Source organism: Chrysemys picta, chromosome 1 (assembly GCF_011386835.1).
Source record: "Chrysemys picta bellii isolate R12L10 chromosome 1, ASM1138683v2, whole genome shotgun sequence".
NCBI lineage: Eukaryota > Metazoa > Chordata > Testudines > Emydidae > Chrysemys > Chrysemys picta.
The window spans coordinates 81,247,027-81,391,205 of NC_088791.1; the positions used below are offsets into that span (position 1 = coordinate 81,247,027).

General features: G+C 41.9%; 1 protein-coding gene and 2 long non-coding RNA genes across 3 annotated transcripts; 1 reads left to right on the forward strand and 2 right to left on the reverse strand.

Moving 5' to 3' along the window:
• Positions 1 to 4,187: 4,187 nt before the first annotated feature.
• Positions 4,188 to 51,775, reverse strand: DCN (decorin). The gene is made up of 8 exons (XM_005279148.5): positions 51,382 to 51,775; positions 47,628 to 47,865; positions 25,722 to 25,834; positions 15,452 to 15,665; positions 15,103 to 15,216; positions 13,714 to 13,807; positions 7,932 to 8,070; positions 4,188 to 5,749 (listed from the first exon to the last, which is right to left on the reverse strand). The coding sequence occupies exons 2-8, from the start codon at positions 47,827 to 47,829 to the stop codon at positions 5,555 to 5,557; spliced, it is 1,071 nt and encodes a 356-aa protein (XP_005279205.1). The 5' UTR covers positions 47,830 to 47,865; positions 51,382 to 51,775; the 3' UTR covers positions 4,188 to 5,554.
• LOC112059955 (uncharacterized) lies at positions 36,151 to 43,021 on the forward strand. The gene is made up of 3 exons (XR_002889242.3): positions 36,151 to 36,289; positions 37,355 to 37,402; positions 42,883 to 43,021. It is a non-coding gene; the product is annotated as an uncharacterized LOC112059955 (long non-coding RNA).
• Positions 51,776 to 127,692: 75,917 nt separating the features above from the next.
• Positions 127,693 to 131,739, reverse strand: LOC135974107 (uncharacterized). Its single transcript, XR_010591251.1, has 2 exons — positions 130,191 to 131,739; positions 127,693 to 130,112 (listed from the first exon to the last, which is right to left on the reverse strand). It is a non-coding gene; the product is annotated as an uncharacterized LOC135974107 (long non-coding RNA).
• Between the last annotated feature and the right edge of the window lie 12,440 nt (positions 131,740 to 144,179).

Genomic DNA, 144,179 nt, shown 5'->3' on the forward strand with positions numbered 1-144,179 from the left:
TATTTGTAAAGAGTGACAGTACAGGGGCAGGAATTGCCTTTGCTATACCCTCCAAATCCCTCTTCCAGCTCACTTGCATCACTTCTATTTTCTGTTGAATAAACTTCAGACAGCTCAGGTTCATTCATCCAAGTCCTAGACTCAGCTAGGCACTGAGAAATCACTAATAGTGCAGCATCTGGGTTTGCTGAATTCTGAGACATAAAGCTAAGGGGCATCCACATATTACTAGCACCACATTCCTATCATCTGAGTATGTCCCCAAGTGGCGTTATAAATATGTTGAATAAGAGAAATGACAAGGCAGCTTTGAATAACCTCACACAAAAGTCCTCCAGAATCACCCTTTGAAACCTCTCGGACACAGAAGAGCGGGGCTTGTGCGGGAAACTAGTGTAAAGCTACAATAAGCAGTTCTACATTGCATCTACCCCAAGATTGCTCCTCAACCCCTTGCAGTGCATTAACAGGCCTTATAAAGTGCTCAACAGTATGGGGGGAGGGGAGGAAGGAGTATAAAATCTGTCCCATGGCATGAAACCAACTACTTGTGTTCCTTTTTAAAACCGTTTCTAAAACTGTGGTTGGCATTCTCCAGAGCCAGTGAGGTAGCACACAGACCTCTTACTCTGTTCCAGTTGATCCTGTGGGATGATGGGGATATCTTCCATTCACAATTAGACAACTTTATGGCTCATGCTTCTCAACTAGTTTTACTTCTCCTTCTGTGTAAAAATGTTTGTTTATAAAGAGGGTGCACTTAATGTACACTTTCCTAATGCCACACTTCCCCTGGTCAAATGCTGTGCTGGCTTTTCAGTGATGTGACTGTTTAATTTCTCTTTGCTTATTATTGGATAACTAGGGGAGAGCAAGTTAAAGCCAGCTAATGCACTTGTTCATCCTTTAAAATGGGAAGGAAAGACTGAAACCATTTCTCATTGACCGTTGTATAAATATGACTGCTAATGTTCAATGAAATGACGGAGAGCGTAATTCAGCCCTGGTGTCAGAGCATAGATTGCAGTGCAAATTTCTGTGTGCAAATCACATTGTAAATGAGAAAAATCCTGGGTGACAAAAAAGAACATAGAGATCAAGGGTCACATTTTGAATCTCTGAACGAAGGTGTTGGGTTTTTCCTAGCTGTGCTTTCTGATTGCAATGTCAACACACAGTGAACAGAATAAGTATGTTAATTTGTGCCACTGATGCCATTTTTTTCTTTTGCTTAGCCCTTTTTTATTATTATTTTTAATATTTTTCTGGCTTAACAGTAGGTGAAGTAGAGGAAGAAAAAAAACTGTGCAACACTCACTGTCAGTAGATGGCACCTCAGAATAGTTGTGCGTCGTGAACCCTTTGGGAATCTTTCATGGCTGTTTTAATGATATTACAGTGGTAAAGAGTTAACATTAATCTAAAATAGAGGGTTAGCCCTTTATCCCTCTGTTAATTTGTGTCTAATAAGCATGTCTGAACTAGGTAAAGTTATCTGTGCAAAGAAACAAAAGCATAAACGGAGAAAGGCTATGAGAAAGAAGGTTCACTGGCAGGTCAGAACATGCAGGGCTTGGGACTAGGATCAGCTGCCAGACTCTGAGATTGGAAGATTCTGGACACAGACTAACAATCAAAGGGGGACTAAAGAGAGTCTTCAGAAGCTGGAAATTGGAACAGCATGGTCTGTGTAGTATCTTGATTTGACTTCAGGGAATTTGGAGTTGATCCTTTCCTGAGACTCCGAGACTAGAACTGTCAATATTGTTTATATATCAGTCTGGAAGTTTATATCATCTGCAGATGACCTGGTGCACTTCAAGAGAAAATAGTCAGCTCTGCAACTGATCATAATGGCCATTTTTGCCTTTATAATCCACAAACTGTGTATCTTTAACTGGTTATTTTTCTTTTCAGTTACTCTCCACTTACTATGGTTGACATTCAAAGTGCAACACTCTCTGTGGATATTTGGTGTTGCTAAGAAAGAATGTGTGTGTATTTTCGGAAAATCTTAAACCTATGAGGCATAATTAAAAATTACTGGAAGTCGATTACAGAAGCAATTGAACAGATTTACAGTATTGCCACTAGAGACTGAAATAAGCATTTGGGAAGATGCAAGAACATTAGAAACCGATAGCAATTTTCTTATTTCCAGTCTTTCTCTGCCAATTCAGTACGAAGAAAAGGGAGAAGGTTTCCCTTTGCAATCGCTTACACAGATTTTTCATTAACCGTTATACAGAAATTTATGAATGGAGATGAATTAATATATATTTGCACCATGATTGGAAACATTGGCCTTGATTCTGCAGAGCACTTCAGCGTGTGCTCACATTTAAGTGTGTGCCTATGGGCTTTGCTGAATCATGACCATTGTTAAATTCTCATAATACAAAAGGCTTGCTGTATCTCTAACTACTGTTACAACTTCTTTATTGCAAGATTCTAGGGAGTTTTTCAATATAGCTATTCCTTTAATGAGAGAGAAAGAGAGAGCCTGGGAAACAAAGACTAGCAAGGACAATGAAGTTAGTATAGATTTTTGTGGCCAGATTTTATTTAATAAAACTTTTGAACGAAATAAGCAGCTGGTGTAGATTGGTGTAGTTCTTTTGACTTCAATGGAGCTACACTGATTTCCACCAGCTGAAGATCTGGCTCTAAACTTTTTCCCCTCAGTATTGCTGTTTCACCCAGCTTGAAGTGGCAAATGAAAGCAATTGTAAGCATATAGTTTCATTGATGATTCTCTAAAAATGCCCTCCACTATGCAGGTCTGCCCGAGGAGAGGATCATAGTGTTTCCTTATAACCCACCTCTTCATGGAGACATGGATTTTCTTCCCTTACCGGTGGGCTTGAATCCCAGAGGTTGTCTATGGGTTACCTTACCTTTTCACAACTCATGGGGGGGAGGGAGCGAGAGGAGATTATATTGTCCTGCCTGGTCAGAAGGCATTCTGCTCTTGTCCATTTCTGTCACTCATTTCTGCCTGTTTGATATATGTTTTTTTTTCTTTTCATTTCCTCTAATGTGAGGCAATCTGGTTTTCATTTGTATGGGAAAACAGTGCTTTTAATAGTGCTGGGCTTCCCATTGGTTTGGGGTCAGGAAAGAATTTTTCCTCATTGCAGGCTGACGACCATAGTGTGTTGGGGGTTATTTTCAGCTTGTTCTAGGCTCTGTAGGGCCATTGGCCAGTGAAGTAGAATGATTTGGGGATGTTCATATATTTGATGATACGCCAGTCAAGTGTTGTCTCATTTTGGACCAGCTTTAATTTGGCATGAGCCCACCAGAGTGCGGGTGTATTATCATGGCCTTTATTTATTCCAACCTAAAGAACAGGTCTGAGAGGCAGTGAGGCTACATTATATTAGCAGTGGTTGGATCATACGAGGGATGTAGTCTTTGGGGACAGCATTTGCTTTAACATAGATCATACATTCATCTTTTAAGGACCCAGTTCCTTGAATGCAGAGGTGAAGTATGGACTGAATCCCACAGATGTGGTACATAACAGGATCTCAGCCATATGAGACATATGACCACAGCATGAAAGAAAGGTACTGGATTGGACTAGTTCTCCTGCCAGGTAGGGAGAAATGGGAAGTTTTGGTTATATACAGATTTAGATGTTTACGTAATACATTAACAAAAGTTGTGGCCATTTATTTAAACAATGTACATATTAGTTGTGTGGTCTTTATGGCTGTTGACGATCCTTGTATCTTTTGCTGAAATGCTATTTTTGTAGTTTTCTGCACTTGCCAAGTAAAGATTCTGATCTTAAACTCCCAGATACCCAGAACTAAATAAGGAGGTTATTTGACTGAATGCACGGAAAAGACATGAAATAAGTATGCAATTAAATTCTGTCCCCATCTCTTATGAATATTACGGGTCTTTATCATTTCTGCTAGTTACAGTAGTGACAGCTACAAAAAAGAACATTTTGTTTCTCATGAAAAGAAATTTGTAGAAGACTGCTGTGTAGGAAAGTGGTTTTTGTTTTGTTTTGCTTTCTAATTTCTTTGGGGAATAAGAGACAATTTGTGCTCATTTTAGCTGTCACTGAGTATAGAAGGTTTTTATTTTTGTGGATCCATCCAGGATTAGAATTCTGACAATTTGTCTGTTTTGATTACATAACCTACATAATAAAGACGAGGAATTGGGAGTTTGCCTGTATTACAGCATTCTTTAATATAAAAGCCATACAAGTTTTACAAATTGAAAAGATTGACTTGGAGAATTAAGTGGCCTCGGAAGGTTCTTTTAACATGACAATTGGAATGAGTATAAAAAGAACTTTTTAGACAATGGAAGTAGAAATGTGCAGCCTTCCTTTGCCACGCCTATTACCCTCTCATACCAACTGGAGAACCCAAATACATGGATTGCTTTCAAATCACTCTTAGAAGAAGAAGGGATTTCCAAGAATGATGTCCCAGTTCTGGCCAGTGATTTATTCTCATTCCCAGAAGTATGAGTTAGCTGATATTCCAAGTCCCATGAATACCTTCATTTCTTCAGACAGGCAGGCTGCATATCTCTACTTGACTTTTAAAAAAAATAGTTAAAAACTGAAAACAGTGAAAAGAGTCGACTAGTGTACAATACAGAATCAGTGAAGAATGTTGAAATTTTTAGTTTTTATATCTATACGTGGATTAATATATAAGGCTAAATCATAATTACCTCACTCTCACAAGTAGGCCCAGTGAAGACAATGAGACTGCTCATGTGATTAAGGTGTGCTGGATTCGCCCCAAATAATGGTAGTCATCATGATCCAAAAGTAGTGAAGAACAGGAATATATGACAAATGTCTTGTACTGCAAATTATTTATTTTTTTAGGCCAACAAAACTCTTATTTGCTAACCTTGACTAGAATTGCTCAGGTAGATTTGTAAACACTTAGAAAAGGAAATATGTATACAATATGAGTTTGTTTTATTTTTTTTTACCAAAATAATGACATTAGCAACAATTTATATTGCCTTTGCTAAATAGATACATTCAGAATTAGGCTTTACACATGTTATAGCAGATATTTTTAAACCTCCAGGGCTTGATTTAAGTTTAAAGGGGCTAACTGTGCCCAAGAATAAAAAATAGAGTCTCATCTCCTTTTTACTCTACCAATTTCCATGAGTGGCTATAAAAACAAAAAACCAAAAAAACCCAACAACCCTCAATCATTATCATTTGTTTTTAATATCAAAAGATTTGACAAATATGTACCCCGAATCTCATATACAATGGAATGTGAAAACCTGTAGTGTTCAACTAACTGAAAGATACCACAGAAAGCATTCTGGCAAAATGAAGGCTGAAATAAGTCTAAATAGAGTACAGCTGGCAATTCTTTTGGTGGTGTGTTTTGTCTTATACACTTATACAGAATCACTTATTTTACATCAATGGGTGATATCCACTCAGTGAAGTTTCCAGTATTTGGCTTCAATTGTTAACAATTTTTAAACAGGCTTATGACAACAGGTATTTGTAGCTGAAATACAACTGAGCCCCATTTCTATGGCTCTATTTGTAATTTCCAAGCTGTATTGCCGAACGTTCATAGACACATCGGAAAGTAGATGGCTGGATTTCCCAGTATTGTACAGGGTTGCTGAAAAGACTCACACCTGAATAGGAAGCCTTTTTGGTGTTGTATCCAGGAGGGCAAAAGTCGCTGGGGCCAACAGAAGCAATTTTATTGTTATGAAGGTAGACTACCTGAAATATATACAATTGTATAAGTGAGAAATCAGACTAATCTGGCGAAATGCGTAACTAATCTGGATATCTCAGAACATCAGTAAACATTGTACAGTACATCACAGCATAGTAATCTACCTGCTCCTCTAAATACATTCTCATTTGATACTTTATGCTCATTTTCCTGAGCTACTAAAAATGAAATTGAACTTTGCCATGGCTAATAACTAAGGATCCTAGTTTTCTGTAATTAAAAAAAATAATCTCTGATTAAAAAAACATAAAAAGACACCTTTTTCCACACTTAAAATGAAATGCTGAACTTTAGTTTCCCTAGATACAATCTTTATTGAACACAATGTTTTATTGATACAGTGGAACCCCCTTTATCTGAACTAATTGGGACTGGGGCCAGATCAAGTAATCAAAAATCTGGATAATCTGGAGAGCTTCAGCCCTGCCACACGGGGCTGACAGCCTGATCCCTGCCGCCCAGGGTTGACAGCCCCTCTTCAGTTAATACAGAGTGCTGCATAATGGAGGCTCGGATAAATGGGATTCTACTATATATGTTTTTATTTTTTCACAAAATGTAAAAACTAAAGATTCTCTGTAAAAATGCAAATTCCGCACTTTTCCCACATTTTTCCGTGGCAAATGGATTTGTAGGATCCTTGCTAATAACTTGGTCAAATAAAGCTGTGTCACTTCTAATCTAAGGGCCCAATTAGAAAGATACTTAAGCACATGCCATACTTCAAGCAAGTATTTGGGACAGCTCATGTGCTTAAAGTTAGGCTTGTGCTTAAGTATCTAGCTGAATAAGAGACTACAACCTAAAAACTAAAGCAAAACTATAGCACTGGGATATAATCATTATTGATGGTAGACATTTTTCAATCATAATAATTCCTTTGGCCAACATTTTGTTACAAAAGTGGATAGGCACAGACAGGGAAAGAGAGAGTGTGTTTTTTTTTAAAGTGAATATGGACTGTTTTCTATTTGGTCTGTTGCTTCAATATAGGGAATATCATCAATATTGTGATCATTTTAACTCCTTGCCAAGAGCAACTATAAAGATTTTAAGGTTGACTACAGCATGGGCACTATTTTTCCACCAATGATTGCAACGTATAATTCCATTATTTATGACAGATGAGGGTTACCAGATAGCAATTGTGAAAAAATGGGACAGGGTGGGCAGTAATAGGTGCCAATATAAGAAAAAATCCCCAAAATCGTGACTGTCCTTTTAAAAACGGGACATCTGGTCACCCTATGACAGATGCTATATGCTTTAGTCAAGCTTGATGATATTTTTCTCTTGTACAAGATACACATAGCTGGGGTTCAGAATGATAACTCACTTGGATATGGAGGAACAAAATACCTGAGGTTGTTAGTTTGGTATCTGTATTTTTATTAGCATTATTTTAAGAATTGAGTTATTTTCTGAGTGGTAAAGCAACTATGATATAGGTCATCCCAAATAAGTGAGCAAAGAGCAGCAAAATGTGCATGATAAATTTATCATCAAATTTATTATCTCCATTGCACACATTTATGGGTCTGTGACCTCCACACTAAGGGGACTATGTACCTCCATGTCCATATACTCAAAATTAGAATTGAAATGTCAATCCTCTAATATGCTACACTTTCTTTTACATACCAACATACATTCAATGGTGTAGTCCAGTGGTTCTAAAACTGGGGGGGTCGCCAGGGCTGTCTTATACTTGCTGGGATCCAGGGCTGAAGCTCGAGTCCCACTGCTAAAGCCCAAGGGCTTCGGTCCAGGGCAGTGGGTCTCAGGTTACAGGCCCCCTGCCTGGGGCTGAAGCTCTTGGAATTTGGTTTTGGCCTGTGGACCTGGGACAGTGAGGCTTAGGCTTTGGCCCCTGCACCCAGGGTGGCCGGGCTCAGTCGGGTTCAGGCTTCAGTCCCCATTCCTGGGATTGTGTGGTAATTTTTGTTGTCAGAAGGGGGTCACAGTGCAATGACATTTGAGAACCCCTGGTGTAGTCAATTACTAACAAACAGTGGATATGAGGCTTGCCTCAAGTCACAGTTTGGGGGCACAAATGAAAAAGATAGGACGTCCAGTACTGTGTATTGTTCAAAGATCAATAGTAGTGGACCTGTTTTTCAGTCCCTTTCAATTATTGCACATTTGAGTCCATAAGATATACTTTACCTGGATGTATTTGTGGTCAGCCAGCCCACCAGGTACTTTGACAAGTTCATTGTTATCCAAGTGGAGTTCTTTCAGATGAGGTATACTGGCAAGAGAGCCATTATCAACAGCACTGATACTGTTGAAACTGAGACCCAGTCTGCAAGAGGAAATGACACTGAGTAAACATTAGCAAAACAACACATTCTCACAGGTGGTTGCCATTGAAGTTCTTGACAAAGTATGTGGTTTTTCACATTTATCACATAATGGGGCAGGATGGCCTTATGGATTGCTAATGGGATACAGAATCACAAAGCCACAATACATTTGGATGAGCAGGAAATTCCATGACTTGAGCTACCAGAATTATCATTGCATAATTCAATTTGTTTCCACTTCACCTTATATTGCTGAGTTACTTGCTTACTATTGCTACAGCATGTATTTGTGTATACACTCACATCTATATTAGGCACCAGGCTATCAAAACTGATTTCCTAAAATTCACCTTATGATCTTCTTGCATGACAGGTGGAATATTGAGGCTCCAGACTATAAATTTCTCTTTCTATTTACGTGACCCTATTACAGTGTATCTGAGCATCTCACAAACATGCATCAGTTTATCCTGACAGCATCCCTGGGAGATACGGATGTATTTATGTCCATTTTACAGATGGGGAACTAAGGCATAGAAAGATTTAATGACCTGCCCAGCAAAACACAGTAATTGTGTCAGAGCTAGGAAATGAACCCAGAGCTCCTGAGTTGCAGCCAAGGCTGTAACCACATAACCATCCTTCCTTTTAATAGTATGCACATTCTGGATTTATTAGCACAATTTGTGTCCAGACTGGAAAATCTGGTCCTATGTGTATTTGCATATTGTTGCCCTTCAGGTCTGAAATCACTAAAATTCATGAGTTTCCTTCTCTAAAGGATCTGGTAATTCAAGTTAAAATAGTCTGTTCTTCAGCAAGAATGCTATCCTGTAAAATAATCTTTTATAATATACCTAGTAGGGAGGAGCCTGCTTTATCCTTTAACCTAAAGTATTGCTTTTCAGTTTTCAGGAAAATATATTTGTTGTGGGACTTCTTAACTATACAACTCCAAGAAACAGCCCAAGAATTTTATAGATGTAAATGAGAACCTCTAACAACAGTAGAGCTTACTATAGATGAAAACTACTAGAGAATGATGGTTTCACAACAATCTGCTATGGTAATGCTGTATAGTTTATACCAGGTACAGAAGCCAGATTCTGGACCTAATATGTAACCACACAACACAACTGAACACATCTGATTAGGCTTTACAACCATAAAGAACTTCCCAGAACTGATGCCAGTCAAGAGTAGAACCCCTTGTGCAGAGTGTCTTTAATAAAAGAAACATGCAAAGAAAGAGTAATGCTAACATCTAGTACAACTCACTATATTTAAACTACAAACAAAACTAGTATAATTCTACAAAACTATTAAAGGTCTGACAAAGGCCTATTGAAGCCTCCTACTGACATCAGTGGGCTTTGGATTAAGCCCTAAATAACTGATATAACAGTAACATTACTTCTATAAGAATCAACCTTAATGTAGGTCAAAAGATCCCTTACCTTTACTAGAAACTTGGTATGTGTCAAATCCTAAGAACTTCACTTAAGTTCTTACTTAAACAAAGTTCCCAATAATTACAGTGCATAAAAACTAAGTAAAGACTTCAGGATTTCATTTCATGTAATTAGCTTGGCCTGAAGAGCAAATAACGTATTGGAATTGTTTAGAAAACTTTGGCAATGTGTATCACACAGGATGTTTGGGGATGTGTCAAAAATATGGTCATTTTGGCAAAATGTTGTATAAAATCTTAATGAACACATATCTAAAACATAATTTGGATACAAATACAAGTTTCTAAGCAGACGTGTCTAAGATAAAGAGCATTCCATGGGAACAGCAGAATTGGCTTTTATTTTTGTATACTGACAAAGATGAAAAAGTGTCATACAATAGTTTTAGTGTTAGAACAGAGTATGGTTTTCATCTTCTTTCTTTTTTTCTGTAGGGATAGAAGGGGAGGAAGTTGGGTAATGGTTCTTAATATAATAGCTTTTTATATTTGTAAATGTTTTACAGATGTTTTAGTTGTATTAGTCTCATCACTGAATAACTTGTGAAGACTAAGAAAGAAACAATATATAAAAATAGAAATGAACATTTATATTGTAATCCAAAAGGATGTGTTCAGCTTCTTTAGTCTCTAACCCAGGGGTGGCCAACCTGAGCCTGAGAAGGAGCCAGAATTTACCAATGTACATTGGCAAAGAGCCACAGTAATACATCAGCAGCCACCCATCAGCTACACCCCTCCCTGCTCCCAGCGCCTCCCGCCCACCGGCAGCCCCGCCCATCAGCGCCTCCCCACACCTCCTGATCAGCTGTTTCATGGCATGCAGGAAGTTTGGGGGGGAGAGGGAGGTGCGAGGGCACTGCAGGCTCAGGGGAATGGGTAGGAAGGGGTAGAGTGGGGGCAGGGCCTGTGGCAGAGCCAGGGGTTGAGCAGTGAGCACTCCCCGGCACATTGCAAAGTTGGCGCCTGTAGCTTCAGCCCTGGAGTCGGTCCCTATACAAGGCGCTGCATATTAACTTCTGAAGGGCCGCAAGTGGCTCTGGAGCCACAGGTTGGCCATCCCTGCTCTAACCCCTCTGCTGGCTCTTTCCCATGTTGCTGTCATATGGATTACACAAACACCGCAAATCTGAAAATTAGCATTTAGGCCCAGATACAACTTCCACTGTATGCAATGGGAGACTTCTCATTGACTTTTAATGGGAGATAGACCTTAGTACAGTCATGTACCTAATGCATGCACTCTCCTGTGGAACTCCATACTATATACAATCTACAGAATCATTTGTCAAGTTAGAGGGGGTTTTTTGCTGTAGCTTTGTGTGAACTGTGTTTTAGGAGACTTAAAAGTAAACTTTAAAAAAAAATTGTGGTTCTGCTAGTGGTCAAGGATTCACCACAGTGTAAACAGTAGAACTAGGAAGAGTCATCATGCTGAACAGTTGCCATACCAAAATGTCCTAACACAAACATACACTGAACTGGCCTGTGTCTGAAATGTTAACTGCAGCTTAAGGAAGCTATTAAATTGTTTAACCATGACATGTTCCAGCAGAAGCGAAGTCAAATTCTAGCCTAACTGGGTGGCTACAATAAAGTACTTACATTTTTATTTAGGCACTTAAATGAAAGTAGCTCAATTTTTCTGGTTGTTTTTTTGGCTCTTGTATTTTATTCAACACACCCGTGGGGATGCTGTTCCAATGGCCCTAGCTTTCCCTCCTCTTTCTTCAGCCTTCTTCTCTCTGCCCCATCCCCACTAATCCATGATTAATCTAAATTTAAAACCAGGCTGATTGAGCCTCACGGTTTGATAATCCTGCAGCATGCTATAGTGTAGTATGAACTTGGCACAACCCTCTTCCCAAGCGAATAGATTTAATCTAGAGCCTCAGAAAAAAACTGAGTGTCTTTCTAAAGACCTCTGCCCTCTACAAGAGCTCCTGCAGTCTGATTAAAGAAGTAGAGGTGGCCTCTTCACCACTTCTTTCATTGGCCAAAGCCATAATCTTACTCATCGGAAGTGAACGGGTGAAAAGGAAGTAAAACGGTAGTTCTTCAGAATGAGGAATTTGGAATGTGTAGTTCCTCTTCTGGACCAGATTTGGTTGGAAATATTTGGATAGCTCAACAGTGGTGGGGAAGAAAGGGGAATGCCAGGACCCATACTACAAAGTAAAATATTAGGATTTTTGTTTTGGTGGTTTTGGAAGGTTTTTTTTTTTTCATCATTTCTATGAAGGTTGTTACACAAACCACTAACTTTAGACTAAATGGTTGCAGTTAAAAGTATTGCTTCCTGGTCCTTAATTCATAGGTAGTTTTATTTTTCTCACATGCTTACAAAAAATTCAGGAGCCTTGCAATAAGGCATCAGAATTTTGTGTATGGCTCTCTGGGTGAAGGTGTATCTGTGATAACACACGGTGACAAAATGAGACGTACAGCAGAGGACTGAACATTTTCATTACTGAAATGTTCTGTTTGGATTTTACAAGCCCCCAAAAGCTTTTCCAAGAGACTGATTCCAAGAAAGAATAAAGGGACTATCCACATTTAAAATATCAAAGAAACTTCATTTGAACCAGTTATATTTACTTCAGTACATTTAATTCCAAGCCAAATTAATGTATATAGAGAGGCAAATTCAGCTCCTGTTAGCTTCTAGTACATTTTCCAACTGTCTCTCTTCTCTGCATGCATTCAGTCAATCAGATGAATGATAGACATATAAGTTATCTCAATGACAAAAAAGGCCTGATAAATTAAATATGTGCCTTCATAAAGCAATATAAAGTATCATAATCTTATAACTTCCAAAGCCCCAGTTTGATAAGTAACACATTACTGGGCCCATATTACTCTCTGATGGGATGGTTAATGAGAGGTAACCCATGGATAATTCTACTGGTTTATTAGCATCCTCGACTGAAGTAATAGACATCACCCTACATTTTCCTGCCTCTAAAGGAACCCCAAAATACCATTATTCAAAAGAAAAAAAGCCCACCTTCCTGCACAGAGTATGATTCTCTTGCATTGTGCTGTTGACCCAGAGCAGTGCAAGATTTACCTCACAAACCCCCTAGTCTGCTTGACTCTCATGGCTTTGTATAGTCATTTACAGTGTAAAGTGAGTGAAGAGTTGGCGTAAAGTGTTACCAAACCATAAGTGCAGCATTTTACACCTACTTTGCACACAGTCTGTACTGATGTATATGAGTACACAATGCGGTGAGAATCATATGCACAACGCTTATTCAAAATATTGCACATGATATTTTCAATCAGTTCACTGAGTCATTGTCCTGACATGTATTTTGCCACATCTACCTACTGTCAGGTTCTTCTTACACCTTCCTCTGAAGCATCTGCTGCTGACCACTGTCAAAGACAGGATACTGGCCTAGATAGACAATGGGTTTGATCCAGTACGGTAATTCCTATGTTCCTATCTATTTCTCTCATCCTACATTGATGTACAGGTGTAAGTGCTTTGCTGAATTGTAGCAGTAGTCCTTAGTGGACAGTTTTGCACAGCATATCACAAACATTGGCATTCCTAAATTTCCAAATTTTCCTTTTTTTTAATCCTCAAAATTTGAGAGCATTTTCCAAAACAGGTTTTTGCTAGGTCTGTTCAACATTCATTCCAGGGTAACAATATTTTTGCCTGGTAAATTCCTTAGATTTCAAAAAAGTTGTTTGAATTGCTCAGTGGCAAAGTACCTGTGTTCTCATTAAGCCTCGTCTACACGGTGGGTAATATACACTATGACGGTGTAATTTCTAAAGTTCACTAACATGTTCCACATTAATTGGCCCATGTAGACCTTGCTGGTGCGTACTAATGGTTCCCTATTGCGCTCTGACTTAGTACTCTTTCAAACAGCACTAAGTTAAAGTGTACTAGGGAACTTTGAGTGCGCACCAGCAGGGTCCATATGGGCCAATTAACACACAACACATTAGTGTGCTTTAGAAATCTCACTCCCTTAATGGGCATTGCCACACCATGTAGACAAGCTCTAACTTTTCTGCTAAATGGTTTGGCACATCTCAAGCTCAAAGATTATCACCCTTCTTAACTACAGAGTGATTTCTTCCTATTGTGTGTATTGCAGCTATTGTTTTTACATAATACTTGTAAGTTATGTGAAAACGTTATTACTTAGCCAAGTTGGCGAGTCCAGATAGACTTTCAGAATCAATTTTGGTGATCTTGTTGCCGTCAAGATGAAGCTCCGTAAGGGATGGAGGAAGGCCTGAAACAGAAGGTGTCCCAAAAAAGTTTTCAGTATAACTCGAACATAAAAATGGGCCTGATTCTCAATTCTATTATGTGTCTTTTATATTGCTAGAGTGGTGTGAAAGGGCCTTAGCATAACTGAGGCCCAGTAATTTTGGAGCATGGACACATCAGAGAAGAATCAGGAATCTTGCAACTTGCACTTTGAAAAGTATTTGTTTTAAACATTAAAGAAGAACTTTCACAATGACAAGAACTTGAAAACAGGATTTTCAAATACATTTCACTCAAAGTGAACTGCTAACCCTGTGCTGGGGACCAGCATTCACCAACTAAATCCCACATAAATCATCAAAACAGCTAAAGGGGACTCTGCACAGAGGTGAATTTCAGCCTGCACACATTTACACATGCAGGTGTTAAATTTGGACCCAGATGTCTTTGATAGTTAACAACAGTGGCAGAAGAATTAATTTAAAAATGAAAAATATTGTTTTTCTTTTTACTTTTGTATAGAGCATATTTAAATATGAACTTTAGTCTGCAAATCCCATTTATTACAGAAAAACACCCATGACACAATATTTTGACTATCTTAGGCAGTATGTACACAAGAACAGCCATAACAGAAAGCGAGGGGGAGAATAATACTAAATAAAAAACTTCTGGTATTAACTTTCTGAAATTGTGTGCATTTTTGCAACAGTTTACTGGGCAAAACGTTAATATAGCTACCATCATTTCCTGCAGTTTGGAGCCATTTTGTATATTTTTTAATCCTTTTTGCATAGGTTACATTTCTGACCTTAAAGTCTATGAGTCTATGAGATCTTTTACTATAATATACAATGAATTATTCAAAAAATTGTAAACTTTTCCATTTTGCAGATGAATGTTTCTTTGACCCTGAAGATCACACTCACTCACAATCACGGGGCCTGATTCTCATCTCATTTACAGTGGTTTTACACCAATCTAATGCCACTGAGTTCAATGGGGTTACTCCTGATTTACACCAGTGTAATTTCAATCAGAATCAGGCCCACAAACATTTCTCCCACATTCTCTCTCAGCTGGAAGAAAGCCAAAATAAACTGGTTTACCTTTGTAACTGAATCTCATGCAGAGCTCTATTAATGGAATATCGAATTGCACAACCCTTGTACTAGCCCAGTCGAGATTTGGAAGTGCCCAGATTTAACTTAAAAGGCTCTGATTGTCTTCTGGTGGAATTTGACCATGACCTTGAAGTCTTACTGATCGGTGTATTTCACATGCCTGAATCTCCTAAAATCTCATAGCTGTTCTTACCTCTAGGGATAGTAGTAATGTTGGTATCTGAAATACGGATATAGGAGAGCTTCTTCATTCCTTGAAAGGCTCCATTTTCAACCCCTGAGCTCTTGAGTGGGTTGGTGCCCAGTTCTGCAAACAAAACATGTTTGTGAACTGTCCGGTAGTTTACATTTATAAGTATTAAACAAAAGAGCATTTTTTCTTTCAGTGAATCATGGATAATTTGACCAATTGCTGTAGACTATCAAGACACTTCTTGGCTTACCCAGGTGAAAGATATTTCAAGTACAGTGGGTTAAGAGTAATATCTAGAAAATATATACTCTATCAAGTTACTTTAGCAAAAATCTCTTATGATGCATACCTATGACAATCATACTATTCAGTCCATTAAAGACAGCTTTCCTCAGCTTGGTGATCTCATTCTCATGGGCACGGAGCTCCTGAAGGCTTTTAGGCATATTTTCTGGAAGTTCCTTCAGGTTATTCTTGGAAAGGTAAAGTCTCTCCAGTTTCTTCAGTGGAGCAAAAGCTGTAGGGCTGATCTTGCTTATCTTGTTGTTCACAAGGATCAATGCCTGTAAAATAATAAAGCAGGAGATTTTGTTACCTCCATTGTGGGCATAAATTTAGGGTGAAGTTGCATTAAGATTGAAGAATTAAAAAAAACCCCACTGATTCGCTGTGTTGAAATGCAGTGCAAAATTTCAAAAAATCAGAATAACACATATTAGCACAAGACAAATAACTACAAAAATACCTACACAACTACTTATGGCCAAATCCTGCTCTAAGGTGCATGTGCAGCTCCCATTGGTGTCCATAAGAATCATGTCTACCTCCAAGGACAAAACATAATCCTTTCATTTGACACCAGTGAGAAGAGCCAACTCACATAAACATAACTGCATCACCACCTCAGTCTCTGTAGTAATAACAACAATAGGCCAAATTGTGTCACTTAGGGCTCCCTGGATGTGATGGGGATGGGAATAGGAGAGGGGAGTAATTTGCAATACCTATTTTGAGTTGCAGTATTTTGCCCCTACCACCATGCAGCCAGCCAATTCTCCCCACATTCTACCCAGTCTCTCCAAGGAAGAAAATCTGTGATGACTGCATAAGGAAAGGGCACAATCTAGCCTACTAATAACGTATGACTTTATAACTATCCTTTGGGTCTTCCAGTCTGTACTTGTTAGTTTTTTGTCTGACTCAAATCACAAATCACATAGCGTGGCCCTTGAAGTCAATGGGATTACTCACATCTGTAAGAACAGCTCACTTTAGTAACAATTGCATGATCCGCATTTTGGTTTGTAAATCCAATAGTTCAGGGATCATGTCTTAATTTGTAACCCTCACAACACTGATCACACTGTTGTTGTTTAACAAACAATAATGTAATAAATAGACAAGAAGTTCCTATGCCAATCATTAATGTGAGGACTGTAATAAATCTAAGATAAGGAGTGTTATATGTTACAGTGAATCCACATGAGGTTCCTTCCATCTTTTCACCCATTTATTTATGCACCTCACATAGTGTTATGAAGCTAAGTGAATTAATGGTTGTACAATGCCTTGAGAGTACTGGATAGAAAGTGTTATGTACATGTAAAGTATCATTATTTTTATATTTATTAGCAGAGCACAGTTCTAGGGCATTCTTGTTCACTTACTGCACTATGTTATTTGTAGGAATGGAAAAAAAACCAGATGCCTTCACTCCACATGTTTTGATAGCCCACGTATTTTGGTCCCATTCCAATATATTTCTCACCAATTCTTAATCCTCCCACAATTAAACTTCTGTCAGTTACCAGTATATCTAATGGGGAAAAGCTGAACGTTTGAGTCTTTCATCAATCAGTTAGGCAATAAATAAGTGCCCGAAAGGACATAAGTGTCTGTGGCAGCAACCTCTTCTGAGTGAAAATTGAAAGGTGAGAGGAGAAAAGTGGAATGATAGTTTTGAACAGTGTGTATATGTGTGTGGGCACTGTATATTTTTCCCTAATGTAGTCCCCTTTCAAATTCACCCTAAGTAAATCAAGTAGTATATTTTACAAATGGCTCCACAGAGTACACACATAGCTGTATATATGTGCTTTTAATTTTGTGTACTAGCCAGCAGCAACCAGATTGTTGGGAGGAGGTCAGTCATAGTTCAACAGACTAGTTCACTGACAATAATTGTTGCCCAAAATAATTTTAATGGTCATATCGAAGATAGGGTCATAATTCTTACTTACTCTCTTGACACTGATAAGTCATAAGAACTGCAAGTAGAACAGGCCAATGTTCTGTCTAATGCAAAGACCTTTCTCTGAAAATAACCTATGTCACAATTTTTGAAGGACGCTGTAAACCCCATCCCCAGCATAATGCAGCTAGCCACACAATATTAGCACCAGGGGAACAACACTTCTTGACATCAGCTAGTGGTGAATATTATGCCTTGAATCATGAGGATTTAATGCCCTTTATCATTTTTAATGTAACCAGAGTAACTACAAGGGTTATTGCGAGGAATGTACATTTTTTGTTGATTTTTACCAATGGTGATATTTGTATAAGCACCTAAGTGTCGTAGGCACCTAACTCCCATTGACATTCAGTGGAAATTAGGCTCCTAAGGCACACCAAGACTACATTTACACTACACACCCACTGGTACGTGTGGCTACATACTGCAGTGACGAGCAGGCTGAGTACATGCTGTGGTGTGTAGTACATGCCAGTGAAAGACTCCAGCAGCGGGGAGGCAGGGCGGAATGGCTTCAGCAGCTCCCCACTGATGAATCTTTTCCCAGCTGACATCCTACTGCCAGAGCATTTCCCTGTGGTGGGGAAAGGCGCCAGCTGTGGGGAGCTGTTGGAATTCTTCCCAGCTGCCTCCCCTCTGGCAGAGCCTTTCCCTATTGGGGGAATCTTTTCCTGAGGAGGGGAAAGGCTCCAGCAATGAGGAGGCAGCAGGAGACTACACTGCTAAAAATAGTGTGGACAAGGAGGCAGAGCTTGGGCAAGTAGAGAGCCACGTAGGGCATGTACTCGAGTATACACCCAACCCCGTCAGGCATGTCTTTACGGTACTTATTGAAGCTGTGCCTCACAGTCAACATTGCTATTTAAACCCATGCAAGGGGGGCTATGCGGGGATGTACACCAGTGGTCTCCAAAGTGGGGTGCGCGCGCCCCAGGGGGTGCGCAAGAGGATCTTTTGGGGTGCGCGGCAGGAGGAGTGCCATCGGAGCAGCTCCGCTTCGGAAGTTCAGGGGGCTTTTTTTTTTTGCTTTGGGAGTTAGGGCGGGAGTCCAAGCAGCTTTTTTTATTATTATTTTTGCTTGGGGCTGCAAAAATAGTAGAGCCGGCCCTGCATGAGTGCTCAAAAATTTTTTACTGATAGGGGTGCGCGATCAAAAAAGTGTGGAGACCACTGATGTATGCTACCTGTCGCTGCAAGAAGGATACGGTGGAGATGTACCCCTAGGTGCTTTTTTAAAAGTTTATCCGAAGTCCTACCTTACATTAGTGAGTAACATGTATTAACTAAAAAATTCATTCAAATATTTCTTTTAATCTGTTTTAAGTTTGCTGCCCTTTACTTAAATTATATCCTTATCAGCTTCTTTAAAATTCCCTGTTAGTGTCTTGGAAGTAGTTTTGGCCAGAATTAGACAGGCACAGTAACTCTCTTTATCCCAGATCTTAACTATCTAATTGATATTAGCAGAATCTGTAGAGCCCCTAGGAGCAGAACTCTTAGTAATGGCTCTAGTCAAAATTGCTTCGGCCGAACTGTGTTCTACTTACGAAAATTATGTGCTGAGTATGACAATGTTCTATTTGGGAAATTTCTACAAACTTTCACAAAATCTGCTCAGTTTTCAAATCAGGCTGGTTATAAAAAGGCACTTTTTACAAAGATTTACGTTGTGGGAAAGAAGATGGGTGTTGTGAAAGTTATATTCCATATGCTAGTAGTTCTTAACCTTTTCTCTACCATGACTTTGCCCCTCAACTCATAGACTCATAGACTTTAAGGCCAGAAGGGACCATCAAGATCAGGTAGACTGGTCTCCTTCACATTGCAGGCCACAGAACCTTACCCACCTACTCCTGTAATAGACCCATAACCCCTGGCTGAGTTACTGGAGTCATCAAATCATGATTTAAAGACTAGCTAGTACCCCTCATTTAACAATAAGGGAAGGGAAAGGTAGGGTGGTTACCACCCCCTGACAGCCGGGTGAGCACCCCAATTGAAGATCCCTGCCTTTGGCATTTAACATACGTTATTTTTCACTGTATTGTGCAGCACAGAATCTGCAACAGAAGCTTTGGCATGCCTCAGAGCAACAACAATTTCTAAGATTAAGATACCTGTACAGCACCTAGCAATGTCATAACCATGTGTTCTTCTCCGTGTCACAATAACTCCATTATATATGGTACTCAGAGAAAAAGAAGTAATTAGCCTTGGAGTGGTAATGTTGACTTTTCTCTGGATGTGTCTCATATGGTTTACTTGTAACAAAAGTTCAAAAAAAACCCCAACAACCTACTGAGAGTTTAGGGGCCAGTGAAAACATGAACTGAAGGAGAAAAGCTGAGGGAAAACATCTGCAGGCAGCGCGAATGGGGAGGGAGATGATGTCCAAACACACACCACGTGGGCCAACTAGCCTGAAAAAGAATCAACCTCACGATGGGGGATTATATCCATTTAGCTCAAAAACAATCACAAATGCACTCTGCTGTTTTGTGCAGAATCAAAAATGCTAGAAGGGAGATGGGTACACTTCAGATTTCATGACAAGGTGCTGAAAATGTCTGACTCTGGTTTACTCTAGCCTAGCATGGAGCCATTTGGAAGAAAAAAGAAAGGTAACAGATTAGTGCAATGCTTAAACAAGGTTGAGGTATTGATAGTTATGTGAGATCTGTGTGAGACTCACTTTCTATTGCTGGTCTGAAAGAAAGATAAATCTTAAACATACACACACAAATTAGAAAAAAAGTTGGCGCATACAATTACTTTTCCATAATGCCCAGTTTGAGCAGTGGCTTGGCATGGACATTGGGATACCTAAGCACAGATCATCAATAGTGCAGAAAGGAGTCAGGGGGAGAGGAGAAAATAAAGAGGAACAACTAAAGCTTGGTATCATAGACACTTCCAAGACAGAATTATCTTTCCTCAAAGCCCATTTAACTGTGGCTGACAATTAATAACAGTTCTCTGTATAAGTCACAGAAAGTGTGCTTCCATCACCATCTTCCTTATATAAGTCCCTTTTCCCTTTTAGTGGCCCATGGTATGTGCAGGAGATAATGTTGTCTTTCAGCGCAGGCACAGATTACTAACTAGGAAAGGAGGTAACATTACTTCAGGAGTTGATAACAAACAGGCACCTTTTTGAGTGCATTATTTCCTTAGGGCCAAATTCTTATCGTGCCTTCACTTTATGTACGGGGATTTTCAGGTGCAAATAGGATAATAAGGTCAACAGTTACTGAGTCTGTGTTATTTGCAAATTTTACATGTAAACAAAATGGAGGCTGGATGGTGACAATCCAGCTTTAATTATAATATGTAAAGCCTCTCATTGTTTCTTCTTTCTAATGCTCAGCTAGAAACAGATTGATTTCTTGTCCAATAGCAGACTTCAATAGGAAGCAATGCTATTATCAATGCTAATATGGATGTTGTGAGTTGCAATGTCCGATAGTGGATCAAAAAACCACAATATTTTCAACATCTGTATGATGTTTCTCTAAATGTAGTCACAGCTAAATGAATCATTCATAATGACTCTTTCCACTGAAACAAGAAAAAGAAAGCAAACCTAAAATGAGTAAAAACGGAGCATATGCTTTCAATTGAACTGACATGTAAACCTCTAGCAACTCCCATGACTTCATTAGAATTTTGCTGGATTCTCACCTCAACCAGTGAGAGAACAAGCAATCCCATAAAGTTTTTTATTTTAAACTTCCATTTTCTTTGTTTTATGGGTGATAGTGTAAATTAAGAACAGGAGGACTTGTGGCACCTTAGAGACTAACAAATTTATTAGAGCATAAGCTTTCGTGGACTATAGCCCACTTCTTCGGATGCATATAGAATGGAACATATATTGAGGAGATATATATACACACATACAGAGAGCATAAACAGGTGGGAGTTGTCTTACCACCTCTGAGAGGCCAATTAATTAAGAGAAAAAAACTTTTGAAGTGATAATCAAGCTAGCCCAGCACAGACAGACAGTTAGATAACAAGTGTGAGAATACTTATAAGGGGAGATAGATTTCAATGTTTGTAATGGCCCAACCATTCCCAGTCCTTATTTAAACCGGAGTTGATTGTGTCTAGTTTGCATATCAATTCTAGCTCAGCAGTTTCTCGTTGGAGTCTGTTTTTGAAGTTTTTCTGTTGTAATATAGCCACCCGCAGGTCTGTCACTGAATGACCAGACAGGTTAAAGTGTTCTCCCACTGGTTTTTGAGTATTTTGATTCCTGATGTCAGATTTGTGTCCATTAATTCTTTTGCGTAGAGACTGTCCGGTTTGGCCAATGTACATGGCAGAGGGGCATTGCTGGCACATGATGGCATATATCACATTGGTAGATGTGCAGGTGAACGAGCCCCTGATGGTATGGCTGATGTGATTAGGTCCTATGATGATGTCACTGGAATAGATATGTGGACAGAGTTGACATCGGGGTTTGTTACAAGGATAGGTTCCTGGGTTAGTGGTTTTGTTCAGTGATGTGTGGTTGCTGGTGAGTATTTGCTTTAGGTTGGGGGGTTGTCTGTAAGCGAGGACAGGTCTGTCTCCCAAGATCTGTGAGAGTAAAGGATCATCTTTCAGGATAGGTTGTAGATCTCTGATGATGCGCTGGAGAGGTTTTAGTTGGGGGCTGAAGGTGACAGCTAGTGGTGTTCTGTTATTTTCTTTGTTGGGCCTGTCTTGTAGGAGGTGACTTCTGGGTACTCGTCTGGCTCTGTCAATCTGTTTTTTCACTTCAGCAGGTGGGTATTGTAGTTTTAAGAATGCTTGATAGAGATCTTGTAGGTGCTTGTCTCTATCCGAGGGATTGGAGCAAATGCGGTTATATCTTAGAGCTTGGCTGTAGACAATGGATCGTGTGGTGTGTAAATTAAATTTCTGCTCACTTTAGGGTCCCTGGACACTGCCACAGTGATGTAACAACAACGAGGAGTCCAGTGGCACCTGAAAGATTAAGATTTATTTGGGCATAAGCTTCAGATGCATCTGAACAAGTGGGGGGTTTACCCACGGAAGCTTATGTCCAAATAAATCTGTTAGTCTTTAAGGTGCCACCGGACTCCTCGTTCTTTTTGTGGCTACAGCCTAACATGGCTACCCCTCTGATACTTGGCACCATGCAAAGTGGTGTAAAGGGGCTTAAGTGTAAATGAAAATCAGTCCCTCCAACTTTTATAGCAAAGTTAATTGGTTCTGACAAAGCACAGAAATAGAACAAAGAGAATGACTCAGCTATCCTATCTATTAGCAATGTTGTGGAAAGATTTATTATTATTATTCTATTATTTATTTATTTATTGGCATTACCATCGTGCTAGGTGTGGTACAAAAACAGAACAAAAAGAGCATTATTCTCATTTTTAAATATATCTTAGGTCAGCGCATTGAGCAAAAATCACTATCTGAATGGGATAGATGCAGGATGAAATGTTGGCCCCATAGAAGTCAATAGGAGTTTTGCCATTGATGTCAACAGGGCTAGGATTTTTATCTTAAGAGTTTGCAGCTCCAGAGCAAGAAGGCAGTGGTTAAGATTTCAAAATATGGACTAGCAAACTACACACATATGATGCGACAACAATGTAGAAACTACCACCTCAGAGACTCTCTTTGTTATTCACTAAAATTAGGAGTGAATTGTAAAAAGTTCTTCAAATTATAATTAGCCATAATAAATGATAATATAACATTATTTGTGGCTGTTTTTGCCAGCCGATGATGGTATCCTTATCTGATGTTAAATCTCTAACACGTTCTTAGGGGACTTACAAGTAAAAGCAGTTTTTTTTAATTGATGAAAGTTCTTTAATTTGCTAAGCAATTTATTAGATTACACCGCTACCTCGATATAACGCTGTCCTCGGGAGCCAAAAAATTGTACTGCATTATAGGTGAAACCGCGTTATATCAAACTTGCTTTGATCCGCTGGAGTGCACAGCCCCGCTCCCCCAGAGCACTGCTTTACCACGTTATATCCGAATTCGTGTTATATCGGGTTGCATTATATCAAGGTAGAGGTGTATTGCATTATGATGGTGCCTAGATGCAATATTGCCAACTCCAAGCACACAAAACTTATGATTCAGGCACCAAAAAAATCATGAGATATGGCTTCAACATCATGAGGTTTTTTAAAAATTAATAATATTGGAGTTGTATTTATCTAACTTCTGTCTTTTAAGTCTTTAGGTCACACTCGGGTCACATTTTCAAACTTTTCTTCACCACCTTTTTTTGAATGAATGCTGAGATCCTCACTTAATGCCATCTCTCCAGGAGCTGAGGCTTTAAGAAAAGCAACAAATATGCCTAGACTTGTGATAAAATTGCAAGAGTTGGCAACTCTGGAGCAGCCAACCAAGAACAGTGCCCCATTGTTTTAGGCCCTGTACAATCAGAATAGGAGACAGCCCTGCCCCAAACAGCTTGCAGTCTAAATAGAGGTGGTTGCCGCATGCAGTAGTCTGCATGGGACTGTGGCTTTGCTTAGGCCTTGGAACAATGTAGCTTGTGACTGTAGTGTATATGAGTCCTTACTATATAGTAAATGCAGTGTACCAACACCATTTGAACACCACACTATAAAGTGTGAGGCATGAGCCAGTCAGATATCAGTATTTCCCAGGCATCACAGTTAGAGAAATATCTGTGCTATATAACTTATTGATGATCCACAAGCTGTACAGAGGTATGTCATCACCATAATCTCTGAGATACACTTCGACAGGTAGATGGTTTTTTTAATAAGACCCTTAGAAATATTTAATTGTAGCAGGTGAAAATCTATAACTAGAAAATCTAAACGGCCCAGCAAAGGTGAGGAGCAATGCTTACTGGGCGTAACGATGCTGACTACTCAAGCTGGCACATTATATAACTAGTTTGGTTTTTTTCAGGAAGGATAACAAAGTTCTCCCTCTTTTATATTAATAGCTAATTATGAACATAAAAATAACTCAACTTAAGGTAATTTTTAGTATTAGTTTTATGGTTTTTTTTTCTTTTGGTGCCCAAATGTGTTTTGGGGGCTCTCAGAATTAAAGGGAAGACATAATCTTTCCTTGAAGAGTTTACAAATTAAATTAGACATGTGGGAACAAGGAGGAAACAAGAAAATAAAGGTGGTTTTACAAGAAAACATGGGACATCAATAAGATGACAGAAACAATGAGGAGTCCTTGTGTCACCTTAGAGACTAACAAATTGATTTGGGCATAAGCTTTCATGGGCTATACCCCACTTCATCAGATGCATGGAGTGAAAAATACAGTAGGCAGGTATAAATATATAGCACATGAAAAGATGGGAGTTGCCTTACCAAGTGAGGGGACAGTGCTAACAAGGCCAATTCAATCAGGGTGGATGTGGCCTATTCTCAACAGTTGATAAGAAGGTGTGAGTATCAACAGAGGGAAAATTACTTTTTGTAGTGACCCAGAACTGCAGAGCTAGAATTAATTTGCAAATTTGACACCATCAAATTAGGCCTGAATAAAGACTGCGAATGGTTGGGTCACTACAAAAAGTAATTTTCCCTCTGTTGATACTCCTCGTTGTTTTTGCTGATACAGACTAGCACAGCTACCCCTCTGAAATAAGATGACAGAGTTATTCACTGGGGATTAATGCACAGCATAGTGTTTAACACAGATGGTGGGTGAAATCCTGACCCTATTGATGTCAATGGGGCCAAGATTTTATCTAGTGATTTTTTTCTCTTTATTAAATGGATATCTCCATTGGTTTATTTTATGTAGGCTTCATGGCAGAAGTGTAATAAAGAAATAGTAAAAAAGAACTTGAATGACAAGACGGAGGGGGTCTTGTAGAGCACTTCAGTAAGGCCTTGATCCAGCAAAGCACATAAGCACATGTTCTGTGAGGAATATAAGCAGTCCCATAGATGGTGGTGTGGACAAATGGAGCATAGATGGGGAAGTGGACAAATAGGGCATCATGGCTGGCATTGTTAGCAAAGCAGAACAACTTGAAATGAAACTATGTTGGCTAAACAGGTGGAGAAAGAGTTACAAAGGGCCTTGAAGCTGATGACAAGAAACTCAAATTTGATGTGAAGAAGGGGGAGCCAGTTCAGTTATTCAAAGAGGGGCAGTGACATGATCAGGCAAATAATATGATCTTAGCAGCAGCATTTCCTAACTTACTGAATGGGAAGCAAAGAGGGTATTGCTGCTTGATTGCACAGTACAAGTGTGAAGTATAGAAGATACAGCATTAACATGTCTCAAGTTTCTTTCTCTAACTTACAGCTCTAAAATGCATCATCTCCTCCTCGCATTTTCACCAACCGTCAATTCATTATTCACTTACATGGAGATCCTTTAAGTTCTTGAAATCCCCTTCCTTTATTTCAGTGATTTTGTTGTTCTGTAAATCGAGCAGAGTTGTGTCTGGGGGAAGATCCCTTGGCACTTTATCCAGGCCTGTGGAGGGAGAAGAGGAGAAGCAATCAGCTCCAAAAGCATTAACCAGCTTTGAAGAAGGGCCAGGATTTTTCTTGGCAACATTTAATTTTTCAGTAAGCCAACCCTCTCTAGGATTAATTTTAATAGGAGGCTTTAAGCAAATTTTTTCCTAGAGTTTTTCTGTCCCCATCCAGTCAAAAGGGGCCATGCTTTTAATTTTGTCATGTCATGTCAAAATACATTTATTCGCATTTCCACTCCACCATTTTTAAAGAATTTTTCAAAGCTATAATTCTATACAGTGTAAGGGATTCAAATTTCACAAACGCTTTCTAATCCAATTAATTGCCCTGGCTTTAGTAAATTGCTTGAAGAGTCAGGTTAGCTGAATCAGGCCCTAGATTTCTCTCTGTTATTTTCACTGCATACATGGCTTCTGTGAACAGAAACCATTCCTATCACTTAGATTATGCTAGATTTTTAGAGGTAAAACTATGCTTAATTACAGTTACTTCAAGTAAATGAAATCTCCAATAAATGTTAGATGGGCCCAATCCTGCTCCCATTCAAGTAAAAGGCAAAAACTACCCTAGATTTTAATGGGCGAAAAAATCAGAACTTAATTTCAGAAGCTGCTAGTAGTTTTCATTTTCACCTCTATCACTCCTATATTCAAACAAAATATCAAGGCTATTGAAGCTGAGAATGACTGAACAAACTTGCAGTAAAGTTGACAATATCTCAACTCCACTTTAACAAAACAAAACAAAAAAAGAAATTTTTCTTTAAACTGAAGCTACATCCAAGTTTTATAGAGAACAGATCTCTTGGTTTCAGTATGCCAAAATGTCAGAATGCAGGAATGCCAAAAAAACATCAGACAATGTAAATTAAAGACTCTCTTTGGGACCATTTTCTGAATAGCTGATATGTAGCTCCGATGAAGTAATGGAAATAAAATTACTTAGTGTTAAATATTACAAGCTTTACCCAGTTTTCCTTTTATACTGTGACTTAGTCTGATGAAAACCTCACAACAGATATAAAAGTTAACTATTTTCTTTCCTAACTATTGAGTCTGGTTTTAACAAAATGCAAAATATTGTACAAGAGAGGGCAGAGATAATTTATAAATACTAATAATATCTATGTATGCACAACTAACTGAAGTAGAACTGTGAACTTGTTTAGAACAAACATTCCATCAGTAATACTGTAAACTAATATAAAATATATGTGAAATCTCCTCAAAAAGGATTTGAATGTCTAAAAAAGGCTATTTTAGTTTGACCCAGTCCTGAGTTGTCTCTGAAAGGTCACTCTGTTGATATGTCTCTGATATGGTGTTCTCTGAAAGGTCACTCTGTTGGTATGTCTCTGATATGGTGATACATTCTGATTATTATGTTGTTTGCAAACTGATGAAGAACAATTTTTCTTTTCACGTTTTTTCTTTTAAAATAAAAAAAAAATACTCTGCAACATCAAGCCCCGATGCTGTAAACACATAAGCACATGCTTAAAGTTAGTCATATGCATAAATGTTTGCAGGTTTGGAGCCTGTGTTTCTATCCTGAAATCCAGTTTCAGGTGAAAAGTCTTGTTTTTTTATATATGGAAGAATGCCTCTTTTGAGAGAGAGAGAGAGAGAGAGAGATTACTTTGATGAATTGTGGCAAACTATCAAAAGAGGCATTCCTTTGGTAATATATTTAATTGAGCTTTATAACAATCACTGTTATTTTAAAATGTTTCTGTTTGCTAACTGCCAGCACTACCTGCCAAACTTTGGATAATGAGTGGCCATGCCTGAAACCAAGTAGAGAGAGATAATTTATGTAACCATTGTGGAGACTTTATTCCGATATAGGGTAAATCTACACTTGCGTTGATGTGTAGAGTACACACATTGCATGCCTAGCTAGCATAGGCATAAATAGCAGTGTAGATGGTGAGGCAGGGCATATGTGGGTAGAGTAGACTAGAGTGCCCTACACACCTGAATCCTATAATGTACAGCCTCATAGAATCGTAGCACTGGAAGGGACTTGCACTTATATCTAGACCAGCGCCGACAGGGGTTTGTCTAACCTGCTCTTAAAAATCTCCAGTGATGGAGATTCCTCAATTTTCCTGGGCAATGTATTCCAGTGCTTAACCACTCTGACAGTTACAAAGTTTTTCCTAATGTCCAACCTCAACCATCCTTGCTGTAATTTAAGTACATTTCTTCTTTCTCAGAGGTTAAGGCAAATAATTTTTCTCCCTCCTCCTTTTAACAATCTTATGTACTTGAAAACTGTTATCATGTCCCCTCTCAGTTTTCTCTTCTCCAGACTAAACAAGCCCATTTTTTTCAATCTTCCCTCCAGATTATGTTTTAGACCCGGGGTGGGCAAAATTTTGGGCCCGAGAGCCACATTGGGATTGTGAAACTGTATGGAGGGCCGGGTAGGGACGGCTGTGCCTTCCCAAACAGCCTGGCTCCCTGCCCCCTATCTGCCCCCTCCCACTTCCCGCCCCCCTCAGAACTCCTGAACCATCCAACCCCCCCTGCTCCTTGTCCCCTGACCACCCTGACCCCTATCCACACCTCTGCCCCTAACCGCCCCCGGGACTTCTCCCCCTGTCCAACCTCTCCTGCTACCTTACTGCCCCCGGGACCCCCTGCCCCTTATCCAATCCCCCACCCCCTTACCACGCTGCTCAGAGCAGCAGGAGCCCACTGCCCAGCCAGAGCCAACCTGGCAGGAGCAGTGGGCCAGAGCGCTGGCGGCATGACGTGCTGAGGCTGCGGGAGAGGGGCCGGGCGTAGCCTACTTGGCCGGGAGCTCAGGGGCCCGGCAGGATGGTCCCGCGGGCCGGATGTGGCCCGCGGGCTGTAATTTGCCCACCTCTGTTTTAGACCTTTAATCATGTATGTTGCTTTTCTCTGGACTTTCTCCAATTTGTCCACATCTTTCCTGAAATGTGGCACCCAGAACTGGACACAGTACTCCACTTATCAGCTTGGAGTAGAGCAGAAGAATTTCTTCTTATGTCTTGCATACAACACTCCTGCTTGTTTGCTGTTCTTGCAACAGTGTCACAGTGTTGACTCATATTTATCTTGTGATCCACTATGACCCCCAGATCCCTTTCTGCAGTACTCCTTCCTAGGCAGTCATTTTCCATTTTTTATGTGTGCAACTGATTGTTTCTTCCTAAGTGGAGTACTTTGCATTTGTCCTTATTGAATTTCATCCTATTTTCTTCAGACCATTTCTCCAGTTTGTCCAGATCATTTTGCATTTTAATCCCATCCTCCAAAGCACTTGCAACCCCTCCAAGCTTGCTATCATTTGCAATCATTATAAGTGTACTCTCTATGCCATTATCTAAATCATTGATGAAGATAGTGAATAGAACCAGAACAAGAACTGATCCCTGCAGGACCCCACTCGATATGCCTGTCCAGCTTGATTGTGAACCACTGATAACTACTCTCTGGGAACTAGTTATGCACCCACCTTATAGTAGCTCCATCTAGGTTGTATTTCTCTAGTTTGTTTATGAGAAGGTTATTAGGGTGACCAGACAGCAAGTGTGAAAAATCGGGATGGGGATGGGGGATAATAGGATCCAATATAAGAAAAAGACCCAAAAATCAGGACTGTCCCTATAAAATCGGGACATTTGGTCACCCTAGAAGGTTATGCAAGACAGTATCAGAAGCCTTACTAAAGTCACGATATACCGTATCTACAGCTTCCCACTATCCACAGGGCTTGTTTCCCTGTCAAAAAAAGTTTTTAGGTTGGTTTGACACAATTTGTTCTTGACAAATCCATGCTGACGGCTACTTATCACCTTATTATATTCTAGATGTTTGCAAATTGATGCTTAATTATTTGCTCTATTATCCTTGTGGGTACTGAAGTTAAGCTAACTGGTCTGTAATTCCCTGGATTGTCCTTATTTCCTTTTTTATTGACGGGAGCTATATTTGACCTTTTCCAGTCCTCTGAAATCTCTCCCATCTTCCATGACTTTTTCAAAGATAATAACTAATGGCTCAGTTATCTCCTCAGTCAGCTCCTTGAGTATACTAGGATGTATTTCATCAGGCCCTGGTGACTTGAAGACATCTAACTTGTCTACGTCATTTTTTAACTTTTCTTCCCCTATTTTAACTTCTGATCCTACCTCATTTTCACTGGCATTCACTATGTTAGACGTCCAATCATTACTAACCTGTTTGGTGAAAACCAAAACACAAAAGTCATTTAACACTTCTGCCTTTTCCACATTTTCTGGTATTATTCCCTACCCCGCATCCCCCAAATTGCGTAATGGGGCCTACCCTGTCCTTGGTCTTCCTCTTGCTTCTAATGTATATGTAGAATGTGTTCTTGTTACCCTTTATGTCTCTAGCTAGTTTAATCTCGTTTTATGCCTTGGCCTTTCTAATTTTGTCCCTACATACTTGTGTTCTTTGTTTATAGACATCCTTTGTAATTTGACCTAGTTTCCACTTTTTGTAGGACTCTTTTTTGAGTTTCAGATAATTGAAGACCCCATGTGTTCTATGTTCCTCTTTTAACTCTTGAATTAAGGCTGTGCAGAATTTCCACATCAGCACTGGTGTGGGTTTGATGTGTTCACAAATCTCAGTCCCAATGTGCATGGTACATGAGCTACAGATATTCATATAGAGTGGCCACCATTGTAAAGACAATAGTTACCACAAATGGTGGTATCTGAGATAGCTCAGTTATTTCATTCAACTTAAAACAACAAGTTTTCCCTATTCTTAGCCTAGGAAAATAAACTGTGGTTATGCCATTCTTATGTAATTGTGAATAAATATGCACCGTTAATGGTGACCATCATAGCCAACAAGAAGTGGGAATCCCTGCTCCTGTGGATGTTTCAGTCAAAGGTGCCTTTTTGTCTAACTTTTACTTCTTAACAAACATACAGGGTAGGAGTGTTTCACTTTCAGCCCCTATGAACCAAAATGTCACTTACTTTCACAAATCCAGCATGCGCCAGATCATGGAGGGGGTCACATAGCTGTATATCATCCTTGTACTACCATGAATGTTCCACATAGGACTAATTACAAACTTTAGCCAAGATTTTCAGAAATAGATGCCTGAAGTTGGGCTCCCAAACCCTTATTTAGGGACATGAGTGGCCTGATTCTCAAAACTGTTAAGCACCGAGCAAGTCCCACTAACCTCCATGGTAGCTATTGGGTGCTCAGCAACTTTGGAAATCAGGCTAGTTATTTAGGTGTCCAAATATGGATTTAGGGGACTAATTTGGGGACCTATTTTTGTTAAGCCTGGGCTTCTTTTAAGCGTATTATTTATAAAGACCCTGCGTTATATATCAAGACATTGTTTGATCATTGCCAATCTGAAACGTAAAACATACGATCCAAAGTTTTCAGATTTGAGCTTTTTAACTTTAGGCCGTTAAATCCATATGAAAGTTGCCTAATATTAGGCAACCAAGTTTAAATATTTTAGCTCTGATATTTATCAAAACTAAGCATGATATACATTTAATCAATGGATTTTTAATTACATTAACATCCAAAAGCTTTTGTACAACAGAACCATCCTGCTTGAGATGAGTTATGAGTGCTATGTTCTGAGAACAAGATGATAGGCTCTGATGGGCTGTAACTGGCCCTTTGAGGGCCCCTACCACACCCCACCCCAGGAAAAGATCAGTGAAGTTGGGTACTCCAGCCCTGCCTAGAGAGACTGCATAGAAGCAGCCAATCATAGCCCAATAGACTCAGATAAAAGGAGGTGTAGAGGCTGTGCATGTCAGTCTTTGGCTGGGAGCAGAGAGGTGAGGAAGGGGGCTCGGCTTGGACCTGACTTGACCAGACCAGAAGTGTCTGATGGGCTGATTTACTGGCCCTGGGAATGAGAGAACCTAAGATCTGTAACCTTAAGTTAGTGGGTAAAAGGGATGGGGCTTTGTGGGAAAAGGCCCAGGGAATAGCAGCAGTGAACTGGAGGCAATGGTATGTGGCTGCTGTATATAGGGTCCGTGGGTTGGGACTTGGAGTAGATGGGCCTGAGTTCCCCCACTGGCAGTAGTGAAGTAGCCTAAGTGGTTCCTTTAGAAGTCTGATCAGAGAGCTGGAGTTAAAGGCGCCCAGGAGGGGTTGAAGAGAGAAGGCACCTTCAGGAAGGAGGGGCTGAGACTAGCTTAAGCTAGGGTTTGAAAGACTTTTGTTTTGGACTTCAATAGCCTGCAAGGGGTTCATCTGTTTGACTGTGTGATGTAGCCAGAGGGCCGAGCCACTGAAGATGTGCCTAGCAAGGTAAGCAACCTACAGAGGACACCAGCAGCAAGTGAAAAAAGATTGCAGCATCACATCCCAGCAACAAGAGGCACTGAGGAAGTGAGCACTCCCTGTCACAATGGCAAGAATCAAACTGGCATCATATACTCTTCCACCTGTGTTCAGGGCATGGAACTGCCCAATACGGCATAAGCTTCTCCACATTTTGCTGCGAAAAACATTACCCCTAACATAGAGCTGGGTCCTACTCCCATTAAAGTCAATGGCAAAACTCCTATTGATTTCGAGGGTGCAGGATGAGGGCCTCAGTGCATTAACCACGTTACTTGGTTCAGATACAAATTTGCCTTCAGACAGAGGCATGGTAGTGACAACTCTGATGACTATTAACACGTGCTAAAATAGCACTTTTCAGTTGAAACAATTTTGTCATAAGAGGGGTTTACTGTAAAACAAAGAGCTTATCAGGTTTTTACACAAATATGAAAATGGTTAAATTATTTGTATTCCTAGTAATATCGGTACCCTATAAAGGACTTCTATATATTTTTAAATAAAATTGTGTGTGTGATTTAAGCAGTTAAGGCACACTAGAAACCATACAATTGTAATATTATCTGATACGCAGGGAACATGCTCAGTAGGTATGCTTGTATTACCACTGAGGGGGTTACTTGCTAGAGACTAGACCTCGAGGTGTATTTTCAGACTGAATACTTCAAGTTTCAAATATCGGTGATCTACATCTTCAAGCTTCATGTATGAATGAGAAATGGGAAATCTTTTTGGATTAATTAAAATGAATCATAAGTGACACGTGTGATGCAAACCTTGGTACAATCATCAAACATCTGTTTGTAATTTTGGCACTAGCAATATAAAAATGAATTTGTAAATGTTTCCTATGCTTTTCTTTTAAACAGAGAAATGTACAGTAACATCAAAAGTCTGTTTCATATATATTATGTATAAACATATATATAATTCCCACCCTTAAAACACTAAACTTATTATACACAATGTATAGTGTATGTTACCTACATTTTTCTACTGCAGCAACTGATAAAAGCCTAAAGGGGTGGGGAGAAGCAGTGGGGAGGAAGCAGGGATTTTTGTTGAATCCTCTGTCTGTGTGCATGTGCAGAGAGCAGCACAGAGCACTTAGAAGTTCCCAGAACACCTAGAGGAGTGGTTGTTACAAGGCATGCTGAATAGTTGTCTCTGGGGCTGTGCAGAAGGTTTCCATTAAGGGCAAGCAAACTACCAAGATCCACACGTTCATGGTCACACTCAGCCAACTGGAGCGCAGTGGGGAAAAGGCTATAAATAGTGGAAGTTGGAGACAGCACTATGGGCTCAATGCAGCCCATATAATGAATAATGCAGGACTGAGCTTGTACCACTTTGGAGCCAGACTCCCTATCTCTCTGGATCCTGAGGAAGCAGCCAACTACTGACTCCAGGATTGGAATTGCTGAAGAGGTTCTAAGGAGTTTGAAGGAGAACTGTTCAAGTCAATAGGAGTCTTTCTATTGTCTTCAATCGGCCTTGATCAGATCTGTAAACAGGGAAATTTCTATCTCATGACTGAACCACAGGGAATTGTAATAAAGAGGTAAAAGGCAAATACCATGGCCAAAGGCAATCCCAGCAGCAAAGGACAGGGTCAGCTCCTTGCTTCACTTACTTAATTACTGCTGCTCCAGGACACAGGCTGGTGGTCTTGTACAAGAATGTTGAGGGAGATTGTATGATTGTGTAATTAAAGCCCAAATTGTAATGCACATGTAACAGGTTCAACCTTCACGTTATTTCATTTTTAAATTGTTCAGCACTGAGAATGTACTCAGTGCTGTAGAACAATATTGTACTTGGCAGACACCGTTAGTCTGCCCCATCAGGTGTAATTTACAAGATCCGTAGGAGGTGGGTTCTCACAACCTACCTTAAAATATTCATAGTGAATGAGACAAAGAATCCTGTAAAGCCCTTGTGCGTTCTGTGTGCACTATACACAATGTGGTTTGAGGGCTTGATGCCACAAGGTGCTGGGGGGAGTGCCCTTAACTCCCATTGACTTAAATGGGGTCAAACCGGCAGGGTTAAGCCCTTCATGAGATAAGTACTCCATAGCACCCCTTGTTTCACACACAACACATATGTACATTCTTCACAATGCAACTAACCATACGTGGTGTGCTATGAAGCCTATCTCCTTCTCGCTGAGCACTGCTAATAAATAGTACCCAATTGTACTGCATATAGTACAACTCAGTCAAATCAAAATCCTATTTCACTACAACCACTCAGCCACTTTCCCGCAATATGTGTTATTTCCATGCAAGTTCTAACTTTCTACCGCAGCTGTTCTATTTTCTATTTTCATGTCACTAATTTGTGACCATTAGGAAGATTTTGTAGGTAGGTTTATCTACCACTAATTACTTTCTTTCTTGAACTGGTCTCAAAGGTTGCATAATACATTTCACCCATGCTCTCCCACCATTACATTTATACACACATGTAAACAGAGGAAATAATATACAGTTGTTTTCTAAAGATACCACAAATTTCTGGTGATGGTAAACGTTATCAAATGTGTTTGAGGCATGTCTTCCTGGACTGTGAGATCACTAGCATTCCTTTCCTACAACGCATCAGGGACCACCCTAGGCTTTGTGAGGTGCTGGAAAACAAAAGGTGTGTGATTTCCCATGGACACCTCAGTAATCTAAATGGATCATTTTCTGGGGGGAGGAATTAATAACTTGACAGGGGATCATGGCTCTTGTCTGTGGGGGTTGGTATAGATCAAACAACTTGTCTATGTGGGCCCCTATTTACATATGCACTTCTTATCACCATAGTGTCTGAGGACTCCACAAACACTCCTGAATTTAACCTCACAACACCTATGAGCTTTGAAAATATTAACTCTATTTTTAGCTCAGGAAACCAAGACACAGACATTAAGTGACTTGCCCAAGGACACGTAGCATCTTTGTGGTAAAGCCAGGGACTAAACCCAAGTCTACCCAAGGCTCAGGCCAGCACCTTGACCACAAGACCATCCTTCCTTTCTCTGTATAAAGGGCCTTCAATCTCATCTTTCCAGGGGTGTGGCAGGGTAGCAGACACAGAAGGAAGGGAAAGTCATTGATGTGACATATAACCTGCTGGTCCATGGCATGTTTCAAAAAACATATTGTATATAAAAGATCATATACATTGTATGTGTTATAAACTGATATGCTAGAAACGGGTTGAAGCAACAAAGTTAGCATGTAGGTTTTGAATGTTCAGGGTGTTTTCAGCCGAGATGTTGATTATGCTCATTATAAAGAAGGACCGTCATTATTTGCTTCAATTAGAGCCAGATCCAGATCTGGATTTCCAACATCCCAAAATTCAGGGTTATTGATATCTGAAGTCTGAGGTCAGAGCCTTCTCTGGTATATTAATGTCTTAATGCAAACTCGGTTGTTGCAATGTTGAGACCATATATTCAAAATAATAAATCGGCAGTGTGAGGGTTGCCAACCCTCCAGGATTGTCCTGGTATCACCAGGAATTAAAGATTAATCTTCAATTAAAGATTGTCATGTGATATGATGAAATCTCCAAGAATACGTCCAACCAAAATTGGCAACCCTAAGCAGTACAAATCATAAAGTTCTATTACAACTGTAACTGAGCAATATGGTACATGATGTATTTTATACTGTATATATTTAATAATATAAATTGCACTATTGCAAACAGAGATGGGCCTGAACCAAATCCCTGAATAAACTCTCTACCGCAAACTCTAGCAGAGGCCAAAATCCAAATACAGGGATGAATGTTGTGGTTCAGGTGTCGGTGTTACCAACACTCACAATACTATCACAACAGTCATCATTTAAGGCTCTTTTAAAATGTTGCTCTAGATTGTAGACAGCTGAGGAATTTGGGCTGAGCCACTTGTGATTCCCAGCTGTGGTCATCAGAGGCTGCTCTCCTGATTGAGTAGGTCTCTGCAGCAGCTGCTTGTATTTCCTGTGCAGGCAGCTCTGTCCTTTGAGAACATGCAGAGCCAGGAAGTGCCCTGGCAACAACACGGAGAGAATATGGAAGACTGCACCACTGAGCTAACCAGCACCTCCTCTCCCCTTAATGATGCAGTAAGTGGAGTCTGGAGGACCTGAGAGTTTGAGATGGGGAATGGAGCAAGGAGAAGGGGAATGGAATGCCTAACTTGGGGGAAATAGTTGAACGTGAGGAATTGCTTTTTTGGGGGTGGAAGTCTGCTTCATGATTTTTGAATTCTCAAACTATGCATTTCAAAAGGTACTGAAAATATGTTCTGTACTGTGTGGCATTTGCAAATGGCAATAATTTATTAATTGCTTCCTGTGATACATGAAATCAGAAATTATTCTGAGGAATATCCAGAACTCCCTCCCATACTTGTCCTCTGTAAAAATAAAATGTCACTTGTCTGCTACTAAGTCACTTGTGCTATTGGGTAACATCTGCAGAGGTGCTGAAGTGACTTCACAGTCTAATTGTGTGATTATTATTATTATTTTTTTTTTTTTAAGATTATCCATTGGCTTTGTTTTGTTTTACACCCAAAAAGCTGAAGTGCCCTTGAGAATATATTAGAGTATTACAAGCAACTTCTTTGTAAAGTTGACCTGCAAACCTTTTTCAAGTGTGTTCACTTTTCAGCTTATGAGACTTTTGGTCCATGAAGATCTACTTTGGCTTTATTTTTGCCCAAACCATTGTTTTCCGATTTGTCTTTTAAAATAAGAATAGAGACTCTGAGCCTCCCTATGGAAAAACATGTGCAACAGACTAAATGCCACCTTCTGCTAATGCAGTTGTAAATAGTATTATCTTCTTTTTTGTCATACTGCATTTACTTGTATGTTGCTACTTCCCAACACAGAGAATGACAAAGGTGAAACTGCATGTGCCACAGTCAAATATAAAGTTCTCAGGTATTGCAGTGATTAAAAACTGATACAGGCGCTTGCGCAGGCTCTGAATGAAGGGGTCTCCCCTTGAGTGCTAACCAACATGTATATTTAATTGTAATTACAGTAGTCACACTTCCAGTATTGCCAGCTGCAGTATTCAAGAGACATGAGTCAGGACCATGAGATTTGCTTAAAATTAAAAATCATAAGACTGCAAAAAAAAAAGGTTTGAGTTATTTTTCTTGTCTTTTGATCCTGTAGGGTCTCACTTGGATCATGTTTTTCAAGTTTTCTCCAGAGCCAAGAGAGGTAGAAATTTACTTTACATGAGAATCTTAGATTTCATTAAATCATGTGTTTCCAGGAGCTGGGGCTTTAAGTGAAAAGTCAAATACCACAAGACTCATGTTAAATGTGCAAAAGCTGACGATACTTCATTTTGCCTGGTGGTAGCTAGTGATCTAAATCATCCACTCGGGAAACAGATATCTCAGGACTCCTGTAAGTAAGTAGGACAGTGTGCATTTTGAGTTTGACAACTGTTTATAGAGTTGATGTCATTTCTGAGAATATTCATTTGTTAAAGGTAAAAATACCCTTCTCACACGTATTTACATTAGTAGAGCATGAGCACTCCAGTGTTTGGGATGTGAGCACTGCCAAACTGAAATTAAAATTTGAATGAATAGCTGGGACAATATTTCCCAATCTTTTCTTAGCTCTTGTTTTAAGCATCTGGAAACAGATATTGTAAACTGTTTTGCAACTTTTACTACAGGCTCTGCCAGAGTCAGCATTATTATTTAGGGGCAGGCACGAAGAACAATTTTTATGTTCTTCTCTGCTTTCTACCAAACTGACTTTTGTCTGCTATGATCATGCTCCTCTGCACAGGACCAGTTTTATGGTGGGGGGGGGGTGTTGTATCATGTCATTGGTAGGGTTTTCAGGGGCTCCCAAACTTAACTTGGCCGTTGTTCATAAAATGGGAAGGATCCCTGGGGTATCACCAGCCCATTCTAATGCAGGAAAAATGGAAGCAAACTGCTGTGCTAGAATATTGGCATATTTACCAACACTTTCCTAAATGTCAAAAGACAGTTTTCCAAATAAAGTGGGGTTGTAGGTGGCCACTAGGAGCCTCCCCTTTTTTGCTGGAGGGTTTTGTGCATGTTGTTGGGCTATTTTTTTTTTAAGCTATTTAATGATAGATCTCCAGATTAGCTGTTATTTTCTCTGATATATATATATATATATATATATCAGAGAAGATGTTTAAAATAGCCATTGATGGGTCATTTCCCCAAGATGTGTTGTTCTCTGCTGCTGGAGGATCATCCTTACATTGGTATGATCCTCTTGGGACTCTGTAGCTACAGGGGTTCTGGGAAATGTAAGGAGCATAAATAAAATAAACTCAGTAACCAGAAAGTTGTTTCTTTTTCTTGGTTATTCCTATTTTCCATTTCCTTATCTCCTCTCCTTTCTTATCTCTGTCCTGTTTCATACATCTCCAGACCATTTTTTCTTTCTTTCTGTCAGGTTTCTTCTTTTAGTCTCCTTTCTCTCATCGTCTTCCTTTGAAAAGCAACATCTCCTCTCCTTTCCTTTCCTAGTCACACCATTTTATATTACCCACCCCTTTCTCTCTCTTATGTGCTGTGATCAGTTGGCTTTGTCCCTTTTGCTGGCGACATTCTCATCTTTCTTTCTTGTATTGTCCCTCTGTGGCGCTACATCTTACCACTTATGAGCTTCAGCACTTTACAAACATTAACTGATTATGAATAATCATCACAACCCCCCCTAGAAGATAGATGAGTAGATCTGACTATGCCCATTTTATGGTGTGTGGGGGGGAACTAAGGCAGAAAAAGCTAAATGACTTGACCGAACTAATAAAGTTGGCATCACAGCTAACAAAGGAGTGCTCAGTCCTCTGCTTAGTATACTATCATGCTGCCTGTCATGCCCTTCCTTTTAGCCAGAGCTAATCCTCAAAGGAGCTAGTTTATCTGCAGGCAGCTGGGAGGAACTGGATGTGGCACAAATCCATGTAACACTCCTCCATGGCAGCTCTGTGAACTCACCGAAAGTTGTTCCGGAAATTGAGGGACTGAAAGTCATTAATTTCCAAGGCCTTAAAGTTCAGCCCTAAAATAGTGGGGACCATGAATAAAATTTAACTTTTAGGGAAAAAATACTTTGCTAAGCTTTCTGCCCCAGTGTTTAATGTCTATATTTTCAGCTATCATCACAATGACAATAGTCAAGCACATTTAATGTGAAAAGTGAGGTTATTCTTGACTCCCACAACTCAGAGAGTTGCAAAGGTTGGCTCTCGGATTGGCTGGTGGTAAGTGCTATAATACACACACATATATTTAGAAATTATATGGAAGCAGCCTGTAGCTATATAGCATGTAAATGCCAATGGTTCTCTTTCTGTTAAGAGCTTTCAGTTTTCACACTCCGTGTCTTTTGGTAAATTTCCCATTTTACTTATAGGCCATGGGGCTCTGCTTCTTATTGGAATGAAACTGACAGCATCCACTCATTAGAGTTCATTAGCAAATCAAAGCAACACAAACTGATTCAATCTAACAGTAAACAGTCAGCTACACAGTTTTCTCCCAGGTACCTTCTCCATTCAGTGCATGCATATAGAATTCTGCCTCAGGCTCTAAAAGACTCAGGATTGGGCCTCTGTGATGTAGTCTCCCTGATTTGTCTTGGAATGAGACAATGATTTCCTTGTACTCTGGATTCTGTGTTTTAATTTCTCTCCTCTCTGTCTAGCCAATTAAGTCAGAACAACTCCGTCTAATCTGGTCTCATTTTCTGTTGCATATAGTGTGCTGAATGGACAAACCTTTAAATATGATGCAATTGGAGAGAGCTGCAATTTTGTCATTTCTTAACACTGTTTGCAAGGCCAAGCTCATCAAGCACAGAAAATGCTAAATTAAAAAAAATGGAGTGTAAAGTATTTATTGGTAAAACTGCCTAATCAGCCATTGTACTACTGGAGAACTTTGTTACAGAAAAAGGCAAAATCAGATGTAATGAAACAAAGACAGCTGTTCTCTACTACCTGCTTACCTTCTTTTGAGCCACTTCCCCATGAACACTTGGAGGGCATGAGCATATCGGACCTCTGAATAAAGTAACTGACATTTAGAGCAACAGTGGGTCTAGAGAACTTTATTGCAGCCCAACCCACTTCTGACAGAAACATCACTACCCGACCCCAGGAGGGGGGACTGAAGCCTGAGCCTGCCGAAGCCTGGTCACCCCAGGTGGGAGGCCCACAGCCAAAGCTTGAACCCCATCACCCTGGGGGGGCAGGGGGGTAAAACCAAGCCCAAGGGCTTCATCCCCAGGCAGGAGGCCTGTAACCTGAGCCCCGCTGCCAGCTCAGGCTTTGGCTTCGGACCCAGGCAGTGCGGCTTGGACTTCAGTCCCAGACCCCAGCAAGTGTAACACCAGCTCTGGTGACCTCATTAAAATGGCATTGCAACCCACTTTGGGGTCCCAACCCACAGTTTGAGAACCCCTAGTCTAGAGTAGTCTTTTCCTGGTTCTGCCGCAGCTGAAAGGCAGTGGAAGTAGCAGGCTCCCCTAAAGATCTTTTCTGGGAAACACCTAAATGGATACAGTGAGTTCAATCCGCTTTTGAAGATACTGGGAGTGGTGAGTTTTCCTTCAAAGGCAGTACTCATCTGGTGCTCAACCTTACGCAGTTTAAGTACCTTGCTGACCTAGGCTCTGTGTGAGTACCCAGTACTCACTAAAGACTTCATCTTGCATCACTGAAATCAATGGGTACTTTCCCATTGACTTCAGTGGGTCCAGAATAAGACTCTAAACTTTAAAAATCTCATCCTGGCTTGCATTGGATTCGGTGTAAAAACTGAGATGGATACTCTGAATATTGAGTAGCTTCTCTTTGACTATTTCAAAGTCTTTGGAGGACATTACGCAGTACAGTCTAGACACAGTCATGCTTCATATTGAGTACATATAGTTTATAAAGGGTTAATAAATGATTAATAGATGCAGTAAGATATTACACACATGAGCAGTGTGCATTATAGATGGTTATGAGACTATTAGTAGAGGATTTTATTGATGGCTAAATCATGGCTATAAGAAACTTGTCCTGTTGGATTCTATAACAATTGATTAACCTTTCATTAAAATATCTATTAAACATTTCTTAACCTGATATACATTTTTATAAACATATCCTTAATATAGCATGATCCAGAAAACTGCCAGCTAAATTTGGAAAAGTCAAATCCTGACTCCCATTGAAGTCAATGGGATTTTTTGTCATTGACTTCAATAGAGTGGGGATTTCACTCTTTTCCTCTCAGTGAACTTTTTCAGATATGCTTTTCCAACTTGAAACAGAAAACTCAGGCATCACATATATGACACAGGAAATGTTCAGAAATGAGTTGCCATTTATTTACAAGAAAACACAAAATTAATTTTTAAAGAGATTAATTCTCAAGCAGAAGCTTATCAACAGGAGAATCAGAACATTAGCAAATCAAGTATGTATGATATACGAGACCTACTTTGCAGTAAACATTATTATCAGCAATGTCAATGTAGTTACAATGTGGATGTAGTTTACTTTTGCCTGGCACTAGCAATTTTTCTTGACAATTTTCAAGGAAGTTTTAGAATTTCATGGATTCTAAACTTCAGAAACTTTTAGAATGTTCTGAGTTCTGTTTATTCAACACCAAGACGTGCATAAACACTTAGATCATAGAGATCTACAATAGGTATCACCACAAATAATATAATCCATGGTATATTTACATATATTTATATGTGCTTGTCAGCTGGTGGTGCCACAGTCATGCTGTACAAATATCATGAAATGATCACATTTTCCAGTGAATTCTCATCATCCTCTGAATCTCTCTGCAATTGTTCAACAGATCTCTTGCAAGACCATATTCATAGATCCATAGAGTTTAAATTTGGGGGTGGAGAGGAAGGAAATTGGACCATTAGCTCATCTAGTCTGAACTCCAATATATTACGGGCCATTAAATTTCATCTATTTATCCCTGTATTGAGCCCCAATAACTTTTGTTTGACAAAAACATATCTTCCAAAAGGGCATCTAGTCTTGATAGGAAGACCTCAGGAGATGATGAATCCACCACTACCATTGGTGGTCTGTTCCAAAGACCTATTTAGATAGCAATTAAATCACTACCCAGGAGTGCTGCCAACTCTCATGACCTTATTGTGAGTCTCTCCATATTTGTTATTTTTCTTAAAACCCTGGCTTCTGGAATCAGGGGATTGCATGAGAATTTCAGTTTTTATTTTAAAATGGGAGTAAGTTTCTAGTTCTTACTGTTGCCAGAAGAAATCATGAAAACAGGAAGGAAGCATATCCTAAAGATTCAAAAGCTAGAAGACAAATAAAATGGCCAATTTTTTAAAAAAATCTCATTATCTGAAGATGTATGCATATATGTTTTGTGTGCATGCCATTTAAAAGCCCAGTGAAAATTCAGGTTATGTATTTGTCTTGAAATAGTCCTTTACTGAAATGAAGCTCAAAATTCAAACACAGAGGTAGAGATTTTCAAGCTAAATATACATGGCAGAAAATGACCCTATTTAGGAGAAAATAAACTAGTTAAACTAAATCTGGACTTTGAAAACAACTTTTTCAAGTTAGACATATTCTGTAAATGTGGCAGTTGTTTGATTTGAGACACCTAAAGAGTATTTGAATATTTCTCCCATTACAGCAGATTCCGGCTCAACACCAAGGAAGGTGATATCATTCCTCCTGACAGATTGTATAGTGAAAACAGAAGTCTGAATCAAGATCCATGCCAATGCAGCTGGAAGCCTTTGTAGCAGAGTAAATATTCCCACATTGAACCATGAGTATAGAATGGACTTTTAGGTGTTGCTGGAAGACTCGAAACAAGCAGACAAATTAATTTGTGTCAGGGCTCCATGGTACAGAATGGAAGGTCGAAGAGTTAATACATTTCTATGAGAGAAACTATGTCCAGTTTTTTTTTTCTTTTTTTTAAATACAACACTAATTATACTTCTGTGAGCTTTTCGTCTAGTGATCTCAGAGAGTCTTTGACACACTGAGGAATTAAACCTTACAACACATATCTTTTTGGGGCAGGTATTATCTCTACTTTACAAATGGAGAAACTGAGGCCCAGGAAGGTTAAGTGATGCACACAAGGAAACACTACAATCTGAGCTGGAAGTAGAACCCAGATCTGATTTGCAGGTTTCCTGTGCTTTAACCACTGACTGTGCATTCATTCCTTGTACATCTTATTCATTTCAGGGCCAGATTTTCTCCATTGGTGTGCCTGAGAGAGGGCTCAAGGAGCAAATTTGTGCCCTGTGCGGCAGCTGGGCACAAATGCATTTTCTGTACTTCTCAGGATGCAAGGACTGCTCCTTCCATGTATCACCTGGGCAGAAGACACGGGCAGAGATGATGCAGGGCCATGGCCCTGTCCCCTTATGAAAGGGCTAGTGGACCATTCTGTACATGCTGAGGGGGCAATATAAGCATGTGCACCGCCTTGCCTACTAGAGAGCCCTAGGAGGAACTCTTCTTGCAGCAGCTTCTGGGAAGTGAGACTCTAAATGCCCCCCTTGCCAGATGGAGGGAGGACTAGATGAAGGCATTTCTTCCCTATACCTATATACGTATACACACACACGCACACTGATTCCTAAAAAGAGCAGGCCCGGGTCAAGAGCAGGCCCTTCTGTAATCCTCTCTCTCTGATTAAATGCTAATTGCAAAGGTGACTCCAATCTCTGGGGAGAGGTTGACTAGTTTTATAGAATGCAACACATTGAGACAAAGATTATTATAACATGCAATGCTGCGGTTGCTTTTTGACAAGAGAAGGCAGGTTCTGGAGCGTATTGAGCCTATATAATGAGATACCAAAACGGTCTTGTCTGCTCAAAGTCCTCGGGCATGTTGCATTTGGGTAATTGTTAATTGGGCTGCACTCTTGAAGTGCCATTGTCACAAATAGATGTGCATTTCTCATCTCCATTTTTGAGTTTGGAAAGTTAGCTACCTGCTTACAGTTCATCTTTTGGCTCCGAGGCAGAACAAATCAATTCCTGGGGATCTCTTTAAGAGGGCTTGACTGTTTTTTTTTTTTTTTTTTTTTAAATACAACAATACAGCTGACATGACTGTTATTGGAACACCATGCCTGTTTTTGTTGTATTTATTTATTTTAATTTGGATTTTTGTTGTTGTTGTTTTAAATGTGCCCAGCTGTAGACACAAAGTGTACTGGGAAAAAGGATGGAGTTGGTCTCTGGATCCCATATGGTATAAATCAAGTTCAGACAGTTCCCCTATAAATGCTCCTTGCTTCTTAGGTGTAAAACAATATTCTAATCCAGATGGTGGGATTGTTTAACCCCTGTTGTGGCAGAGGTTTGCAAGTTGTAAGCCTTGTCCCAGCAGGTGCAGATTCATCCTCTGGCAGGAGTATTTACTTTGCTAACCCTCAGAAATTCTGTCAGTGAGGAGGGAGGGGGGAAAAGTTAAATTCTGCCCAAGGTTCCACAGGAGCCTTCCAATGGAGGCTGTCCAGCAAATCAACTCGACCAGTTCATCCCCAACCACCTACTGCTGCTCTCCCCACAACAAACTTTGGGCCTCCTGGTGGAGGAAGGATTGTGAGTGCTTTGTGCCTCTGTGACTCCCGTACTGGGCAGACGTTCCTCAGCAGGGCTGCTTGTGCACTGGTCTGCACCAACTCTGGATGAATCAAGTCTGGAGCTCTCTAATGGCTTTCCTTTCATGACACATATTTAGTTGTATATATAAACCAGACATTCTCTTTCCCTGTGGGCAAGGGTGGAACTGGTTAATCCTTAATATATTCTTCCAAAGATCCTATTACTGTTTGTGGCCATTCTGTATAAACTCCCTTTGGAGAAGATGATTAAATGTGATAATAATGTAATTTATTTGACTAGGTAAAAAGCCTAGAGTTATATAAATACTATCGCTCGTTGACAGTGATTAGGGTGGAGGTGGATTTTTCATTGTTAGATTTTATTGTTTCAGTGTGGATTTTTCAATGTGTTATTTCTCTGACCTCAATTCCATTCAACGTTTGCATGAATCCAATTCATCCGGCAGCTACTGATTGGCTTGGTTGACTGAGAACAGATAAATGAGCAGTTGAGGGCAGATTTCCAGTATGGGCGACTCCTTACAACCTACTTCCCAGATACTGTGGCACCCTTACTCTTTCCTGCAGCGTAGGAATCTGGAAAGGATATGGCCAGTGCACATGAAGCTCAGTGATTCCCCTACCCTAAAGAGCTGTTATAAGATGAGGCTGAGAGACTGCTGTAAAATACACTTGGGACAGAGATGGAGGAAATCTAGGAATAGGATTGGAGAGCTGCATACAGCTCCTTTGCAGCTCCCCATCAGCTGTGCCAGCACTTACTGGACACTGGTAAGGTTCCAGCCCTGGATGTGGATGTACTTCCATTATTTGAGATGTGTATCCTTAAATGTCTAAACTCCAAAATGGGTCAGATTTTGTCTCCATGTTCTGCACATAGCAGGATCCCTCTGTGAGCATATCTCCTCCCTCTCAACTAAGATATTGTGTGTTGTTGGGTCAGCCTCCTCAAGAGCACAATCTCACCCTTCCCAGTATCTACACTATGTGGGCTGCAAGCTGGGATGGGATGCACATCTTCTGCTATCAGTCCTGCTGAGATTATCTGGGAAAAGTAATGTGTCCAGTAATATTGCCTTCCCCACTGAGACCCCTTAATAGCATGGAACCTGCTGGAGTTGGGTGGGAGAAAAACAGGACCCAGGAGCAGTTGTGTTTCAGGAGAGTCCCTGGTACCACAGCTCTGTTGAAGCCGCATCACCAGGGAGTAAGCTGAGGGGACAGTAGGAAATCAGAACAAGTGCAGACATGATCCTATGAGTGAATGACTCCAACCTCCTGCAGATCCCTGGGCTCCTTATAAGATGGAGCAGGAAGAGGTTGAGGGAGATCACAGTTCCCAAAATTCCCTAAATTCAAGCTTCATATTAACCAGTTTTATATCAGTAGAGAACCCTTGGTCTTCATGGCATGTGAAACATCCAAATTAGCAAGTATTTCTTATTGTCTTGGTGTTAGGACTTTTCTGCTGGGATCAGTACTCTGAGAGGTGCACATGCTGATGGTTGTTAGTCTGTGCTCACAGCTGCAACTTAGGTTGGAGAATTTTTCTCTTTGCCAAACTATCACTGTTTCATAATTATGTGACATGCTCAATAATTCACAAAGCTCTCCAGGGAAGGGACCCTTTGAGCAATGCCCAACACAATGAGGCCCCAATCCTGAGTGGTGCCTTTGTGCACTGCCATACTACAAATGATTGATAATTACAAAGAACAAAGCTACAGTATAGAAAAGCGATAAGAACATACCAATCCATTGAAATAGCTGAATTGTTGGTTGTTTTGAAAGTGTTTATTACTTTATTGAGTTTGATCAAATCATTATCAACTCAATAGACTAACCAATTGCCTTGGAGAAAACAACTTTTCATTTCCTTTGAGGGCCAAATTGTGATACCGTTACTCACATTGAATAATAAGCTATGTGTAGTCCTATTGAAGTTACTCCATAAATAGTGCCATTAAAGGTGCTACTTATTGTAAGTAAGGTATCACAATCTGGACCTGAATAAATTTGTAGCCAAATGTTTTATAAATAGCTCAAAGTTTTTTGATGTTTTGAAATGTTTGAACTTTTTTGTCCAAGTAACTACCTCCAGTCTAATTAAGGGTCCAGTTTCAGACATATTGAGTAAAACCTTTACTACACAAACATTCCCATTGAAATCATTGACTCATCATAGAATCATTGAGTATAAGGCCAGAAGGTACAACCGGATCATCTAGTCTGACCTCCTGTATGTCACAAGCCACCAACACCACCCAACCATCCACACAATAAAGCCAATAGACACAAGTATTCTAATATACCTAAACCTATTACATATAAACATAAATAGGATGGTTTCTCTGTGTGAGTAAGGATAGCAAAATCTGGCCTATAGAATTTAGGGCCTTTTTAAGGTTTTCCCATCCATACCATCTAACCCCATTGGATTCATGTGAGATACATAAATTATAGAGCCTGGAAAAGTGATTTTGCTTGCAGAGGTTGTGGTTTTGCAAGAAAATATACATACAGCACAAACCTTTCACTGGTCATCACCACAAATCCCCAGCTTGCCTAGACTTTATAGACCTCTTCATACAGTTAATTCTAGTTAACAACAACCTTAGCAAGGTTTTTTTTGTATAAAGCAAATCTTCAACAACAACCAAATTATAGTGTGACAGGACTCACTAGTTATGCCATCCATCTAAAGTAACTGCTATAAACAGTAACAGTTAGCTATAAAACAAGCATAGACAGATTCTCTGTGAAGCTACTTCACAGCTTACCTAAATCTGAACACTGAACAACCCGAAGATGGCACTGACAGCGGAATGGACATACTGCTCCAGATGGGTATACTTCAGGACGGTCTGTCGGAAGATCAGCAGATCCTTCGTCTTCTAGCATAAACTCAAATAAGCCTTTTTGGTGGAATGGTTTGGCCCAGCATACTGGCAGAAGCAGGAGGAAGAAGACAGCCACCTTCATGGTTTACTTCATTTACTCAGAACAGAACCAGTGAACCTAGGAGTCAAATCAAAGGTTTAAAGAATGGTAGCATACTATCATTTCTGCAAAGCTCCTTTCCTAAGGAGATACAGAGCATGTCTACCAATTACATAAATGTGTGACTGTTCATTACAGATAGGCCACTTATATTACATGGGTCGGAGAATGTTAAACACTTGTCAAAAACACTTTTTACAGAGGAGGTTTAGGGTAATTGTAAACACATCTGTTTGCATTTATTAGGAACAGGAAGCATTGTCAACATTATTAAACAAAACAGTCAACACAATAAGCCACATTTTCCATTTGTCAGTACTTAGCCACCGTAGCAGTTTGAGTGTGTGCTTTCACTACCAGTTGTTAGCTATGAGTTTGTTCCTTTGGGGATGAACCTGAGATTCTCAAATCCACCGTAATGCATATTTCATGTCTTGTAATTGTTTTTAAGAGCCAGCCTGTTGTATGTGTTTTAAATTATAGCCCACCGAGGCTGATTGGGAAATGAAGCAAGATCTAGAGATTGGGCAAAAAACTTTTAGCTGTTTAAGTTGTACTTATTTCCCAGTTTAAATAATATTATGAAGCTTCATTTCATGTTGGTTTCTTCTTGGCCTCCTTTCCAATTATTTGGCTTAGAGTATGTTATTTTATAACTCTATTGTGTAAAAAAATCTTTTGCTTTGCACTGCGGAAGCATTTGAACTCCTGCTTATTTTTTGTCAGCACATTTTCTAATGAGACTTAGGGGCCTGATCCTGCAAACATTTTTTTCCACAGGAGCAACTTTTGTTCATGTGAGTAGTCCCATTGGACTCAATGAGGAAAGCTACATAAGTATGTGTTTTAGGACTGGGCCCTAAGTTAGTTTCTGCAAGTTCTAGAATATATGGCATGCATTGTTCAATATTGAGGGAAATATATTAAGAGTAATTTTCATATTTCATGGTAGGTAATTACAAATTAGTTAACTCCGGAATAGTTTCTCTTTTCACCATATGCAATATACAGAGAAAGTTATCTTGAAAAATCTCTCATGGGATTAGGAGCCTTTTCTTACATTAGTAAATGTAGTCCCAGATAGAAGTTATAACTATATACAAAAATAAGTGTTCATTTAATTGTTTAAATCAGTAACTCAGCAATACAAAAATTCATTTTGAAATGAATTAACTAGAAACCAGGCACTGTATATTGAGGCCTCTCTTCAGAATATTAGAACTTCAAATTACGGTACTATTAGAGAGCTGGTGGTAGTTTAAGGCTAGATGGATTCGCATGTATCTAGCTCTATGCCTCTGTTACGTAATTTGCATAGAGTAACTCCCAGAATGCAACATCACAAAACATTTTACCTTTTTCTTAAGCAAATGACAAGTCTGCCATACAAAATATGCTAATATTTTAAAAATATAACTGAAGCCTCTCTAATTTAGCCATTCTATGATCAGATTGTGATACTATCAAATATGAGTAAGGATATTTTACTCTGTAAATAATCCCTTTTCCTTCAGTGGGATTTAGGGTTCACCTGGAGAAAGGTATTATTCAGTGTGATTATGTATATTGCAATATGGCTTTTAATTAGAAGCATTTTCCTTTCCTGTAGATTCTGCAGCATGCCATCAATAGTAATCCAATTTATCCCCATAGCGGGTATTCCAGTAATAAGGAGTACTGTGTGTGGTGAGCCTGCACAATTATAAGTATGAGAGAAAGTAAGAAAAATAACAAAGTGCCATTAATCCATGACCATTTTCTTAGTACTACTTCATCTAATACAGCACATTTATAATTTTGGAGTGGAGGGTAGTAAAATGACAATACAGTTTCCAAAAATATTCTGTACCTTGGCATAAGGAATTAAAGTCCTAATTTATTGCCATTTATCATAACATGTTGTATTGTAAACAACATAAATATTAGCAGAGCAAAAACAAATGTTCTGAATTTTCATTAACTTCGATATGCCATGTGAATCAGATACACAAGAGAAATGCCATGATACTGGCATTCTATGGCTGCTTTAAAGAGGTTTTCCTGGGTATAAAGTAAACTGCTTTTGACCCATTAATATTTTGATCCTGTTCCCATTGATCCCAGAGGTAAAACATCCATTAGTTTCAAAGAAAGCAGAGTCTGGATCCTCTACTGGAAATAAATTGTCAGACAAACAACACAGAGGCACTTTTCATATTTTACTCATGCACACTAATATATACTGATGACATATATGTCAGCTAAATACTGTCATAGGGCCTTATCCTGTAAACACTATACAGCCAAGACTTGTAATGAGTTCAATGGGAGTCTTGCGTGAGTGAGAACTGCAGGGTTAGGGCCATAATGGATGTTATGGGGCTTAGATAATATATATTGCATTAAGGACTCAGTGGGGGAAAATCATATTAATTAAAAATAATCAGAAGATATATATATATATATATATATATATATATATTCCTAACAAAACAACAACCATTTAAAAATCATATAAAAGAAAATTGTCCTGTTAATAAATGTTCACATTTCATTTAGAAAGGAAGAGGGAAAGATAGATTGAATTGAATTTATAATGGTTTGCGATGTGGTATTTGGGTTTAGAGCACAAAACTGTTTACATTTGCATTAATTATATGTACACAATGAGAGACTTTTCCACAAAAGCTACATCATTTCACGTCACCAGAAACCACTGTATTGGTGGTCGTCTTGTTACCCTGCATTAAAACTAATGAAAAAATGACCACTTTCTGTCAGAAGAGTTTCTTATAACATCACAAAATTTTACTTGAATGAAATGTACAATGGAAAAAAAAATTCCTGGACCACGTGTCTTACCTATTCTGTATACAAAACAATAGGTGTGAAAACACAGTAGTTGGGATTTCAAAGTAGCCTGAATGTCCATTGACAGGAGTTCCAGCTCTGTAGGAGTTTTGTTTTTCAACTCTTTCTTTCAGAGCCATCTTCTCTAAGAGGTGTAGTCCATTGTTTATATATGTTAACATACCACTTTCTAATTTTATAAAGACATTCATCAAGTCTGTATAACTGTACATCACATTGTTTTGAAGTTGAAAATATTCTGAATAAAGTTTAAAACGCATGGAAAGAAAGACTGCAAAATTTCACTCTGTCTTTTGCAACCAGAAATGTAACTACTCATACATTTCCCCCCCGCACACACACACACACACTATATCATATACTCTAAATATATGCCTACAAACACAGAATATATTGCTGCCAAAGTTCACAGTAAGAAAAAAGGAATATAGCATTACTTCTACACATCAAAACAAAAGACAGCAAAAATCAAATGAACAATAGGAAATGTACTCAGTCCTTGAGAACATATTCTGCTTCTCATGTTCTTAAACAACACAACTTCAGGGTACAACATTAACATTGCTAAACATTTAGTAGGATTTTTCTTGCTTCTCCCAGTAAAATGCAACCATTTTTGCTTTAGACTTGACTGAAGTTTTATTAGTCTGAAGCATAGTTCAGGACAATGATTGAAAACCATACCTTTTTAATCCAGGGATTTGCAAGAGGAGCTCTCAAAGCTGAGATGTAATTAAACTAAATATTCAGCCCCGGCAAAGGACCTGCAGGTGTGGAAAGGAGGAGGGGGTAGGTTACTGCTCAGTGACTGTCACTTGGTGGAAAACCCTCCTGCTTCTATTCCACAGCACAGTTAAAAAATAAGGTTTCCCTCAATGAACACAATCCAGGCTGACACCCACATTAGATCATATGGTAATGATATGTCTCCTGTATTGTAGCCAAAATCTTTATCAGCCCCCTTTTCTTTTTTCATTTGCTTTATTTCTTTTTCATCTGTTTAGGATCCCAAACTGCTTGTACAGTACAACACAGAAGCTCGATTGTAATTCATCTTACTTATTTTCTTAACTTCCCTAAAACATATATTGACCAGAGTATTTTTCTTCTGTTTTAACCATGCTTATCTGAATCATTGACTTTACTGGAAAAAATAGTTTGGCTATTTTTCTTGTTTATAGTCTGTATAATTTAAGGAAATGAGCTAAAATTAATCTTGGAGTTAGTCAAAATGTAGATTAGCAGCAGAAAAATAGTTTGAATAGCCTTAAGTTAAACTATTTATACAAATACTAACCTGCCTCTGCAAATGTTACAGCCATTGCATGAACCAAGTAGTTTAGCTAAAGAATATAATTCCATACATTTTTAAAAGATTGCAGTGTATTCCTGACTGTATATGAAAAGCCTGTTGCTTATTGTTTTAATTAGTGGAATGATTTTAACATTTGTGGTCAGAAATGTTTCATATAAACAGATTTAAAAGTGCATTTTCACCAGAAAGGAAATTAGCTTAAACTCATTTTTGGTACTACAGTGGGGCTTTAATAGAACACACATGTGACTAATGATGTGTCTAGCTCACTATTTAGATTTATAAGTTGATTTAGTAATCTGCAGCTTTATTTGATGTAAATATCATCAATTGCTGAAATCCAGTTCTGCTCTGTTTTTAAAACTCCAATATACTAAAGGGAGCCCAAATATAATAACTGATATTTATTTAGTAACCTAAAAGCAACATGAGCATGTGTAAATTTACTATACTGTTGGCTCTTCTGTCTAAATACTGCAGATTTATGTCTGTGTTTTGACTTGTACCCTCTCTGTTTGCCCTTAGGCTGTGACCAGGTGCAAATCTGAAATCAAAGTCTGTGAAATGTGAAAAGATGTTGAAAAGAAGTTTTGAATTTGTAGAATCACAATAAACACTTGAAGATCGGTCTCTTGGCCTGATTGAAAAAGAAGATGTTTTAAAAAAAATATCTTCTCGTTGCATTCTCTTGGTAGAAAAAGACACAGGGGAACAATTCACCTTTATAGATTTTTGCTGCAGTCAGTAGCAGTAATCAGATATTTTTATGTTAAAATATTCTACTAATTTTAGGGAGTCAAATTCTTTCCTTATATTAACCACAGGGCACAATAACTGGTAATGATTTAGTTGTAACATTTTGATATGCACGATTAGTTTTGCTCTCAGCTTTTTATGTTTTTAATGCAGCCTTAACTTGTTCAGAGGTGTCACTGTTAGATTCACTGAAATTTTGGCTGCATTTTAGTAATTTCAACTAGTCAAATCTCTGTCCACCTGCATCAGCTGGTTACAAACATTTCAAAGCAGGATTTTGATGGACAGCAGGTCAACAGTGGGGCAACTGAACTTGTCATCTTGAAATTTTGCCTCAGGGTGAACTTACACCCTCCCCCACTAAAACCTAAAACAACTGCGCTGATAACTATTAAAGGGGTGAAAGGTACTAAATTAGTTATAGCTTTTTCTCCTTGTTATCGGAAAGTGGGGGATGTGAAGGAGCACAGTGTCCCATCCTTCCTTTTCTCCTCCAGGCTTTGGGGTCCCTGCAACATGCTGCCTCCTCCTCACTGGCTGGAGAAATGGAGATTAGAGTGGGAGTAGCAGGACCAGTTGTTATCTGGCTGGAGAGTTTATAGGGTTCCAAGCCTCCTTAGGTGGAGTAATACTGGCACAGTTAGAGAAACAATTGTCCAAGGTGGGAGTACCCTATCAGCCTCCTTTCTTCTGCAGGAAGATCTGACCCACCTGGTTCCCTCCAGGAAGCACAAAGAGGAAAAGATGGGAGAGCTTACCACTTCCAGTTTTTCCTTCCTTCCAGGGGTAAAATGGAAATCCTGATGCTGGCATCCTCTTTCCTAGTCAGCCATTCAGTTTTCTCTGGACTCTATGCCAGTTTCCTCTCCCCTCCTAGAACTCCACAGTGGGGAAGATAGTTGGGAGCGCAATAGTCGCTCCATTATACAGCTCCACACTAAGAGTACATCTACTCGGCACACTCCTTATGGCTTCATATAGATTACATACACCTCCCCCAGCAGGGATATAAACTGCAGTGTAGATGGTGAGACATGGCATACGCAAGTAGAGAAAGACACATGTGAACCATTAGGGTAGGAGCCTACACGGCTCTCCATCCCCAAGCAGTGTGATATTTTTAGCTGGATAGTGTCCCAGTTCCTTCCTGCTGCCAGAGCCTTTCACCATGATAGGGAAAGGCTGCGGCAGTAAGGAAAGGCTCTGGCAGGGGGGAGGCAGTAGGGAAAGTGTCCAGGAGCTCCCTATTTCTGGAGCCTTTCCCTGCTGCCTTCCTCCAACTGGAACCTTTCACTCGTGTGTGGACACAGCCTGATTTTCACAGCAATATGTAGATACGCATGCCCTGCACACACCTCACTAGTGTGCTGTGTAGACGTACCCGATGCACAACCACACACTTTTCCTTGGCTTGCTGTGGGCCTACTTGGGGACATGGACTCCTTTCTGATATCTGTTTTTCCGTATCACTGTTCTCTTCCCAGTGTCATGTCCTATCACACAAGTTGATGCAATGTCAAGTCACTGCCTTACATCAATACACATGATGACCTACAGCCACCAGAATTTGTGAGCTCCCCCCCAATCTGTTAATCACTGCTTAATATTTTTGTCATGATTTGAATAAGTGGTTTTTACCAGAGTCAGTGCTCCAAACAAAGACCTAGATGGCTACGTTTGCTCTGCGGCGAGGCTAGACTTTCAGATATTAAGTACTGACTTCCAAAAGGTTCTAGCCAAATATTCCTTATTGTTATTTTTCTTATAACAAAATTATTTCACATCATCTAAAAAGACAAAGAAATGGTTATGAGTAATAAAGAGAAGGGTTCAGAATGAATAGGCAATGGGCAGGAAATATTTTTTATATATCTGTTGCAGGAACAACAGGGCATTATGTCTTTTGGTGCTTATTTCATATCCTCTCCCATTATCAGTTAGTTCCAGAAGGATGCCCCATGGTTTTCAAGGTATTTGGTCAAACCTCTGAATAGATCTCCCCTTCCCCTCTGCCTCCCCTATGTGCCCATTCCTCTTGTCTATTCTGCAACTTTCTGTAAAAATTTTTTACAAACAGTGGTCAATGAAGTATCTATGGAATAAATGTGGTTCTATGTTTATCCAGGCATGGCATGACAAGGTAGTTGAAAACACAGAATTGCAATTGTTGGATATTCTGGATGTAAAGGGTTCCTTCATCTGTTCTGTCATCTCAGAGCTATATTTCTGAAGTTTGTGACAGTTCTACAGGTCACATATCGCTGAGGTCTCCCGTTTTGTCATTTGCCAACAGTAGGGTTATGTATTGTCTGCAGCCATGGAGAGCACTTTGAATAAAGTTGAATGAAATTAATGCCTTGCTCCTCCCAAACTATGACCGAGATTTCCTCCTCCTCTGAGGAACAGGGACTCTGCCTTCTCCGTGGTATTTCCCTGTAACCCCAGGCATGTCCCCATACCCTGCAGCATGTGCTCCCTAAGTCTGGGGTCTGTGTGGCTGGAGCATGTGGAGACTGGATAGGCCAGAGGGGTAGGAAAATCATCCTTTCTCTGGCCTTCCCAGGGAGTAGCCTCTTATGGAATTGCTCCTGACAGAAGACAGAGCCCTTTCCCATGGGAGGGCATGATCTGGCCCTAGAGTATTTGGCACCTACATTCCTCTCCAATATGGCCTGAGCCAGATTGTTTTCCAGCCATCACTGGTTGAGGAGGAGCTGTTACAGTCTCACCACTCATTGTGATTGCTAATTCCCTGATTTTAGTATTGGGCCCACAGGAGAGAACCTAAGTATTTACTCCTTATACTTCTACAAGAATATAACTTAACTCCCAACTGCACATTTTAAGAGCACTCTTACCTATCCAGCTTCTCAAAAAACATGGTTGGATGGGTATAACTACCCTTGACTAGCAAGAAATCCACAAATAGCAAGGTTTCTCCTTATTACTAGCTGTGGTGGCAGGAGAGAGAGGGTGCAGAAGTATGTGTGAGACAAGCAAAAAAGCACTTTACTCTCCAGTTAGCTAGGAATCCATATGTGAAAGCAAACAGCTACTTGTATATGGGATCAGGTAGTACCCTGTTTCCCATGAGCTGGGCTACTGACAGAGGGAATGTTGTTGCTCTGAGCTGACTCACATGCGAATGTCAACACCTCAGAAAACCCCTATTAGCAGGGGTCGGGGATAGTAGATTCTGTCCCAAAAAGACACTATGGGGTGGGGAGAAGCAGGCAGACTATGACTGGAAGCCTGAGAATGCCTTATCAGGAAACAGTGGTGGTGAATGGGAGCCGGGAAGAAAGGTTGGGAGGGATGTCAGGGGAGCCTGAATTGGAGAGAGAATGAGAGGTCAGGGTCAGGCAAAAGGAGCAGAATCTCAGGAGTATATCTGTTTTCATGAGATTTTGGCCATTTATTTCAGGGTCTGGTTTTGGAGGCAAACAGGTCTTGCTGGGTGAGGGAGGGAGGGAGGTTCAGATTAAAAGTAAAACTTTTATTTTTAATGTTGGTGACATTAAGATCCTGAACCAGACATCCCTGGTCATCCCAACTCTGCTTTGTAGATACCTTCTGTAGGACTGTTACACCATTTCATACAATTGTTCAAGCAATGTGCCTTGCGTGTCCTCTATTAGTCAGGGGTTATGAACCAGTGTCCAAAAATGAGCCACACATCCTGTGCAGCTACGCATTGCTTAAGAACCTTGTACCAGACTATGAAAACTGTGAACTGCTGTACCAATAGGTCAAGTCTCTGACCTCAGTTTTAGTCATAGCAAACTTCTTGGTTCATCAGAAGTTAATTATGCTTGAGTTAAGTCCCTGTCCTTTTGAATCAAAGAGCCCAGCTAGTGTGCCCTACAGTAGGGTTCTTGTGCGGGTAGATATTAGGATGATAATGTGTGCATGTTGCTGTCTAGTGGGGAAATTAATGATTTCCAGGAGTGGATCCACCTATACTGAGTCCTGTGAACTGCAGGTTCTTTGGTAGTGTAAGCAATACCATCACTGAACTTACTGCTTTCATTCTGGTTATTTGACTTCTTTATGGTACCGGAGCTCATTTAAAAAAATTCTGAATCAGACACTGATGACACAAATGCAATTTTTGTTGGAACAAAATTGTGCATTGAGGCTCAGATGAAAACCAGGGGCTTCTGAGCCTAGGATTTTGTAAACTTGCATCTCTCAAATGTGAGGCGTAATTGCATGTGAGGTGAGGATCACCACCACAGAAAGTTAAGTTCTGGCCGGGGGCTCCACAGGAACCCTGCCAATTGCATCATAGGCTGTGTATCAATAAACTCATACTGACCTCCAAAAGTTGGGGGACTGGAAGCCTCAGGGCTTTGGGAATGGAATAGACGTACAACATTTTGCTTCTAATTTGTGCAATGAGATGCATCACAGGGTGGTGGAGAATGGAGATCAAAAGTTTTTGATATCGGATAGCTGTTGTGTGTCTTACATGAAAATGAGTTGAGTAGTCTCAGCCCAGTTTCCAGTGGCCATGTGTCTGCATTTTAAAAAACTCTCTGAATAGGGAAAAACTGACACTCTGATCAGCGAGGCCAAGAACTAAATAAGCACAGGGACTAATCTAACATGTTACCTTTAGATGTTAGTCCTGCAGGTCTAGACAGAGGCACACTAATGGGTCAGCAACTTTCTGTGCTGTTACTCATGTTGTATCAGCTTTCTGAGTAAATAGAAAGCGTCAGTCTCCAGGGCTCTCAGTTCTGTACCTTCCAAAAGCTTAATGTTCACAAAATGTAATCTAAAAAAGAAAAAATCTAGGTAACTTGAAATGTCATGTTAAACTAAGTTACATTTTATAGTAAGCTGGTTCCTTCATTACAGTTGCCAGCTGGCATCACTCAAAGTTTACAACCACAGGGATCTTTAGGTTTCCACAACATTTCCGGTTGTCTCGACTAGCACCCACTACACTGCTTGTCTCTCCTCACATACAAAACCCTAGTCCTGATTTTTAAAATGTAAGATGGCAGATCTCTATATGTACAGCAATATTTAACCAGGCAGGATAGTTTCTTTTGGAGAAAAGGGGATAGAATTCATACTTTTTTGACAAAGTAGGCCAAACAATTCCAAGACAACTATTCAATCTAGCCTCAAACTGCAATAAATATTGTATAAACTTTTTTTTACAAAGCAGTAATATGATCCTATTTTTCCTTTGAAAAATATTTGCAAATATTTTTTTAAAAAAGATTTAGACCTGAAATCCAAGAATGTGAATTTTCATTTTTAAAAGCCGCCTGACCATTAATTACAAACCTACATTTATATTGTAGTTTCATTTTTTTATTAAATATGTTCAGATATACTTTCACAAAATAATCCATAAAAATCATCCCCGACTAACTGAACCTTCCTCTAAGTTTTAAACAGTATTTTTTAACAAATATAAAAACATCTCACTGTCTCCAACAAACTTGATGGAAACATTTCATACATGTTGATAGCACTACCAGTTCTCCTCTTAAAATGAAACATATACATTGAGAGTTTCTATTTAAAAAAGAAACAATATAAAGAAGCTACTTGCTCTGGGTAAGGAGTTGAGAACTAGTCAAAGAAAGCTCTCTAATCAGCTCTCTCCATGACAATGATCAGTTCATGAATATGAAGCCTGATTCAAAGCCCATTGAGATCAATGGGACTCTATCCATTGACTTGATGGGCTTTGGATCAGGCCCAGAAAGTATACAACATATAGGTCCTGATCCCAGAATGGTCTGTAACATGAATTTAAGTATACGTATATAAGCAATCCTGATTACTTTGATGGGATTATAAACTTATTTAAAGCTAAGCATGGGCACAACTGTTTTTCTGAATTAAGGCCTCCTAGGATAGGTCTACACAGCAATAAAACACCTGTGGCTGGCAGGTGTCCGCTGACTTAGGTGCATGGGGCTCGGGGCTATAAAATTATAGTGTAGACGTCTAGGCTCAGGCTGGAGACCAAGATCTGGCTCCCTGTGAGGCAGGAGGATTCCAGAGCCCAGGCTCTAATCTGAGCCTGGATGTCAACACTGCAATTTTATAGCCTCACAGCATGAGCCCTGTGAACCCGAGTCAGCTGACACAGGCCATGTCAAGGCTGCTTCCCCACTTTGAACTTTAGGGTACAAACACAGGGGCCTGCATGAAAACTTTTAAGCTTAACTACCAGCTTAGATCTGGTCCGCTGCCACCACTCCCAAAGCTAATTCCCTTCCCTGGGTAGCCTTGAGAGACTCTTTACCAATTCCATGGTGAATACAGATCCAAACCCCTTGGATCTTAAAACAAGGAGAAATTAACCATCCCCCCTCCTCCTTTACACCAACTCTTGTTGGATCAAGAATCTAAAAACAAGGAAAATCAATCAGGTTCTTAAAAAGAAGGCTTTTAATTAAAGAAAAAGGTAAAAATCATCTCTGTAAAATCAGGATGGAAAATAACTTTACAGGGTAATCCAACTTAAAGAGCCCAGAGGACCCCCCTCTAGCCTTAGGTTCAAAGTTACAGCAAACAGAGGTAACCACCCTAGTAAAAGGTACATTTACAAGTTGAGAAAACAAAGATAAACTAACACGCCTTGCCTGGCTGTTTACTTACAAGTTTGAAATATGAGAGACTTGTTCAGGAAGATTTGGAGAACCTGGATTGATGTCTGGTCCCTCTTAGTCCCAAGAGTGAACAACTTCCCAAAACAAAGAGCACAAACAAAAGCCTTCCCCCCACCAAGATTTGAAAGTATCTTGTCCCCTTATTGGTCCTTTGGGTCAGATGTCAGCCAGGTTACCTGAGCTTCTTAACCCTTTACAGGTAAAAGGATTTTGGAGTCTCTGGCCAGGAGGGATTTTATAGTACTGTACACAGGAGAGCTGTTACCCTTTCCTTTATAGTTATGACAGGCCAGCTGCTTGTATTTTATTGCATACCCATAGAAGAGAGTTGTTTTTTTTTCCTTATACACTTAAACCTTTACAGGGCTCTGGCAGATAAATGTAATTTACACCCTCTTTAAGGCACATTTACATTGCCAGAGTGTGAAAAGGATCCTTCATATAACTGAGAGTCAGGCCCTATGGTACCTGCTGTAGTGCAGTGTTTAGTAGGACACAGGTTTCCATTTCTTGGTAAAAGGACAATTTAACATCCCTAAGATCCAGAGTAAATGTAGTGTCTGCACATCGGATTATCTGCAAACAAAACAGCATCTATCCTGTAGGTACAGTCAATGCAGACATTACAGGGAAATTCTGAACTAAATAGCATCTAACTTCCAGACTACAATATAAAAAAAAATACAAGCCAAAACCTAGAAAACTTTAAACTATTCTGTGATTGTGAACGTTTCTACAGAACTCCGAAGTTCTACGTATTTTAAACCCTTCTCCCTCCCTCCTCCATCAATTTTTTTTAAAGCAGCTGTTCACATCTGTGACCCTGTTCAATCTCTTCTCCCCTTGACTTTTTTCTCATATTAAATTGTTTTAACACTTGCTGCAACCACTCTGCAGGCCATGAACAGACACCAGCATTGTGCAAATTGCCCCACTGAAAGCAGAACTTGGGAGAAGCATCTCCCATTGGAGCTGATTCAAACAGCATAGAGGAGAGACAGACAGCAGGAACAGGGTGAAGAACATTTAACATGATGACAAATGGCCGCGGCCGTGTGTCCAAGTCTCAAGATCCAATTGTCAGTGGTTTTCTTTTTTTTTCTTTTCTTTTTTTTTTTTTAATGAAGAACAGTCACAGAATAGTGTTTTTGCTTCCAAACATGTGAAAGGTGTCCATCTCACAGACAAAGCCAAAAATGTTGTTACACTAGCTCTGAGACAGTCAGCACTCATCATTCTGGACAAATGGAAAGAGAGACAGGATGCAAGGGATGTGGTTTAATTAGGTCACAACTTTTATTAACTTAACTCAGCTGAAAATGGTCCAGCAGTAACTCATACAGTGCAAGTCATCAGTCCATCCTTAATCATTTCCACCTGGTGCAGGGCTGCCATCACCCCATCCCCCATCCCTCCACTATAGGTCCCAGATAATTGCTGGGAACCCAGTGCCCTCCCCTGGTATTGGGAGTTAAGGGGCTTGTGACAAGTTTGGTCACAGACAGCCCCTTGGGACTGTCACCTGATGTGCTGAAATTTCCTGTGAGCTTGTTTTCCCTGCCAACTTGGGACTCCAGAATCCTGCCTTGTTGAGCCAGACACGCTAGTCTGCGGCAACACAGACCCAGGGTCTGGGCCATGCCCCCAAAACTACAGACTTTAACTAAAAACAGCTCAACAGGTTACCTATCTCCAGTACCCAGACACCCAGCTCCCAATGGGATCCAAACCCCAAATAAATCTGTTTTACTCTGTATAAAGCTTATACAGCGTAAATTTGTGAATTGTTCACCCCCTATATCACTGATAGAGAGATATGTACAGCTGTTTGCTCCCCCAGGTATTAATCACTTACTCTGGGTTTATTAATTAACAAAAGTGATTTTATTAAGTATAAAAAAGTAGGATTTAAGTGGTTTCAAGTAATAACAGCCAGAACAAACTAAGTCACAAAGCAAAATAAAACAAAACACGCACGTCTAAGCCTAAAACATTAAGAAACTGATTACAGGTAATATCTCACCCTCAAAGACATTCCAATAAGCTTCTTTCACAGACAAGATTCCTTCCCTAGTCTGGGCCCAATCCTTTCCCCTGGTGCAGTCTTGGCAGTTCTCCACTTTATGTAGCATAATTCTCTGAATTAAAAGTTGTACTGATTCCTATCAGAATTTAGGCTGCTTCAAGAATGCAGGAGTGAAAAGACGAGGAAGAGAAGGTGGCAAACCAGGAAAGAATAGCAAGGCATAACAATATTCTTGAGATTTAGCTTTGCTTTCACAATAGAATTGGAGAATTAAAAACTAAGTCTGTCTGTCTTAGGGTTTTGTACTATGTTCCATTGCTGTGGGATCTGAGTTACTATGAGAGAAAATTAGATCGCTGGTATAATTACAAAATAATTTGTAATTAGTCACTGGACCATTCAGATCTTCCCTAGAGTTAGATTCTGGGAATTACTATGATCAAATCTACCATTGATCCTCCAGTCTGGTTACCTATCTTGAAAAATGGTCAGTGCCAGATACTCCATGGCCAATTGAACCCCCTCCAGGCAACTCATTATTTATTATTCTACCATTCGGAGAACTTTACTTCCTCACTATAGGCAGCCATCACTTTATGTCCTGAAGCACAAGAACTGATACCTTTATATGTTTTTTTGTTCTAGCTAGTGTAGTGGCTGCTGTTATTCAGTCAAATTAAAAAAAAACCCTGACCTTTGAACCTCACTAATCTTCCACGATAGTTAGTTCCTACCGTCAGTTAGATTCTGAACAAAACAATACTTTATTTGTAGTGTCTTTTGTTATCACTGGACACTGTCTTGGTTGGGTTACTCATTGGCTTTCTCTGTATAATTCATTGTTTCATCTTCTCAAGGTTTTTAGAGTAATTTCTATGAAACCAAGAATTTTGTATTCTTATTAAATTCTATAGAACTTTTCAATAAGAATGCAGTGCATGGGAGAACCCCATTCCTATTAGTCACATCTGGGCTATTAACTAGTCACCTATTTACAAAAGGTATGTTGTTGTTCCAGTGAGCACTGGCTGATAGACATTCAGTATAATAATCTCTTTATGCACTCATTACAGACACAACATACTAGCTAGTGCTAACATAGTCTGATGCACATGTGTGTTTTATAGGTGGTGATCTCAGAAAAGTTGTGGTTCAAGCTATAGACACAAAGTGTTGCAAGCCCAACCTTGAACCTGAAATGATTTTTGGTGTGATGAGTTCGGTAACACTTGTGGCATGTAAACTGAATGTCATGTCCATTAATTAGAACAATTGTCTCTCATCTTCTCACACTGGGATGCCATTGCTAAATCATGACATGGTGCTAGCTGGTGAGCTTGGTGATGAATGAAAGTTACAATAATATCATCGGAGCAAGAAGAGGGATAACAGTGGGGGAATCTGCTCAATATCTTAAATGTCTGTACACAAATGCACGGACTATGGGGAATAAACAGCAAGAACTGGAAGTATTAATATATGAACTAAATTAATTGGCATCAAAGAGACTTGGTGGGATAAATCTCATTACTGCAATATTGATAGCTTGTTTAGGAAGAAAGGCCAAGGGGAAAAAAGGGAGGAGGTGTTGCATTTTACGCCAAGAATAAATGCACTTGTTCTGAGATAAAGAAAGAGGTGAGAAGCAGACCAGATGAAAATCTTTGGGTATAGACAAAAGGAGGAAAAAGCAGGGGTGATGTTATGGTGGGGGTCTATTATAGACCACCAAATCAAAAGGACAAGGTGGATGAGGCATTTGTAGAATGAATAAGAGAAATATCCAAAACACAAGACCTGGTAGTAATGAGGAACTTTAACTACACAGACATCTGTTGAAAGAATAATGCAGCCAACCACAAAATGTCCAGTAAGTTCTTGGAATATGTTGGGGACAACTTTCTTATTCAGAAAGTGGAGGAAGTAACCAGGGGGACAGTCATTTTAGACTAAGTGGGAGGAATTACATGCAAATCTGAAGGCTGGGGGCCATTTCGGTGTAAGTGATCATAAAATGATAGATTTAATGACTCTAAGGCTACATCTACACTACGGGGGGGGTCGATTTAAGATACGCAAATTCAGCTACGTGAATAGCTGAATCCGTTGGGACGCGATAAATCAATCCCCGAGAGGTCGATTTCTACCCGCCGATTCAGGCAGGTAGTGTAGACCCAGCCTAAGGCCTGGTCTACACTAGGAGGTTATGTCGAATTTAGCAGCGTTAACTCGAATTAACCCTGCACCAGTCCACACAACGAAGCTATTTATTTCGACATAGAGGTCTCTTTAAATCGATTTCTGTACTCCTCCCCGACGAGGGGAGTAGCGCTAAATTCGACATGGCCATGTCGAATTAGGGTAGGTGTGGATGGAATTCAACTCTAATAGCTCCGGGAGCTATCCCACAGTGCACCACTCTGTTGACGCTCTGGACAGCAGTCCAAGCTCAGATGCTCTGACCAGCCACACAGGAAAAGCCCCGGGAAAATTTGAATTCCTTTTCCTGTCTGGCCAGTTTGAATCTCATTTCCTGTTTGAAAGAAGAACAGGAGTACTTGTGGCACCTTAGAGACTAACAAATTTATTAGAGCATAAGCTTTCGTGGACTACAGCCCACTTCTTCGGATGCATATAGAATGGAACATATATTGAGGAGATATATATACACACATACAGAGAGCATAAACAGGTGGGAGTTGTCTTACCAACTCTGAGAGGCCAATTAATTAAGAGAAAAAAAACTTTTGAAGTGATAATCAAGCTAGCCCAGTACAGACAGTTTGATAAGAAGTGTGAGAATACTTACAAGGGGAGATAGATTCAGTGTTTGTAATGGCTCAGCCATTCCCAGTCCTTATTCAAACCGGAGTTGATTGTGTCTAGTTTGCATATCAATTCTAGCTCAGCAGTCTCTCGTTGGAGTCTGTTTTTGAAGTTTTTCTGTTGTAATATAGCCACCCGCAGGTCTGTCACTGAATGACCAGACAGGTTAAAGTGTTCTCCCACTGGTTTTTGAGTATTTTGATTCCTGATGTCAGATTTGTGTCCATTAATTCTTTTGCGTAGATACTGTCCTGTTTGGACATCATGGCGAGCTCAGCAGCACTGGCAACGATGCAGAGCTCTCCAGCAGAGGTGACCATGCAATCGCAGAATAGAAAGAGGGCCCCAGCATGGACTGATCGGGAAGTCTTGGATCTGATCGCTGTGTGGGGCGATGAGTCCGTGCTTTCGGAGCTGCGATCGAAAAAACGGAATGCGAAGATCTACGAGAAGATCTCCAAAGCCATGACGGAGAGCAGATACAGCCGGGATGCAATGCAGTGCCGCGTGAAAATTAAGGAGCTGAGACAAGGGTACCAGAAGACCAAAGAGTCAAACGGACGCTCTGGATCCCAGCCCCACACATGCCGTTTTCACGAGACACTGCATTCCATTCTAGGTGCGGCCGCCACCACTACCGCACCACCGTCCGTGGACTCTGACGATGGGGTATTGTCGACGGCCGCTTCCTCGGAGATGTTCGCGGAAGGAGAAGATGAGGAAGGAGATGAGGAGGATGAGGCAGTCGACGGCGCTTTCAACGCTGATTTCCCCAACAGCCAGGATCTCTTCATCACCCTCACGGAGATCCCCTACCAACCCTCCCAAGGCGGTAACCCAGACCGTGAATCAGGGAAAATAGAAAGAATGGTAATAGACCAATATGGCTTCATCAGGATCTCTTTAACTATCTGAAAACCTAAAAGGAATCTTACAAAAAGTGGAAACATGGACTAATTGTGAATAATGAGTACAAAAGAATAGTACAAGCATGTAGGAACAAAGTCAGAAAGGCTAAGGCACAAAATGAGTTACACCTAGCAAGGGGCATAAAAAGAAATAAGAAGAGATTCTATAAACACATTAGGAGCAAGAAAAAGAACGAAAGTGTGTGTCTTACACTTAGAAGGGAAGAGAGCTAATAACAGATGACATCAAAAAAGCAAGGGTTTTTAGTGTCTATATTGTTTCTGTCTTCACTAAAAAAGTTAATTATGACCAGTTGTTTAATACAATTAATATTAACAAGGGGGAAAGAAAACAAGCCAAAATAGAGAAAAAACAGGTTAAAGAACATTTAGCCCTGGTCTACACCACAAGTTTAGGTCGAATTTAGCAGCATTAGATTGATTTAACCCTGCACCCGTCCACACAACAAAGCCATTTTTGTCGACTTAAAAGGCTCTTAAAATCAATTTCTGTACTCCTCCCCAGCGAGGGGACTAGCGCTGAAATCGACATTGCCAGGTCGAATTTGGGATAGTGTGGACGCAATTCAACGGTATTGGCCTCTGGGAGCTATCCCAGAGTGCTCCATTGTAACCGCTCTGGACAGCACTCTCAACTCAGATGCACTGGCCAGGTAGACAGGAAAAGCCCCGAGAACTTTTGAATTTCATTTCCTTGTTGACCAGCGTGGCGAGCTGATCAGCACAGGTGACCATGCAGTTCCAGAATCGCAAAAGAGCTCCAGCATGGACCGAACTGGAGGTACTGGATCTCATCACTGTTTGGGGAGACAAATCCGTGCTATCAGAACTCCGTTCCGAAAGACGAAATGACAAAATATTTGAAAAAATCTCCAAGGGCATGATGGACAGAGGCTACAACAGGGACCCACAGCAGTGCCTCGTGAAAATTAAGGAGCTCAGGCAAGCCTACCAAAAAAATAAAGAGGCAAATGGCCGCTCCGGGTCGGAGCCCCAGACATGCTGCTTCTATGATGAGCTGCATGCAATTCTAGGGGGGGCCCTACCACTACCCCACCCCTGTCCTTGGACACCTGCAAGGTGGGAGTCTCATGCAACAGGGATGAGGCTTTTGGGGATGAGGAAGATGAGGAAGATGAGGAGGTGGAGGAGGAGGAGGATAGCACACAGCATGCAAGTGGAGAAACCAGTCTCCTCGACAGCCAGGAACTGTTTATCGCCCTGGAGCCAATACCCTCCCAACCCTCCCAAGGCTGGCTCATGGACCATGAAGCTGGCAAAGGCACCTCTGGTGAGTGTACCTTTGTAAATATAATGCATGGTTTAAAAGCAAGCGTGTTTAATGATTAATTTGCCCTGAAGACTTGGGATGCATTCGCGGCCAGTACAGCCCCTCCTTTTAAATGGCCAACCCAACGGGTGCTTGGTATGGAAAAGAAGGGTGCTGCTGTTTGAAACCATTCTCACATGTTATGAAGGTTGAAGAAGCTGAAAGACTGTGGCTTACCATGGCTGCCTGCAAACAAAATTCTGTTGCCCGGCCCTGCGTGTGTGATCTCTCACAGACAAACTGGCAGGCCCTCAATATAAGAGGCAAAATGTGACTTTGTACCAAAAGCACATATGCTATGTAATGTTAACAGCTTGGTTCACCATGAAGGAGTCTACCCATTGTTCTCTAAAATGTGTGCTTTTAAATACTACTCTCCCTTTTTTTCCACCCGCAGCTGCAAATGTTTCAACACTCCCCCTATCATCTCCGTCCCAGAGGCTAGCGCAGATAAGAAGGCAAAAACACTGCACTTGCGATGAAATGTTCTCTGAGCTCATGCAATCCTCCCGCACTGAAAGAGCTCAGCAGAATGCATGGAGGCAAACAATGTCAGAGTCCAGGAAAGCAGAAAATGAACACGAGGACAGGAGGGATGAATGAGATGAGAGGTGGCCAGAGCAAGAAGAGAGGTTGCGGGAGCAAGATGAGAGATGGCGGCAGCATGATAAGCAAAGGCAGGATGCAATGCTGAGGCTATTGGGGGATCAAACTGATATGCTCCGGCATCTGGTGGAGCTGCAGGAAAGGCAGCAGGAGCACAGACCGCAGCTGCTGCCCCTGTGTAACCAACAGCCCTCCTCCCCAAGTTCCATAGCCTCCTCATCCAGACACCGAAGAACGCGGGGGGAGAGGGGACTCTGGGCACCCAACCACTCCACCCCAGAGGACTGCCCAAGCAATAGAAGGCTGGCATTCAATAAGTTTTGAAGTGCAGTGTGGTCTTGTCCTTCCCTCCTCCCCCCACCTACCACCCTGCCCAGTGCTTCCCTCCTCCCCCCACCTACCACCCTGCCCAGTGCTTCCCTCCTCCCTCACCCCTCCCGGGCTACATTGGCAGTTATCCCCCTATTTGTGTGATGAATTAATAAAGAATACATGATTTTGAAACAATAATGACTTTATTGCCTCTGCAAGCAGTGATCGAAGGGGGGAGGGTGGTTGGCTTACAGGGAAGTAGAGTGAAACAAGGGGGAGGGTTTTCATCAAGGAGAAACAAACAGAACTGTCACACCATAGCCTGGCCAGTCATGAAACTGTTTTTCAAAGCTTCTCTGATGCGCAGCACACTCTGCTGTGCTCTTCTAATCACCTTGGTGGTCTGCCTGTGCGTAATCAGCAGCCAGGCGATTTGCCTCAACCTCCCACCCCACCATACATGTCTCCCCCTTACTCTCACAGATATTGTGGAGCACACAGCAAGCAGCAATAACAATTGGAATGTTGGTTTCGCTGAGTTCTAACCGAGTCAGTACACTGCGCCAGCACACTTTTAAACGTCCAAATGCACATTCTACCACAATTCTGCAATTGCTCAGCCTATAGTGAACAGCTCCTTACTACTGCCCAGGGTGCCTGTGTATGGCTTCATGAACCATGGCATTAAGGGGTAGGCTGGGTCCCCAAGGATAACTATAGGCATTTCAATGTCCCCAACAGTTATTTTCTGGTCTGGGAAGTAAGTCCCTTCCTGCAGCTGTTCAACCAGACCAGAGTTCCTGAAGATGCGAATGTCATGTACCTTTCCCAGCCATCCCACGTTGATGTCGGTGAAACATCCCTTGTGATCCACCAGTGCTTGCAGCACCATTGAGAAGTACCCCTTGCGGTTTATGTACTGGCTGCCAAGGTGGTCCAGTCCCAAGATAGGGATATGCGTTCTATCGCCCCACCACAGTTAGGGAATCCGATTGCAGCAAAGCCACCTCTACGACCTGCACATTTCCCAGAGTCACTACCCTTGATAGCAGCAGCTCAATGATTGCATTGGCTACTTGGATCACAGCAGCCTCCACAATAGATTTACCCACTCCAAATTGATTCTCGACTGACCGGTAGTCTGGTGTTGCAAGCTTCCGGGGGGTATCACCACTCGCTTCTTGACTGTGAGGGCTGCTCTCATCTTGGTATTCTTGTGCTTCAGGGCAGGGGAAAGCAAGTCAGAAAGTTCTATGAAAGTGTCCTTATGCATGCGAATGTTTCACAGCCACTGGGAATCATCCCAGACCTGCAACACTATGCTGTCCCACCAGTCTGTGCATTTCCCGGGCCCAGAATCAGCGTTCCATGGCATGAACCTGCCCCATTACCACCATGATGTCCAAATTGCCAGGGCCCGTGCTTTGAGAGAAGTCTGTGTCCAGGCCCACATCACTATCATGATCACGCTGTCTTCACCTCCTCGCCTGCTTTTGCAGGTTCTGGTTCTACACATACTGCAGGATAATACGCGAGGTGTTTACAATGCTCACAATAGCAGCAGTGAGCTGAGCAGGCTCCATGCTTGCCGTGGTATGGCGTCTGCAGTACAGCAGAGTTGCAGCAGAAGCGGTGGATGACGACGGATGCTACGAGAATAGATATTTATACCCAATGACGAGAGGACCTGCGAGGTGGATTCATGGCACCAGGAGAGCAATGTTGCAGCAGAAGAAGTGGTTGGATGATGATGGTTAGTAGTCCTACTGCACCGTCTGCTGAAAGCAGTATGGCATCTGCATGGAAAAAAGGCATGAAACGATTGTCTGCCTTTGCTTTCAAGGAGGGAGGGTCAACTGACGACATGTAGCCAAAACCACCCACGACAATGTTTTTGCCCCATCAGGCATTGGGAGCTCAACCCAGAATTCCAATGGGCAGCGGAGACTGCGGGAACTGTGGGATAGCTACCCGCAGTGCAAAGCTCTGAAAGTTTACACTAGCCATGGTACTATGGACGCACTCCACCGACTTAATGCGCTTAGTGGGGACACACACACAATTGACTGTATAAAATCGCTTCCTAAAAATCGACTTCTATAAATTCAACCTAATTTCGTAGTGTAGACATACCCTTAGATAAGGTAGATGTATTCAAGTTAGCTGAGCCTGATGAAATTCATCCTACGGTACTTAAGGAACTAACTGAAGCAATTTCTGAACTGTTAGTGATTTATCTTCGAGAACTCATGGAGGACAGGTAAGGTCCCAGAGGCCTGGAGAAGGGCAAATATAGTACTTATCTTTAAAAAGGGGAACAAAGAGGAGCCAGGAAATTATAGACCAGTCAGTCTAACTTTGATACTTGGAAAGACACTGGAACAAATCAATTTGAAAGTACCAAGAAGGCAATAGGATTATAAGTAATAGGTAACAGGCATTTGTGAAGAACAAATCATGCCAAACCAACCCAATTTCCTTCTTTGACAGGGTTACTGGCCTGATAGATAGGGGGAAGTTATAGAAACAGTATATCTTGATTTTTAGTAAGGTTTTTGATACACTCCCACATGACATTCTCATAAGCAAACTCAGGAAATGTCTATGGTCTTGATGGAATTACTATAAGTGCATAAAAACTGGGCATGTTTATTTTTGCTTTGAGCCCAAGATAGCAAGGGTGAAAATATCAGTGCATTAGCCAAACAGTACACCCACTAATTCCTTGGCAACATTCTTTTTTCACTATATACTTGGGATAATCAAACAGAATATGTTTATATATTCAAGAACACTTTTAGGCAATCTAAAAACTAGAATCAGCAGGGACATAGGAAGATAGGACTTAAAACTGTAAGAGGCCTCTTGGGTCATTGAGTCCAATCACCTGCTATCACAGGCAACCCTATCATATACACCTGTTCATAAACCTATCTAGCTCCATCTTAAAACTAGTTTTGTTTGCCCCCACTACTCCTATTGGGAGGCTTTTCCAGAATCTCACTCTTCTGATGGTTAGAAACCTTCTAATTTCCCCCCCTAAGTTTATTCATGGCCATTTTTTTTGTTTGTTTGTTCTTGTGCCAGCATTGTCCATTAGCTGAAATTGATGGTGTTATGGCTCGTAACATGTTTGAAGCTGGGACTGTCTGTTATGATATATTTATTCAGTGTTAGCAAAATAAGGGCTCCATGTCAGTTGGGACCTCTAGGCATTACAGTACAAATAATAAATAACATGCCATATGAGTTTTAATGACCACAGGTGATCAAGAGACTTTAGTTTTATGTTCCATCCAAATGATCTTTCTGAAAGATTATTCTACTGGCCTCTTAGTCTGTGCTCAAGAAAGGAAAATGGTATTGATGGAAATATTGCCAGGAAAATAATAGTAATAAATAGGGCTGCGTGACTTCTTAGTAGCAAGTAATTTCTGTCAGTTTAGTCTGTATTTCCGTTCATGAATTGTCCCCAAAGAAATGGTGAGGTTTATTTATGTATTATTTGAATTGCTTCCAACTGAGGAGACAAGTAACAGTGTGAATATACACGTTTCCCAAATGTTCACATGAAACAGCCTTCACGTGCACAAACGTTACAAAGGGGTTGAACAAAATCAAAACTAATGTGATTTACAATTCTTGCTTGCAGATCATTTTTTCCTAGTATTCATCCAGCCGTAGAGGTAACTTGGAACTCTTTCCAATTTAAATATGTTTTACTTAGAGTGTATATGTGAAATGTCCCCCTCACTCACATGCTGCTTTCACACATACATAAGCATGTTCAAGTGCTGGTTGTATTCTCAGAAGAACCTTACATTTTCTTTTTTTTTTTTTTTACAGCTGTTAGGGACTGTGGATATGAACCATGAAGACAAGCAATCTCTAAAATCTTAGGGGGAAAATTACTGCTTCCTTTTATCTGAATTAAATTACACCCTATAAGAAGTCAACATATTGATTATGACATCATAAATATTATTCAACATACTGGTCATCACGTATGTTCATAATTCTTGATACACCTTGTGGATACAGCTGAAGATTAAATACACCATAAATATTAGCCAGGAAAGACCGTCTTTAAATAAAAAACATCCATTTTGTTCCACAAAGAAAATGGCTAGAACCATAAAACGCTTTTTGTCAGATACTGTGACCAATCTCTGGCTTCAGTTATTAATTTTCCTGATTACTAAATAATATCTCAGGGCCAAATCCTGAAGTCTTTAACTAGAGTTCAGTTGTGCCATTTAGGACAGCCAGTAGTCAGGGATGGAGTTACAATGCTACACAGGAAGCTCTGGGAGGCATTTTGTCTCAGGAAAGCCGAAAAGAGCACCTCTTGGGATTCCCACTGTGAAGAATGAGCAAACTCCTACTGGCATCACTTAATGGGAATAAAACTAAAATATAATTTATTATTTCATCTGCAGTACCATGTTGTATTGATCCCTTTGGTGTTATTCCCTAACAGAGCGAAACTTAATCACTTATTTATAATCCTTGGCTCTTGGAACATAAATCTAAATTAAGGACAAAGTGTCCTATAGTTTTAATAATCATTAAGTCCTGGTTTTACTCTAAGTAGGGTGTCTTCCTTTTACTTGTACTGATGATTTCCCATGGGGTAGATGACTGCTCAATGGACACTTTTTCCGTTCCCTTCACACAAGAGGTTGGAATCCTTTAGGCAACTTTGACCTTCCACAGCTGCTATTTTTCAAACAGAAGTGTGCCATAATACTGAATTGACGTAATCTATATATTTCTTTCAGGTGTAATTATTACAGCTTCTCAGTCCTGTGATACATCAAAACTTTTACAGGACTCAGCAGTGTGCCAGGCAGATCACGGTTGGCAGGCAAATGCTGAAGGTGCTACAACTGCTACACCATAGAGGCTCTAGTGCTCGTGTGTCCAATAAGTGCTCAGACATATGGCCAAAGAGAGAGGGCATTGTCACTAGGTCTACCAAGAAGGGGAAGGTTATAAGTACCCCAGGTACAGTGGCTTAAGCAGTTACAATTCATGGTAAAACACAACAGTTCCGCCACTGATTAGTAGGTTTGCCAACCTTCCAGGATTGTCCTGGAGTCTCCAGGAATTAAAGATTAATCTTTAATTAAAGATTATGTCATGTGATAAAACCTCCAGGATTACGTCCAACAAAAATTGGCAGCCCTACTGATTAGTGCCTGGGATGCCCTCTCCAATCCAGTCTGACCTCTGTATTATCCCCCATCTGTTAGGGCAGTGCTTCTTGAAGGGTTTCTGCTTGCAGACTGCTTCAGCTGTAGTGACAGCTAGGCCAAAAGGCCACCCAACAGTCCCTGGCTGTGTATAATCTCTGCAAGGACAGTAACCCCTCCTCTTGAGTCCAATGTCCAGTCAGAGCACTTCCCAGGCTAATCCCCAGTGTGTAGGTCACTTTCTTTGCAATAGCCGTCTTCAGTCTCATGCCCCTTTAAAGACTGGGCTAGCCGCTGGCTGTGTCCCTGATAGTATCTGTATGCTGCAACTGGGAGTGAGCCTCCCAGCCTGGGTCCACAGATTTGGGCTAGTGGAGCTTGCACTACTGAGGTAAAAATAGCTGTGTAGACGTTACGGCTCAGGCTCGCAATTCCTCCCCCTCCAGACTTGAGAGCTCCAGCTTCAGCTTGAGTCACAACGTCTACAAGACTTCTTTTTAGAGAACCAGTGCAAACCTCGCTAAAACAAGTCTATGAACCCAGTCTGGGAGACTAGGTCTCAGATGCAGTGTAGACGTACCCTGAGAGTCCCCTTCCGGTCCCTCTCTAGGAGCCACTGGCTGCAGGGCCCCTGCTCAGTCTCTGCTCCTTCCCACAAGTTCTGCAGAGGCCTGAACCCTATTGCAGTGTTTGCCAGTCACAGCCTGCTCTGCACATGACTTTTCAGCTTCTGCTCCCTTGGTCGGCTTCCTGCTCTGCATGCCTCACATCTATGCCAACTTCCCCTCTCTGCTCCCAGCTTGCCATGGATGAGGTGGCCCCTCCTGTGGCTCTTCAGTTCCATCTTCCCTACTCACCTTTCTGCTTGCCACATGGCTCAACTACAGCATATCCTGCTCCACTGCTGTCTTCCCAGAGAGAGAAAGAGGCCCCTTCCTGGGTTGGTCCCTTTTCAAAGAGTTCCTGCTTCCTGCTGTATTGATGTGGGAAGGGGACTGGGTTTGCTCTTCCACCCTAGAAAGTCATAGGTCAGTAGGACAGGAGTCAATGGGATGATTCATTCATTCAATGTTAATTCGTTGCTTATCAGAGTCAGTGCCAGCACTGGGCATAAACAGACTAAGCAATTGCTTAGGGCTCCGAGCAGCTCAAGGGGGCCCTCTATTTGATTTTTTAGTATGTGTTGTGCGGGTGGACAAAAATATTCCCCATTGGATTAGCACTGCCTCTGATTCAGAGTCATCGCACAAGTAATTGTGATCATCCTCAATAATGGTCAATCTAATCCAATACAGCACAAAACAAGAATCCTGTTCTACAACTATGAGTACTAATGAATGTGTCTTTAAATGGCCAGCACACAAAAGGAATTGCAACATAGACTTGCATTTTTCCTGTTGCCTACACGCAGCCAAATACATCCCCAATGTAATTCTGTTACCGGAGATGTGTTAGGTGCATTGAATTAGTTATGAGGGCCAGAGATAAGAAGTTCATTGTGGAAGCCTCCAGTTCTATCCCACTTTACCCCAATTCTTCCCATGGATATCCATATTGACTTCATTTTGCAATTCATCACTGTAATAGGCCTGTCTGATATTTAGCTATTTATCAGAAGTAGAGACTGCTTAATAAAGGAAATGCCCTGCCAATGGATTTCTACAACCCTTGTATTGAAAACATTAGGAACTGAGCATTGGTTAGTTTAAGACATGTCTCTTTCTTCATAAGACTTAGATGTTACCCTGAGTAGCAAAGGTCATAATCAGGGTTTTGATTTGGCCTGTTACAGAAATAGGAGATACCTGCAAAGTTCTGACCAAGATTTGGATCTGGAACTCTTACAAGTTTAGTAATGCTTGATTCTACAGTTTGGATCTGGGCTCATATCTAATAGGAATGCAACAAATTCTCAACACTCATTTATCTTGTACTTCCATGCATTCGATTCCTAACACCTGTTAGAAATCCAGGGGAAGGCCTATCTTTTGTATCTTGACACAAGCCATACAAATCTCTTTAATTGCTATTACAGTTCATTCAGTCTTTTCTTAATGAACTGATGATAACATCTGGACTAGTTTAGGCTTATTGCCTTGTATAATGGTACTGGTTTCTTCTGTGAAATCTTGGAAGAGTTTAAACAGGCAAAGTAGGAGAATGGAGATGGGAGAGTGTTAGATATCTATCTATCTATCTATCTATCTATCTATCTATCTAAATGTGTATTTTATATATTATGGACAAAATTCTCTCCTTGGAGCCTTATTGCTGAACTGTATTGCTTATTTTCTGTGTGTGGGAGCTTCTATTTATGATAGTAAAAGTTCCATTCATGGAACCAGTGTAGTATATGGGATAGAGAGGAAAAAATAACTCACATACAGATTGTAAACAGCACAAAAGGTAGGCCAACAGCAATAATTTGATCTAGCTTTAAAGGGACTATGTCAAATTCTATTCTCAATTGCACCAGTGCACGCCCATTGTCTTCTATGGGGTTGCACAAGTTTAACTAAGAGTAGAATTTGGCCCATTATCTATGGTTCCAATTCCAAAAACACTTAAGTGTGTGCTTATCTCCACCCATACTGATGAAAGGCATTTAATACATGCGTAACTTCAAGCATGTGCTGGGACTCAAGGAAGAGGGATGCTTTCCTGAATTGAGGCTTATATAAGTACTTGGTCAAGAGTCATGCTATGGGATAAGATCCACAGGCAAAGAGGTCACTCTACACCTGGGTCATCTTTACTTCAGGGGGGGGGGGGAAGAGATAGCTCAGTGGTTTGAGCATTGGCCTGCTAAACTCAGAGTTGTGAGCTCAATCCTTGAGGGGGCTACTTAGGGATCTGGGGCAAAAATCAGTACTTGGTCCTGCTAGTGAAGGCAGGGGGCTGGACTCAATGACCTTTCAAGGTCCCTTCCAGTTCTAGGAGAGAGGATATCTCCATTTTAAAAAAAAAAAGGGAAATGGGGTCAGCTGCCTCCATGACACCATCCCTTATCTTCTTGGGCCCAAATGGAGGACTCTTCAAGGTGTCAGGCTCTGGAGAGTGGGTGAGACTGGGGCATAGAGAAACTTGGTGGGTTTAGTATGGGACTCGCCCATTCTTTGCAGACACTAGGGAAAGGTAATACAGCTCCTGACTGTACTATTTTTTCTACAGAGCTGCTTTACCCCTCTGAAGTTCAAAAGCACTGAGCCTACTGACTGCCTGTTTGGTTCAATGAGAGTGACAGGTGCTCAACATCTCTGAAAACCAAGATATTTTAATTTAGGTGCCTACATAAGGAAATAAGGCTGATATTTTCAAAGATGTCTATGGGATTTAGGCACACTGCTCCTACAGAAATTGATGGGAACTGTCTAGCTAAATCCCAAGTCAGTTTTGAAAATCCCAACATAGGGGGGGAAATTCAGAAGCACCTGAGTGACTTAGGAACCTAAGTCCCAATTTCAAAAGTGATATAGGGTCAGATTTTCAAAGGTATTCAGGTGCCTAAACTGTTTTAGACACTTTTGAAAATCCCACTAAGTGCCTGTGTGCATCTTTAGATGTCTTTGAAAATCTAACCCTCTATCACTTTTGAAAACGCGACTTAGACTACTGAATCACTTAGATACTTTTGAAAATGTTGCCCTAGTTGCTTAATGTTAGACATCTAAATTTGAAAAGAATAGGCCAGATTAGTACTAAATTAAAGAACAAAGTTTTAAATTACAGAATTTTCAGTCTGAAAACAATGATTCTTTGAGTCATGATCCTGAGTTCCTTGAAGTCAGTGCTACTACTTGCATGAGTAGTAAAGTGCATGGTAAGTATCTGCAGTATGGCAGCCTTAATTCTCAACTTCCAGACAGTCATTACTCTTAACAAACAAATTTAGACTGTTTTATAGCTAATTTATGATATGCTAGTTCTTATCAGTTTGTGTCTTTAAATATTTTATAGCCAACCCCAATTTATGTAAAACTGGATAAAGTGAAAAACCAAAGGGTAAGACTATTATGCATTCAAATAGTTTCACTGAAAATATTATGCTTTGTATAAAGCTGTAGGTAAATCATAAAGGATAACAAGATGTCTGGACTAAGACCTTTATAACTTTGTTCTGTTTAATGTTGCCTCTAAAAGCTGTCTTTGGCAATGTTTTGGTGTGAAGACCATTGAACTCATATGGACACCATTTGTAAATGGCCATAGAAGGAAAGTGTTTGGGTTTAGTGGACAGGTATAAAATATATTAGAATTTTTGTGTGCTTTTGTTTAAAATATTTATAGAACGCAGACAGCTGGAAATCTAAAGGTAAGGCTTAAAAATAAGGAACTGTTAATGAAGTATTCGAGTAAGGAATTTTGACAACTAACATTATGACAATTGTTTAAATATTTATCACAAAGCTACAATTATGTGTGTTTCCTTTGTATAAATGTGACTGCATTCAGGGATTTATAATTCTACCCAGTGGGACAGGGAAAAAAACTACTTTAACCTTAAAAGAAGTCTAAATGAAATAAATGTTTTACTCAGGCAGAGTCTAAAAAGGATTATTTAGCTCTTGTTAGAGCCTGTCCTTTCATCTCTGTATTAAGCTTTCTTTGATGCATAAACCCACACTAGAGAGCTCTGTACAGAAAAGTCCTTTTTGCACGCTCAAATCTTCAAAGTAAAGTGGTAATTAAGAAAAAAATGTAGGCCCCAATACTAATATTTGTGTCTATCTATAGTAAGTACTTGTATGGCCCTCTTTCCTGTATTATCTGATCACTTCACAATCTTTTAATGTATTCGTCCTCGCAACAACCTTGTGAGGTAGGGACGTAATATTATCTACCATTTAACAGACGGGGATCTATTGCTACACACGTGCGAACCTCACCGACTGACTTTAGGTCCACATGGATGCAGGGTTCTGCCCACACATTTTAACTAAGGGATTGAAGCCTTGGTGGTTAATTGCTGCATAGTACATGCTAACCACGAATTTGTTGGTGCCTTGAAGTTCTTTGCTGTAATATTCAAATGAACAGTGTCAATTTAAATATCACTCCTCTCCTTGTAAATATTTCATATTCTAGTGGTACACATCACACCCAAGATTACTATAAATAGACTGTAGACAAAATATTTTTCTATGATTTTCAATGTATTTATTCTGTGCATTTAATATCATGTTGTGTATAGTCAGTTTCACTTTTTCCCTTGTATAGTGAGCCAGTTTCCCTTTGATGTGTTGTTGTCGAAGTCTTTCCTTCATAGCAAACGGAAGAGAGAGAAACAATTTTAAAAAATAGGAAAATGTGATTACAAAACCATAAAAAAATGGTTGGGATTGAAACTATTTTCAATTTATTTTTTTGACAGTGATTACGATTTAAACTAATAGTATCCTTTTAAGGTTAACATTCTCCTTATGGTATACAACTAACTGTGGGAAGTTAGGACTGGTTAATTTAGTGGAAAACAAACTTAGGTTCAAGTATGTTCCAAATGAGTATAGTGGTCACAGGCTCAATTTCTTCCTTGGTAGAAAGGAAGACAAAATAATAGAGCCACTCCCCAGAATCTGGCAGTTTGCATTTGCTGCTCAAAAGAGGCCCAAGGTTGCATTGCCATGGAAACTGAGTTAACAAACCACTCATCCTCTGAAGTGTTGTAGCTATGTTGGTTCCAGGATATTAAAGAGACAACGTAGGTGAGATAATATCTGTTACACTGCTCTACAGCCAAAATGCTTCTGAAATAAATGTAGTCAAACTTTACTAATTATGGGTCACTGAGAACGAAAATGATGCTTAAAATTGTTGATTGGCTCTAGTTTTCAAGATATGCTATTGGGTCAGAATATAGGACCCTTGACTTGGAAATGGCGGAGGATAAGTGAGTTATAAAGGGAAGGGATCTCAATTTAACCAGAAATGACTAAAATACATCTTTGACTGGATCTATGAATAAATCTATGACTGGGTTTGGACAGTACTTGCTTTTTAGGCAAAACAATGAATGATGCAATCTGAAGCTGGTATTGCATCATACATGATATGAATTACATCATGTTATTCCTAGAAGTCATGGATGATGAAATCATAACGAAGCTTACATCACTCTGCTGAACAAATTGCCCTATATCGGCTCTAGAAATCATACAGTGTCGTGCTCTCTTATTTGTCAGTGTTTGATTTTGCAAAGGGACACATTTCTGTTTAGCCAAAGTGAGCAGAGATGCCTCGTACTTGTGTGAACAGTGCAGATAACTTCTGCTATGTTTGTGGTGAAGTGACTTTTGCATCACAAAAGCGCAGTATAACCACTATTGTTAAGAAAGCCTATCACCTTTATTTTGGCTAAAAATTGGAGATCAGGACAAGAGGTGGGCCCCACACATATGCTGCAACACTTGTGCAACAAATCTTCGCCAGTGGTTGAACAGGAAAAGGAAATCTATGCCTTTTGCAGTGCCAATGATTTGGAGAGAGCCAACAGATCATACCAGCAATTGTTACTTCTGCATGGTGCCTCCAGTTGGGAAAGGTGTATCAAAGAAGAAAAAGTGGACTGTGCATTATCCAAACATTCCATCAACTATACGCCCAGTACCCCACGGAGAAGGACTGCCGGTTCCTGATGCATCAGAATCATTCTCACTTGAGTCAGACGAGGAAGAGAAAGAGGATGAAACTTCTGGTCCTGAACCATCAATGTCACAGGACCCACATTTTCTCCTATCCTCCTCCTCTGAACCACACCTCATAACACAAGGTGAACTGAATGACCTTGTCAGGGATTTGGAACTACCCAAGAGTAAGGCAGAGCTGTTGGGCTCCAGACTACAGCAGTGGAATCTCCTGGCAGGTGATGTTAGGGTTTCCATGTTCCGTGATCCTCAAAAGGATCTTGTCCCATTCTTCTTCATGGAAGGTGATCTTGTAGCCTGCAGCAACAACGATGGTGTGATGGCAGCCCTCAACTTGTTCACGATCCAGATGAGTGGAGACTGTGCATTGATTCATCGAAGACGAGTCTTAAAGCTGTTTTACTGCATAATGGCAATGTTTTGCCATCAATTTCAGTTGGTCATGCAGTCCATATGAAGGAAACCTATGACAACATGAAACAACTTTTGAGGTGCATACACTATGATCAACATCAGTGGCAGCTTTGTGGCGATTTGAAGGTTGTTGCTCTCTTGCTTGGTCTGCAGATTGGATACACAAAGTACTGCTGTTTTCTCTGCGAATGGGATAGTCGTGCAAGAGATTCCCACTACATCAAGAAAGATTGGCCACGCTGACAGTCATTGGAGCCTGGGAGGAAAAGTGTTCAGCATCCACCACTTGTTGAATCAAGGAAGATTTTGTTACCACGCTTACACATCAAGCTGGGTCTGATGAAGAACTTTGTCAAGGCCATTGACAAAACACAAGCAGCTTTCAAGTACCTCCGTGGAAAATTTCCAAGGTTAATTGAAGCTAAGATAAAGGAAGGTATCTTTGTTGGTCCTCAGATTCGTGAACTTCTTCGAGATGATGCATTTGACCATGCACTGCGTGGCAAGGAAAAGACAGCATGGAAAGCCTTCCAGTTTGTGGCAATAAATTTTCGGAAACAACATGGAAGACAACTACAGGTTGTTGGTGGAAAACCTCCTCAAGGCATACAAAAGCCTTGGTTGCAACATGTCACTAAAGATACATTTTTTGCACTCTCATCTAGATTTTTTTCCACCAAACTGCGGAGCAGTGAGCGACGAGCACGGTGAGCGATTTCACCAGGACATTGCAACAATGGAGAAACACTATCAGGGCAAATGGAGCCCATCAATGCTTGCAGACTATTGCTGGACAGTGACAAGAGATGCTCCATTTAATGAATACAAGAGACAAGCCAAGAAGCGCCGAGTAGACACTGAATAGGACTAAACTATGTACAGAATTGTTTTTTACCTTTTGTTTCATAATAAATTTTATTTATATAACCCTTTTGCTGATTTTTAAAGTGTTACATAAACAGGACAGGTGAAATATTATCATGCAAAGCAACCATAAACACATGAAAAGACCTAGGTTTACAATTTATGATTAAAACTCTCCTATCTACACAATATACATAGACATAAAATGTAAAAACTGAAATATCTTAGAAACAGTAGCCAATCAGTTGTTTTAATTGTCATATTTGAATTCAGCACATCAAAATACATAATAAATAGCACATTTTATCTCTGAAGCAGACGACTTCTCAAAAATTGTAGACCAGTGTTATTGGACCAACTTCTGTCTTGGTCCAATAAAATATATTATCTCCCCATCTTGCCTTTCTAAGCCACTCACTGACAGCCAATGTACTCCTTCTGGTTATTGTTGAAGGCATTTTAGAGTCAGCAAAGGGATGACAATTCAGGTAGCAATGACTTCTGTTCTGTGTGTTCACCTAGGCTGTGATTTTAAAGAGAGGGAACTGGAGTTCTTTTTGGCTGTCTGTCTGAACGTTCACAATCACACATTCATGTGGAAAAAAAATCTCACAGAAAAATAGCATACACTTTTGCTTGTTTAAAAAAAATGGGACCTGAGGATAGACCAGTAGCCTTAACTATGCATGTTCTGCCTGCTGTTTATTGGTTTAACAATTGTCTGTTGAAATACAAAGGTGTTTTTTGTCTTAATAACAAGAGTACAATATTCATTCTTTTGAATGTCCTAGAGCTAGTAGGATTTTCTGAGCAATTGTAATTTGAAGAGGCTATGGGAAACCATGCTGTAAGGGGTAATGTGATAATCTTTGGATGAAAAAGCTGCTTCAGATGAAAATGTCATCTGTATATGACAGGTCAAATTCAAGTTACAGGCTTCTGGAGGCAGAAAGTCCCTTTAGAGAGGGGTGCAGTTGCAGAAGCCTTCTGTAACCCCCACTCTCCCAGAAGATCTAGAGCTGGCTGGCACATCCCCGCTGGTTGGCTGCTTCAGAAATTATTAGATGTGCTCTAGGAATTATTTGGGGGAAGTTCTGTGTCCTGTGTTACACAGGAGGTCAGACTAGATGATCACAATGGTCCTTCTTGCTTTGGCTTTTATGAATCTGACTCCCACAAAATGGACAGTCCTGACTGGAGAGCAGGTGGTGCCAGATCAGCTGTGCACTGATTCAGCACAGCAAGTAGGTGGGTTGTACGGTCATTAGGGTTTGGTTACTGGGTTCTTGCTGCTGAGGACTACTTGTATTTTGTTGCACGTTATCTGCATTTTTTTATCACGTGCACCTCAGTTTGTCTGCTGGATATTATCCCAGATGACTACATTAAATCTAAAGAGGCTGTTGGGGGAAACAAACAAGAAATGAAACAATGGCAAAGATAAGGTACTGCCAGAAAAAATATGAAGGTTCATTGAGGAAACATTGGGGAATGCCCAACTGCTTGGCCCTAGCTAAACTAGCAAGTTTTATTTTCCCCAGGCCTGAACCTGGGATCAAAGGGATACTAAACCATTAAAGTCCGTGGCTAGGGTTGAAAGGGGTGTTAATAGGGCAGCAGCGACTGAAGATGAGTCTCTAGCAGAGAGAGACCCAGAGGGGCAGTCTGATGCTCCCGGACCAGGAGCAGACCATCTGGACTGAGTGGAACTTGCCCAAAAATTGTGAGGAAAGAATAAAGTTTAGTTAAGATTCAGGTATGTAGGCCTTTTGTTATTTTCTCTGATTGTTATGTGCCATTGAGTGAATAAATGATTCTTTGTTTTGACAAATCTGTTTGGAGTCACTTTTATCAGTCCATGTCACCGGCCCCTGAAGGAAAAGGGCTTACAAGTGCCAAACAGTTGCGCCTGTCATGTTAATATGGTGGGTAAACAAGGGGGTTGCAGCCTGGAGATCCAGTCCAAAAGTGGTTGGACCATAAAGTTCCACCCTCGAGACAGGTGCAGGAAATCAAGCCTGAAGAGTGCACTCATAAAGGACTGAAAAGGATCTAAAGCGCAGATAGCCCTGTAACTGTGATATACATCCTTGGGCAAGCCACTTAGGCCCAAATCTTAAGTCTCCACTGATGTATTTAATACCTGATTTTCAGAGGTACTGAACACCCAGCACCTGCAGGTGTGTTGGTATTGAAAAACTGAAGCACCAAAATTAGTAAACTCTTTAGGCTTTTACTTCTGTTAACCTTGTTTCTCCATCTTCATAATAGAGAATAATACAACTTTGTTTCTGACTGGTTGTTAGGACACAACCTTTAAAAACTTGTTTTTAAGTTATTCAAAACTATAAGTATAATATAGTTGTCTATATATGGGACAGCAAATTAAAGTAATTTTTCCATCAGCCTTTGCTGCAAGAGCTCCTATGATTCTTTGGCTGTAACATTTGCTGTTCCCCAGGAGTGAATCCCTATCTGGGGTCAGCCTTCCCTAAGGATGGAGTTTGTGTACACAAACTGCATGTTCTGGCTCCTGCCGGACTGAATCAAAATCTATAAATCAGCTACAATTCTAACAGATTTTCCCCCCTCCCAAATATAACTCACTCTGAGCATGTGATTGTTGGCGCGGTTTGCAGAGTTGCACTTCAGAAACACTCATCAGTCAGTTCACTATCCGTATTTAACCTAGCAACTTCCACTGACATCAATGTGATTGCATTATATGTAGGTGCATTCGCACACGTGTGTGCCCACACACTTTCACATTTTCCCCCAGAAATATTGGGAAGAGTGGGACTTCAGAGGGAATTTTTGTGTTTGTAAAGATTGTGCCCAGTCCCACCTGAACAATTGCATATTCAATGTTTTAGACCCCTGTATGCTGTTTTAAAGCCCCATTAGATTATACAAGTTCAAATAATATGATGATGGACATACAAGAACCTGGATGGAAGGATAGATAAGCATCCACTAATTTGCCTCACAGATTTTAATAAATTTGTAGCTGATTATGCCATCCAGCGTTATGTTCATTCCCGTCAATGAGCAAAGCACTTAGACCCCAGATCCTGTGAAATCATTTGCAGGATTAGGGCATTAAATTTGCACAGTGATAATTAAGGTTAAGATTTTGTCATGGTTATTTTTAGTAAAAGACATGGACAAGTCAAGGGCAATAAACAAAAATCACAGAAGCCTGTGTGACGAACTGGGACTGTTCTTACTGTGGTGTGTGAATGCTGACAGGGGAGTGTGGCTAGGATCGTCTGCATTGGAGGATGGGAGTCTGCCCGAAGGCGAATACCTGAGTGTGTAACATGAGAACCCAGGAAGGGGTTGGAGGCCAGGTGACACCTTGGCCCGGGAAACTAAACAAAGGCTGTGGGAGGGGTCGCTGAAGGCAGAGTGCTGGAAGCGGGCTGGAGAGAGGGCTGGGAGGCAGAGATGGCTCTGACCCCCCCAAGGGGGGGGGCTGGGATGCCCTGGGACCCCAAGCTGGACCTAACTGCGGGGGGCCCTGTGGTCTGTGCCTGCAAGACCTGTCTTGGACTGTATTCCTGTCATCCAAATAAACCTTCTGCTTTACTGGCTGGCTGAGAGTCATGGTGAATCGCAGGAAGCCGGGGGTGCAGGGCCCTGAGTTCCCCAATACTCCGTGACAGCCTGTGACCTGTCTGTGACTTTTACTAAAAATAAGGAGGGGGTATCTGCTGGGGGGGACTAACAGCTCCAGCCCCCATGATGGCTGCTGACAACTACGGGGCCCCTGCTGCCCGCAGCAGCTGGGAGATTCAGGGCCCCCACTGCCCATGGCTGAGAGCTGCAGGGCCCCTGTCACCTCCATTGGCTGACAGCTTTGGCTCCATCGCGCTGAAGCTGAAGCAGAAAATGTCATGGAGGTCTTTGAAAGTCACAGAATCCGTGACCTCCATGACAAAATCTTATTCTTAGTGATAATCAGTCTTTTCATGTGTCTTATCATCGTTTAATTTCCTTTGCTAAAATTATATCTCACCAAAACCAACCCTCTAAATTAACTAATTTAGTCTGAGAATCTCTTTTTAGGGCTGGTATCTGAACTAAAATTTCATCAAAAGAACTAATCAGTGCAACATTTTCTTTTCAAAAGAGCAGTTTTTAAAATTAGTTTACACTTGAAAGTCCAAAAAATGAACATTTTTGTAAGTGTTGAGTAAATTAAACACAAGTTATTTTCCTTTCTTTTCCCATTCATAAAATACTGCCTCTCTATATATAGTGAATTAGTTTTAGTGCCCACAAAGTTTAGTGATTGTACATATTTGCACTGCCTTGTGCAAGGCATAGTGCTGGCAGTAACAATCCTATCCACATAACTCATACAAAGCATCTTAGTCCTAACCTTATCATTTTAATCCTACATATCTTCTGAGCAGGAACTACCAGATGTGGGTTTGTGGTATGTACGAAGGAGAATAGGATACTCTACAAACTCATTTTCATGAGCAACGTTTTGAACTAGGTCACCAGAGATAGAAAGTTAGAGCACTGTGGCATTTATTAGACATCTTCACTCAAGCACAAATGTATTCCATATCATTAATTTGCTATTTATTCTTTTATACAGCTGGTCAAATAATGGAAACATACAGATGTGTAAATGTATTTATGAATAAACAGCACAGATTTGTTCACTGCTATTCATGGGATTGTACTGTTAAGTATTCACAAATGTTCACAAATCCCAAAAGTTTCATGCATTCATACCAGAAGCATCTTATTTGCTATTCATCCTCCAGTTACAAATTCAAAATTTGCATTGTTAATTACATAATTTCTCATTTTGCTTGTTTTGCAATATGTGAGCATTTAAGTTTAAAGTTTCTATCTACTAGAATTCATTCCTTGTTCTCAAGAATATTAATGGAAAGCTAACATTAAATGGCTCAAAGTATATTTGTTTAAAAATCTTACTGAATATTTGAGGAAATGTTTTTGTAGTATTCAAATGTCTCTAGTGAAGTACTGTTTCCCCTCTCCTCTTCACATATCCTGTTTTTTCTTTGGTACAGTGGGTGAAATCCTGGCGCCACCGAAGTCAACTGCAAAGTTTCCATTGATTTCAGTGGCACAAGGATTTCACCCTATGTATTTCTAAGGGATGCTTGCAATTTTCTTTCATTCTTAAAAATTGGCATCATTCAAGGCAGAAATATGCTTCCTCCTTAAGGCTACACCCTTTTTGTTTCCTTCACTTGGCCTAGTTAACATTTTTTATGTTGCTGTGGAATTTTTTGTGTGATTTCTGCTGGGTTGGTCACATTAGACACAGACACCTCTGCACTTGTCTTACGTTTCTGAATTTCTCCTAGCAATTATACCTCTAATAAGTATTGTGAGTTAAAAAAAAAAAAAACTTTCCAAAGCAGTTTCCGGGGAACCAAATATAAGCTAAAAACCCTACAAATATTAGTTTGTTTCATCAAACAAGGCTGGGAATCTGAGAATCCTTCTTTCAAAACTGCTTCACTAAGCTGCTTAACTCTGCTACAGGAATAAGTTGTTATGACTTTGAAAGTTTTACTTTGCTAGCTCTGAATGTATATCTTAAATAATGACATTACATCTGTCTCACTTCCATTTCAGGCACTTTCCCAAATAGGGTTTGTTAATTAATGCCTGATCCAAAGCCCACAGAGTTTTTCCATTGACTTCAATGGGTTTTTTATCAGGCCCATGGGCACTTTGAGTAAGGGCAGTTCTTTCATGACAGGCCTGGTTCTGCAGGATGCTCTTGGAAGGTGTTCAGGTTCCTCAACTCCATGAAGTTGTAAAATTATTCTTGTCATTTCTTCAATGCTTTAAATCTTCAAGGGTGTTGTTAAAGTCAATGTGAGTTTTGCTACTGATTTCAATGGGGCTAGGATTTCACCCCAAGAGTGCATATAGGAGCCCACATGGACTGATCCTGCATGGCGCTTAATACCTCCTCCCAGATATACAGTCCATCAATTTCCATTGACGAACCTCTCAGGAAGGATCCCTTTGTGCTACAACCATGAAGATTTAAAGCATTGAACAAATGATTCAAATATTCTTTATACCTTGCCATTGTTAATTAAATAAATGTAAAGCACTGTACTGTTGTCCTAAATAAAAAAATAGAAATCCATTCTACAGCTGCTGCTTCCAGAGTTTATTACCAAAAAAAAAAAAAAAAAAAAGACACCTACATTACAGTTGATTTATCCAATGTTCTTTATATTCATACATACATTGGCCATTGTTCAAATCTGACGTTATTCCTCTTGAATCTTTGGAATTCCCATCTGCCATGTCCAGGTGTACAGACCCAGGCCTCTCAACTGTAGCTGCAGGATTAATCATTAGTGTTAGCAGTTAGAAAACATTCACACCCTGAAACTGAATGCGTTTATGCAGAGAATACTATACGTGCCTGAAGGGTTCTTGTTTATTTCCCAATGGCTTACAGATCAGTTAACGATTAGAAGGTGGATGACTATGCTTATTTACATTAATTTATCTGTATGGCTGGAAATGACGGGGGAGATGGTAGAGATGCTGTAGAGAGAGAAGTGGGTAAACTTGATCACAGCTTGGATGTTGGAGGAGAGCAATCAGTCAAAGATGACTCTTAGGTTCTGGGATTGCATTCCAGGGAGGTGTAGTCAGCCATAATGGAGCTGTAGAAAGGAGGGTGTAAGAGGAAAGTTTAGGAGCTAAGTTTTTGCCATGTTGTGTTTGAGTTGATGGCAAGCCACCCAACATGATATGACAAAGAGACAGTGATAAATGAAATTCATCAAAGGGGGATAGGTCAGGTATGGAGAGGCAGATATGAAAGTCAATAGCCTAGAAGTTCTTGGGCTCCTTCCCCTTCCCCTCCATTTGTTACAGCCACCTGGTGTCTCTTGTCTTATACTTAGATTGTAAGCCCTTTGTTTATGTGTACAGCACCTAGCAGAATGGGACCCCAGTCCATGACTGAGACTCCTAGGCATTACTGCAATACATATAAATAATAAAAAATTATAGAGTCCTGAGAGAAACTGACAGGAAAAGAGAGAAAGCCTTTGAAGGACAACAACTGAGTATTCAGTGAAATAGGAGGGAAACCAAGAGGCGACAATGCTCTGAACGCCAAAAGAGGATAGTAAAGGAGAAAGAGAGGCTGATTCACAGTGGTTAAGGCAGCAGGATAGCCAAGCAGAATGAAAATGATGATGGAGCTGTGAGACTTACTGAGGAAGAGGTTTTAGAGAATTTAGCGAGAACAGTTTCAGGGCATGTCTACACCATATCTGGGAGCGAGCCTCCCAGGCTGAGTAGATAGATTTGCATTAGCAGGGGTTGAGTTAGCCAGCTAATAATAGCACTGTAGACATTGCAACTTGGGCTCTTGAGCTTAGGAGGTCAGTCAGGCTTGAGAGCCCAAGGTGCAGACCGAGTTGCAGCATTCACACTGCTATTTTTAGCATGTTAGTGCAGGCCTCAATAGTGCAAGCCTGTCTACCTGGCCTCAGAGGCTCACTCCCAGTGATGCAGATGCATCACTGATCCAGCTGCAGTGTAAACATACCCTTATTAGCATAGGAGAAAAGGGAAGAAGCTGTATTGAAGTGGATCCAATGTGGGGATTATCTGCTGTTTCTCTTCCTGAGGGGCAGTAACACTTTACGATGACCTTGGCTATGTTTATTTTAAAATCAAGGGGCTCAGAATGACTGATAGTTAGGAAAGTAATAGTCCCTTGTGCTGACAACTGCAGGGTTTGTCAAAGTCTTGGCATTGTTAGCTAGTACTTTTTACTGTTCCAGCTCTACTTGCTGTATTATTAGAAACCTTCATTTTGTGAGATAAAGTATTGCCCATATAAAAGTAGACAATAGATTCTGCTGGCACCAGGCGCTAACCTATGTATATATCTCTGTAGTCCTGTTGGCAGTGGGACACAAAAGGCCGGATCATGGGGTCCCAAACTGTCTGTTTTGCCACACAGCCAGCATCAGTAGTTCTACACCACACCTCAGATCAGGAATGTGCGAACTGTGGCCAGAGCACTGCTGCAGTCCCTGGCTGTGGAATGGCCTTAAAAGACTGCAATACTCAGAATGGTGGAGGAGACTTGAACCTACTCCAAATTATTTCAGGGTCTACAATGTCCCCCAGAGGAGGAGCAATAAAACCACCTTTGTTCCACCCTTCCCCCAGCTGTGCTGAGTTTAGGATCTGGTTATTATTTGGAAAAACAAAATATTGTTATTAATTGAGGTATGGTGCTGTTTTACTGACATAACCCTCTGGTGGAACTTTAAGTTCTGTTAGTAAAACTTCAGTTTCTAGATCTGAAATTAAGTATAACAAATATATTGAATTGGAATGACTTACATTAAATTGACTGCTATTTCTATAGCACGAATTATACAGGTACCTCATTATAAAAAATAGATATAAGCATGATTGTGGCTATAACATGTAGAACAGAATTGCTCTGGGAAGAAGGGTCTTCCAGTTTAATTAGATAGCACTATAAGGCTCCAGGCATTACCCTGATCTTTCATTTTGAGTAGCCCTGTTTTGAAAACTAGGAAGGTCCCCAGAAAGTCCTGGAGGGAGAGACTGAACCACCAGAATATGAACTGCAGCTATCAAAAATGCAGGCATACAATCTGCACATTTAACTCACTCGCTGTTTGTCCATGATTATAGTAATTCTTCCTGATCAATAACAGCTGTAAGATAAGACCAGATTTAATCTCTCACTAGGCACACCCGTAAATGGCAACAACATAAACAAAAAAATGTGTTGAGATAAATCAGGCATTCTGGAGACAGAGAACCCCCGCACAGCTAAATAAAGACATAAAATCAGAAAATTACCTTTATTATGTCATCTGACCTAATCATTGTCCACAACAAGCAAAAACCTAAGGGAACTACAAGATTGGATAAGAGATGTACTGTACTAGGCACTGTACAAACACAGAGAAGCAGACAGTCCCTGCCCCAAAGAGCTTACAATCTAAATAGACAAGACAGACATGGGGTGGGAGAAGGGGTAGAACACAAAAGCAAAGTGAACAATGTGATGACAGCAAATGGCATGGTAGTGAAATGTTTTTTTTGGGGGGGGGGGATGTTGAGGGGTTAGTTAGGAGGGGACAAGCTAAACAGTGTGCATGGGAGTTCAAAGTGCTGTCCAGAGTGTCACAGTGAAGCACTCTGGGATAGCTCCCGGAGGCCAATACCGTCCATTTGCATCTGCACTACCCAAAATTTGACCAACCAAAGTCAATTTTAGCGCTATTCCCCTCACCGGGGAGGAGCACAGAAGTCGATTTTAAGAGCCCTTTATGTTGACGGAACGAGGTTGGTTGTGTGGACGCGGTCATTTTTAAATCGACCTAACGTGGCTAAATTCAACCTAACCCCGTAGTATAGACCAGGCCTAGTAGTATTTGGATGTTGTTGTTAGAGGAAGAAGTCAGAACAAATGCTTTGGGGGCTGAGAGGAAGAGTTTTAGTCCTTCAGTTGGGAGTAGAGTTTCTTTTTCTGTTTGGAGAGGTCAACAGCGTTGCTTTCTGTGATTTGCTGTCACTTCCATTAGTAGTGGTGATTAATCAACGTGGTGTTATGCGGATAAAGATGCAGCTCTTATATTCCCAGTCATTGCTGTTCTGCCAGTTTAATTATGTTTGGTAGGAAAGGAGAGCTTGTGCAACTTGCCAGATTGAATGGCAAGTAATCTCTCCTCCAAGTTCATCTCTTCCTTTCATAATTCATGGTAATAATGCAATACTAATGATGGCAGCTATTTCCATATAGATTGGGACTGGGGATTTCAGGCAGAGTGAATTTCCCATTACTGGCACTCACTCAGGAGTCCTGTTTTCCAAATTAGAATGATCATTCAATTATTTTCATCTTTTCACTCCAAATCTATATGTATTTTTTAGCTCACTCAATGAAAATAATCTCCTGGCCAAAAAAAACAAAACAACCTTTGGCTGCTTTTTTAAGTCTTTGCATTAATTGAACCTTTAATTTGTTTCCCTCCAAACTGACCCCTCCTTTTATCCCCCCATGAGATCTCATTAATTATGAAATTAAACATCACCTTTAATACTTGTTGTCTAAAGCGACAGAGTGCACAGATGTGAGATAACATTTATCAAAGTAAATAATAGGGTGTTTTTCATGGAATTTCAGTGACATTTGATATAAAAACCATTTACTTTCTACAACTAGACAGTTAGTATATCAGATATAATGAAATACAATAAGGATGGTGATCCATGCTGTCTGATACAAGAAGATGTCTGTCTAGACAGTCAATTCTCTGCTGCTTTCTACAGCTATGAAACCCAACAACTATCACAGATTGTTTTTCTGGGGTAAAGCAACAAATGCAATATGTTTATACACTGCATTCTTCCTACAAAGGATCACAGTCTTGTCCTGCTGGAGGGTGTTGGTAGCTGCCAGAAAATGTGTTTTTGTTTTGTGGGTGTGCTGGCTGCCCTTCATCATGGCTAAATGGAAGAAACAATTAAGCTCCTTCATAGAGTAAATATAGCTGAAACAATAGAAGCATCTGCCCAAAGCAGTGGCCAGATGCAAGGTCTGGGCAGAGTGGTTTCCCTGGGGACTGATAGACAATGTAAGAGCAGGGGCATTCACAGGTTGGAACTCTGTGTGTCTGTTAGATGCAGAAAGTACTCAAAAAGCCAGGAGAAAGCAAGAGAAGCACTGATAGTAGGGCCCTGAAGGGAAGCCGAGAGAGAGAGAGAGAGAACGCACTTCTTTTGGGCATAGCACTGACTGGGAGGACAGGTTTGGAAACTGAGCAGAAAATTGCTTGTGGCTGTTCGTTCCTACTATCTTCAGGAAAGCAGGATGTTGTGTACAAGCAAGATTGTATCAAAGAAATACCTGACTCCATCATCAGTTTCTCCTCCTAACAAAAATAATATAGCAAGGTCTTGAATATTGGCTAATGACTCAGCTAAAGGGGAAACAGTATGCTTTACGAAGTAGAATAATGAGTTAATGGTGTATAAAGTTGAACACAGGGTCTCTCAGACAGATAGAAAGGAGAAAAAGCTGGGTAAGAAAGTAATGAAAGTGCAAGTAAATATCCTAGGATGGTGGAGAAAGACCAGAAGGCTCCACTAGTGGAGGAAGGAAAAGGTTGAATATGTTTTAGTAGTATTTGCAGGTTGAACTGTATATGCAATTTTCCAAGTGAGCATAACACAGGAGCTGTGCCTCAGAGGGTTAGAGAATTAGTTCATGTTGGGGGGGAAAGAAAATTGGAAGAGTGACCCAAGATGTGGAGCTCTGATGAGGGATGGATGGAAGGTGAGACATGTGGGGTGAAACTTTACCCTTGTAAAATACTGAAAAACAGGATAGCCATTCTTTTTAATTGGAGTTAGCTATTGATAGAGAGATAATGAAGGCAGCAGAAGATACAGCTCCACTTCTTGCTGCATGAAAGCAGCATACATCCCCTGAAGTTTAGAAAGTAGGGGCAAAATCCTGGATCCATTGAAGTCAATGGCAAAATTTCCATTGACTTCAGTGGAACCAGGATTTCACTCTAGGGATTTTGGAAATCTACAAAAAAGAGTGGCAAAAGTGAAGAAAGGACAAAAGAGAGACTCATTAACAGGGAAAATATTTAAAGCAGTAAGAAGTATTTCACTGAAGAAGGGTCAAAGTGAGAATGGAGTCTGGTGCTTTTCAAACACTGACTCGTATACAAAGGATGTACCAGAAGAAAAAAATATGTCCGATGTTGTAGCTGTCTCTCCAAAATTCTGGTAAATATTGACATTAAGGAGAATGATGGAAGAGTCAGAGACATGGGGAAAAAAGAGAACTTTTCATCCTATTAAGATATTTAGTCTTTTAATCAGAGGGAAGTTATTGAAGGTAAAACAGGACAGAGACCAGATATGCAGATAGAAGGTAAAGAGATCAAGGTAATGTCAAGGATGGAGTTATAAAGTCTATTGTCATTAGATTCTATTGCTGCCACACTATCTATAAGATGGCCCAGAAGAAGCAGAGCAAGCAAAGAGATTCAGGGTTGGAGGCTTGAAGTACTCTGTGGCTGAAGGACAACAAGTTGTCAAGTCACCACCAGAAGTTAAAAAGGAGTTATTAGAGAGGGGAGGATTCAAATATGGAAAGTAGGGGAGTGGAGACTTGTTCCAGGTGTTCAGAAAGAAGGCCATTAACCATCCATTACAGGATAGTTGAAAGGGCTGAATACTGTACTGAAAGCTGTCCATAAGGGTTTTAGGAAAGGTGATCATGGAAGCATGAGAAGATCATGGTCTCAAGAAACTACCTGAGGGGATTAGCAGTGCCATCAGTGGATGGAGGTGAGAAGAGAAATGGAGGTAAGTCCCAAGTTTAACAAGTCACTTCCTGCTTTTGTTCAATGGTCCATACTCCCCATCACCTTTGTTCCCCACACAGTACTGCTTATCCTGGTCCACCATCAAGTCCCCCCACCCTTCCTATCACAAGCACAGACAGAAGAGAAGACAATGTGGGAGCACATGGGACTCTTGTGTAAATCCAGGGTGTAGCACTAAAAATCAGTGTAGTCCTTAGAAATCCGGAACACTTGAGAGGCCGGATAATAAATGAGGTAGCCTCCTAAGACTTCAACCCCATTTCTAAACAAATGGGAATAGGAAATTGCTTGTGAATCAATAGATACTAATGGACAAGGCAAAATAATAAAGTTGAAGGATTTGAGCAAGATAAATATGTACAACCTATTAATACATTTTAACAGTGTCATGTATAATAAAAGGGATAAAAGATCACTAATTTTCACCTGCAGCTTCTTTCACTAACTGTTTGGGGTTTCCCCCCAAACCCCGCACATATGCATTCCTGACAAATCATTTACAAATAAAGAGAGATCTTTGGTTTCATTATAGGCTGAGGTCAAAATTTTCAAACTTGAGTTTCTAAAATTAATAATCTAAATCCATATGTAGGCATATAAATTGCATCTGCAGTTCCCATTGACTTCATTAGAAGTTTTGGGTGCACCCTCATATTGGGAATGAACTGCAGCCATTCATTCAAAGATATGTAACAGGGAGAATAGCTTAGCTTCCTGGAACTACAAATTTCATTGCAGTGGGTTACTGATCATATTTGAAATTCGTTTTCTTAATATTCCAAGGAGCTAGTGCCATCCTCCTTATTGACAATGCAGTCCCAAAGCAGCTGAGATGATACCATGCAAGTGCAAGGAAATGGAGATGTGGACTCAAAGTTTAAGGAGTTATTTTAACCAGATCTGTCTACGTGTATTCTTGTCATCTTCCCAGTTCTTTTCAATGACTGATAACACAATGCCTGAAAAACTTGTTTGTAAGATGACTGACTGCTTGGCATTGATTCAATACAGGGGAGAATTTTTTGTGGGGGATTTTTCCTATTTTTGGGATCTTTTACATAATCCCAGACAGTGTTTTATAGATGTAAGAAAGCTCTGGCTCTTTGCTACTTTTGAGAAGAGGTGACACATTGGCAGGGGATTATGATCCTTTTTCTTCACTAGTGAAGTTTTGAAAGTCTGAGGTGAGCAAAGGCAGTTTGGGGCTTTCCAGCAACAAAATGGTGATGGGACCCAGTCCTGCTCCTATTGAACTCAGTGCAGGGCCGGCTCTAGGATTTTTGCTGCCCCAAGCAAAAAAATTTTTGGCCGTCCCCCCTTTTTTTCGTGCCCCCACCCCGCCCCCAGCCCCGCCCCAACTCTGCCCCTTCCAAATTCCTTCCCCAAATCCCCGGCCCCGTCTCTTCCCCCAGGGGTGCCGCATTCCCCCCCATTGCTTCCTGCACACACACCCCCGCTACCTCCTGCCCTAGCTCACCTCCGCTCCACCTGCTCCCCCGGGCGCGCCACCGCTTTGCTTCTCCCGCCTCCCTCTCAGGTGAGGGACGGGGGAGAAGCGGAGCAGCGGCACATTCAAGGGAGCAGGCGGAGCAGAGGTGAGCTAGAGTGGGGGGGCGCAGGAAGTAACCGGGGGGGGGGCACAGGAAGTAACGGGGAGGGTAGAGGAACCGCTCCAGCTCACCTCCGCTCCACCACTGCCGCCTCCCCCGAGCGCTCCGCCGCTTGGCTTCTCCTCCCTCCCAGCCTTGCTGCGCGAAACAGCTGTTTTGCGCCCGGAAAGCCTGGGAGGGAGGGGGGAGAAGCAGAGTGGCGGCGGCGCACTCAGGAGAGCAGGCGGAGGCAAGCTGGGGCAGCAGGGGCACTTTTTCTTCATGCCACGGAGTCGGTGCCTACGATGGCCGGCACCAGAATGCCACCCCTAGAAATGTGCCGCCCCAAGCACCTGCTTGTTTTGTTGGTGCCTAGAGCCAGCCCTGACTCAGTGGTAGTTGAGCCTGTAAGGTCATAAACCAAGTACCATCTCAGTAAGTTTAGTTGGCAGAAGAATGAACCTAAAGAGAAGAGTAGAGCTTCTTCCAGAAGCAAATCTGATATCTTTCCCTTTTGGGAAAGGATATGGGAAATAACCACCTCAGAAATACTTACAAGGCGATTTACTTTTTAAATGGACAATTTGACCTTTAAAAATACTCTGCATGAAAATTGGCCATTGAATCAAACCGTGTGGGGAAGGGAATACTGGCAATAATAAATAAACACTCTTATCAATTTTCTGAGGCAGAAAATGTACTGTAAACAATCTGCTGGTCAGTCCCAGTTTATCACTTGATTGCAGAAGTGGATCTGGGCAAAAAATAAATAATTTGCACTCCTAACCAAATCAAATATCTTGCAAGATTTCCCATATTTTGTATTTGTAGTCAAGCCAGAGACCACAAGAGCAAACTTTCCCATTGGATCTTGGACTTTCCACTTCTGGTCAGGACTGGGAAATGCAGAGGCATCAGCAGCATGTGGGAAAACAATATTTAAAAAAACCCAACCTTATCCCAACACATCAGAACCACAGAAATGGTTTCATCTGGGTCAGTTCTTGTGTTATCCAATCTATTTCATCCGTACTTACCGGTAACTCATTAGGAATCAGAGCATGGTGTTCAAGCACAGCCCTTGGTTGAGGGTAGGGCATGGTGGAACGCCACTGGCCTTGGAGGAGCTTTGACAGGAATTCTGCCTCAGTCAGGCCTCCTAGAGTGCCAGGGCGCACAGATCTATAGCTGCATGTCTATGTGGAGTGCAGCTTTCTCCCACAATGGGGTGGCTGTCTCTGCTGCTGACAGAAGGGATGGGGAACGGGCCTGTCTTCTGCTTCCCCCTCTTGGGGTACCATGTGCCCCCGGGGAATAACAATGGAGCAGCACTTGCACTCCCAAGGTTCAGGAGTTGCCATTCTGCATTGTCCCTTATATGAACTGAACAATCCTTATGCCCACTTCACACCCACTGCCTACCTGCATAAAAGCCTGGAGGAAACTGAGCTATAATATTATCTCCTCTGACAGCAGCCTTTGCTGTTCACCTCCTACTGCCTTGAAGATCATAGTCTCCATGCCCTCCACTCCTCAGGGATATCACTGTCTGATTTACACCAGGTCTTTATGGCTAAAAGTAGATGACATCATGGCTAAATGGGGACATTTACAAAGCTATATCCTGCATTATTTACATGAGTCTCAAGGGAACTGGCCTTCTAAATCTGCTTCATAGACTATACTCATACAGGGAGAAAAAAAAATTAAAACCTTACCTCTCCCTCTGTTACCATCTCACATAGGGCAGATAACTTTTCACTGCAACCACACTTCCTTTCTTCCCAGTACATCCAACAAAAAGGGAATACCAAAATTAAGCAAACATGTTCATTTCCTTAGGTAGAGAAGCGGTAGGAAACCAGAAGGCTGTGTAAAGCATTTACCCATGAGGTCAAAGCACTGGGCTTGTATATCCATATGCCTCAAACTTAAGGACAAAGAGCACATACACCAAAGGAACACATAAGGAAATTTAGAAAGGGATTTTCTAGCCTGGACATCCCCAAGAAGCTCTGAAGGGCCACAGGCCACCATGTGCTGGCGGGTATTTCCTGCTGATTGGCAGGCAGGTTGGGCAAAGGAAGCGGTCATTCACCCTCTCTCTAGAAATCTGAATTCAAGGGCCTATATATTTTTAAAATATTAAATGGAGGGTGAGTAAATCAAGACCATCCCAGGCCCTGTAGTTCATGTCTTTCCTTGTCCCTCCACATAAAATCTCTGCCATACAAAGTAACTGGAAATTTATCCTTAATTAAAGAGAAGGGAAAAGTGATTGTATGGTGTCTGCTTTAATCTACCTGGATTCCTCAGAGCATGGAGTGTTTCTTGTTTGGCAGCTGTAATAAAGTGAGTTTGATTCTCTATAACAGTCTCTCCTTATACCGCCAGACAGAGGATGGGGCTAGTTCTTGGAGTTTTCAGTATCTATGTCAGGGGTGGCCAAACCACAGCTTACGAGCCATATGGGGCTCTTTTACAGTTAAAGTGTGGCTTGTAGAGCTCCCTTCCCCCCCGCATTCTCTGCCTAGCAGACAGGGGGGCTGTGGGATGGGAGGAGCTCAGGTCTTCTGCCTTGTGGCCTGGCTACGGACTTCTGTCCAGCAGGGAGGGAGGTCTAGGGGCTTCAGCCCTGTGGGAGGCGCCTGCCAGGGCTTAGGGCTTCAGCCCTGTGGGGCACACCTGCTGGGTCTGGGGGCTTCAGCCCCGACACCCCCTGCCCCACAGGGCAGAAGACTTTAGCCCCACCACCCCACTGCAGGGCTGAAACCCCAAGCCCCAGGAGATGTGCCCATCTCTCGAACTTCTGAAGATTATTGTATGTGGCTCAGAGGGTCAGTAAGTTTGGCCACCCCGATCTATGTTATGGTTTGATTGCATCTGGACAAGAGAACCTCCCTTCCCCCAATGTGCTAATCAGAGTGCCTGGTCTCCCCATTTTAGCTCTGTTTTGTTTCACCCTGCAATTGCTTGGCTGTCCTGTAGAGAGAATGGCATGAATATCCACGTTTCTGAAGCCATATGAGCAAGCCTTTCATAGAGCTGTTAGCTTCTCTGATATATGGTGTGTTCCGAGTGCAAAGCTGCTTGCAGCCATCTGCACTGTGCCCATTTTCAAGACGATTGCTTGCCATGAAACTGTCTGTGCCAATCCAGGATGCAGAGTGTCTGTGGCACCCCGGTGGCCATTTTCATTTATTAAGTGGCTCCCAAAGAGCCTACATTGGAGCATACAGGAGATCAAATGGGGTGGGGATCTGCAGATCGGAGTGGGCCATGAATTACAGCCTTTATTACTCAACTAGAGTGTGTGTTGCCATTGTTAAAGGTAATCAGGTTAGACACAAACGACAAGGCAATGATAAGGTATTGGCATGGTGGATCCAGTTCATTTTCTTTTTTGTTTTGTTTTAAAAGCTTCTCCTACTGTGAAATATTTCATGAGTCTAACAAGATTTCAGACTAGTGGGCACTCACAGAGGGAGGAAGTCCCATGGTCATTGTCATGCTGAATGTTAAAGTGTGCATGGTTAAATCGTACCCTCTCATGGAAAGACCCACAGGAGAAGGGTAAAAGGTCCATGAAACCTCCTGTGAGTTACCGCCCAGAGTTTCCATCATATCTTCCCTTTGAGAGAAGAGGCCCATGGAGGAGGCATGGTAGGCTTCCTCCCAACGTCATAAGTCCTGGTGATCAGTTGAAGAAAATGTCCCTCCATGCAACTCCTTTGACCCCGTCCCACCTGGCAACAGGACTCCTGCAAGATCCCATCATCTGTGCAACTGCTTTCCTTCTTACCTTTATACCTTATTGAAGGAGTGCAGGCCTGGAGCCTAAGTTAATGCCATTTCAATCAGTGACATTAACACAGGTCTGATACATGCTGGGATATACATAGTCTCAGGATGGGAGAATTTTGAAGATGTGGCTCCTCTCACTCTCCCCTACCTCCCAAAAAGTCTTGCAGAGTCCTCATACCATGGAGTTCCATTGCTGGGGATTCTGTGGTGCTCCAAGAAAGAGGATTAACACCACAGAGTCTGTACTTGCTCTTTCTGTACCCTCTAGGGAAGATTTGTTTGAGCTGAGTGTGCTCCACTTGCAGGAATGGAGCGGCTGATCCATCCCCGGTTCCATTAAATAAAGAACCTTCCATCATATCAGAACTCTGCATCTCCCGAATATAACGGGAGCTGTTGGTGCACAGGACCTCTGAAAGGCAGGGTACTTATTTATGTGCCTGCATATGGAATTAGGTGCCTACTGTATCTTTTGACACTCACATTTGAAAATGACAAGAAAGAGCCTAGGTACTCAGCATGGACACTGAGGAGCCTAGAGTGATTTTCCTAAGTTTTAGGTTTGCCCCAGTGCCCCAACTCCATTGTTTACAGTGTGCCATGTCCTGGATGTCTAAATGGCTTCCACCACAATGATGACTGCCTTCCAGAGAGCTGCGTACATTGAATTTATAGAGCATGCTGGATCTCCTCTGCACTGAAAGTAATGCATTTCTAAAGCAATACTGTTATATACTGTGTAACAGAGCCAACAGACTATGGCTTTGGTTAAGCAATCTTACACCACATTAGAAGAGACCATGCTATTGCTTCATAGCTGCTACCTTCAGAAAACTTACAATGTGAAGTGTTTCCGCCAGACAGAAAGTCCATGATGGCCAGCCATTACCGCTCTCTTTCCCCATGTGATCTGCAACTAAGGAACACTGTCCTCGGTAGAGCTCTTTCTTTAATAACTTGCAGCTGACTTTATTGGCTGTTCTTGCAGTCTCCCAAGAGATGTTTATGAAGTGTTCAAGGTTCAATTATTGCTGAATCAGTGCATCTTCATACAACAGGAAAGAAGAAATTCTCTTCAGCCAGTGTGTTCTACAAGAACTTAATTAAAAGCAGCCCTACAGCTGGCTGCAGCCTGTTGGCCTATTGCATTTTGGCAAAAATTCCTAATGAAATTTGAAAGCAGGAATTTTGTTTGCTTAGCATGGGACACAAGTATATCTGACAAAGGTGGATCTACAGAGAAGTATTTAAAATAAATATATGTTATGGAGCCTCACTCACTTATGTCCTGTAGCCAAATGTACATGTAATGGACAATGCATCCAGCCATATCGCCCCAGTGGATGATCTCCTTTCTGGAAGGGATAGTGAAAATCCTGCTGTAAACAACTGATTCCTGATGTTTGCAGTTTGAAACACCTCAGTGTCCCTTAAAAACCCATCTTTGTTTTGGTATCAAATGTGGCAGACTGGTCTAGTGTATTTCACTAAAATCCTCTTGGTTTTAAGACAGAAAGTCCTAAATGCTTCTGTGCTCTTCAGTTTCCTAGTCCATCAAAGTCTTTTAGAAATAGTTACTGATTCATCACATCCCCCTCATTATGGGAAATGATGTCCTTAGTTGCAGTAAATGGGCACATCGGGAAAGATGTTCACTTTTTGTGAAAGGAGAGGCCCTGTTTTGAGGTTTCACCAGCAATGTCAAACTTCTGAAGTACTTTTGAGGTTTCTTTGCAAGGAAATAAATTCCTTGGTTATATAGTTCCCTCATTGCCTCATCTCTTTTCCATTATGGCTATTGAGTATTCAAAAACATCTGGTGAAGCTTTGATTACAAAACCTAACTGCACTAAACACAAAGGACTTTGTAGTTCCTAAGTGCTTTTACTGCTCAGATACGGAGTCTTGGGTTGTTGTTTTTTCTTTTTTATACAATGATAGACTATGTTCTGTGTTATATTTATAGATGGATTAAACAAAGTTCAGACATGTGGAGAAAGATTCTGGTCACTGGAGAAAACTTTGGTGCTGCTGTTTTCTTCACTCTGCTAGTAACTGATTCACAAAACTATAGACATAGATCAAGAGAGGCTAGAGAGATACCACAAGAATGTCAAAAACAAATGCTTAGTCAGCCCAGTGGACTGGCATCAGTAATGCATGCTGTATAGCTGGAGGCTGAGGCTGATGGTTTCTTGAGGGCTCTGAAACAGGAATGATGATGGTCACTCAATGTACACATGCTTCCACAAAGGGATTCATACTTATTTTGGCCCTGGAATGGGTTGATAAACCCTTTTCTGAAGGTGAAGAAAGAAAACCCCATTCCAAAGTAATACGACTGGAGGGAGTTCAAAGTTGGGAAACATGGGTTCCCAGAATGATGGGGAAAGGGATCATAAAGACCTATTTGGACTGGCTTTCAGTCAGGGAGTGGCTTGGAGAAGGAGAATATAGGAACTCTTTGATATAGAATCCTTAAGCATTCAAATATATGACAAATATAAATTCTCCCCTGATTTGTCTTTCTTCTGTTCCTTAGCTTCAGTGAAGCGCACAAGTAAGAGCCAGATGTAGATTATGGATATTTAACTCTGTTTTGTGTTTTAAAGCTATTTTATCTCTGCTTGGAGCTACCAGCCACAAAACTACTTAAAGTTACAGATCATAAATAAAAGTTAAATGGGCATGTTATCACCTTAAAATGGTGGAGAAAGAATGGTTTTTCAGGAAGGTCTGCAGCAAAAGAAGCTAGGCCAAAGGTAACTTCGCATCCTTGCCAATTGTCCTTTGTCTCTAGTGACAGCAGGGGCAAATGTGTGACTATGACTGTCACTCATCCCTGATGAAACAGTATTGATAAGCAGGGCTGCAAGGACTGACCGAGGTCCTATTCCTAGCTGCTAGTAGCTACTTGGGTTTCTGTGCAAGCATCTAGGCTTCCTCCTTCCACTACTCCTCATGCTGGCTTATTTATCCAGAGCTGGATTTAGGGGCAGTGACCCAAGTGACCCACTGGGGTGCCGGGCTTGGGGGTGTGTGCTGGGATCAGGGGTGCTGTTTTTGTTGTTAGCAACAAAGGGGAAAATAGAATGTTTGAAGTAAAATGTTTCAGGTATTCTGTATATGGATTCATTTTTCCACTAACCTCCTAGAATGTTCTGAACCTTTGTAGAATCTTGTGGACCTTCCAGACTTTGAGAATTACATTTTCCTCGAACTGACTAGAATGTTGTCAACCATGCCCCTATAAGGGGCAGGACATTGTCAGTCAGTCAGATATAAGAATGAACGGAAGTGAAGTTAGTGCCCAGCTGTGATATTGTGAATCTTGTTTTATTGCATAATTGTGAAAGTGTACTTGTGTTTTAAGACTGGGAGGGTGTAAGTAGTGACTTACACAAGTGTGTAAGGACATATTTAATGAGATATCAGAGATCTCTATCAAACCCCTATCTACACAACAATATAAACACATCATGTCTGATCACTTTCTAAGATTGCAGAACAGACTTTGGCTTTCCCTAATACTGTCCGTTTTCCCCCATAGAAAATAAAAGATGCCCCCAAAGAAGTCTACAGGACCTCAGTATAGGAAGCAAAAAGCTCAGTTGCAATCTAGTTTGCAGCAAGGGGCAAATTTGATGGGAAAATATCTGGAACAGAACATTGACTGGGCTGATCGTCTTATATGACAGGGATAAATCATGCATGTAAACCATGCATCAAAGTTGTGATCAGGACTACAAACGCAATAAAAATTAAGGTATTCAAATGTGTAACACATGGAGGGGAAGGGCACCGAAGACGCCCTTCACCTGGAGCGCCATTTGGTCCCCATCCTCACTTCAAATGGAAGGGGAGGTGAATGGGGAAGACAGGCTGAATCAGATAGAGTTCTTGTGCTCACATTGGTGAAAAATGTCACTAAGAGCTACGTGGAACATAGCAGTTATTTGTCCAAATTTTCAAATACAGGTGCCTAAAATTAGCTTCCTAAATCCATATTTAGGCATCTTAGAAGAAGTGACTTGATTTTCAGAGGTGCTGAGCAACTTCACCTGTCTTTGAAGCCTTGATTGGGATATGACTGAGGTGATCTCGACACTGCCCTCCATTGCACCCTTTTGGTCAGTTCGGTTTATTAACTAGGTAGTCATGTTTCCCAGTCTAGTTTCAACTAAAGATCAGAATGTTTCCTATTCTGCTTTTACAAGTTTCAAATGGCCTTGATCAGATCCTTTAACCTGCATGGACCTGAAGAGAGTTACCTCTCTAAAAACAGGGTGAGTGGCTCTCACATTCCAAATCCACATTAATCCTCCAGGATTTGGGTTCAGTTTGATCCAAAATCCAGATAAGGCTTGTTATTGCAGTCTGAAAGTGGAAATTAAAATCCTGACCCCTGGCAACCTCATGTCCCGCAACCCTGCTTCAACTTCACTCACAGTTGTTGTCTTCTGGGTCGGTGCCCATATACCTCCCTTCACTCACTCAGGTCCATTTTCTTTAGGAGGGAGACTGCTGCCCTTAAGATCTGTACACACACTGGTTCTTCTTTGGGCATTGCCAGGTCTTGGTGCCACCCCACACTGAAATCCAAACAACCTAGCAAATGTGCAAGGGATTCTGGGAACTTTAGTTCCTATGGGCAACACTAACACAAACAAGCAATATGTCCTCTTTGGAGTGTAGCTGCTGTGTGTGAGGGTTGGGCCAGCTACCATCTTTGTAAGATCCTCTTCAGATTAGTGGGGGTTAGTGATCTGACATAGAAGACCCTTCCCACTCCAAAAAAAGAAGAAGAGGCAGAGAAGGGTGGTGAGGAGCAGCCAACTAGCAAGCATTGCATAGCCCCAAAGCGGGAGAGTTCTGTGCCTCTCCATCCCTTCAGGATAGCAATGCAGGAGGGTCCTGGGTGAGGGAGGAGTCAGTGAGTGAAGATGGAAAAAGTGGAAAGTCACGTGAGACCTTGTAGCAAAGCGAGACTCACCAGCACGGCACCTCCTGCTGGTCATCTCGGGAATTAGCTCTCCAGCATATGGAACGCCTCCTCCTGGCCGGCATCTCGCCTGCTGCTGGCCCCCGTGTCCCTCCCAGACCCCGGTGCCCCTTTACCTTGGGGTGCTGCCTCCTGGCAGTGCCCCCACACTCTGGGTCTCCCCTCCCAGGGGAACTCCCAACCCTCTATCCCCACCTTGCCTCAGTGGCTATTGCCAATCATCACCTGCCCCCACTCACTGGGGCAGACTGCAGTCTATAAACCACTCATCAGTGGCAAGGGGGTTTGGGCCTGCTGCCTTTCCCTAACCCAGGCTACACTTCTGCAGCCCCAGTACCTCTGTAGGCCTTGCACAGGGCCTGCAGCCTGGGAAGTTAGCAGGCTGGAGCTCCCCAACACCTCTTGCCTTTCCCCAGTACTACTCTACTCAGGTCCCCTTCTCTCCCAGGCAGCCAGATCCTTCTCTCTCTACAGCTAGAGAGAGACTGCCTCAGCCCCTGGCTCACAGCCCTTTTATAGGGCCAGCTGTGGCCTGACTGGGGCATGGCCCAAGCTGTGGCTGCTTCCCCAATCAGCCTAGCCTTTTCTCTCAGGAGCGGGGTCACTGTCCCGCTACAGACCTCTACCATTTTGTTATGGATCTGGATCCAAATTAGGATCCAGGCATATGCTGGGATTCAGATACAATCACAAGTGCACATTTTAACTCTGGCTGCATCTGGATCTGGAGCTGGATGCTGCTGTCTCAGCCCATCTCTAAATTTGATCGGGGATGATGGTAGAAATGCTGAAGTTTCAGTCTCTGTTTTTTGTGTGTCATTTGCATTATGAACATCTGAAAAAATCATATTTAATAACAGAACCCCGTGACTTGAACTTGGCTGTTAACCACAGGCTTCGAGAAATATTGGAACTTTTGCTTCCACTTCCTTTAGATTTGTCACAGAACACAGTAGAATTGTGATTGTCATTGTTCCTCTTATGAGACAGATATCGCTGCAGAAAACTGCTCTACACAATTTTTGGGGAAAATGTGCTCCCCTTCTTTGCCAGCTGCTTCTGGAAGGCTCATTATACATGAGAGGAACTTGAAGACCTTCCAGTATTGCTTTTAAAAAACTATTTCTTTCCCCCGTGCAATATAGCACATGGCGATTTTAACTCATGGGAGTTAGTCTGGAAGTGTTTGCCATGGAGAACTCTAGAAAGAGAAGGAAGAATTGGTATACTGGAGGGAATTTTAATCTCCAAGATTGGAGTTCAAGCTTGCGGAGTTCTCTGCTTCTGCTGATATGGTTGATGGCATCACTAATTGAGTGCTGGTCCCTATGTCTGTTCCACTGGGGAGAGTGGGGTACACATGTGCTCCATGCACCTGACACTGAAAATGTTTGTAAGTGGTGTCCATAGGTCCACGCCTGCGCCCCTACTCTTTTCGTCCTAAATATTTCTAAGTTTTTATCAATTTTATCTTTAGTGTCGTTAGTGTTCATAGTGCTATTAGTATAGCTAGTGCATGGTTAGAATACCCAGCCTGGGGACTCTTCTGGGTATGGGATTTAAATTATGCCCAGAACACCAGGCTTTAAAAGCTGTGTTTCCTATTCCCTATCCTTCCTGGTCAGTGATGAGCACCAGGAGACATAACATAAGCTCCTGGACATCCTGCAACCCATGTGATCCAGCTGGATAGTACTTCTGGTGAATGAAGGCAGCAAGAACTGTGTGGCTTATACTGGCAACATGCGCCCTTACCCCCAAGAGGACAGGGAAGTATTACTTTGTCCCAACTAAGGGAGCAGTTTTTTATTTAACCCCCCACTCACCCGCACTGAACTCCCTAGTTGTTCTTGATGCCACAGAAAGATCTAGGCAACAATATCAAAGCGTCATCCCCACCAATAAGAAGGCCAATCATCTGGAAATGCTGGGGAGGAAGGTGTTTAAGGCTACTAGCCTCCAGTTTAGAATATCTATCAAGTTCTGTTGGCTAACTATGATTTTTTTTTTTTTAATATTCTAAGTTCCTAGATTTTAAGGACAAATTACCCTAGCAGCCAGGGCTCACTTTCAAGTCCTTATCAACAAAAGCAAACTGGTAGCCAGAACTTAATTACAATCTATGTTTGATGCAGCTGAAACTGTATCAAAACCAATGGCAACTGCCATTGAGATGTGCCGGTAATCACACTTCGGGGTTTTCCAGGAAGGCCCAGAACACTGTAGAGAACTTGCCCTTTGATGAGACCAATGTTTTCAGTGAAAAGATGCTTGAGTCTGTACTCTGTAAAGGACTCTAGGGTATATCTACACCAACCCCAAAGAAGAAATATCATAAGCAACTGCAGAAACTGAGACCTGTGCCTCAACCATTTTACCTCAATGCTCTTCTGAACCTCCTCATAAAAGACAGAGGGTGCAAAGGCCATGATACCCTGCTCCTTGCACTTTAACCCAACCTCATCCCCAGGCTAAAAGATACTTCTTAATTCTCACCAGGACCTCACTAACTTGGTGGAAAGATCCTGGACAAGTGGGTGGGGGTGTTCTTTTCATATCCCCCACATCCTACAAGACAATAATTATGGATGCCTCTCTACTAAGCAGGGAAGCTCACTTGGATTGCCCAGAAGACCAAAATGCACAAAAATCTTTTGGAACTTGGGTCAGTCCAAGAGGCTTGCTAAGCATTTCTACCATTCATCCAGTCTCTCCATATATTCATAATGTCAGACCATATAACTACTGTTTTCTACATAAACAAGCAGGGACAAGTGAAATCCACTCCCTTGTGTATAAACACGGCCACCTTATAGAACTGGTATGTCAAGAATCATGTCACCCTATTCGCAGAGTGTATTCCAGGAACCCAGAATTCATTGACAGACAGCCTCAGCAGCCATCTTGCCATCGATTACAAGTGAGAGTTACACAATTCAGTGTTGAACAGCATTTTTACTCAGTGGGGAACTCCCTCTTAGGACCTGTTTGCCTCCAAAGCAAACAGGGAATGCAACATATACTGCTCTGGAGGACCTCAAGGAAAGCTCTCCAGAGACAATACTCTACTGCCTTGGACAGATCACATGAGCTGTGCTTTCCTTCCCATCCCACTACTACCTCAGGTTCTACAGAAGACTGGACAGGACAGGGCACAAGTCATCCTTATCACCCCCACATGGCCCAGACAATTCTGATTTCCAAGCCTCCCACAAATGTCATCCCATCCACCTATCAACACTCAGGTCTTCCCAGAGCTTTTGATCCAGGAGAATGGCAGACTCAGACATCCAGATGTGGAGGTGCTTCATTTCAGAGATGGGTATTTAGATGGTCAACAAGCCTATAACATTCTTGCTGTGAAGCTGTGCAAACCATTTCAATAAGAGCAGAAAGGACTCAGCAGCGGCACAGGAGGCAGCAAACAGGGCTGCTAACAGGGGAGTTTGAGTGGGAGTTTGCAGGGGGGAGGTAGAAGGGGAGGCAGGAGGGTGCGGTGTGTGGTGTGCTCTGTGTCCCCAGGTGCTGTGGGCAGAGACCGCGGCAGCCATGAGTCAAGCAGCAGCAAACAGAATGCAGATGGCTGCATGTGGAAGCTGTGGTATGTATATAGTTCTAGCAGGTGAGCCGGAACAGAGGTATGTTTGCATGAAGTGCCGCCTAATAGCGTTACTGGAAGAAAAGATTAAGGGGTTGGAGATGCAGGTAGATACCCTGGTGGAGTTTAGATGGGGGTTCGAGCAGCTGATGGAGAACAGGCAAGGAGGGACTGAAGGGGAATGCTCAGGGGTGCAGGTGGAAGCAGAGGTAGAGGACAGTGAGGGGGGAATGTTAGGGGGAGAACAAGGGCAGTGGAAGCATGTGACCGTGAGAAGCAGGCCAAGGAAAAGGAGGGCTAGTGAGGGGGAAATAGAACTCAGGAACAGGTTTGGGTGTTTGGATAATGAGGAGGGGGGGCAGCAGGTGGTGACTGAAGGTGGGAGGGTGAGGAAGAAGGGAAGAGCAGCTAGTCCAATAGAGAGAGGAGAGGAGTTGATGGAAACAGCATCAAATCTGGGCCCCCAGAGGATTCAGGAAGGCACAAGGTGGAGTATAAGGGAAGATAGGAACAGACACAGGTTAGGACTAAAGGGATCAGAGAATAGATTAGTAGATCGCACTGTTGCCAGGCGACGGCAGGTGTATGTGATTGGGGACTCTTTACTGAGGAGATTAGACAGGCCTGTGACCAGGGCGGACCCAGAAAACAGAAGGGTGTGCTGTCTACCGGGCGCAAAGATACGCGATGTGGACCTGCGGTTGAAAAGGATACTAAAAGGAGCAGGTAAGAACCCCTTGATAATCCTTCATGTAGGAACAAATGACACGGCTAGGTTCTCGTTAGAGAGAATCAAGGGAGATTATGCCAGGCTGGGTAAAACGCTCAAGGAAATAGAGGCTCAGATTATCTTTAGTGGGATTCTGCCTGTTCCTAGAGAAGGGCAGCAAAGGGCTGATAGGATTGTGAGAATAAATAGTTGGCTAAGGGAGTGGTGCTATAAGGAGGGCTTTGGAATGTATGGCCACTGGGAGGCTTTCGGGGACAGACAGCTGTTCTCACGGGATGGACTTCACCTGAGTAGAGAAGGAAATAGACTTCTGGGAGAGAGGCTGGCTCATCTCATCAAAAGAGCTTTAAACTAGGAAGTTGGGGGAGACGGTTGGGAGATGTACAGTTAATCTCCACGCCAGATTCCAACATTGAAAAGGCGAGTGATGAGATAAGAGGAGATATAGCCAGGGGGATGGGATTGGATATAAGAAGGAGAGGGGGGATGAACAGTAAGAGGTCTGTAACAAATTGCGTTACTAATGGGAGACAGGCTAAACGGCATACATTAGGATGTTTATACACCAATGCGAGAAGCCTAGGTAACAAAATGGAGGAATTGGAGCTCCTGGTCCGAGAATTGAAACCGGATATCGTAGGAATAACTGAAACATGGTGGAACGGCAGTCACAACTGGAATACAGGTATGGAAGGGTATGCGCTGTTTAGGAACGACCGGAACAAAGGTAAAGGTGGGGGGGTGGCATTGTATGTCAATAATGAGATAAGCTGTAAAGAAATAATAGTTGATGGAATAGATAAGACGGAGTCCATCTGGGCAATACTCACACTGGGTAAAAGAACTACTAGAGCCTCTCCAGGGATAGTGCTTGGGGTGTGCTATAGACCGCCGGGATCAACCCAGGATATGGATAAAGAACTATTTAATGTGTTTAGGGAAGTAAATACTAATAGGAACTGTGTAATTATGGGGGACTTTAACTTCCCAGATATAGATTGGGGAACAAATGCTAGTAGCAATAATAGGGCTCAGATGTTCCTAGATGTGCTTGCTGATCAATTCCTTCATCAAGTAGTAGCCGAACCGACGAGGGGGGAGGCCATTTTGGATTTGGTTTTGGTGAGTAGTGAGGACCTCGTTGAGGAAGTGGTTGTAGGGGACAACTTGGGCTCCAGTGATCATGAGCTAATTCGGTTTAAACTAAATGGAAGGAGTAACAGAATTAAATCAAAGACTAGGGTTTATAATTTTAAAAAGGCTAATTTTAACAAATTAAGAGGACTGGTAAGGGAAGTGGATTGGGCAAACATATTAATGGATCTAAAGGCAGAAGAAGCCTGGGATTATTTTAAGTTAAAGCTGCATGAGCTGTCGGAGGCCTGTATCCCGAAAAAGGGAAAAAGGTTAGTAAGCAAGAGATTTAGACCGAGCTGGATGAGCGACCGTCTCAAAGGGGCGATTAGGAAAAAACAGAAAGCGTACAAAGAGTGGAAGAGGGGAGGGATCAGTAAGGAAACTTACCTTAGTGAGGTCAGAGCATGTAGAGATGGAGTGAGAAAGGCCAAAAGCCGTGTAATGTTGGACCTTGCGAGGGGAATTAAAAGCAATAGTAAGAGGTTTAACAGCCATATAAATAGGAAGAAAGCAAAGAAAGAAGAAGTGGGACCGCTGAAGACTATAGCTGGAGAGGAGATTAAGGATAATCTAGGCATGGCACAATAGCTAAACGAATATTTTGCATCGGTGTTCAATGAGGCCAATGAAGGGATTAGGAATATTGGCAGCGTGACAGAGGGGGATACAGGAGGGGGGATTACCGTATCCAAGGTAGAAACCAAACTTGAACACCTTAATGGGACTAAGTTGGGCGGACCGGATGATCTTCATCCGAGAATATTGAAGGAATTGGCGAGAGAAATAGCAGGCCCCTTAGCGATAATTTTTAATGAATCTGTAAACTCGGGGGTTGTTCCGTTGGACTGGAGAATAGCTAATGTGGTTCCTATTTTCAAGAAAGGGAAAAAAAGTGACCTGGGTAACTACAGGCCTGTCAGTTTAACATCTGTAGTGTGCAAGGTCCTGGAGAAAATTCTGAAGGAGAAAGTAGTTGAGGACCTTGAGGTCAATGGCAATTGCGACAAATTACAACATGGTTTTACCAAAGGCAGATCGTGCCAAACCAATCTGATCTCCTTCTTTGAGAAAGTAACGGACTTATTAGATAAGGGAAATGCTGTGGACCTAATATACCTTGATTTCAGTAAAGTGTTTGATACTGTACCGCACGAGGAATTATTGGTTAAACTGGAAAAGATGGGGATCGATATGAAGATCCAGAGGTGGATAAGGAACTGGTTAATGGGGAGACTGCAGCGGGTCGTATTGAAGGGTGAACTATCAGGTTGGAGGGAGGTCACCAGTGGAGTTCCTCAAGGTTCGGTTTTGGGACCCATTTTATTTAATCTATTTATTACTGACCTCGGAACCAATTGTAGGAGTGGGCTGATAAAGTTTGCAGATGACACAAATCTGGGAGGTATTGCCAATTCGGAGGAGGATCGGGATATTCTGCAGGGAGACTTGAATGACCTTGTGAATTGGAGTAACAGAAATAGGATGAAATTTAATAGTGAAAAGTGTAAGGTGATGCATTTAGGGATGACTAACAACAATTTTAGTTACAAGCTGGGGACGCATCGGTTAGAAGTAACGGAGGAGGAGAAAGACCTCGGGGTCCTTGTAGACCGCAGGATGACTATGAGTCGACAATGTGACGTGGCGGTGAAAAAAGCCAATGCGGTCTTGGAATGCATTAGGCGAGGTATATCTAGTAGGGATAAGGAGGTGCTGCTTCTGTTGTACAAGGCACTGGTGAGACCTCATTTGGAGTACTGTGTGCAGTTCTGGTCTCCCATGTTTAAAAAAGATGAACTCAAACTGGAACGGGTACAGAGAAGGGCCACTAGGATGATCAGAGGGATGGAAAACCTGTCGTATGAAAGGAGACTCGAGGAGCTCGGGTTGTTTAGCCTGACCAAACGAAGGCTGAGGGGGGATATGATTGCTCTCTTTAAATATATCAGAGGGATAAATACCAGGGAGGGAGAGGAATTATTCCATCTCAGTACTAATGTGGACACGAGAACGAATGGATATAAACTGGCCGTGGGGAAGTTTAGGCTTGAAATTAGACGAAGGTTTCTGACCGTCAGAGGGGTGAAATATTGGAACAGCCTTCCGAGGGAAATGGTGGGGGCGAAGGACCTGTCTGGTTTTAAGATTAAGCTAGATAAGTTTATGGAGGGAATGGTTTAATGGGATAACATGATTTTAGTCAAAGGAACAGCGTGCCATCGCTGGTAAATAGTATAATGGCTAATGAGGGTCAGGCTGGTGAATCTTGCCTACGTGCTCGGGGTTTTACTGATCGCCATATTTGGGGTCGGGAAGGAATTTTCCTCCAGGGTAGATTGGCAGAGGCCCTGGAGGTTTTTCACCTTCCTCCGCAGCATGGGGCAGGGATCGCTAGCTGGAGGATTCTCTGCTAATTGAAGTCTCTAAACCACAGGATTTGGGGACTTCAACAGCAGAGTCAAGGGAAGGGTAGGGACGGCTTTGTGGCCTGCATCATGATAGACTCATAGACTAATAGACTTTAAGGTCAGAAGGGACCATTATGATCATCTGGTCTGACCTCCTGCATGATGCATGCGGGAGGTCAGACCAGATGATCATAATGGTCCCTTCTGACCTTAAAGTCTATGAGTCTATGAGACTCCACAAGAAAATGTTACCTATCCAAGTGGAAACATTTTTTTATCTGGGGCCAGCAAAATCATGTATCTCCAGAAACAGCAAATGGTTCCCCTATTTTAGATTATCATTTTACTCTCAAGATGACCAATCTTTCCCTAGTTTGCTATGCCATCAGATTTTTACTTGATCTTTACTTTCCCAGGAACAGCCAGATTCTTGAAGGGTCAGATCAGAACTTTTCCACCAGTAAAAAAATGAACCCCTCACTGAGACCTTAACTTAGTAGTACTCTCAGCACTCACTAAGCCACTTTGGAACTTTTTGCTCCATGAGCCATGAGCCATGTCTCATCTGCCAATAAAGTTTGCCTTCCTTGTTGCCATCACCTCAGCCAGAAGGGTAGGTGAAGTTGGGGCCATCAGGGATGATCCACCATGCTATTCCATAAGGACAAAGTTTTGCTATGACTCCACCCAAAACTCATTCCAAAGATAGATTTGGAATTTCATATAAACCAGTCAATTCACTTATTTGTATTCCTTCTGAAGCTCCATGCCTCGAGCAAGGAGATAAGACTTCATTCCCTCAACATGCAACAAGCCTTGATCAGGGAGTCACCTAGTCTGTTCATTGCCATAACGGAATGAGTTTGAGGTTAAGCTATACCCTCTCAGAGGATAATAAAGTCAATCTCTGGCTGTAGCCTACTCTATCAGAGAGCACAGCCTCCTCCCCCATACCCCAAATAAAAACCATTGGGACAATAATTTGAACTAACCCAACAATAGTTTTTCTGCAGACTATAGAAAATAGTGGCTGGCAATCTCTACTTCTTTCTGAACAAGCCCAGAATATTCTTTATTTTTTGTGATTTTACATTAAAGTAATGTTGCACACTCATTATGTAAAGAAGCATGCAGCTTTAAAGGGTAATTGGCAAGAGCAGAAGAATGCAGGGGTTGATTTGTTAGGCCAGAGGATCTGTCTGGCAGAAAATGTAATTTCAATATCCTGTTAGCAAGGCTGGGGAATCCTTGATGAGGTATAAACTGGGAAATGTTCTGTAGAAGAATGTCAGAACAAACATCACTAGAAAAACAGAGATTTATGATAGGCTGGAAAAGATTGGGAGGAGATGATCACTTGGGGTTTATAATAGTCTCCTGAACAGAAAAATGAATGTATGAAAAAAAGCCAGATAAGCAAAAATTTGGTGCAGAAAAAAACAACCTATCATTTTTCGGTTCAAAGATCTGTTATTAATGGCAAAGACAAATGGGCTTTTTACAGCCAGAATCCTCAATAACAAAGGAAAACCAACTTTTTGCAGTCAATCTCCTTTTTCATCCACAGGCAATTCTGGTTCCAAGTTCTATCAGTCAGGGGGCTCATTCATTCTTCCACTGGTTTACAAATAGAAGGGAGGCAATTTGCAGCTCCCCGGTTCAGGGGCTGGTTTATGCCTGTTACAATAGCATCTATGAACCATTGCAGGGCAGAGAATATCTAGGCTACAGGCAGGAGTGCCGCCAGCTTTTCTGCTGCCCTAGGCGGCGGAAGGTCCCACCGCCGAAATACCACCGCGGTCGCCACCCCCCAAATTGTAGTGCCCTAGGTGACCGCCTAGGTCGCTCAATGGGTTGTGCCGGCCCTGGCTACAGGCCTGAATTCCAGAATGCTGCTCTCCTGCACAGGACCAGTATAGAAGGCTGCTACACCGGGGGTTTCATGGAGGGTGGAGGGGGATAGTATGTGCATGGTGGTAGCACAGAGGTGAATTCACTTCACAAATCTCTCATCGGATCACTTTTCTTGTAGTGATTCCTAATGGATCAATTTACTCTAGTTAAGCCCATTTCCAAGGCTGGGTTTCTGGTACTCTCTGTAATGAGAGCAGATCCATTTGGTAGATTCTCTGCTGAGAGCCATAGATCTGTTAGAAGAGTGGCTTGCCTAAAGGTGACCTACCGTCCTATTAGAACCTCAAAAAGTTACCTCCCAAAGCTTTTTTTCTTGTCTTGGGCCCTATGGGTGTTTAAGCCTAGTTGATTATTGGAGTCAGTGAGAACAAAGTGGGTGTGTTTGACATTTCCTCCACTTCTGCATGAAACTGCCAGATGGCAAATTTAAAAAATGTGAGCAGTTCAGTTAGTCAATTCCTTGGTTTTCCTGAGCTTTGAAACTGCCACCTTAGAAGGCAAACACTATTGACTAAGGGCAAGGCACCTTCTGCTTCCAACTTCTCAGACCAGCTGTCTACATTGTTGGGAGCATTAACTTGATGAATCAGATCATAGCCCTGCAGCATTACTCCCATTTTGCTCACAAACTTCCTTGAAGGGCCATTAAATATGCTATCTTCCTTCACTGGTTGAGGTGAGCAAGTGTGATTTCCAGTGTTGCCAAATCTCACAATTCTACTGTGAGTCCCACAATATTTGGTGTTTTTCTTAATGCCTCAGCTCTTGGGGTCATGTTATTACAGTAACTCCTCACTTAAAGTCGTCCCGCTTAACATTGTTTCATTGTTACATTGCTGATCAATTAGGGAACATGCTTATTTAAAGTTGTGCAATGCTCCCTTATAACATCGTTTGGCAGCCGCCTGCTTTGTCCACTGCTTGCAAGAAGAGCAGCCCATTGCAGCTAGCTGGTGGGGGCTTGGAACTAGGGTGGACGGGAAGCCCCCCTATCAGCTCTCCGTTCCCTGCTTACCCCATCTTCCATAGAGCGGGGGGGGGGACACGACAGGGCTCAGGACGGAGGGAGGTTCCCGGCAGCAGCTGCCGTCTCAGCTTGCTGATTAACTTAAAAAGGTAGTGTACTTAGAATGGGGTCAGCATACTTAAAGGAGCAATGCGCATCTCTCTCTCACACACAGGGTGTGTGTCTCTGTCTCTGTCTGCCATGCTGTCTCCCCTCCCTCCATTTGTGCTGCCTTGTAGAGTGTGAGGCTACATTAACAACAATGAGATAACCGTTGAGGGCTCAGCCAATTGCTAGTTCATCATTTAACACTAAGGCATCCCCATGGAAATATCCCACCCTCTGACTCCTCCACCTCAGCCAAGCTTCACAATCATCATCACTGTGTACCAGTATTAAATTGTTTGTTTAAAATTTATACTCTGTGTGTGTGTGTGTGTGTGTATGTATGTATATATGTATATATATATATATATATATATATATATATATAAAATATAGTCTTTTGTCTGGTGAAAAAAAAAATTCCCTGGAACCTAACCCCCCCCCATTTACATTAATTCTTATGGGGAAATTGGATTCGCTTAACATCGTTTCGCTTAACATCGTTTCGCTTAAAGTCGCATTTTTCAGGAACATAACTACTACGTTAAGTGAGGAGTTACTGTACCTCAGAATCTCAGCTCTTGTTTTAAGTTAGTTTTGAGCCACTGCAGTCGAAGACAAAAGATTGAAAATGTGACCCAAGTGTACCCTAAGACACAGAAACCAAGAGACAAATCAAATGAAGCCAAAATGTATTTATTTGTTCGTAATTCTTGTGGTTTCGGTAGCCTGACTCATGATTTTTGAACACTTGGGGTTGGCAATGCTGGGTTCCTAATTGGCCCTTGGGTACTTCACATCTAGAATGGATACCACAGCATATTTGGGGCAGGCAGTGTGTTATTATCTGCATTGTTGAAATACTTTTGTTATTCACCCACATATTCTTTCCTCTACCAATTCTGCTGCAATAGCCTCCCAGGACTATACTGATGTAATGTAGCCTACTCCTTTGGGTTTTAGTATTTGGGAAACCACGCCTGAAGATGGTAAGACCAGCACTGTAGATGACTGTCAAAGCACTGCTACCTTCTCCATTCCAGCTCTGACCAATTAGCTAGCTGTCTGAGATGCTTTTGGAAGTTTCTGCTTGGCTCTATGGTGAATACTATTTCTATCCTTCTTCCCTATCCATTGTTTTGTTTAGGAAACTATCAGTTTTTTCATGACTGCTAGTATTGTTATATTTGGAGACTGACTGACTGGACTGGCTTTGTTAATGTGAATTCAGTCTTTAAGAAGCCCTGTCATTAAGGCCAGATCTTTGAACCCCAAAAGTGTAGGCTGTTGTTTATTTTTGCACCCGGGTTTGGTTTGCATGGCCTGTTATACCCCAACAAATTTTGTTTTCTGGACACTTGACTATTAAAGATCCGCAGCAGTTCTCTTCCACCAACTTCTCTCATTGTAGTAGTCAGTAAACTGACAAATAATTAAAAAAGCAATCCTGGCCCAGAGAGCTTGAAGTCCTGTGTGTGAGACAGTTCATAGTCAGTGAATTAAAAAGGCAAGTAGGGGCATGGCTGAGTTGGGAGGATGAGATGACAAACCAGATTTGCAGAATAGCAGAAGTCCTAGTTTGTGCTTTGCCTAACCAGTGCCAGATAGTAGCCGTTGTGAGGGAAGCAGTCACTGGGTTTGGGAACAGCATGTGTAACTTCTAACCTGAACTTCAGTGACACATGAAGGGCAACGGGGTCCAGGAGAGCTTGCTGTATTTTAAAGAATCCTTATTGAGGTTGCAGGAACAAACCATCCCGATGTGTAGAAAGAATAGTAAATATGGCAGGCGACCAGCTTGGCTAAAAAGTGAAATCCTTGCTGATCTTAAACGCAAAAAAGAAGCTTACAAGAAGTGGAAGATTGGACAAATGACCAGGGAGGAGTATAAAAATATTGCTCAGGCATGCAGGAGTGAAATCAGGAAGGCCAAATCACACTTGGAGTTGCAGTTAGCAAGAGATGTTAAGAGTAACAAAAAGGGTTTCTTCAGATATGTTAGCAACAAGAAGAAAATCAAGGAAAGTGTGGGCCCCTTACTGAATGAGGGAGGCAACCTAGTGACCGAGGATGTGGAAAAAGCTAATGTACTCAATGATTTTTTTGCCTCTGTCTTCACGAACAGGGTCAGCTTCACTGGGCAGTACAGTATGGGGAGAAGGTGACCAGCCCTCTGTGGAGAAAGAAGTGGTTCGGGACTATTTAGAAAAACTGGACGTGCACAAGTCCATGGGGCCGGAGGCGCTGCATCCGAGGGTGCTAAAGGAGTTGGCGGGTGAGATTGCAGAGCCATTAGCCATTATTTTTGAAAACTCATGGCGATCGGGGGAGGTCCCAGATGACTGGAAAAAGGCTAATGTAGTGCCCATCTTTAAAAAAGGGAAGAAGGAGGATCCGGGGAACTTCAGGCCAGTCAGCCTCACCTCAGTCCCTGGAAAAATCATGGAGTAGGTCCTCAAGGAATCAATTATGAAACATTTAGAGGAGAGGAAAGTGATCAGGAACAGTCAGCATGGATTCACGAAGGGGAAGTCGTGCCTGACTAACCTAATTGTCTTCTATGATGAGATAACTGGCTCTGCGGATGAGGGGAAAGCAGTGGATGTGTTATTCCTTGACTTTAGCAAAGCTTTTGATACGGTCTCCCACAGTATTCTTGCTGCCAAGTTAAAGAAGTATGAGCTGGATGAATGGACTGTAAGGTGGATAGAAAGCTGGCTAGATCGTCGGGCTCAACGGGTAGTGATCAATGGCTCCATGTCTAGTTGGCAGCCGGTTTCAAGCGGAGTGCCCCAAGGGTCGGTCCTGGGGCCAGTTTTGTTTAATATCTTTATTAATGATCTGGAGGATGGTGTGGACTGCATTTTCAGCAAGTTTGCAGATGACACTAAACTAGGAGGCGTGGTAGATACACTAGAGGGTAGGGATCGGATACAGAGGGACCTAGACAAATTAGAGGATTGGGCCAAAAAAAACCTGGACAAGTGTAGAGTCCTGCACTTAGGGCGGAAGAATCCCATGCACTGCTACAGACTAGGGACCGAATGGCTAGGTAGCAGTTCTGCAGAAAAGGACCTAGGGGTCACAGTGGACAAGAAGCTGGATATGAGTCAACAGTGTGCTCCTGTTGCCAAGAAGGCTAAAGGCATTTTGGGCTGTATAAGTAGGGGCATTGCCAGCAGATCGAAGAACGTGATCGTTCCCCTTTATTCGACATTGGTGAGGCCTCATCTGGAATACTGTGTCCAGTTTTGGGCCCCACACTACAAGAAAGATGTGGAAAAATTGGAAAGAGTCCAACGGAGGGCAACAAAAATGATTAGGGGTCTGGAGCACATGACTTATGAGGAGAGGCTGAGGGAACTGGGATTGTTTAGTCTCCAGAAGAGAAGAATGAGGGGGGATTTGATAGCAGCCTTCAACTACCTGAAGGGGGGTTCCAAAGAGGATGGAGCTCGGCTGTTCTCAGTGGTGGCAGATGACAGAACAAGGCGCAATGGTCTCAAGTTGCAGTGGGGGAGGTCCAGGTTGGATATTAGGAAAAACTATTTCACTAGGAGGGTGGTGAAACACTGGAATGTGTTACCTAGGGAGGTGGTGGAGTCTCCTTCCTTGGAGGTTTTTAAGGCCCGGCTTGACAAAGTCCTGGCTGGGATGATTTAGTTGGGAATTGGTCCTGCTTTGAGCAGGGGGTTGGACTAGATGACCTCTTGAGGTCCCTTCCAACCCTGATATTCTATGATTCTATGATTCTATAACATGAGCCATCTGCTCTCAACAATTTACGTTCAGCTATACGCCATGGGATACACTATATATTTAACTTCACAGTGTATTGCTTTATCTGCTGTGATCAAACAACAGAAAAAAAGTACTGGGGGGAAATAATGAAGAATCAGGAATATTCTTTACTGACTCCAAATAGGCAGTTGGGGAAGGATAAAACCCACTTCACGGTAAATATTAAACAGTATGGTGTGTGTCCAAATGCTTTCTGCTGGCTGTTCCTTGCCTTTCATTCACCATTTGGCAGCACATTCTTGAGAGTTGCTTTTTTTTTTTTGCATTTTTCTGCACTCAGCTTTGTTTGAACTAAACTAAAGGATATTTCATATTAATTCTTCTGTCTTTTTTGACTCAGACCAGTTGCAATAGGGTGGGGCTGGCCTCCCAGGCCACAGCAGCAGCTGTGGAGAATCTAGTAGAGTGGGTTCTATGATCCTTCAGCTGTGACATCTCCTCTCTGGATGGACAAGTGTTCTCAGCAACAGGAGCTCTGCTAGTGGCCTATTAACAAATTTGCAAGAGCTAGCAGTATCCAAACCCAGGGTAATGGAAGTATTTTACAGGATGGTGATGTGGCACTGACTTATGCATATTTAACATCAGGCACTTGTGTTCCCTTACATCAGATTTTGAAACGTAACTGAGAAATAATTTTTTTGCCTTATTTTTTCCTTATTACTTATAAAGGTATGCCCAGGCTTTTAATTTAATTTTCCCCCCAATGTGTTTTTTTTTTCATGTTTGAGCTCTCCCATCCCTCCTTTTCTAGAGGAGTTTGGCAAGAACTCTTTAAGAATTGGCATCCTCCACTCTAATTTCAGAAATGGGCAAAAGAGAGCAGCAGCTCAGATTACAGCTTCCTGCCACATCATTATTTAGCTCCTCCCAATATTTTGCCAGTGTCCTCTGACAAACGGGGTGTAGTGATGGGCTAATAGTTCCAAAGTAAAATACAAGCCAAAAAAAGATGTTTCAAAATACAAACCTTTGAGGAAGTTCCATAAAGAACCAGTAAAGAACTAACACCAGTTTCCCTTTTCCTTTTCAGTTTAGCTTTTAAAAAATTTGAAGACTGTCCTGAAACTTCTCATGTCAGTTGATGCCAGCTTTTGTCCCAGTTGTAGGTATCTTGTCACTGGAGTCTAAAGCCACTATTGGCCCAGAGAAGCTGATTGTTGGGGGGGGAAAGGAACTGAAAGCATCTCGTTTTCCAAACTTGGCACTAATTGTGAGTTGTCTCTGCAAAATATGGGCATGCAAATGTGGGTATGGTACGTGCATAATTACTTAAGCTCCCTTGTACATACATTTTGGGGAAAGACAACTTTGGGCTCAGGTTTTGAAATTATCTGTCCCCAACTCTGCAATACATGCTTAAACATATTTAATCGCTGTTCCTAATAGACCGCTGCTATTGGTGGACAGCAGATTTAGCTCTGGTCAGGAAGATTCTCTGTCAGAGACCTTCTCTGGGTTTTAAAGCTGGCTTCACACACACTGCAGGTTCCAGGATCCTCAGGGCCCTAGAGTTGAAAGGATTTTGTTATTTTGGATTTTTTGTTTGAAAGTTCATTATGGGCCAGAGTCTCACCCCCTCAAGAAAATTGAGTCATACCTCTCTTAGAGCCCTAGTCAGTGGGTATGTACCAGAAAAGGCAAATGTTCATTTTATGAACTAAATCCTGTAGCACTTAGGCAAAATTCCAATGAAACCAATGGGAGTAATAACTTCAGGATTTGGCTGCAGAGGCAAACCCTGCCCTTTTCTCCATGGGACAGTGGGACATCTGGCAGAAGAATGAGTGAAGTTTGGCTTAGCAAAGGGCGACAAAATTCAGTGGACTCTACAGCAACTCTGAAACACAGCTCTATGGGGATTCCCTGCACAGGCGATATCTAGGGATCTGATCAGGAGAGCGATGAGCCAGAAAATATGCTGCTATGCAGATTCTCCAGCCCTTCCTTCTCACAGAGGGGAGCGTTCCAGCCATTAACATGGAGTCGCCTCTGCAAAGTGTCTTCACAGCCACTTTGCCGCTTTGAGGAGGATTCATTTTCCCTTCCATCCAAGGATATCCTCAGATCCCAGCTGAGATACTCAGGCTGAGCCCTGGACTGTGGATTTGCTGCTATATGCAGATTATCATTATTAATTATTTGTATTACTGTAGCACCTTAGAGCCCGAGTCATGTACCAGGCCCCCATTGTGCATACGGTCTGAACTGTCCATACACCTTCAGTACACAGTGTTCAGCCTTGTTACTCCAGCACTGCTGGTGAGCCAGCCTCACAGTATATTCTGCATACCCTGGAGTTTGCCATTTTGTCCTTTACTCTTCCCTTAATCCCAATACGTGCAAAGTGGTTCTGGGGTGGACCAATTGGCTCTATTTCTTGTGAGCAAGTTTTTATAATGGTGAATACGTCAGCACTTTCATTTCAAGTATTGTCTCAATGTACGTGGCATAGTTACGTTCTGGCTTTCATGGAGGAAGATGTGAGGGAATGCGTTCTATTGGGAGTAATTCAATATGCACACAATGTGAGTAAGAGAGAGGCTGCATTGGTAAATGACACAGATTTCCACACAAAACATTTTTTGTTAGACTTGGAACTAAATGAAAGCTCACTTATTCCATACTGACTCGTTGAAGATTACTCCAGGTTCCTAAGACATGGGCCCAGACACAGGTTTGCTCTTTTTAACAGATTGCCCTGCCCAATCCTGTGCTTTTTCTGTTTTTCTCTGCACTGACACTGCTATAGCGATATGGAAATATGTGCTAATACCACAGTTGTCACAGGAAGGAAAGAAGAAAAATGATGTGGAACAAAGTAAAAAATTCACAATCACATGGAAAAAATCTTAGGATCTTAGGCTACAAACACAATATAGGGCTGGCACGGACTGAATGCAGATGGTAATGATGACAATAATATAAATCATATCAGTGCTTTATAATTCTATATGTAATTATTATTTAAATCAGTTTTCCGGGCACTCACTTGTTTATCTCTCTGAGTATCATCCTTAGCACTTTTTACAAAAGCTAGGTACAACATTTGCTACTCTCCAATCCTCCAGTATAGTAGCTGACTTTAATGAAAGATGGCACATTTTTCTTAGCAGCTCTGCTGTTTCATTGTTAAATTCCTTCAGAGCTGTTGGGTGTGTACCATTTGTTTGCTCTTGACTATATTAAGTTGTTCCATCATCTTCTCTTTTTACACCTCCTTTTTTAACAAGCCTTATCAACATTTTCTGGTAAAAATCAATGTTAAAGTCATTTAGCATCATTGCAATGTCCTTACTCTCCGTAATTTTTCCCTTCACTCTATAGTAGTGCAGCATACCAGTAATTCTCTCATAGGTTTCCTGCTTCTGACACTCTGAAATATTTTCTTATTTCTTCAAAACCCTTCTTAAGCTCTCATCATTTCCATCTGACATTTGACTTGTAACATATGCTCCTTTCTAATAGCTTCAATTTGATGGGATTTCCAGTTTCCAGTTACTTATTATGGCTTAGATGACCTTTGAACCTTGCCATTGAACCATTGTTTTTTGTGGTTGTTAGTAAGAATCTCTTTGTTTAATGTTCTCTTTCCCACACCAAAGAAAACAACACTCAGAACCAAGCCACCAGGGGCACTACAAAGTTCACCATCTCTATTCACGTGTATTCTTGAATGAGAGAGAGAGTACACTACCAGGAATCTGATTCAGTGTGTTTGGGACACCTCTACCTCTAAATGAAATGCTAACCATTTTAGAGTAAAAACCCTTAATATGCAATTTATGAACTGCACTGGCTCTGTTATTTGCATGAACCACCTCAAATAATCTAACAAAAATACCATGCATCTGTTTTGAATTCATTGTCCCATATTGAGAAAGCCTATTTCATGAGGAAAAGCTCCAGGAATGTTATAGTTCCTGTAACTGTGTTAGATCTCTCTGTTTCTGTCTAGCTTTCCAGACACACCAGATCCCATTCAAATCAGTCCTAAAGCCTTTACAGTTGACTCATTAGTGAAAAGATGCAACTAAGTAGTAGTTTATGTAGGTCTAGGGCTTGCCACGCACTGAGTCCTGGACTGTGGCTCTGTTAGCCACTGCTACACTGGGGCCGGGGATAGGAAATGCATCAAAAGGAAGAGCCTGCACCACTGAAATCAATGGGAGTTTTGCCATTTATTTAATTGGAGGTAAGAACAGGGCTCCAATAGCAGAGGTTGAAGATATTCTGTCTATGCCCCCTAAATGCACTTATTTCAATAAATGGCAGAGGTGAAAGTCAGCCAGTATGGGTGAAGTGGCCGCCAGTATGGGCTCATACGCAGCCGATGTTAAAGTGCTGCCGTGGCAGCGCTTTAAGGACCCTCTAATATCGCTGCCCCTTTTGCCCCTCCTCCCCCCTCCCCGTCAGCAGCCCTGCTGGAGGGCAGTGTCTAAAAAGGGGAAGCTGTCCTGGGGCCCAGTGATTTCAATGGGCCCAGGGCTCCCGGCTGCCGCTACCACGGGAGCGGCCGGAGCCCCAGTCCCTTTAAATCACTGCCGGAGCCCTGGGCAGCGCAGGCCAGGCAGCGCAGAAGGGCTGTCTGGGAGATGCTGACCCTCAGCTCCGCCCCTTCTGCCCGAGGCCCATCCCCTTCCACCCAAGGCCCCGCCCATTCTGGGGGCCTGGAGTCGGACCCCCATACTGGTAAATCTTTTATGTTACTTTCACCCTGATAAATGGTCTGTTATTTCCACCAAGATTTAGGGACCAGATCCTCAGCTGGTGTAAATTGGAATAGCTCCATTGGCTACACCAATTTCCATCTGCTAAGAGTCAGGCCAAAAGATTTCATTGTTAACCTGAGAGAAATGCTGTGCCCCTTCCTGATCACTTGTGTTCTATTGCTTTCTGGATTCATATACCCATTTTGCTTAATGATCACTTCTGCTCAGTTCAGCTCTTAAAATGCTGCTTTATCTTTGTTGCTTTCAGCTGAGATTTTCTGGTGTTTTTCTCCTTGTTCAAGACACAACTGTATCACTAGCTTCACTATAAGGAGAATACAGACTGCTCAAGAGTCACAGTGCCCTTTTCCAAAAGAAATCACTAGTAACGTTATATATTTTAGCGTGCTTTCCTTTCTTCCTACATTCCTACTCAACATCTAGTTCCAACCTCTTCAGAGAATCTAAGGGCCAGTTTGGTTTTTCTGCATGGCAGGGTGGTCCTTGCAGCATCTAACACAGCCAACAAAACTCCGTAGGCTAAAGTCTGCTCTCAGTTACACACATTCAACTTTCATTGAAATCCATGGCAGTTGCACCCATCGTAAATAAGAACAGAATTTGTCCTTAGGCTTTGCATTTAACCAGATTTTTCATTAACAGAACAATAGCATCTGAGTTTTACTTCACTTCAAAAGAAATATGCTTTTTGTCATGTGGAGACATAAATGCATTTTCTATCAGTGTGCAATCCTACAGATGTGAAGGGCCAGAACTCTTCCTCCATAGGGTTTTAAAAAAAGAGATCCTCCCAAAAATGCCAATGTGCAACATTTCTTTTTAAAAAGTATAGGTAAATGGAAAGAAATGACGAGTGACTCTGTGTGTGTGTTTGTGGGAGGGGAGATAAATGGACCCAAAATACTTACATACCTGATAACACATTCCACCTTATTGCCACTTGGTTGTGCCCATAGGCCAATCTTGACTACTAGTTTCTGCTCCCATTGCATCACCTTTTCCCTGTCCTGATCTGGCAGTCTAGTTTAAGAGAGCAAGATATTTGTAAGCATAAGTTCTTCTTTGAGTAGTGTCCCTATAGGTGCTCCATTCTCAGTGTGCTTACACTCCATACACCTCAGATCGGAGATTTTAGTTAGCAGGGTCTCTTTGGTCCTTGCATGTGCCCCCTGCAGCCTCGTGCCCTGCACCAAGGCAATATAGAGCTGTGTGGGCGAACTGCCCTTAGACAGAGCCTTAAGCAGCATCCAAATTGAGTTTACTTCAACTGTATTTTTCTCTCATTCTTACTAGTTAGTGTTAGTTCATAGAGTCCCTTTGTGTTATTTATCTGTAGTAATGTTATAGTTTTTAAAACAACAACAAAAATCTTTTAAAAATGTACTTATACTTTTAGAATAAGGACCATTGTCCCTTCACCTGTTTTTCTTTTGGTTTTCCTCCTCAGGGGAACTTAAACTCTGGGAGGGTATGCCCTGTTCTCCTGGGTTTAAATGCTGCCTTTTGTTCCCAGAGGCTTTCCTGGTCAGTGACAGATGCTCCCAGTGTGTTCTCTGCCTTGATAGGTCACACTTTCCCCCAAAGTGTAATATCTGTCTGCAATTAAAATCAAGGGCCAGAAAGAACTGGGGACTTAAACTATGTCTCCTCATAATAGAGTTCACTCCAATCAGCCTCTGACCGTGGGTAGGGGACCCCCTGCAAACAACTGTTTCTGATTAGGTCGATCACTTCGACCTCCTCAGCGCAGCGCTCCCCTAGAGCATCGAAGACGAAATCTCTGAAATCCTTTCAAAAAGACTCTAAAAAGCCCTCTTCAAGTCCTCTGGGTTGAGAATCTATCTCAAAGAGACCATTTCTGATTCAGACACCCACTTCGGCACTTACCAATCTCCAACTTGAAGTTCCTCAGGTACTGTGACCACCAGCAAAACTAACTCTGGCTCTAGAAGATTAGTATCACTGAGTGATTGGAGCAGCAGAGAGAAGAAGACCAGCTCTTCTAAATCAGTTCCAACAGAGTCTACTAGTACCTTGGTACCCAGCACTTTGGCTTCACAAAAGACCAGACTGATACCTATTGGTCATTCACTGGAGTGCATGAGACCTTCAGTACCATTGACACCTTCTGCCAATTACCTCTGCCCAACTTACCTCATTGGCTCCGTCCACTGTTCTGTTACCACAAGAGTTTCAATTTTCTGAGGACTTGGGAGTAACAGAAATGCCTGAATTTCCCCTGTTCAGCACCAACCTATTCTCAATAGTGAGCACCTTTCAATCTCCAGAGATTCATCCAATACCGACAGAGTATCCACCTATCTCTATGACTGCTCCACCTCTACCAAAAAGAGGAGGAAGATGATGGGGACTTTTCATCAGTTTCCCACATTTCTGCCCAGGGCTCTCCATTTCGTTATCAAGGAACATTCTATCCTGAGACCTCTAAGGAGTCGGATTATCCTTGTGAGCGACACTGTCCATCCCGCTGGTATGATACTCTTGGATGCCTCCACCGATGCCTCGGAGGCTGTACTGGGACCCTTGGATGGCTTACCATCAGCAATTTTCCAGGGCCCCTAGTGTTTCTCACTGGGAGAAAAGCAGACAATCCCCAGAAGCCACTCTCTCTAGGGCTCCTCATCCACAAAACACGACCTTTCAGGAACAGGAAGTGAGATTGGAGAAAGAGATTATCCCTACAACAAACATCTCTTCCTCCTCCCCAAATGAAGCTGTCATGCCTTCCCCATCGTCCTTGGCTGACAATTTTAAACAGTTCCAGGACCTCATAAAAAGGTAGACTCCTTGCAAGTTCCACGGGAGGAGGTTAAGCAGTTGCATCATAAATTACTTGACAGTCTGCACAATTCATCATCTGCCAGCATTGTGCTAACTATTCATGAGTCCTTGTTATACTCTGCAAAAACACCCCAGCCTCAGTATCACTCACCTGTGAGAGGGTGGACAAAAATATTACATTCCCTCCATGGACTCTGAATTTTTATTTTTGCATCCATTCCCCAACTCCCTTGTGATTGATGCTGTGAATGAGAGTGTCAGAAAGCACTAAATTGACTCCATATGATAAAGACCTAAAGCATTTTGATTTATTTGGCCATAAGTCGTGCTCATTGGCTGCCTTACAATTTAGGATCACCAATCATCAAGCCCTCATAGTAAAATACAGCCATAATAACTCTTCAAAGTTGAATGCCTTTATTGAACATGTTCCGACAGAACAGAGTGAGCAATTCCAGGAGATCATTGCAGAGAGCCAATGGCACACAAAAACATCTCTGCGGGCCTCTCTGAATGCCACTGATAAAGCCGCTCATTCTATCTCCAGTGCTAGTCATGAAGAGAGTTTTCTGGCTTTAGCTCTCGGGTTTTCTGAGGGAAGTCCGAAATCCAGCTGAGGACCTTCCTTTTGATGGATTGAAGTGTTTTGCAGAAAAAATAGATGAATCTCTTCATACTTTAAAAGACTCTACAGCCATCTTACGCTCTCTGGGAATTTACATCCCTGCACAAAAAAGAAAGTTCTGTAAGTATCAGATGGCCCAGAGATCTCGTCCCACCCAGTTTACTGCCTCCCAAAGACATTATGAACACCAGTGTAAGGGACAGCGCGTCGACCTTACATCCCACAACTTTGAAATGCCAATATTGACGGGCCAGTTGAGGTGCTGAGTTACCATCTCCAATTTTATCTGCTGCAACAATCTGCATGTCTCCCTGTTTTCAGTGACTGCCTTTCTCATTTCCGTCAAAGTTGGGAACCTATCATTATAGACAAGTAGGTGTTGGAGATCATTGCAACAGGATACTCCATCCACTTTACCTCCCTTCTCCCCATCCCATCTCCCTCCCTATCCCTCTTCAGGGAACCCTCTCACAAACACCTTTTGTGACAGGAAATTGACTGGGTGCTATAGAATCTGGGTGCTATAGAACCAGTTCCCACACAACACAGAGGGAAGGGATTTTATTCCAGGTATTTTCTGGTTCCGGAAAAGAAAGGCAGTTGGAGACCTACTTTAGATCTAAGATTACTCAACAGATTTGTAAAGATTCAGAGGTTCAAAATGGTAACTCTTGCAGCAATAATTCCATCATTGGACCAATGGGGATTGGTTCTAGGCCCTCAGCCAAGACAGTTATTCCATATAGTGATCCACTCTGCCCACAGAAGGTTCCTATGCTTCACTCTAGGTCAAGAGCACTTTCAGTACATGGTATTCCTGTTCAGGGTCTTGGCTGTTCTCAAAAGTACTTTCCGGGGTAGTGGCTCATTTTCAGACAAGGAACTCCGATTTTCCCATACCTTGACAATTGCCCTCTCACAGGGTGTTCTTTCAACACAGTTTTGATGGCCACTCAGAGGGCTGTAAACCTACTTCTTTGATTGGAACTGCAATTAAACATTTGAAAGTCCACCTTAAGCATGGTGCAAAGTCTGGAGTTCATAGGAGCTTACCCTCAATGTGGTTGTGACGGGTTGGATCACAGAAACCCCCTTGGGAGCTGCCACCCGATGTGCAAAGACTACCCCTGCTTCTGTTTTCCCTGCCAGCTCAGGACTCCAGCACCCTGTCTTGCTGAGCCAGACACTCCCGTCTGGCTCCAGACACAGACCCAGGGTCTGAATCACTTGTCCCAAAGCTGCAAGTTTACCTGAAAACAGCTCGCAGTAGCGTGCTTGTCTTTAGCACTCAGATGCCCAACTCCCAATGGGGTCTAAACCCAGATAAATCCGTTTTACCCTGCATAAAGCTTATGCAGGGCAAACTCATAAATTGTTCGCCCTCTATAACACTGATAGAGAGATATGCACAGTTGTTTGCTCCCCCAGGTATTAATACATACTCTGAGTAAATTACTAAACAAAAAGTGATTTTATTAAATACAGACAGTAGGATTTAAGTGGTTCAAAGTAGTAACAGACAGAACAAAGTAAGTCACCAAGCAAAATAAAATAAAATGCGCAAATCTATGCCTAATCAAACTAAATACAGATAATCTCACCCTCAGAGATGTTTCAGTAAGTTTTTCTCAGACTGAACACCTTCCAGGCCTGGGCACAATTCTTTCCCCTGGTACAGCTCTTGTTGCAGCTCAGGTGGTAGCTAGGGGATTCTTCATGATGGCTTCTCTCCATCTCTGTTCTCTTCCCCCCCTTTATATATCTTTTGCATAAGGCGGGAACTCTTTGTCTCTCTGGGTTTCCACCCCCCCTCACTGGAAAAGCACCAGGTTAAAGATGGATTCCAGTTCAGGTGACATGATCACATGTCACTGCAAGACTTCATTACTCACTTGCCAGCACACACATATACAGGAAGACTCACAGGTAAACACAGCCATCTGCGGACAATGGGAGTCATCAAGATTCCAAACCATCATTAATGGTCCACACTTTACACAATTACAATAGGCCCTCAGAGTTACATTTTATATTTCTAGTTTTAGATACAAGAGTGGTACATTTATACAAATCAGATGATCACACTCAGTAGATTATAAGCTTTGTAATGATACCTTACAAGAGACCTTTTGCATGAGGCATATCCCAGTTACTTACATTCACTTATTACCGTATTTTCTCTAAAACTATCTCAGTTACATTATATTGACTTATTATCAAGTTTTTATAAAACCATATAGACTGCACAACGTCACAGTGGTAACGGCTAAAACATTCCTCCCTTTGCACAGGTTCATAACCCTAGTCAATTTAGTCACTATAATCCAAGTCAGTCCTCAAACATCGGCCAAAAATTGCCTCCAGCTATTGGAACATATGGCGGCTGGCACCTTTGTAATACATGCGAGGCTTCATATGCACTGCCTCCAAGGCAAAACTCAGAACTGTTTATCCATCAAGCAAACAGTTTAAACAAACTAATCTCCAGGCCTGTGGTAGTAAAAAAAAAAAAATCCCTTGACTGTCAGAAGAACCCTCACAATGTTTGTGCAGTGGTCCCCTTCACTCAACCATCTCCATTGTCAGCAATAACAGTCCATACATCCCTGCTGGGGCGGGGAGCTTGCATGAATGCTCACACTGTTAAAGGTGGGTGGTCTCCTCTCAAGTCTATCCTGCACATCAACTTTCTGGAACTCACAGCAGTTAGAAATGCCTGTATCCATTTCCTTCTGCTGATTGGGGTAATTTTAGGTAACCCTTCTGCCAGGGGGAGCCAGCAGCAACCAGGGTCGGCTCGAGCCCGCACCCAGTAACCTGGGAAATTTACATACCACCCTTGAGTGCCTTTCTGCCGTTGCCCTGCTGGCTGCCTCCTCACCATGTCTCTCCACCTACAGACTGCTCATCACGCCTCTCCACCGCACCAGCAACACATTCACCAGCTGACTGTCAGTCATCTTCTGCTGCCACCTGCCTCTCTGCTGTGACCTCTGCACATTAGTCTCTTAGTAATTTTCAGCTTTTTGCAGTCTGGGCAGAAACACTGCCCCCTCTCAAGTGATTTCAGCTCTCAGTGATTTTTAGCTCTTAGTAGGCAGGGCAAAAACACAGTCCTACCACAACTGATTTCAGTTCTGATTGGGCATTTAACATAACAAAGAGGGTCCTAATGAAGCATAGTTAGCCCTATTCTTTGAAAAGTAGGGAGGAACAGGTTAAACCAGTCTAGGGAGGACCCTGGAGGGTGTACAGCCTCCTAACTGGGGATACCTGTCTCCACCCCTCTTACTTTCACAGGGCTCTGACTTCGAGCCCCTGACTTAATGAGGTTCTTTCAACTGAGGGTGACAGGTTAAGCACAGTCCTGCTTTCCTGTATTCCTACAATAATTACAACATTTGTAACCACATTTCACTACCCCTGCATTCAGTACTAAGGTGACTTGTACCCAACACCAGCCAAAGTTGATCACTTTTTGCTGAATATGTAAGCAGAGCAGGAGCAACCTGTATTTATATAAACATATCCAAGTCTCTACCCCTCCCAGCTAGCTGTCAGGGAAGCATTCATTGGGCCTGTTTATCTCTTGCTTTGGCTGGTTATAGAGCTTACATCTATAAAAATCGTGCTGGACAATATGTCAAGCATGTTTTACTTAAACTGTCATGGGGAGCGAGATCACCTTCCTTCTGCGCCGAAGCATCTTATCTTCTAGGCATACAAAACATCACAGTGTATGCCCTCAGAAATTCTCCCAGTTCTACTCGAGATGCAGTTTGAGTCACCACTCCCTGGGAGATGCCTTTCTCCTTTGTTGGAGTCCAGGCCTTCTGTATGCATTTCCCCCGACTCCCTTGATATCCAAGGTGCTGTTCAAGATAAAGAAAGATAAAGACCAAATTATTCTTGTAGTTCTGATGTGGCCAATACAAACATGGTTTTCTTACCTCACTCAGCTCATTGTTTGTTAACCAATCACTCTGCAGACTATCCCCTTCTCTCAGGATGCCAGTCAAATCTATCACCCCATCCTCGGGGGTTTTCAGCTCAAGGCATGGCTGATAGATGGTTCACAGGGTTTGAAACAACCTACGCTGAGGACGCAAAGAGAGTGCTGTTACATAGCAGGAAACAATCTATTCATGACACATATATCCAAAAATGGATGAGATTCAAACACCTGTGTGACCTAAAACATTTTTTACCTTCATCTTGTCCATTATCATTTGTACTAGATTACATTTAGGAGCTAAAAATGACACGATTATCTTTAATGTATCCATAAAAATACATTTGGCAGCTATTATAGCTTTCCATCGTACAGTAGTGTTTTTTTCTGTTCTTGCTCATCCTACAATGAGGAATTTTCTCAAGGGACTGGACAACCTCTTCCCACAAATCATATGCCCTACATCAGTATTGGACTTCAATTTGGTATTCAGATGTCTTGCAAGGCCTCCCTTTGAACCTATAGCCACCTGTTCTCTTCTGCACTTGTCTATGAAAACTGCATTTCTAATAGCCATTACTTCTGTTTGAAGAATGAGTGAGATAGGAGCGCTGACAACGTACTCCCCATTCACCGTCTTCTTTATTAATAAGTACATGCTGCAACTGCATCCCAAGTTCCTGCCAAAGGTATCTTCGGACCTCGACATAAATCAGCCTATCTACCTTCCAGTTTTCTTCCCTAAGCCACACTGGGATAAAGGAGATGTGACATTACATGCACTCGATATCAGGAGGTCATTAGCCTTTTACTTAGACAGGACTAATCCAGTTAGTAAATCTTCCAGATTATTTCTCTCCTTTGCAGACAGATCTAAGGGATCTCTGATTTCAAAGCAAAGACGCTTTAAATGGATATCTGGCTGCATTACCTACTGCTAACAGTCTTGTGATTTCAACCTCTCTCTAGAGTATTAACTCATTCCACGAGAGCCATCTCTACTTCAAGAGCCTTTCTTAAGAACTTTCCTGTCACGGAAATATGTAGAGTCACGACTTGGATTTCCAGTCATACATTTTCTGAACAATATACAGTCACTTATGCCTCAGCTTCTGATACCATATGTGGTTCTACTATTCAGTTTTCAATCCTTGACTTGACTCTGAAGCCCCACCTCTCCATAGAGGGTACTTCTCAATAGTCACCTAGTGTGGAGCACCCATAGAGAGACTGCTCAAAGAAGAAGAGAAGGTTACTTACCCTGCGCAGTAATTGTGGTTCTTCTAGATGTGTATCCCTTGGGTGCTCCACTATCTGCCCTCCTCCCCTCTGTTTCAGAGTTGTTTACAATGGGCTGTGCGGTAGAAAAGGAACTGAGGGAGGTTCACCTGCACAGCTCACCGAGGCTGCAGGGGGCGCATGTGTGGGCCAAACAGACCCTGCTACCTAAACCTCTGATCTGAGGGACATGGGGCACAAGCACACCTAGAGTGGAGTACCCATAGGGGGACACATCTCAAAGAACCCCAGCTACTGCACAGAGTGAGTAACCTTCTCTCTCTCTCTCTCTCTCTCTCTCTCTCTCTCTCTCTCTCTCTCTCTTTTTTTTTTTTCATCTGCTCTTTTCCCCTCGTTGGTATTTCTCCCTCCTCTGGAATTTAATCAAAATTTGATTGAGAAGTTCCTTCAAAAATTCAAAGATTGGCCTTAGTTTTTAGATCAGGAGCAAGAACAAAGGCAAGTTGTGGAGTGTCCTTGTCATATTTGCCTGCAAGAACATTTTTCCAGAAACCACTGTCTGAACTCAGTGAAAACACAACCTCAATTTTCCTCATACCTAGCACAGATTAAGGGAAGTTACCAACACATGCTCTACTTTAAATATTTGACAATGTGTTATGCAGCCTGTTGAAAGCCTGAAAGTATACCCACAATGTATCTTTTCTTTTTTTAGTTCTTGTGTTTGAATTTATTCCAGAAACATGCAGAAAAACCTATTCTGTTACAGGTTGCTGTTAAAGCTGTACCATCATTAACAGCACCCACTCCTCAGGTAATTGCACCATATGCCTGGAGAAGGGTTTTATATTTGAGTTAGAAAAGGACAACAATAAAGGATTATATCTCTCTGTAAAAGTGCCTGGTGTGCCCCTTCTCATACTTCTGAAGTAGTGTTTTCTGTTCTTCTTTTCTTCCTTCATCCATTAACTCTTAGAGGTTGCAAAACCCCATAGTACAATATAGAGAGCACGCTCCCGGGGTGAAATCCTGACCCCATTGAAGTCAATGCCAAAACTATCTAACTCAGTAGTGCAGGATTTCACTGAAGTTTTTCATTTACAGTTTAAAAGGGCACATTAGCAGGATTCATTGGAAGGATACCTGTGGCAGCACCAGAGCAAAGAAGCAGGTTGCCCTTGGAAGGTAAGTACGACCTAGTCAAAGATCTCCCGGCTATGGATAAACCTTGGATAAACCATAGACTTTTAGATACTCATCTGAACTCTGAACTTTTGTGGTTCTCCTATAACTCTTTAAACACCTACCTGATGTAGACAAAACCACAAGGCCTAAGAAAATAAATAAAAGGTAATGTTATGCTCATTATGCTATCATGGCAAGTGTTTTATCTTTTAAAATATTTTTCTCCTGTGTGTGCGTTTTCTTTGTATGTATATTATCTTTCCTCCTCAAAAGCCAGGGGTCTACCGATATTTACTAAATGTGATAGATGTTCTAAAAGTAGCCTCCTCAATTGCAGTGATGATGCCACAACAATGGCAAAATTCTTCCAAACCATTTATGCCATGATTACTTAAATTCAGCTAAAATAGGGCACAATGTCCATACTTTTAACACCATTGGCTAGTACCTTACACTCCGAGTAGTTCCATTGAAGTCAGTGGGGCTACTTGTTGAATAAGGAACCATTCAATAAGAGTATGTGTGTCACAACGTGACCCTAAGAATTCTACTCCAATTTACTACACTGCCTGATTCTGCCTCTGTTACACCCATTGGAGGAAATTCAAGCATGAGCTTTACCTGTTGAGTATTACCTTCCTAGGGGCTAGATTGTTCCGCTGTTGTTCATGCTGTTGAGCACTTACTCAGTTATCCCTATTGACTTTAAATGCCTTTAAATATCACTGTGCCACTTGAAGGTTGTTGCTTAAAGGCAAAGAGCTTGCTCTTTGAGGCTTCAATTTATAAGAGGGTGTTTATAATGATAATGAGCTTGGGCAAAAATCAGCAATAGTCTAGAATTCGAGCTGCTCTGAAAACAAAAGTTTGTGTAGTATCAGACATAATTTACATTTCTGGCTATAATATTCACTCAAAGAGCCAAAGATAGAACAGTTGCAAAACACTTGGCTTTACAGGTGTTTTCTCATTGCCCAGAGACAGGCCTGGGGAAAATGCAGATAAAGCTTAATTTAGCACTTCTTTGGAGTAACTGGGATCATAGAATCATAGAATATCAGGGTTGGAAGGGACTTCAGGAGGTCATCTAGTCCAACCCCCTGCTCAAAGCAGGACCAATTCCCAACTAAATCATCCCAGCCAGGGCTTTGTCAAGCCTGACCTTAAAAACCTCTCAGGAAGGAGATTCCACCACCTCCTTAGGTAACCCATTCCAGTGCTTCACCACCCTCCTAGTGAAAAAGTTTTTCCTAATATCCAACCTAAACCTCCCCCACTGCAACTTGAGACCATTACTCCTTGTTCCGTCATCAGGTATCACTGAGAACAGTCTAGATCCATCCTCTTTGGAACCCCCTTTCAGATAATTGAAAGCTGCTATCAAATCCCCTCTCATTCTTCTCTTCTGCAGACTAAACAATCCCAGTTCCCTCAGCGTCTCCTCATAAGTCATGTGCTCCAGCCCCCTGATCCAGGGATCAGAGACTCCCTTTGTGTTTTTCTGAGACATGAAGAGGAAATAACTATGGAAAAATAGCTTTCAACTGTTCATTATTTTCATCTATTTTTCCTTTTCAGTTTTAAAAATGTATGCTACTATTAAGGTGACACAGTTAAAATAGGCGTAGTCCTTTTGTATATGACTAAAAAGAACCGATTTTTGTTCTGTTTTTCCTACGTGTAATAGAGTAGTTGAACACTTATTCTAGGGGAAATATCTTGAATACAGCCATGATTTATTATTATTATTACTTATTACCAGGACCCCTAGTTACAGACCAGGACATCGTTGTGCTAGGTATAAACATAGAACAAAAAGATGAACCCTACCCAAGGAGCTTACAATCTAAGTATAAGACAAGAGAGAACAGATGGAGACAGACAGACAGGGAAATACAAGGAAATGAGACAATATTGGTTAGCATGATAGGCATGGGGGGGCTTTTGCCTTGCTCTGCAGCCAGGGCCGGCTCTAGTTTTTTTGCTGCCCCAAGCAGCAAAAAAAAGCGCCGCCCTCCAGCCCCCCCGCCGAGCGCCGCGCCGCCCCCCCCGCCGAGCGCTGCCAGAACCCCCTCCAGAGCGGCACCCCTGCGGCGCCCCCCCCGCCGAGTGCCGCGCGCCCACCCCCCCCGCGCCAAGCGCCGCCGGGAACCCCCCCCGAGTGCCGAGCCCCACGCCCCGTGACGCCCCCTCCCCCCCCCCGCCGAGCACCGTGCCACCGGAGCCCGCCCCCGCCCCCTGCCAAGCACCGCCAGAACCCCCCTCCAGCGCCGCACCCCCACCGAGCGCCGAGCGCCGCGCGCCGGAACACCCCCCCCAAGCCCCGAGCCCCGCACTGCCCCCCCGCCGAGCGCCGCCGGAACACGCCCCCACCGAGCACCGCCGGAACCCCCTTCCAGCGCCGCGCCCGCGCCACCCCCTCGCCAAGCCCCGTGCAACCGAAGCCCGCCCCCCCAGCGCCGTGCCGCCGGAGCGCCCCCCCGCGGAATACTGCGCCGTGCTCCCCCCGCCACCCCTTACCAGGTGCCGCCCCAAGCATGTGCTTGGGTGCCTGGTGCCTGGAGCCGGCCCTGTCTGCAGCATGAAGCACGGGTCACTTGCAGGTTCAAACTAGTGTAAATGGTGGATTCTCTGTAACTTGAAGTCTTTACGTCAGGATTAAAGGACTTCAGTATCTCAGCCAGAGGTTAGGGGTCTATTATAGGAGTGGGTGGGCAAGATTCTGTGGCCTGCAATGTGCAGGAGGTCCGACTAGATGATCACAATGGTCCCTTCTGATCTTATGAATCTATGGTATAAAAGTCAGTTTGTATACTTGTATACTTGTGTGGAGTGGTGTATCTTAATATGAATCAGATGTCCCACCCAAACATAACTACAGCGCTAGGTTATATGGAAAAATAGACAGTCTTAAGGAGACAAAATTGATTAATTCACTTTAATATGATGGATGCCTCTGTTTGGTTATGTCCCCACATTGTGTATGTATCCTGTTAAATTTCCTCTTATTACTCAATCCTTCCCTCATTTCGTGCCGCCCATACTGCCCTAATCTCTCCACATCACATCAGTTAATTGGTTGGGTTTTTCTCTGTGTGACTGCTACTGCTCTGATTTTGTAGTGGTCCACAGATTTAATCACAATCAAATGTACATCAAACATCTGACAAAGACAGGGAGCATCTGTCCAGGGACCCAGATTCTCTTCTTTTGTTCGTGCCAAGTTGTACTGCTTAGGCAATGCAAAGAGTTAGGCAATGCAAAGCGTCAGACTCTGGTCCTAACTGGCATCTGAGAATTATCCTGCTGCAGGGGAGTTGTCAACTGACATAAGGTGGTATAGCTGGCTCCTTCACTAACTGCCTCCCACATGGTAGCATAGAGGGTGGGAGAGGGTATAGAGAGGAGATAATGCAGAATACATTCGAGTTCACCAATGCACAATTGTCATATGATCTCTGAGACCACAGGCAGTTGTTGTAAATTAGAGCAGCCCCTAATCTGTTCTAATTTATGCTGAAGGCTGAAGTCACCACAGTTGCACCATAAGAATGAGGGAGGTTTAACTTGCTTCCTAGTACCCCTCCACTCCTCTGCACTCAGTATGTCTCAGTGCAGAAGAGGAACTGAAACAGAGTGTTCAAGGAGGCCAGTGTGTATCATTAGTAAAATTCAAGCTAAGCTTCTAGAGTGACTTTGCCTGAAAGTTTCATCCTCTTCTCTTTCATGGACTGCCTAATTGTTTCCTCTTCTCTGCACCACTGAAGAATAGAAATTGGAGAGGTAACACTTATAAATCCATTGACTTATCTTGGTGTAAGCTAACTTTTGTTCTGATAAGTAAGATGTTTTGCTTTGGGAATATGGATTTTTAGAAGTCCTTCATCTAGACCATGTACTTAAGATCCTATGTGTGTGAATGCCGATGTTTATATTTATTGTCACAATTACGTTATGGGAGCTTGCATGGAGTAAGGTACAATTCCACAACAGGGAGGAATATCAGACTCTGGCCCGCCGGGTGATAATTATAGTGCTGCATTGTAATATTCTGAAAGTTAAATAGAGTATTTTAAATCTGGCTAAAGGCAAAAGCACACAGTTTGAACAATGGAGGCAATACTGATGTCAACATTCAGGAACAAAAATGAACAAAGAACATGTACAAGTTTTACTGGAAATATCGACCTGTCTGTCTTGGCCAGCTCCAAATACTATTATTCTCATTGAAATACCTTTCTCCTCAAGTAATCCCAGTGGGGCTACTCAAGGTATGAATCTCTCTAAAGTTCTCAGTATTATTTTTCTTATACTTCTCTACTACCTAGCAGCTAATACATACATCATACCTTACTCTTTGGGTATGTCTACACTTGGAAATGGAGGTGCGATTCCCAGCTTGAGGAGGCATATTCTTGCCAGTTCTCGCTGAGCTAGCATGCAAAAAATGGAGTATAGCTGCGGCAGCATGAGTACTGGGGAGGGGTAGTCTCCCAGAGTATGATTCCATCCAAGACCCTGGGCACATACTTGAGGTGGCTAACCCCTCCTTCTGGTTGCACTGCTGAGACCACACTCTATTTTCGGCATACTAGCTTGATGAGACCTAGTGCGGGTATGTGTCCTCAAAATGCAATACACCCCCAGCTCCAAGTGCAGATGTAACCTTTAGTAAATTCAAAAATGGCTTTTATCATAGATACCTGAATAAATCTGCAGAAGATATATAATAGGTCTCCCGACACTACTCCTGTTGAATAGACATATCCAGTGTTCATGGAAAAGGCAGAAAAATCTTTATTAAGCTGTCTGCTCTGAAACTATAGGTAGTTTTATATTTCTAACAAGGTCAAGTACTGAATAAGACTTCAACCACTCCTAAATAGTTGCTTTTATAAAAATAAATACATAAATAAAACTTCAGACAATTAAAGATATTTTATGTTTGCTTTAATGGCTAGAAAATGAAGGTTCATTTGTAATTCAAGCTTTTATTCTTGCTCAAGCCACAGTTCTTTTATTCTCATCCAACTGTGAGTATTTGGAATGTTGCTTTGTACTTTCAAAAATAACAGTCACATACGTTTGCTGTCCATATTCACATTGGATTCTTAGCAGTGAGATATGTAACAATACAAGTTTGCATAGCCGAATGTTCTCTGAGCATTTTTGTGGTTTCTTGGATAAATATCAGTAATCCAGTTTTTGATGCTCTCGAATTTGTGGAATGTGACATTTGGAATGGTATAAAGCTGAAGGTAATTCTACTCTGAAAAAACAAATGCCTTCTCTCTCTTACCGATGGATGAATGATCTACCACCCCCCACCACCAAATGCACTGAAAAAATAATATGGTCACCTTGAAAATTCCACCTAATAGTATTTGCTGAAAATGAACTATCTCATAGTGAAGTAGGGCCATATTTTGCCACTTTAGGTATTCAGCTTACATTCAAATCAATGGGAAGTCTGTGTTCACATTGAAGTACAGCATTTAGCCCTCTAAATGAGACAAGCTCAGCAGAGCTCCTATTTGCTCAACTCAAAGGCATGCTGGTGTTAGCCATGCAAAACTGACTATCCAGTTCTCCTAGATATCCTCAAGTCCTGTTGCAATATTCCAGGCATAAAAGGAATCTCTGGTCTCATGGCATATCATCCTAATAATGGCTAAGAACTAAGACATGACTACAATATTTATTATAGGTCTAAAGTATTCAGGGAGAGATCAATAAAAAGGTCTGGAACAAACCTTAATTACTTTAGAATTGGTAAAAAATAGAAATCACAGAAGATATAGTTGGTCATAGCTATTGTTATAGCTCCTACCTTCACAGGGTCTGTAGTTTCTGTTACATTAACTAAACCTGAGTTAGCATGCACTCACTCACCCCGGTTGTTGTATCTGATGTCACATGGCATGTGTTCAGGAATGAACCACAACTGATGAAAACAACATCTGGGATCAGTACATACAGTAATTGTGAGATTCTGGAAGCAGAGTTTCTTCTGTCAGATGATGATTGTCATGTAAGACCCGGGAACAGTTGTCAATTGAAAAGCTTTCATATTGCTATTAAATATGGAGAGTCACTTGCAATCTGGTACTTTTTAAAGTCTCCTGTATCCTCCAGTTCATCTAAACCTCAAGAGTTATTCTTTTGAGATCTTGTCCACTCGGGTGCTATAATTCCATGTAACTATTGATATGATTGTTCATAAGCTTTTAGTTTGTCCCAAAGAGCCTAGACCTGGCCTACCTGAGGGATTACCGCTCTCCCCATGCCATGCTGCCATAGTTGCAGGCAGCAGGGCACTTAAGTTGAATGCGCCTTGTTATAAAAGTGAGGGGGCAGGTAGCAGGGTGCAATATCTCAATGAATATTTTGCATCGGTGTTTAATGAGGCCAATGAAGGTATTAGGGATACTAGCACCACTACAGAGGGGCGTTCAGGATGTGGGATTACCGTATCCGAGGTAGAAACAAAACTTGAACACCTTAATGAGGCTAAGTCGGGAGGACCGGACGATCTTCATCCGAGAATATTGAAGGAATTGGCACGGGAAATAGGCCCGTTAGCGATAATATTTAATGAATCTGTAAACTCGGGGGTGGTCCCGTTAGACTGGAGAATAGCTAATGTGGTTCCTATTTTCAAGAAAGGGAAAAAAAGTGATCCGGGTAACTACAGGCCTGTTAGTTTAACATCTGTAGTGTGCAAGGTGCTGGAGAAAATTCTGAAAGAGAAACTAGTTGAGGACCTGGAGATTAGTGGCAATTGCGATAAATTACAACATGGTTTTACGAAGGGCAGATCGTGCCAAACGAATCTGATCTCCTTCTTTGAGAAAGTAACAGATTTATTAGATAAGGGGAATGCGGTGGACCTAATATACCTGGATTTCAGTAAAGCGTTTGATACTGTACCCCATGAGGAATTATTGGTTAAACTGAAAAACATGGGGATCGATATGAAAATCCAGAGGTGGATAAGGAATTGGTTAATGGGGAGAATGCAGCGGGTCATATTAAAGGGTGAATTGTCAGGTTGGAGGGAGGTTACTAGTGGAGTGCCTCAAGGTTTGGTTTTGGGACCCATCTTATTTAATCTATTTATAACTGACCTCGGAACCGATTGCAGGAGTGGGCTGATAAAGTTTGCGGATGATACGAAGGTGGGAGGCGTTGTAAATTCGGAAGAGGATAGGGATATCCTGCAGGGAGACTTGAATGAGCTTGTGAATTGGAGTATCAGAAATAGGATGAAATTTAATAGTGAAAAGTGTAAGGTGATGCATTTGGGGATGACTAATAACAATTTTAGTTACAAGATGGGGACGCATTGGTTAGAAGTAACGGAAGAGGAGAAGGACCTTGGGGTCCTTGTAGACCGCAGGATGACTATGAGTCGACAATGTGACGTGGCGGTGAAAAAAGCCAATGCTGTCTTGGGATGCATTAGGCGAGGTATATCTAGTAGGGATAAGGAGGTCTTGCTTCCGTTGTACAAGGCGCTGGTGAGACCTCATTTGGAGTACTGTGTGCAGTTCTGGTCTCCCATGTTTAAAAAAGACGAACTCAAACTGGAACGGGTGCAGAGAAGGGCCACTAGGATGATCAGAGGAATGGAAAACCTGTCGTATGAAAGGAGACTAGAGGAGCTTGGGTTGTTTAGTCTGACAAAGCGAAGGCTGAGAGGGGATATGATTGCTATCTTTAAATATATTAGAGGGATTAATACAAGGGAGGGAGAAGAATTATTCCAGCTTAGTACTAACGTGGATACGAGAACGAATGGATATAAACTGGCCGTGGGGAAGTTCAGGCTTGAAATTAGACGAAGGTTTCTGACCGTCAGAGGGGTGAAATATTGGAATGGCCTTCCGAGGGAAACGGTGGGGGCGAGGGACCTGTCTGGTTTTAAGATTAAGTTAGATAAGTTTATGGAGGGAATGGTTTAATGGTAAAACATAGTAGTCAAGAAAACCAAGCAATGGTAGGTAAATAGCATAATGGCTAACAGGGATCAGGATGGAGACTCTTGCCTATATGCTTGGGGTCTTACTGATCGCCATATTTGGGGTCAGGAAGGAATTTTCCTCCAGGGCAGATTGGCTGAGCCTCTGGAGGTTTTTCGCCTTCCTCCGCAGCATGGGGCAGGGATCTCTAGCAGGAGGGTCTCTGCCGATTGAAGTCACTAGTAACAGGATTGGGGACTTCAGCAGCAGAGTCCAGGGAAGGGGTAGGGATGGTTTTATGGCCTGCAGCATGCAGGGGGTCAGACCAGATGATCATAATGGTCCCTTCTGACCTTAAAGTCTATGAGTCTATGAGTGAGTGTTCTTTGTGAGGGCTCCAGGACTCTGGAACTTATTCTCCTTTGGTGACTATCCTGGCATGGTACACAAGGCATCTATTTGATAGGGTTTTCAGAGACAGCTGAGGGTTTCCTTTCCACAATAAAGGGGTAGGAAGAAGTCTCTGGAGGTGACTGGCTGAGTTACTGATGCAATGATTAATGCTGCTGGGATTTTATTTATTGTCTTATTAATGATGTGAGGGCACTTAGAGCCTTGGATAGGTGTCTTATTTTTAAAAATATATAAATAAATAAACTCATAATTTTGTTGAGGTGCTTGTCCCTTCCATTACAGCCCCCTCTGCTAATTTTAGTTAGTGCCGTGTGTCTTCAGTGTACTGTATTCAGGTTATAATGAGGGATGTGCAAAACTGCTAGTCAGTTGAAACTCACTTGAATTGTGTCAAACTTAAGTAGAAAGGCTGATTTACAGGGGTTGAGAATCCCTTTTTGTCTCAGGTTTCATCAGCAAGTTAAAATTCAAGCCAAAACTCTAACACTCCGTTAACCAGTTGAGTTCCATTGGTTGCATAATGCAAATGGCTAGATGTATCCAGATCCCCCTAATCAAAGGTCCCCTCTCCCCTTCACCGGACATTAAGCTGTTGCGTTATCTTAAATATCTTCCAGGGGAAAGCAGAAGGCTGGTGGACTTCCACTCCTTTTTGCCAGGCTCTTAGGCTTGGTCTACACTAAACCCCCAAATCGAAGTAAGGTACGCAACTTCAGCTACGTGAATAACGTAGCTGAAGTCGACGTACCTTACTTCGAACTTACCGCGGTCCACACCCGGCAGGCAGGCTCCCCCGTCGACTCCGCGTACTCCTCGCGGCGAGCAGGATTACCGGAGTCGACGGGGAGCACTTCTGAGTTCGATTTATCGCGTCCAGACAAGACGCGATAAATCGAACCCAGAAGTTCGATTGCCTGCCGCCGAACCAGCGCGGTAAGTATAGACAAGCTCTTAGAGAGGTGATTGATGCCCCTATTTACCCATCCTACCCGTCCAAGTTAATCCTACTCCCTGTCCAAGTCCCAGGTAAGGAGGCGCTTCATCAGAAGGAAATTCCCTTAGCCCTAGTACACTCTGAAACTGTCAGCTGTATAGCTAATGGGCAGTTGCTTGCAGCAGCAGGAGAGGGAGCATTGCCGGTCTTGCTGTTGCAAAATAGGATGGTGGATAGTCCACCCTTCATATGCAAAACATTCCTTATTTTGGATGTAAGCAGTGGGCCTCACATGGCCATGCTGCCCCCCAGAAGAAGTAGAATGTGGGGAAATGGCCATTCATCCAATCCCAGAAATGGCTAGTGAGGGTGGGAGGGAGATGATCCATTTGAAAGCTGCTGAGCCTCCCTTTCCAGAAAATCATATCAAGTAAAGTTGATGTGATTTGAGGGAAGGTGGGAGCCCAGGCCTGTTGGAAGAAGGCGTATGCAGGGAATAAGTGGATGTAAAAGCAAAACCCACAATGGTTCCAATGAAATTCTGAGGTGACTGGGTAAACTTTGACGTATTCAAGAACCTTTTAGCAATTTACATTTATATCGCAGCCAGCTCTAGGTGTCAACCGACTTTTTGCTTCAATAAACAATGAAAAATATAATTGCTGCAGGAGGTTGAAGTGGGGGCTTGGTGCAGAGTTTAGGCAAATTGCATTAGTTTAGATTAATGTATTTATGCCCAGTAGTTAAATTAGCTGAATGATGTGTGGAAGAAAAAGTTGTGCTTTCTATTTCAGGGAGTTATAGAATCCTAGAAATATAGGGTTGGAAGGGCCTTTGAGAGGTTATCTAGTCCACCCCCGCCCCCATGTTGAGGCAGGACCAAGTAAACGTGCATCATCCCTGACAGGTGATTGTCTAAGCTGCTCATAAAAACCTCCAATGAATGGGATTCCACAATCTTTCTCAATAACTTTAGCTTTCTAATTATAAACACAATTTTTCTGAATATCTAACCTAAATCTCACTTGTTGCACATTAAACTGAGTACTTCTTGTCCAACCTTCAATGGACATGGAGAACAACTGATCACCGTCCTCTTTACAGCTACCCTTAACATATTTGAAGACTGTTATCAAGTCCCTCCTTAGCTTTCTTTTCTGACAACTAAACAGAGCCAGGGTGTCAAACGCATGGCCCACTGGCTGGATCCAGTCCATCTGAAGTATTTATGGGTTCCAAATGACATATTCAAATTGGGCAGAATCTCACCATTCATTTTGGTGGGGAGCGGGCGGTAAATGTAAGTTTTAACCCTGGTGGTTGCAAAGGAAACCTTCCAAATGCAAACTGTGTGTAAACTGATGTGGTGTTGCCTTCCTGTGTACAGACATCCTGCAGCAATGGCTTTGAATGGCGTAAGGAAGGAAGAGAAACAAAGGGAAGAAAGAGCAGTGGCCTGAAATTGGGCCTGTAGGTTTCCACTGAATGATTCTGAATGTGACAATAACATTCTGAATAAATAATAGTTGCTAAAAGTTCAGTAATTTTTTTTTTTAGAGCTGGATTCTACCCTTAATCTTTGTGCAATGCCCTCCCATTACCTCACTGGGTGCTCTAATATAGACCAGTGGGGGGCAGGAGGGCTATGGAGTATTGAATGGGTTTGAAACCCTGGGATTTGAGGGTTGATCAGACTGTTAGGGTGGCCAGGTGAGAGACGGAAGAAAAATGAAGAAAGAGAGAAAAAAAGAAAGAGTCAACCAACCTTCTGTTAACCCATAAAATAAGGTTCAAGTGTGGTAGACAATTAGGGCTGGTCTACACTCGGGGGGGGGGGGGAATTGATCTAAGATAAGTCAAAGTATCTTGGATCAAATTACCTGGGGTCCACATGGCCCGGTATCGACGGCCGCAGCTCGCCCGTCGACTGCGCTACCGCCGCTCGCTCTGGTGGAGTTCCGGAGTCGACGGTAAGTGCGTCCGGGGATCGATATATCGCATCTTAACGAGACGCAATATATCGATCCCGGATAAATCGATTGCTACCCGCCGATACGGCGGGTAGTGAAGACATACCCCTAGAGATGCTTCTCATTTTATCTTGCATCATTTCCTTCATTCCTAGTTTATATTCCACTAAGCAGATAGCAATGCTAAAAAGTGTAAATGCAAACAAATAAAAACATATTCCTTTCCCTTCACTTTGTGTAAAAGATATTTTAATTGTCTGCAAATGGAGGGTCCCATTGTATGA

Bases quoted from the DNA above. Each gene is read 5' to 3' on its own strand.
- DCN (XM_005279148.5), bottom strand. From the start codon at position 47,829: ATGAAGGTGGCTGTCTTCTTCCTCCTGCTTCTGCCAGTATGCTGGGCC. The intron at 13,808-15,102 runs GTAAGAACAGCT...CTTCTGTTTCAG, and splicing joins CATTACTACTATCCCTAGAG to GCCTTCCTCCATCCCTTACG. The intron at 8,071-13,713 runs GTAATAACGTTT...TTCCTCTTGCAG, and splicing joins GGACTCGCCAACTTGGCTAA to ACTGGGTCTCAGTTTCAACA.